This window comes from Equus quagga, chromosome 11 (assembly GCF_021613505.1).
Source record: "Equus quagga isolate Etosha38 chromosome 11, UCLA_HA_Equagga_1.0, whole genome shotgun sequence".
Lineage (NCBI taxonomy): Eukaryota > Metazoa > Chordata > Mammalia > Perissodactyla > Equidae > Equus > Equus quagga.
This window is the reverse complement of record NC_060277.1, coordinates 44,372,991-44,517,169: the sequence shown is the minus strand read 5'-3', so window position 1 is coordinate 44,517,169 and position 144,179 is coordinate 44,372,991.

Here is a 144,179-nt window from a genome sequence, read left to right as displayed (position 1 = left end):
CATCAACCCTCTGTGCAAAGAGTCCAAGCCAACTTGCCAGGTCCTGGCAGCTGAGTAGGGCCCAGGGCTTGAGATTTTTTCAATGAATCCCTTGTTTTTATTAGGACATCTCATACCCGCCTTCAAAAGAGCCTGAGTCCAGAATCCCATGAATTCAGTTTCCCAGACAGTAATCCTTCAGTCTTCTGGCAAATTCTGGGAGGGGCCTTCATCTGGCTTCAATGGATGGGAAAGGGGTTCTGGGGTCCACCCTGCCTCTTTGACACATTTTCAATCCTATTTTCAGACCCATTGCTCTGCTGCTTCTCAAGGTATCTGGTGCCTTCATCCCTGAGGTATTATACCTGGACTTGGCAAACTATGGTCTGCTGGAAAAATCACAATCCCTTCTCCACTCATCCCTGCCTGTTTTTATAAATAAAGTTTTATTGGAACACAGCCATACCCATAGACATGTATTGCCTAAGGCTGCTTTTGCACTACAAAGAAGAGTTGAGGAGTTGTGACAGAGACCCTATGATCCACAAAGCCTAAAATGTTAACCATCTTAGACTTTATAGGAAAAAATTTCTGAGCCCTGTACTACACTGCAGTGTGGATCAGCCTACTTCTGGACTTCCCCTCTGGCTGGCCAGGGTTTCAGTGCTTTCTGATTTGCTCAGTTGATTATCATATGTCTATCTATTTTCTAGGTTTTAAAATTTTGTTACTGTTTTATGTTCTCCTATTCCATTTGTCTTTGTTGGTTTATACCCTTTCCCTCCCTCAGAGTAATTTGAGCAGAGTTTCAGGAGGTCATGGAGGTAAAGCTTTGAATTCACTCTACCATGTTCAGTCAGAAGTCTGAGGTAGGAATTACCAACTTCATTAGAAAAGAAAACCAAGTTTGCAAGAAGTTAATTCCTCAAGATCACAGAACAGAACTGGAATGCAAACCCAGGTCTCTTGGAGCCCCCAGAAAGTAATTCCACAAGGGGACCTATTTTGCTTTATTTACTGCTATACTTTTAGGACTTTGATTGGCATTTAGGAGGTACTGGATAAATATTTATTTTAGTTGTTGTTGTTAGTTGTTGTTGTTAAGTCAATGTTTATAACCATTATGTTCTTCCATTGTCTTTAAGAAATGCCGATCTTCTCAAGGACACTTGTTTCAGTCTCTGGACTATTCACATGATAGATTAGGATTCACAGAGGCCTCGGTTTGTCACTAACTTGTCATGCAGTGTGGGAGCAGAGACTATAACTCTTTGATTTTCAGTCTTCTCCAATTTTGTTCTTACCCTACTCAGCATGGCAGTGAGGACAATATAAGATATGGTGTCTGAAAGCTCATTGGGAAGTATGAAGTGTGAAATGTAAGGTTCTATTGCCACAATGTATAATGCTAAATATCACTAACCGTATAATATAAAATAAATCTCAAATAATAAATGTACTGTATATGTGCTCCTTCTCTCTTCAATCACTTTCTTGGCTTGACTCCAGGATATCAGACCCTTGGTCTCCTTCTATGTCATTGACTACTTTTCTCAATATCGTTAGCTGGCTTTTCCTCTTCATCCCAATCTCTAAATGTTGGATGGACCAGGGATGAATACTCAGGCCTCTTCTTTTCTCTCTTTATATCCTGTCCGTAGGTGGTCTCATCTAAGTCTATGGTTTAAATATTGTCTATTCCTATTAATTAATCACAATTTTTCAAGCTCCTTAATCTTTTCTTTTTTTTAAAAGATTGGCACCTGGGCTAACAACTGTTGCCAATTTTTTTTTTTCCTGCTTTATCTCCCCAACCCCACCCCCATACATAGTTGTATATCTTAGTTGCAGGTCCTTCTAGTTGTGGGATGTGGGACGCCGCCTCAACGTGACCTGATCAGCTGTGCCATGTCCGCGACCAGGATCCGAACCCTGGGCCGCCGCAGCGGAGCGCGCGAAATTAACCACTCGGCCACGGAGCCGGCCCCTCAAGCTCCTTAATCTTTCCTCTAATCTCTAGGGGCCTATATTCAATCTCTTTTAGAATATCTGCTCTAGGATATTAAATGGGCGCCTCAAATCTAACACACCACTTTATTCCAGTATCTTTCAGTCCTGGCACTATTGACGTTTTAGGCTGGAGAATTCTTCATCGTAGGGGGCTGTCCTATGCATTGTAGGATATTTAGCAGCATCCCTGGCCTCCATCTGCTATATGACAGTGGCATCCCCACCCTAGTGTGACAATAACAATGTCTCCAGATATTGTTGTGTCCCCTTATAAGCAAAATCATTTCTAATTGAGAACCGGTGCTTTATTCTATCCCTCAACAAATTCTGCACCTCTCCAGTTTTCTCTACCTGAGTAAAAGACACCATTATCCATCCAAAAACCTAGAATTCATCCATAATCCTTTTCTTTACCTCACTTCCTACATCTAATGTAGCAGGAAGTCCCAACAAACTTTATTTTCAAAATTGGTCCATTCTTAACCTCACTGCAACTGCCACCTGCATTAGTTAGTTTTGCTGTGATAGTGATGTGTAACAAACAACCCCAAAATATCAGTGGCTAACAACTGAGATTTTTTTCTCTCACCAGTCTGTGAGTTGACTATGATTCTGCCAGACTGTGTTTCCTATTCTTGGACCCAGGCCCAAAGATTAGAGACTAGTTGGAGCATGTTCCTTTCTACTCTCAGAGAATAGGAACACAAGTGGGAAAGCAGAAGCAGGGAAGGCCTTTTAAAACCTTCGCTCAGAACTGGAACATTCTCACTTCTGCTCATATTCCATTGGTCAAACTAAATCACATGGTCAAACTAAAAGTCAGTAGGACAGAGAATACACTCCACCAACAGGGAAGCCACAGCGAAGCCTGGGTAGGAAGGAAAAATTGTAAACAAGTACTACCTACAACTTCACCCTAGTCCCAGCCTTGAGCATCTCTGACCTGATTGACATCAACAGCCTTCCACAGGGTCTCCCTGACTCTGCTCATGTTCCCGTACAGCAACCAAAGTGATGGTTTAGAAACACAAGTCAGATTCCATCACCCTTTGACTTAAAACTCTCCAATGGCTTCTCATCACACTAACAATAGAAATCAGTCTCCCTCGTTGTCAAAAAAAAGAAAAAAGCATATATGGTATGCTACCTTTTGTGTAAGAAATAGAAGGAAATAGGAAATTATACATAGATCTTCTCATCTTTATAAAAAGAAACTCATTAATATAAACCACGAAACAACGAAGTAGCTTATCTACAAGGCACGGTGAGGGAGGGACAACAGGGTGGAAAGGAAATGAGGAAGAGCGGCACATCTCTGAGGATACCTTTTTGTATAATTTTGATTTTATGAACACTGCGTAACGTCAGTCTTGGGTGGGATTGTAGTTTGGGGAAGGGTTGGGGAAGAACTGCAAGCAAGTCTTCAGCTCCTTTTCGGAGGTTTGATTTTTGTGTTGATGTGAGTACAGCAATTTTGAAACTACTTTTGATGTATATAAGTTTGAACAATGAATAAATGAGTTGATATTGTTGAGAGTCAGGGAGCCAGCAGTAGAAGAGACATAGAAATATAAAATGGGGAAAGGCAAGGAAGACCTTTGTGGGAGAAGGACTGGAATTGGAGGTATTGGTGTGAACCCTTGATTCTAAGATATTTATATACTGGTGCATATGCATGTATATGTGTGCAAGTTTATGTATGCATGTATAAGTGTGTGCATAATATATAGGTATACATATGTGTGTGTATATATGTATACATACACATGTATGTATTTCCTGGTTCAGTCTACTGAAAGAGCCCAGAAGCAAAGATACCCTAGTAACAGATCTTGATCTCTAAGATCATTCCCTGCTAAAAAGAACCAGAGCTTCTTGGAGAAACTGCTGATTACAGAGCTATGGCAAGGTAGGTAAAAGATGATCCTAGAACATCTCATTTTGCTATATTACTATGGGATCCAATATGGTAGCCACTAGCCGCTGGTGGCTGTTTAAAATTGCATTAATTAAAATTAAATAAAATTAACATGTCATTTCCTCAGTTGCACTAGTCACATTTCAAGTGCTCGGTAGCCACATGTAGGTAATGGCTACAGTGTTGGATAGTGCAGATATGGAACATCTCCATTGTTGCAGAAAGTTATATTGGACAGCGTTATACTAGAAAGTACAAAGGAGTGCTCTGAGAAATGATGAGGTCCTATCACATGAACCAGTGGAAGGGAAGACTGGGAAATTGAGCACTGAAATCATTACAAACATTAATGGCATATATACCATTGGAAACATACAAATCCATGAATCAGTAGTGATGACAAATGGATAAATAAACACATATATAAATGCGGAAGAAGGGAGGACTTTTGCTTACAACAGAATACAAAGGACAAACAGGTGAATGTGGAAGGAATCTTGCAATTTGAAATCACCATTTTGCAACGATCACAGTAAGGATTGGTTCAGTTAAGAATCATTAAAGGATGTTAAATACAGAGAGAAATTTTGATGAAGGGCAAGATATTTGCATGGTCTCCCTGATTGCTTATTGGTTGTAAGAAAAAAAAAATTGTAACTTTACAGTGGAGAAATCAGATAACACCTTGACTGGGTGATTAGAATTAACATTACCAGTGAGGGGCAGATGGCCATTGAGTTCCTTTACTTGTGCCAACCTGGGAAGGACACATCATTTAGGTATTGTTCTGGCTGGGATCCATTACCTGAACCTAATCACTAATGAATCATCAGACAAACCCAAAATGAGTAATGTTTTATTTGGCACATGACAACTAAATGAAATTCCTGCCTAAACAGGATTCTGTATTGGAGAGGAAAAAATGCTGTAAGGGACATTGCTAGGTCACTTGATAAAATCGCATCATGGATGGAAGTTTAGATTAAGTATTATAGTAATGTTAAATTTACTGACGTTGATTACAATGCAGTGGTTATGTAAGAGAATATTCCCATTCTCAGGAAATACACGTTGAAGTGTTTAGGGGTAAAGGGCCACGATGCATGCAACTTACTCTCAAATGGTTCAAAAAAATTGTACACACACACACATAACTGATAAAGCAAATGGGGTAAAATGTTAACAGGCAAATCTGAATAAAAGTCGTGTGAGTCTTATTTGTACTACTATTCTTTTAACTTTTTGTAAGTTTGATATTATTTTGAAATAAAAAGGTAAAAAAAGTGATCTTCTTAACCACGTCCTATAAGATCTTTCGTAATCTGGTCTCTATTTCTCTGACCCTATATTTTATGTTTTCTTTCTCCCTCTCCCTCGGACCTGAAATACACCAGACTTGTTCTAGACGTCGGGTTTTTAGATTTGCTTTTCCCTCTGCCTGGAACACTCTCCCTGGATGTTTGCAGAGCTTGTGCCCTCACGTCACTGAGATTTAGGTCTTGGTTGAAGTGTCATCTCCTCAGAGAGGCCTTCCTGGAAATGCTGTCCATTTCTTCTTTACTTACTATTGACTGAATTTTTATTGTGTGTTTCTTCAAGTGAACGCATATTCCATAAGGAGAGGGACTTTTGTCCACTGCTGGTTCCTCGGTGCCTAGAACAGCTGCTCAGTAAATATTTGTTGAATGAATAAATGAATGACACAGGGTTTCCTTCATGGTTACTATGGCCTTCACTTTATCATTAATGTGTCTAGCAGGTCAGCACTCCATTATGACCCTTGTAGAAGCTGGTCCTGGGTCTTCTGCATCTTGGCAATGACACTGAAGAGTTTGTGCCTGGAATCAGATGTCACAGATCCCAGCCCCGGCTCTACCATTCGTCTGTCCTTGCCTTTGGGCATGCTAGTGACCTCATAGAATTTTTTTGGTGAAAATTTAATAAGATAAAGAACATAAAGTATTTAGCACATTGTCTTGCACATAATAGTCAGTAAATACTTGCTACTTTAATTATTATTGTATCTGCCTAGCACAAAGCCTGCCAGATCGTAGGTATTTAATGACTATTGAATTGCCAAATGTAAGAATGCCATTCTCATTTCTTTTTGTTCTTTTATTTTGGAAAGTACTTTCTAATTTTGGAAGTGGCATCTGGTTGTTGCCTTTTGTTAGCAGAGAAACAATAAAGTCAAACATTGAAAACATTTTATGTACTATGATTTAAATTTTTAAAATTCTTTTTTAGGAATTTATTTTATGTTATTGTTTGCAAGATTCTAAATCTTAGATGTTTTTGTGTATATTGTTCTGATTACAATAGATTTTTCCACAGTGATGTAAAAGCATTGTTTAACCAAACTGGCATTATCGTTTGTTTTCCAGTGAAGTGCAACAAATATATAGCTCAAAAGACACTATTTTTAATGTTATTTTTTCCTTTACTTGTTTTGCTATAATTTTTTCACTAAAATCCATATAACTCATTTTAAAGAGAAAAGAAAATCTATTTTATTTATTTCTATTATTCATATTTATATTATTTTTCAGTTTACTTCCCTGTCCTAGATGTCCATCGAGATTTCAATATTTCAGAGTAATTTTAATTTTTTTTTCCAGAATGAAAACAATTTTTAATTGATGTGTTGGTGAATCTTTGTCTCTTTTCACATATTTAGGATTTTATTTTATATCTATATTTTATATATTATTTTAATTCTTGCTCATAAATGTGGTAATTCTTTCCCTCTTCTTTATGTGACCATTAATAATTCTTTGATTTATAAGAAATTATTAGTATACTTTGGTACTTTTTTTCTGAATTACATTTTGTCTGATAATATTTTGTCCCACTTGTTCTTTTTAATTAAGGCTTTTCCTTTTCTTTGATAGTACATTTTTATTATTGAATAATGTAAGAAGTTTTAATAGCCTATTCATTTCTTTCAGATTATGTTACATATGCTTAAAACCTGTAAGGACCTGGTCTAAAGTTGTCTAAAAAGAATTTATGATGTGAATCTGTACCCATTACATTAGTCTAACCCCTATTCTAAATTAAAAATCAGAGTGCATATATGACAAAAGATTTCACCCCCATTGTCCATTTTGGAATGTATTTATGCAAACAGATTTTTAAGGATATAAAGATCAAACTACAGTTTTTGGTAAATGCAGAGAACTCGATAAGGTATTGTAAATTAGGGTATTCTCTGACAGCTACACTAGCAAAATTGACACTGGAATTTATTCTTTGACCTCAGGGGACCTCTTGTGTCTGTTATGAGGATCCAGCAGGATAATACTGTTGAAACTGCTGGCGTACCGATTTCCTTATATTTGAGAAACTCAGCTTGGTAAATAATTAATAATTCTTAATTTTAAAAACACTTCTGGGCAAGTGTTATGGGTTGAAAGGTGTCCCGCCAATATTCGTATGCAGAAGTCCGAATGTGACTGCATTTGGAGAGAGGAGCTTCAAAGACGTGATCAAGTTAAAATGAAGCCATGAGAGCGGGCCCTAAACCAGTATGGCGGACATCCTTGTAAGAGGAAGCTTGGACACACAGACACCAGGGATGTGTACACAGAGAAAGGTCACATGAAGACACAGCAAGAAGGTAGCCATCTGCAAGCCACCGAGAGAGGCCTCAGGAGAAGCTAACCCTGCTGACACCCTGGTCTTGGACTTCCAGCATCCAGAACTGTGAGAAAATAAATTTTTGTTTACGCCACCCAGTGTGTGGTACTTTGTCATGGCATCCCTAGAAAGGAACACAAGTCTCTCAATAATTCTCTTGGTTTGACAAAGAGAATTTTCAATTTTAATGGTTGTTGAAAATTTTTCTCATTCCCCAAATTTGTTAATTGGGGAAAAACAGTCTTTCAACAGCATAAATAAACCTGAGGCAGAGGGCAAAGATAGACTTTGTGTGGGCTATTCACATTCTTTATTTTATCCTACATTCCATCATCCTCTTGTCCAATATGATTACTTTATTCTCATTTAAATAAGACTTAAGGACAGAAAGGATATTAAAAAGTTCATTATACAACAAAGTGAGAATAGGACTTTCTAAATGACTCAGACATTTTCTGGATTATCCTATTGAGGGCTTTAAAAAATGGAATACAGGATAATGGGAGAGACCTTCGTAAGACTTAATATTCCAAAGTTTTACCTGTTTCAGACGATAACACAAAAGTTCTCCTTTCCCAGGGCCAAGATTCAAGCCACAATTCTTGACAGTTTTTTTCTACTCTATGATGTGAGCATTAGTATTATTCAATGTACATACCCAGCTTTACCAAGCGAGTTTACTTGATGGACTAAGTTTCAAATATATAGTTTAGCCGATCTTTTATCAGAGTTCCAATTCCTTTTTTTTTTTTTTTTTTTGAGAAAGATTAGCCCTGAGCTAACCACTGCCAATCCTCCTATTTTTGCTGAGGAAGCCTGGCCCTGAGCTAACATCCATGCCCATCTTCCTCTACTTTATATGTGGGATGCCTACTACAGCACGGGGTGCCAAGCGGTGCCTTGTCCACACCAGGGATCGGAACTGGTGAACCCCCACCTCTGAGAAGCAGAAGGTGTGAACTTAACTAACCACTGTGCCACCAGGCCAGCCCCTCAATTCTTAAATATGGTTGCTAAAACATAGTTTAAAATCTGAATCTGAATCAGTCACCCCTGGTCTTTTATTTGGTTAAATATGTAATTTATTTCTATCAACAGCCAATGGCATTTGTAGAGGAAGCGTCGCCCATGTTGGCGTTGTCTTAGGAGCTGACTGAAGCAGTCCTCATCTTCCTCTTCCTGGGTTCAGTTTTCCGTGCTCGGGTTTGCATGCTTTGACCAGTCTGGCGAATGTTCTGAGTCACGTGTAATACTTTCAATGAGGCTTTTCAGTTCTCATTTTAGAGGCAAATGAACTAATTTCTCTGAGACATTAGCTCGATTAAGAATGCTTAGTCCAGTAAATGGAAAGGCAGGGGGGGCGAGAACTGAGAATCTACTGAGAAGGTGCTGTGGATGCGAAGGGTCTGGCCAGCCCAAGGGATCTGGGCGCTTGGACAAGGGTGGATGTGAGGTGCGATGCAGGACCTGGGTGTCAAAACTGAGTGAGGTGGCATACGTGGTAGGGACAGGGTTTGGAGCTCAGGGAAGGTCAGCTGGGTCTTAATCCCTCGCGCCTTCGGGAGTATTGCTCAAGATGGTCGTCGGAGAGATCCAGGCACTGGGATGCAGGCAAGGCGTCCGGAGCAAAAGGGACAGACTCCAGCTTGGACGCAGGGTCTGGAGGCTGTAGTTCAGGCTGGGCGTCAGAAAACTCTGGGAGCTCCGCAGACGGGCAGGAGGGAGACAAGCGGAGGAATGCGCATGTCCCAGGAGGCCCCGTAGAGGTGTTCACTGCTTGTGTTCCAGGCTTTCTATTTATTTTGGACTGACAAGTCTGGAGGGTGTATGTCAATCCAGGAAGGGGTCAACTATGCTTTTAGCAGAAGCAAAAGACCACAGGATTTGATGCATTTGTCTTACGTGTTTAAGTAGCTCAGGTAATTGTTTGCCTAACCACAGGGGGAGTACTTTTTTTTTTTCAAGAAAAAGAAAAAAGTCCAGTGACAAGATAATGGTATGAAATATCTTAGTAATATTTCCAGAAACTGCTTTGCTTTTCAGGGGAAATTTTATCTAAATCCAATGTCATAATCAGGGCAAGAGGGGAGGCACTGTGCATCTAAAACTATCTCCTAACTCGGGAAGCTTTTATTTCTCCTATGGGGCTGAAAGCGTGTTGGAGGTGGAGAAGCTGGGTTCCGTGTGCCCAGTGCTGCCATAATGCGGATTCACCCAGCTCCAGTTTGGGCCGTAGTGGAGGAATTAGGCACATCATCAGCTTCCTGAGGGAATCTAACGATAACTCTGGAACAACAAGGCGGGGGTGGGGGTGAGGGTGAGGTTGGGGGACTCGGGGCTGGGAGTGCAGCGCGGCCACATTGTTTCTCTGGGAACTACAGCCTGCATAGCGCTCCTGGGAGGATGCGCCTACGTGCCCATGTGACCTTGCCCCTTGACCAAGCAGTTTGGATTGTGGTGGCCACCCCGCCAGGCGGACTTAATCCCTTGTCTGGTAAGTGACCCAAAGATTCTTTCTCTCAAGAACTTGAATCAAAGGACTCAGTTTGTGGGCAGTGCTGGATCTTGAAGTCATGCAGTATTGGGGTCAGCGTCTGTGCCTTTAAAGCCAGAACCACCTACAAGCTAAGTTGAGGGCAGTGGGAGGAAGTATGACTAAGGCAGCCTCTCTGAAGACAAGAGAATAGAGCAGGCAAAGAGAAACAGAGCTGGGAGCCAGTGTTGGGTGGGGGAGTGTGGAGACGGGTGGGAAGAGAGAGATGAAGGTAAAGAAACAGACCAAGAGGCTGAGAAAGTGTTTGTTTGGACTTTTGATGACTTGTCTCTAGCTTCATGTCCCGTGAGGCCCCCTTTATTGGAACTCGCTTGAGTAATGTTTATTCCCTGCTCCTAAACTAATTCTGACTAAAACAAACACAAAAAGTTAGGCCAAAGAACTGCTTGTAGAAATGAAGCATATTCAAGAGAAGGCAGGTCTGAAAGTACTTAAAGCTTCATGAACAGAATTTGACATGAATAAAAAACTCTAGACATAGATCAAGCTATGAAGGCTCACTAAGTGTGAAACTATAAACAATAGTGTTCTCAGAAGTTGCTTTCACTGAGATATTTTCAGGGTCAGCAGTCAGCAATTTTGGAAACTTCTTGCAGTATATCAGAAATTTTAATTGACTGCTGAAAGCTTGCCTAATAATTTTAATGTCACCTTTTATTTGGTATTTTATACTTCCTTAACTGGAGATGTCTGAGGGAGGGAAAATGTACTAATATTATGAGAGAGACAAAAGCTCTTAAGTCTATATGGTCTCAGAGGAGAGCTTGTCACCTGCCAATCTGGTGACAAGAGAATGTAAAAGAAAAGTCACATTACTTTCAGCTTGCGTCCAAGAGTTATGGTTATGGGTGGTTCATCCAGCAGCCCTGATCTATTTCAGTGATATTTGTGGATTATTTATTTTCCTTTGGCATTATCTAGTGCCCGAATTTTGTGAAAAGAAGTGCAACTCAGACCTCTGTGGATGTGTTTTGCTCTTTGCTACTCATTCAATTAAAAACAGGAGAGATACATTAATATGTTGAGTGGGTTGACTAATCATTTATATTATAATTTAATGAAAAGAAGAGAAGAAAACAGCATGAATGAGGATCTGGGAACGGTTTCAAAACAGAAGTTCAGAGATTTGGGGGAGCAGGGTAGATCACGCTAGAGCCACTGACAGAGGCCTCTCTCTCTCTTTCTAAACTAAGGACCTCCATTTTTGAGGAAAAAACCTCTAGGGCTATGCTAATGACCTCAAATGATATCATGAAATTCTCAGGATATCATTGATTTTTGTGGTATTAAAAATCAATATCTTTAGGAGAACTGAATGGGATATTATATGTAAGCGTCCCCACCTCAGTGTCTGCTATGGGAAGGTGTTCCACAAATGCATTTTTAATTTGGGAGGAGGTGTCACTAATGCAAAAGCCTGGGCATCATTGTTCTTGATTTCAGGAGAAGATCCTTGAACCTGAATATTGAATTAATAGGGCCTTGAAACAGAAGTGAAGCTTTATCTGAGGCCTTTGGCCATTGATCATGGCAGGAATCAGAATTGTCTAATCATCTAAGTGATTGAACTTTTCATATAATAAAGCTGTTTCTGTGGCGTAATGGATGTGAAGTTTGTTATCAACAGAACATTGTTGATTTGGTAGCAGAAATTCTCTGGAAGAAGCAGTATGCTGCTGATCCTTTCTCTGGTTTCTGTCTGTATTAAACTTACTCTAATGAAAAAATACGTGACCACGTGCTGTCAGGGACTTCCCACCCTTTCTGTTTCTTTGAGAGAGGGAAATTGTAAGAGGTCAAACTTTAGCACAACTCTTCCCACTGGGGTGAAACGTAAGCTCTTTAGCCTGGCACGCAAGATCCTTCCGGATCCAACCTTTCTTGTGCCCCATCTTCCCTAATCCCCTCAGGGCCTTGCAGACATACTGAAGTAACCACTTAGGGGTCTCCGGAAACCCCACTGTCTCTTTGCATCCATGTTCCCTCTCTCTGAAATGACCTCTTACCACATTTCTCCAGTCTGTTCTTTCAGAGTCAGCTCAGGCATCCCTGGGCAGCCCTCCTTGACTCTCCCAGTCTGCAGCCCCTTTTACAATCATTTCATTTGATTCTAATGGCAATACATGACTTAGGAAGGGCAGCTATTAGTTAAGAGCATTCCCATTCAATGAATGAGGAAGAGGAGATCAAGAGAAGCGAATTGCCCAAGGCCACAAAGCTTAGAAGTGATGGAGTCATGACTGGTACCCATATCTTCTTACACTAGGTCTGATGTTTTATTTCCGTAGCTCACACTGATTTTGGAAGAGACAGACCAGGATGAAATTTTCCTTCTAGTTTTAGCTGCTGCAGTTGGCAAGGCTAATAAGACAAAAAAAATTTTGGATGAGAATGAGGGACAATTCCAATAGGAAAGTTGTGTTTTACTTTATGAATAAATATTTATTTGAAGCTCAATAGTCATCTCCTAGTATAACTGAGGTTTTAGAATGAGTGTCTATTAGCAATCTCCTTTGATTATACCTATCTCTAGCAGAAGTCAGCAGAACTCGATTCCGAGGGAAACAGGCTATAATGTTGCTCTTTCACGTCTCTCCCACTCAAGGGCTCTGCTTATGTAGTGATTGTTTCATTGCTATTGGGCAAAGCTTGATTAGATTATAGTCAATTTGCTAAATGTGGGCAAAGATTTGAACATGACTGTAACTAACTTTCCTTGGGAAATTAACTTTTAAATTCAATTTTGTTTCTCTGGGTTGTTTTATTTCTCTAAACACTTCTCTTCTTTGCATTGTTTATATTTTTAAATGCTCACGGACACTTTTTCATTAAGTCTTTTCTGAGACGTGTAGTATTTCCGGGGTTTTCCCTCATCAACCAGCCTCTCCGTGTTGGGGCACATTTTTGTTTTTATTAAGTTTAGATTTTCTCTAAAAATACTCAAACTCTATCTTGGGCATGATCTCATCAGTCAGATGTAGGGTAGAGAATGGAGACATCCCCTTTCCTCACTCTAAATTTAGTGCTGCTTTTACTGCCTATTTGGATCACTTATGCCTCAGGGCTGTAAGTTTCCCAGGATGCCCATGACATGTCTTCTCATGGAAAAGATGAGGGAAAGGTCACAGTTTATTGACAGGGTATTATGTCTTAGGATTCAACAGAAGTTGGCTAGACTAGAACTTGAAATTGTATGCATTGGAGACTGCAACAGAAGTCAGAGTCTTGGCAAAGAGTTATCAACAAAGAGCCCAAGGTGAAGTACCTAGATGCCCCGGAAATGGACAGAGAGTAATAGTAGGGATTCTGGGGCCAGTAATCCTGAAGATCCAGGCAGTGAGTCTAGGGATGAAGTTTGGGAAAGGAAGGTGACTGGAGCAGGGACATGCTGAACAGGACCCTGGAGTGCTAGAGGCAGAGTTGGCACTCAGAGGAGAGAGCGGGGCAGGCTGTATGCACCAGGGGGCCCATTGAGGTGCGGTCTTGGGAGAGGGGCCATTTTCACAAGTGGGACATGGACCAGGAGAAGGATAACTCAATGTTGGGCTTTTCTTGACAACACTACATGGAATCTTGTCTGCCCACTACATGGAATGTTGTGTTTCATTCTAGAAATTTCCAAGGTGATACCTTTTAAATGATTCTCCGTGAGTGCAAGAAAAGATGAATAAAATGAAACCCTAGCCTTATTATTTTTCTTCTCTCTTGAGAACTAAGACATTTTTGCTATTTTCTTTCTTGGGACAGTATTCTATCTTTGTTGATTAATCTAGAGAAGCAATTATGTTTGTTAGAATTTCACTTTATGCAAGAGAAGAAAGTTTCTCATTGGCAAGCCTGTGAATTCTGTTATGATGAAGAGAAGTGATTGAAAGTAACTTCACCCTCTCAACTGAAAAACAAGTGGGTTGTCTCTAGGAAGTTTCTAAGTTTTTGGCCATCAGCTCCAACCTTTCCCTCCCTATTTATATAGTGGTATCTCCCTGTGCCCACTTTAGGACCAAGAACACTCCAGTTTCTGAACAGAAAGTATATTAGCAGTTGGACTGTTAATAGTAAATAAAAAGAAGGACTTTTGATTTAATTGCTGCTCCCTAAAGAGCAGGAACTGGGTGCCCATGATAGTAGGATTTCTTTGGAGAGTGGCAGACCTGCAAGATTTTCTCTTGACAGTAATGAGACCCATGAGGTCTTACCCTCTCATGAGCTCCATGTCTCATTTGGTCTTTGGGTATTATGGCTGTTCTGCTGGGGTCAGCTCTGGTTGTTTCCTAATCCCATGTTACCTGGTCCTGGTTAAATACTCTTTCACACTGATTGATATTGCCAAGGTCAAGCGTGCCTCCTTGCTAAGACAGCACCCATAATGACAAGAGCCGAATATGGCTGGAACCATCACCACAACTAGCATAACCACCACCGTTATTACCACAACAAAACAACAAAGTAACTGGGAAGGAGTAGATTTGGGAGGAAAATAACAGGAGGAAGCTTGATTTCTTTGAATGGGAACTTGAAATTTGCCACCCGTTTCTAGAGCAGGTTTATTGACTGCCTAATCCTTATTTATTTTTTAAAGTAGGTCCTCTTCCTGGAATTAAAATATGGGTTAGATTAGCAGTCATAATTAGGAGAGGAATATATAATAATACCTCTGTGTCTTTAAGTCATAAAAACAAATGACAGCAAACAAACCCCTGAAACACTGGATTCATGGATTCTTTTTTCATGCTGTATGTGAAGAAGGGGAGATGTTCTAGAATTAGAAACTGCCCCCTTTGGATGATGGAGCTCTTATTAGATTTATATGTTCAATTTCAAAGAAGAGTCAATCAAAAAAAGGATTTATTAAGAGTGTAGATGGTGGGTCGTGAAAGATATCATGAGGAGAAAGATAATTTCATTTCCCCCCAATATGTTCAATACAATTTAAAATAGCACATTAACCTTATCTTCAAATTATTTTGGCTTGTAGCAAATATCCTTGCAACGCAAACCTTTAAGATGCTCTCAAAAATAAATAATATTAAAGCTATTTAGCAATGCAAATGAGCTTATGACATTATTGGAAACAGTTTCAACGTGTTGATAAACTGCAATTAAATTGCTTAATTATCAAGGTGCTGTAACTAAGTCACATTTAATGAAAAATAATGCTGATGTATATTTACATAGCTCTTACTTGTACATCAAGTACAAATGCACTATAATACAGTTTCCCATGAAGATTCTGTAGCTATGTGAAATATATAGATGGCATTCTAAAAAACCAAAAATATTAAAATATTATGACTGGGCATTTAAAGAAGTTGATTATGGACAGTGATACTATCTCAGTGAACTTCGAATAAACTCCAGCATCTCAGATATTTATATGGGATGGGCGACTCCTCCCACTTCTGTAATTATCTGGGTAGAACCTGTCCATTGTTTGAATCTCACTCAGCTCAGCTTTCAACTCGTCTTCAGGGAACTTTTCTTACTCTTCCTCCTTCCTTCGAACACCCCAACTGCCTTTCTTTGATTTCCCCTGCAATATTTGACTCTTCCTGCCTTTCTTGCATCGTTGAGTTTGTCTTATTTTTTCTCCTAGAGAAGCCCCTAAGGTTCACGATTCATTTCCTACACTTTTGCAAGTCTTACAATGAGGATATCATAGAAGTTAATTTAATAAGTGAATGCCTCCTAATTCCATTATCCTGTTTTATTTTCTTCATAGATAGTATCACTAGCTGAAATTACTGCATTTTGCCATGATTGTTTCTTAGTCGTGTATCATCTCTCACTCCCCACAAGGAGCAGGGACCTTAGCTGTCTCATTTGCCTCAGGATTCCCAGCATTGGGAGTAATAGCTGACACATGGTAGGAGCTCAATAAATGTTGACGGACGATTGAATAAATAGTTGGCATAGAGATGTACAAATTATCCAAATAATGCAAATAGGAGAAGGATAGAAGTGGTGTTGACATGATTGGATTTACATATTAAAAAATTAATGTAGGGGGCTGGCTCCATGGCATAGTTAATCATTGCACTTAATCAGTCCCCTGTATCCTTTGAAATCTGGACTCTGTCGGTTTCTGCGCTTCTTGAGGTCTCTGACCTCCCTCCATGTGCTGATGCTCCACCAAAGCTTCTCCCCAGTCTCAGAAATTCTAAAAGATACTGTGGATTTGTAGTCAGACTACAAAGTTCAAACAGATTGTGATTTCATAATGTTCCCTTGGCTTTAGTTATAAAGATATTCTGAAGCTTTCAGGTTCTAAGGCATACTCAAAGTTTGGATTTAGAGGGAATTTTATTTAGTCTGAAGGTTGGTTTGTTTTTCTCCAGAATAAACCAGGTCCCCATGTGTAATAAAAGGCATGCCATGTTTAATACATACCTGAGCAGATCTGGATCCTTATTGCAAACATAAAATTCCATCAGCTGTAAGAGCCCAGGACCCTGGCTCTGCAGGAACCTTGGGGGGCATCAGGCACCCAAGATGTTTTAGCTTTTCATTCCCCTCCAGATCCACAAGTTGCATTTTTCAGATTTTTTCAAAATTATTTCCAAAATGCATTGGAAGCACAAGGCTATCTTTTCGGTCTTTACCATTTTCTCTAAATGTCCCCCTGAATTTTAGAATTTGGTTGTTCTTTAAATGTTGAAACATTCTGTAGGGAAAAGCACCTTTTCTTTCCCCTTACTTGCTTGTATTTTTAAGCTTCTAGAAATAATGCACACTGTAGCAGCACCTGCAAGCATGAATAAACACACAATAATAAATGAGTTGGAGCTCAAACAAAGTGTTGCAGGCCACTTCTGGCATCCCCGGTGCCAGCCTCTACAGAGTTTTTATGTTGCCGGGTCAGCTGGTGGGAGGGCTCTGGGAAGGTCAGGAGAGCCAGCAACCCTGCTCGTCTCTGCCCCTGCACATGCTGGGCCAGGACTGGGAGCAGAGTAGGTGTTTAGGAAAGGTTCGCTGAATTTGTTGCCAGCGTTAGGAATCTAGAGTGGTAGCAGTGATAGAGCGTGATACTGACAGCCACCATTTATTAGGATCCACTGTGTGCTCAAGCACATGTGCGGTGCTCTCTGTGCACTGTCCGGAAGCATACTGGATATTTGATTGAGCAATTCTGTTGTAGCTGTTTTGATATAGCTGCTTGGCGGCCACGGACATTTTAATAAACGAACTGTGATATTTTCAGCTTTGTCTATTACCAAGTCACGGCACTCTCACTATCTCCGAGCCACAGCCCGTTACCAACTGCCAGTCCTGGGGCAGGGCTTGGGCAGGGGTGAGGGAGAGGCACCCACTCCAAAGCATGTGGAAGCGGGGTTCATACAGTCACCACGCTTGCTAAACACAAAGCCGTCTCATGCCATCAGTTGTCCTAAAAGGGCGGCTATTCATTCTCTGAGAATTTGCTCCTGTGTGTCTTAGAGTCTCAGGTTTCCCCTTGAACATTCAGTGGTCATACTCAATGATTTTAGTTAATTAGCACAGGTACCTACTCAATAATAAACTTTTTGATTTCCAGTTGAAAAACTGGAGCAGTGACTCCCAGCACGCCAGGAGGGGCATATTAGAATACACGTTTTAAAAGGGATATTTAGTATGTAACAATTTTATCTCTGGGAAAGGACAAAAATAATCTTTAAAAATATCAACCACACAAAAATGAATAAAATAGAAAGTAAAAGTCCTCCATAGTTAGGGGAGGGGTTCAGGATGGACAAGAGGCAATTATGACTGTACTTATTACTTAGTGACCCAAAACAACAACAACAAAACAGTGCTTTTCCTACATCAAAACAGGCAGAACAAAATTCTTGCTTCAGTCTCTGCAGGCGGGGTCTCACACCCCTATTTCATAGACTTTGTCCAAAGTCACACAGCTTTTTAAGTGGCAGAGCCAAGTCTCCCTGATTCACAGACTCTAACGTTTGCAGTTGTGCTTTCTGTGCCAAACAGAAGGTCTGAAATAAAGCGACCAAGGCACTGGCAGCTGGCTGCAGGCAGCTTCTGGGCAAGGCGCTGGGTGTTGAACAGCGTTGGCGAACAGCCCCAGCTGTGCAGGCTGGAGTGAGGTGGGTTGGGACAACCTTCAGACCCTGCAGGCTGGAGGTGTCCTCAGCCCTTCCAAGGGCTCTGGGTGGCTGATCCTGGTGTTTGGAGTGACACTTGCTACCTTGGCTGATACGCAATGGTTCTCTTACCTCGTGGGAGTGTCAGTGGTGTCATACTATAATGTCATCTATGAGGAAGGATGGACAGGAAGCAGCCACACTTGCCAGACCTATTTGTAGTTTTGGAATTCTCAGGCAAAAATGGGCCATTATAGCCCATTGTCTTAGAAGCTATAGCTAATTGTCTTAGATGAAAACCCATAGCAACAGCAAGCTGTGAAATGATGTTGTGGTTGTTATTCTGTCTACCCTGGATAGGGAAAATGGTATTCACGGAACTTTCTCTCTGCCTCCATCAAAAGATTTCACTTACCAGAGCCCTGCTGAGGTTGTGTGTATTGCGACAGGTGCCGTGGGTAATTGCTCCCCTTCCTCTAAGATTCTTTTTGTTATTGTTTAATAAATAAACAAAATCCACTAAGGTCTGTGGTCAGTTGATCTGATTATGGTGAAAAATCTTTTCTCTCTCAGCTGGAAAAGCTTAGGGACTTATACTTTTGTGTTTCGAGATTATAGGAGAAAATAGGTTTAGCTATTTCTGTTGACTGAGGTGGAAAATATTTGGCAGTAAAATACCATGAATTGATTATAGGAATTCCAGGGATTAGAGTTATAAAATATTAGAATTGGAAAGAGGGTTGGAGAGTAACTATTTCTTTTTAAATTAATTAATTAGATCAACTAATATTTATTAATTACCTACTATATGCCAGGCATTGTTCCAGGTACTGGGCCACATCAATGAATGCAGCAGGCAGAAATCTCTTCCAACCCTGCTTCCATTTTACAGATGAAGAGGCTGAGTTTCAGAAAGGTCACACGCTTAAAATTACACAGTTAGTTAAGGGAGAATGGCGTTTGGAGCCTGGTTCTCCCCCTTTCAGCTCTGAGCCATTTCCATGATATCACGTCACCCAAGTTTTAGTCAGAGAGAGATGAAGTCAGTGTCCACGTTGAATAAAATTTTATTACATTTTATAGCAGATTTTTTGTTCATTGAAATAACAGAGCTCTGACTGTGTGTGTGTGTGTGTGTGCGTATGTTAAGATTCCTTCCTGCCTTTCTCTCCTCTCTACCAAAAATACTCTTTAGTGTCTACTATGTATGTAGTGCCTGGCATGTAGCAAGCACTCCACAAATGCATTTTGAATAAATGAATGGGGATACAGCAATGAGCAAGAGAGATGTGCTCCCTGGCCTTGTGGAGTTTGCACTCTAGAGACAGTGTGGGATATTAAACGTGGTCACAAATTATTTGCATCATCTCTATCAACAGGTAGAACCTACTTTCCCACACGTAGAATCTGGGCTGGCCTTGTGACCGACTCTGACCAACAGACTGTGACTTGCATATGTCATAGGATCTCTGCTCCTTCACAGGAGCTTGTGCTCTTACCTTCTTAGAACACTTTGCCCTTTGTGAAGAAGCCTGGCTTAACTTTCTTGAAGTTGAAAGATCCCATGGAGAGAGTCTCAGTTCTTCCAGCCAGCCCAGCTAAGCCTAGTCCCCAAGCTACCCGACAGCTGAATGGAAGGGCATGAAGAGCCCCTAGTCAAACCCCAGCACCATGGGAAATTATGGTCATTATCATTTTAAGCCATTGTTTTTCCAGCAATAGATAATTGCTGTAGGGGGAAACAATCATTAATTGAATAATCACTCAAATTGTAATTACAAATCAGAATAAGTACTGTGGAGAAAGGAACATGGTACTATGAAAGTAAGTAAAAGAGGAATTGATTCTCTCTACAGAACTAGGGAAGGCTTCCACGAAGAGTAAAATTTGCGTTGAGATCTGAAAGCCCAGTTAAAGTTAGTTAGAAGAGTGAGGGAAAAGTGTTTCAGAGAGAGAGAAGAGCATGTGCAAAGGCACTGTGGTATGGAAAAGTGTGTATTCAAAGATCTGAGAGAAGGCTAGTGCAGCTAGAGGGCTGAAGTTGAGGAAGATGTTAGGCAGGGTTACACTTTCTAGGACCTTGTAGACTATGTTAATATTTCTGGTTTTTATCATAAAAGCAATGGGAAAGATTTTAGCTGGAGTAGGGGTGTGATGGAAGTGGTGTTGACATGATTGGATTTACATATTAAAAAATTAATGTAGGGGGCTAGCCCTGTGGCATAGTGATTAAGTTTGGCATGCTCTGCTTCAGCAACCTGGGTCCATAGGTTCAGATCCTGGTGTGGTGCTGCTGTGGCAGCAACCCATTTATATAGTGAAGGAAGACTGGCACAGATGTTAGCTCAGGGCTAATCTTCCTCAAGCATTACCATTCAAACAAACAAACAAATAAATAAACAAATGCTTTACTCCATTGCTAAGGGCTTTTAAATATTTCACTCTTAGTTGTGGTTACTTTTAGTTTTCTTTTTTGTATCAACTGTAGAGTTCCTTCAGGCAAAACACCCAAAGTCTACCCTTCAGTCATCACCCTCTCTTTTTGGAGAGCCATCTTCACTGCTTTATCTTGGGGGCAAACACCACACCCAGCCCAGTTGTCCAGCAGGCAATGCTTAATATCCCGATGATTCCCCATCTGCCTCCCTTGTGGCCATCAACGCCAAGCTTGGTCAGAATGGCTCTCATCTCTGCAGTGGCTCTCTTAAGCATTTGTCGTTTTTGGGCTTTTGTTATTTTGGGTTTTGGGTTTGGTCCAATCTTCCCTGCTCTCTGTATTCCATGAATTCTTTAACATTTTTGGCCAGGGCATCAATGAAGGCATTTTTTAAAGGATTTCTAACAAGACTGATTCCAGTAACATCTTGCCTAAAGCAGTGAGCTTCAGCTGGCTAGACGCTGCTTTGGTGATGTACCACTGTCCCCAACGGTTTTGAATCAATGAGGCATCGCTGTTACATGTATCGAGATAGAATCGGGTTACGATATTACCTTGAGAAAAATCTTAACTTTCTGACTTCTCTTTCCCCAAAAGGGCAAGATGATGGTTGAGTTTCTATCCTTTTATGGTTCAGAAAATGTGATCAGTCAGCATCAAGACCTTGAGAAAACGTTCACAAACTGATGAATCCTGGGTCCCTTTGCTGTATAGTCCTGAGAACACTTTCCCAGCAATATTTAAATTTACCAAGAAGGGGCTTTCAGTCTTTTTGCTCTTTCAGTACGGGGATGCTGAGTTCAAACTCATACTGACATTATGTTCAGCTTTTCTTTGGGGGTTTCCGTTAATTCTTGATACCACTGGGAACCTAAATAAACTCCCAGCTCTGCATTTTACATGTGGAGAAATTGGATAATTATCTCCAGAGTTCTAGTAATTCACGTTCATGAGCAGAAGCATGTAGCTTGGGGAAATTAGATAGGTTGAAAATGAATAGAAGATTTAAAATTTAATTATGGGTTATAAAGATATTCAAGAGGAAACACGTGCTTCAGAGGCAGACAGACACATTTGTTCAGAGAATACGCAACACCAAGTCTTAGCCTCAATCAACCACAAAATGAAGACGGCCAAATTCAAAGGACAGCTTTCTTCTCTCGTGCAAGTTCAGGATCCTCACGTGAAAAAAAGGAAAAGAGACAAGGATTTAAAACTCTCAGTGACAATTTCTTCCTAAGAGCTCCAAGCCTGAAAAAAACTAGAATCTGAGCCATTCTGATTTATGATTTTATAATTCTATGAATTGAAAGCCTTTTATCTGAAATTTAGATTGATCTGACAAATACATAATGATGTGATAAGATTTCTTGTTAGTTACTAGAGATGTGTACTATTTCCATCTTTGTACAGTTACTCATGCTTCTTGTGGGCTGTTTATCCATAAATATTGTCTCTTCTCCTGTTACTTAGATTACTGTTGTGTTCCCTTCACTAGTGCTATTTTATCTTCCTGTCCTGTGAAAGGAAATATTCCACAACGTTTGGATCTAAATATTCTGCTCTTTTCTTTCCGTATTATACAGTGGGAGCCTCATTCACTGAAGCTTGCTGTAACTCTCCCCTCTACGTGGACAAGACACAGACACGCGCACACACTGACACAGATACACACACAGACACACAGATACACACACACAGACACCCAGACACACAGATACACACACACACACAGACACACAGATACACGCACATACACACACCCAACTTCTTAGTCAAGCTCTTCTTAGTTCTCAACCCCTTGTTGAACATAGTTTCTTACAAATGGAAGGGGATGGGTTCTTACGAGTCATCTGCTTGAACTTTCTCCCCAAACCCATTCCCTGGCTTCTGCTTGAATTTCTCCAGTGACGGAGAACTTCGTGTCAAATAGATATATGTTAGAATCTCAGCTCATCACTTACAGATTGTATCATTTAGAATAAGGTACATTCCTTTTCCCAGCCTTAGTATCCTCCTTGAAACGAGGATACTAACAGTACCTGCTGTACACAGCAATGCACCTACTGTACCATCAGGGCAAGCACCTGGCCTGCCTGCAGCCCTCAACACATGCTGGCTTTCCCATTCTGTCTTTCTTTTGGCAGTTCTTACTGTTTACGGTGGGTATCTCCACTTAATGTTTTTTGTGTTACTCTTATCTCTCTCCTAGATTCCAGATTTCTTAAAGGCAGAAATAGTGTAGTATTCATCTTTTTACCCCACAAACCAGGGTTTATCGAGGTCAGTTCCACAGACAAAATTCTTTCCAGTCTTCAGCCAAATGAGAAAAATAAAGAAAAAAATTAATTTTCCTTAAATCTGATGATACAGAATTTAAAAGATTAATTTATTCAGACACTTGTTTTTCTATTTTTTGTTGTCAAAATATCTCTTATTTTAAACATGAAAAGATGCTGAGATTAGCTAATTGTTGCTCCCAAATCTTTGTCTTTACTTGGAGAAGTAAAGAGGTGGCAATGTCTTGTCATTCTCCATCATTTTTAAAAAGGGTCGGTAGGTTTATAAAACTCAGAATGAGCTAGGATGCTGCCTCACGTGCAGCTTGCTCTCAGTTGCTGTCAGTTGGTACCTAGGCTTCTTGATGTTCACTTGGTGGTCATTGTGCTTCTCCACTAGAGGTCAGGAATGAGGAATAAAGGGAAAGAAGCAAAAATAGAGTGCTAAAAAATGTTCAATACCTTTAATTAAAGACTTGGTTGGAAAATTGGAGGATGAGAAAAGAAAAGGAAACCTCAGTGGTTAAAAATATATTTTGGGGCCAGCCCGGTGCCACAGCAGTTAAGTTCACATGTTCCACTTTGGCAGCCTGGGGTTTGCAGGTGTGGATCCTGGGTGTGGACCTACGCATCACTTGTCAAGCCATGCAGTGGCAGGTGTCCCACATATAAAGTAAAGGAAGATGGGCACGGATGTTAGCTCAGGGCTAATCTTCCTCAGCAAAAAGAGGAGGATTGGCAGCAGATGTTAGCTCAGGGCTAATCTTCCTGCAAAAAAAAATATATATTTTGGAATTACCTGTGTATTTAAATTTCATACTAATCATTATTTCTCGCTGGCAATATTACTTGATTTGTAGCTAACAAAATATTTAAAAAGCAGTGGACAAAAATGTTACAGTGACCGCCTTTCTGTAGTAAGATCAAAATGTGTTTAAAGGAAATGCTAATATATTGAAAAATGATTTTAGCAACTTAATTAAAGTATAAAAATACATTCCTAATCATTATGCAAGATTTAAAATAAATAAAAAATAGCTTACAGAGGTTGGATATTAGAGGGATTTAGCCCCTTTGAGAAATATGATGTGAAGTTTCTGAGGTCTGTGATTACCATTTTCAAATTAAAAAAATAAAACTAAAATCTGAACTAGTCATTAGACACTAAAAACTAATTATAGCACTGTCTTTTTTGACCTTGTGTTAGAACAAAATGTTGTTTATGAGGTTTGTTTTCACTGATGGTAAATAGAATAAGAAAAAAATTTAAGTGCCTCTTTCAAATTTTTATTTGTTAAATACTTTTCCATTAAGATAAGTTAAAATAAGATTTTTTGAGGAAGATTAGCCCTGACCTAACTACTGCCAATCCTCCTCTTTTTGCTGAGGAAGGCTGGCCCTGAGCTAACATCCATGCCCATCTTCCTCTACTTTATATGTGGGACGCCTACCACAGCATGGCTTTTGCCAAGCGGTGCCATGTCCGCACCTGGGATCCGGACTGGCGAACCCTGGGCCACCGAGAAGCGGAACATGCGAACTTAACCACTGCGCCACCGGGCCGGCCCCTAAAATAATTTTTTATTTATAAGTTTCTTGACAGTTGAGAATGTGCATTTTTTTCTTAAGGATTTATTTTACCAAAAGTCACTGAATGGTCAGAGCTAACTTAAAAGGTTGATACCACAGGGTAAGTGCCAATCATTTTCCCAGACGCTACTGATTTCCATAGATCAGAAGTTAAAAAGTCATTATAAAAAACGAATATACATAAAATGTTGACTTTTCAAAGATTGTCAGTCACTCAGTCAATCAACACATGTTTTGAGTAATGCTTACAGATCAAGCACTGTTAAGCCACCTGGGCTTCAGTGGCAGTCAATTTTAGTAAAACTAACAAACAAAAACCCCAAGAAACTAAGGCAGAAATTTTGAGTTACTTAGAAATCATCATTTGTTCCCTGAGACCGTATCTGTCTTCAGTTGTTCCCTTGGAACGACAACTGCACTTTCTATGGCGGTAACGGCTATATTTGAAAGTTTGACTCCAAAGTCAAGTTTTCCATCAAAACCATGAAGCTTGTATTTGTCCCTTCTCTTTTTCTATTCCTTCCTTTGTCTCTTCTTCCCCCTTTCCCTTCATCTCTTTTTATTTTTGCCACGAGAACGTGCAAAACCACTTCTTCCATAGTGATACTCTTATTTTTATTTGTTGTTTGCCAAGGGACTGAACTTAAACCTTAAGTGTATATGTCATGTTAACAGAATTACTAACAGTTACAGGTTTTCTTAGATCACCCCCAATGGCATATGTTTTTAATGTGTGAATAAAAATAAAAATCTGTCCTCAATTCAATGAAAACCTTCCAGTCCCACAGCTTTGTCGCACACAGATTGGATTGAAGATGGGAGCAGCCAATGGTTACTACCATGTCTGTAAGTTGCAGATTTCTGAGCAATTACTTTCCTCTTCAATACAATTTGAAAAAAATAGAAAGAAAAGGAAAGGATTTAGGAAAGATACCATTTTGAATTATTGTTTCAGGCTGAAAAACAATCAGGTATTCTTCAAAGCGAATGAGGACATCATAGATTCAGTTAGATAATTTAGGATTTTGATAAATAACTTAATACCTAATTAAAACTATAACTTTTGTGGAAAAATAAATTTTTCCTGTCTTTTGGGTTATAAGCTACCATCAAATATTCGTTATTTATATCAGAAGGCACATAAACTCACTACTCTTGATATATTTATTTTGTGTGACTATCTTTTCTCCTTGAGGACTGTCACAATTTTTTTTGGCAAAGACTCACCATGCTAGAATTTTACTTTTTGTGTTGTAAATGCTGTGTGAATCCCTAACTCAGGATCTTTTTGGTTAGATGCTTAATTTCTTCTTGAGTTAATACTGCTTCTTTTCTTTTTTTCTGTCCTGATATGGGAACAATTTTTTTAAACCTGTAGTCAAAAGTAAACTATTTCCTGTGTTCACCCGGCATGTTGGCTTTGACTTATAACATTTTATGACAATATTTTATGTATGTTAATGGTATTTGATATTACTCACTGTTAAAAAATATTTTCTTTTAGAGATAATGTAGCACCAAAAGTGGAGTCTACAAAAATGAGAAATCTCCGCATTTAGCAGCATTTTGTTATGGACCCTTAAACGTGTGTACTGAAGGTCAGAATGACAGCCACAGCCATACGCAAAACCAGTCATTGTGCTGGTAGATAGGATGAAGCCCTTACTTAATTTTCTTAAAACTGATAAAATGTATTTAAATTTTATGTAATAATTCAGAAATTATACAAAATTAGTTTAAATAATATATTTCTCATTAGGGTTTGATTCCTGGTGAAAGATGAAAGATTATTCTTTGTGTGAAAAAATAAGAAAGCATTATCAACCACATTCTGTTTATTGACCACTTTGGTATTTTTCTTTCAGTTCTATTCAAATAAATTTTAAAAGTGATCAATTCTTACACTCGTATTCTTATGTTTCTTTCTTAAGCAATAAAATAGTCTTCTCAAAATCCATGATATATAGATGTCAGTCTTCTGACCAGAGAACTGGGGGATACACTGGAGGTTGTTTTGAATGTTATTTGCTGAATGTTACTCAGTTCATGGTTCTTTTTCAGAAAGTGCTGGAAAAGTGAATCAGTGGTAAACTTCTAAAGGCTTAGTAGGCTTTCCCTGGTTCTTGAAACTTCCTCCATTCTCAGTACCACTGAATGTGGAGAGGAATTCATTGATAGAGTTGTCTCCACACGACAGTCTTCATTTTCTTCATGAAAAATCTTTCGTGGGCTTTTGTCACGTATTGGTAATTTTGAAAACAGCCACAAAAGGTTTACGCTTTTGGATCTAGAAAACCCCTTTGTATATTTTCGTGGTTAGGAAACAGAGGAAGATTATGACGGCACTGATTCGCAGAAACTTAAGTTAGCTTCCGAACACAAAGTTAGCCACCAAAATTAATTCTAATCAAGAGAGATAATCAGACGTTCTGGCTGCCTTTCCGTTCCTCAGAGACCGGACGTCCACTGCTCCTGGCACGGCTGGAGTCAGACTGGCTTTGGTGATGACTCAGTTGTCGGAGCGACACATCAAAGTTAAAGGAGGCGTGTGGTTTCCGTGTCCAGACTCAGCACAGTTAATGAAAGGGCAAGAGCCAATCCCTCCAGATTTTTCAAAATTATAAACTGGGTACTTACAATTGAATGACTTGAAATTACTTGGTTTCTTCTCTTATTATTTCACTGCTAAATCTGCATACACCCAAATAAACATAAAACAGTTTTCTCATCCAATGAAAGTCTTGTGAATAGATAGTGGTTCTGCAAATGTGGAGTTTGCATCGCTGATTTCAGTTTCTAGTACTAAGAAGTTGATTAAGATCTACCCGTGTGTTTGCTTCAGTTGTGCCGATTTAGAGTAATTTGTCTTAGATTACCCAGTAGTGCTCTTACCACTAATGTGGGCTCAATAACTCATATTCCAGAGCCCTTCACGGATGACAACATGATAGTTGTATGTCTTTTTATGCTGAAAAAAGTAATAGATGCTTTCCACAGAAAATCTGGAAAATATTGAAGGGGGTAAGAAGAAACTTACAAACTACTAAAAATGCCACACTCAGAGGGATGTCAGTTAACATTTAAAAATATTCTTCAGTCTTTTTTTGTGTGTGTGTCTCAAGAATTAAAAAAATTGAGTTATTTTTACTGCAGTTTTTCATCCTTCTTTTTTACTTAACATTATATCTTGAAAATTTCTATCTTAAATAGTTTCAAAATTATGATTTTAATAAGTGGCTTATATCCTATTTTATGGAGATCCGTAATTTATTTAACTATTGTGATATTGTTGGACATTCAGTTTATTTTCAATTTTTTACTTTTACATAACTATCTTTCACATTTAAAAAATCCTCTGATTATTTTCTTAGGGTTGCAAGAACTGGAATAATTAGTTGAAAGAGTATGATGATTTTAAAGACTTTGATTTATGAGTCCCGTCTACGCTTCAAAAAGTTGTACCAATTTATACTCATACTGGTATATTTTGACATTGCTTCTCTCACAACATCAGTGTTTTACCCAATATTATAAAGTATCGTATTTTTTCCAATTTGATAGATGAAAAATGTCATTTCTCTGTGTGATATCCATTTCCTTGAATATCTTAGGGGGTATTTATTAGCCATTTGTGTTTCTTTTGAGTGTGCGACTTATTGGCTCATGTCCTTTGCTCATTTTATATTAAGATTTTTCTAATTCAGTTTTGAGAGTTCTTTATGTATTAAGGATGTTAATCTTTTTACATTAAATTTGTTCCTCATGTGTCACTTAACTTTTAATTCAATTTGTGTTTTCCTTTGCTTTTATGTTGAGAAAATAATTTTTCATCTAGATGTTAATTAAATATCCAACTATATTTCCTCCTCACTTTCTATGATTCAATTTCTTTTGCATTTAACTCTTAACTTGAGCCAGAAATTATTTTGGTATAAAGTGAAAGATCTTAATTGATTCCCCTCACTCCCACCTGAAATAGCCAATTTCCCCAGCACCATTTACTAATTAAGCGTTTTCTTTCTCACTGACTTGAGAGGCTTTCATGTGTTATATAAAGGTTCGTTTTTCTTCCAGTAAACCTTAGAGTCTGTTCCAGAGCAACTTACTCTGCTTCATTATCTGTTGTTTCTTGTACCACATCAATAGGATATAAAGGGTTGTAAAGTACATTTTAACATGTGGCAAGACAGGCTTTTTTTGTCCCATTATTTTTCCTCCGCAATTTGTAGCTAATCCCACTTATTTATCTCCCAGATGGATTTGAGAATTACTTTGCATGTTTAAAAAATGTTAATGAGGTAGTGATTGAGATTGCTTTTAACTTTACAGAATATTACTTTAATAAGAGTTATCTCACTATTCTAGAACATGCTCTATATTTCTACTTAAATTGTCTTTCATAGCTCTCAACTTATATCTCTACATATTTTAAAATTAATATTGTGAATTAATGTTTTTCCAGTATAACTTGCTCACACAGTGTATGGGGAAGATTTGCCCTTTCTATATTTATCTAATTTGTGGAGATTTTACTTAAACTCAATATTTCAAATTGTTTTTCAGTCAATTCTCTTGGATTTTCTAGGTGAATGTTAATAATATCTTTAAATTTAGAAATAAAATGCCATTATGCTCATTTCTGTTTCACTTCTCAATTCATTGAACAGAACTTCTAGGAAAATGTTGATGAATTGTGACGTTCCTGATTATAATGGTAATACCTGTTTTATTTTACTATCAAATATGATGTCAGCATGTTGGTTTAAGATAGACATTTTATTACTTCAAGAAAATATTTAATTCAAGTTTTTTTAAACATAATTTTATTGAGGTCATAGCGGTTTATGACATTGTGATATTTTAGGTGTACGTTATTATTTATCATCACCAATAGTCTAGTTTTTATCCATCACCATACATGTGTTCCCTTTTACCCCTTTCACCCACCCTCTTCTCTCTGGTGCCCACTAATCTGTTCTCTTTATCCTTGTGACTGTTTATCTTCCACATATGAGTGAGATCAGGAAGTGTTTGTCTTTCTCTGTCTGGCTTATTTCACTTATCATCATACCCTCTAGGTCCATCCATGTTGTTGCAAATGGGACGATTTTGTCTTTACTATGGCTGAGTAGTATTCCATTGTATATACCTACCACATCTTCTTTATCCAGTCATCAGTTGATGGGCACTTGGGTTTCTTCCACATCTTGGCTATTGTGAATAATGCTGCAGTGAACATAGAGGTGCATAAGTCTCTTTGAATTGTTGATTTCAAGTTCTTTGGATAAATACCCAATAGTGGCATAGCTAGATTGTATGGTAATTCTATTTTTAATTTTTTGAGAAGTCTCCATATTATTTTCCATAGTGGCTGTACCAGTTTGAATTCCCACCAGCAGTGTATGGTGGGAGAAAGGGTTCCCTTTTCTCCACATCCTCGCCAACATTTGTCATTTTTTGTCTTGGAAATTATAACCATTCTGACAGGTATAAGGTGATATGTCATTGTAGTTTTGATTTGCATTTCCCCAGTAATTCGTAATGTTGAACATCTTTTCATGTGCCTGTTGGCCATCTGTGTATCTTCTTTGGAAAAATGTCTGTTCATATCCTCTGCTCATCTTTTGATTGGGTTGTTCATTTTTTTGTTGTTGAGTTGTATGTGTTCTTTATATATTTTAGAAATTAGCCCCCTTGACTGATATAAGATTTGCAAATATTTTCTCCCAGTTGGTGGGTTGTCTTTTAGTTTTGTTGATGATTTCCTTTGCCTTGAAGAAGCTTTTTAGTCTTATGTAGTCCACTTGTTTATTTTTGTCTTTTGGTTCCTTTGCTTGAGTAGACATGATATTCAAAGAGATGCTGCAAAGACTGATGTCAAAGAGTGTATGGCCTATATTTTTTTTCTAGGTGTTTTATGGTTTCAGTTCTTATATTAAAGTGTTCAATCCATTTGGAGTTTATTTTTGTGTATGGTGTAAGATAATGGTCTACTTTCACTCTTTTGCATGTGGCTGTCCAGTTTGCCCAACGTCATTTATTGAAGAGAATTTCCTTTCTCCATTGTATGTTTTTGGTTCCTTTGTTGAAGATTAGCTGCCCATATATGTGTGGTTTTATTTCTGGGCTTTCAATTCTGTCCCATTGATCTGTGTGTCTATTTTTGTGCCAGTACCATGCTGTTTTGATTACTATAGCTTTGTAGTATATTTTGAAGTCAGGTACGGGGTGCTTCCAGCTTTGTTATTTTTCCTGAGGATTGCTTTGGCTATTCGGGTTTTTTTCTTGTTCTGTATAAATTTTAGGATTCTTTGTTCTATTTTTGTGGAGAATGTTATTGGGATTCTGATTTCAATTGCATTGAATCTGTAGATTGCTTTAGGTAGTATGGACATTTTAACTATGTTTGTTCTTCCAATCCATGTGCATGGGGTATCTTTCTATTTCTTTATGTTATCATCGATTTCTTTTCAGTGATGTCTTATAGTTTTCATTGTATAGGTCTTTCACCTCCATGGTTAAATTTATTCCTAGATATTTTACTCTTTTTGTTACAATTGTAAATGGGATTGTAATCTTGAGTTCTCTTTCTGTTACTTTGTTATTACTGTATAGAAATGCAACTGACTTTTAAAAGTTATTTTGTACCCTGCAACTTTGCTGTAGTTGTTGATTGTTTCTAATAGTTTTCTGGTGGATTCTTTAGGGTTTTCTATATATAGAATCATGTCATCTGCAAACAGAGTTTCACTTCTTCCTTCCCAATTTGGATTCCTTTTATTTCTTTTTCTTGCCTAATTGCTCTGGACAAAACTTCCAGTACTAGGTTGAATGGGAGTCGTGAGAGTGGACACCCTTGTCTTGTTCCAGTTCTTAAAGGGATGGCTCTTAGTTTTTCACTGTTAAGTATGATGTTGGCTGTGAGTTTGTCATATTTGGCCTTTATCATGTTGAGGTTCTTTCCTTCTCTACCGATTTTATTGAGAGTTTTATCATCAATGGATGTTGGGTTTGTCAAATGCTTTTTCTGCATCTATTGAGTTGATTTTTATTCCTCATATTGTTAATGTGGTGTATCACATTGATTGATTTGTGGGTATTGAACCATCCCTGGGTCCCTGGCGTAAATCCCTTGACCATAGTGTATCATCCTTTTAATGTATTGCTGTATTCAGTTTGCCAATATTTTGTTGAGGATTTTTGCATCTATGTTCATCAGTGATATTGGCCTGTAATTCTCCTTCTTTGTGTTGTCTTTGCCTTGCTTTGGTATCAGAGTAATATTAGCCTCATAGAAGAGTAAGGGAGCATTCTGTCTTCTTCAGTTTTTTTCGAATAGTTTGAGAAAGATAGGTATTAAATCTTTGCATATTTGGTAGAAGTCTCCAGAGATGGTATCTGGTCCTGAACTTTTGTTTTTTGGGAGGTTTTTGATTACTGTTTCAATCTCTTTACTTGTGATTGGTCTATCCAGACTCTCTATTTCTTATTGATTCAGCTTTGGGATGTTGTATGTGTCCAAGAATTTATCCATTTCTATGTTAACCAGGTTGTTGGCATATAGTTTTTCATAGTATTCTCTTATAATCCTTTGTATTTCTGTGGTATCCATTGTAATTTCTCCTCTTTCATTTCTAATTCCATTTATTTGAGCCTTCTCTCTTTTTCTTAGTGAGTCTGGCTAAAGGTTGATCAATTTTGTTTACCTTCTCAAAGAACCAGCTCTTAATTTCATTAGTCCTTTCTACTGTTTTTTTTGTTAGTCTCTGTTTCATTTATTTCTGCTCTAATTTTTATTATTTCCCTCCTTCTGCTGACTTTGGGCTTTGTTTGCTCTTCTTTTCCTAGTTCTATTAGGTGTAGTTTAAGATTACTCATTTGAGAGTTTTCCTGTTTGTTGAGGTGGGCCTGTATTGCTATGACTTTCCCTCTTCAAACCGATTTTGCTGCATCCTATAAGAATTAATATGTTGTATTTTCATTTTCATTTGTATCAAGGTATTTTTTGATTTCTCCTTTGATTCCTTCATTGATCCAATAGTTGTTCAGTAGCACATTGTTTAGTCTCCACAAATTTGTGACTTTCCCAGCTTTTTTCTTGGTGCTGATTTCCAGTTTCATAGCATTGTGGTCAGAAAAGATGCTTGATATGATTTCAATCTTAAATTTGTTGAGACTTGCCTCATTTCCAAACATATGGTCTATCTTTGAGAATATTCCTTGTGCACTTGAGAAGAATGTACATTCTGCTGTTTTTGGATGGCATGTTCTATATACATCTATTAAGTCCAGTTGGTCTAGTGTCACATTTTCTCTTTATTTATGAATTGTGGCTCTGTGCTAATTTTTTTGTTTAGTGGTTACCATGAGTTTGTATAAAAGATCTTATAGATGAGATAGTCCATTTTCTGATAGCCTCTTATCTCCATTGGCCTAAGCAGGTTCTATCCCTTTCCTCTTCTCCTTTTGAGTTATTGTCATAAATTATTCTTTTTCGTGTTGTGAGAATGTGACTACATTGAAGTGTTTATAGTGAGTTTTTTTGATGCTTTCCTTACCTTTATCTTTTTATGTTGTAATTAAGTGTTTGCTAACCTGTTCTGATAGACAGCTGCAGTTTTCTGATTTTGTCTGTCTCTTTATCTCCTTGCTCAAAGCTTTGTAAACCTTTGCCTTTTTGTTTCAGGTATGAAGGATTCTTTATCACTTCTTGTAAGGGGGGTCTGGTGGCAATGAACGCCCTTGGTTTTGTTTATCTGGGAAGCTTTTATTTCTCCATAGTGCCAAAGGATAGTTTTTCTGGAAGTTTTTGTCTTTCAGTATTTTGAATATATCATTCCATTCTCTCCTAGCCTGAACGGTTTCTGCTGAGAAATCCTCTGAAAGCCTGATAGGGGTTCCTTTGTAGACTATTTTCTTCTCCCTTTCTGTCCTTAATATTTTTTATTTGTCATCAACTTTTGCCAGTTTTACTATTATATGTCTTGGAGAAGGTCTTTTTGCACTGATGTAATTAGGAGTTTTATTGGATTCATATATTTGTAAATCCAGTTTCTTCCTCAGGTTTGGAAAATTCTCAGCTATTGCTCTTTAAACAAGCTCTCCACTCCTTTCTCCCTCTTTTCTCCCTCTGAAATACCTATAATCCTTATGTTGCTTTTCCTAATTGATTTGGGTATTTCTCAAAGAATTCCTCCATTTTTAAAAAATCTTAGTTTTCTCTCCTCCTCCACCTGAAGCATTTCTATCCTCTAAAACATGAATTCTTTCCTCCATAACTTCAGCTCTATTTTTTAAGGATTCTAGATTATTTTTTATCTCAATTATTGTGTTCTTCATATCCAGGATTTCTGTTTTTCTTTTTTTTTTAATAGTTTCAATCTCTTTGGTGAAGTATTCCTTCTTCTCATTAATTTCATTCCTGAGCTCATTGAACTGTTTCTCTTAGTTTTCTTGTAACTTGTTGAGTTTCTTTATGACAACTATTTTAAATTCTCTGTCATTTAGATTGTAAATTTCTGTGACTTCAGGGTTGTATTCCAGAGACTTGTCATTTTCCTTCTGCTCTCGATTGTTGCCGTAGTTTCTCATGGTGTTTGATGAACTAATCTTTTGCTGGTGCATTTGTGGTAGTATCAGGTTGCAGATTCCATATACTACTCCTAAGGGGAAGCAGGAGCTGTGTTTCTTATCCCTCTGTATCTGCTGGAAGTTGTGTGGGTATGGCAAGCATTCCCATAGGCCAGAATAGCATTCGTGCATGTGCCGGGCTCCTGCTGCCTCTGCTTACAGTTGTGCCAGGGTGTGTTCTCACTGTTGGCATCACTGTGGCATGTTGTGCACTCCCATGGGCTGGGATAGCATTCGTCTGCAGTCTGGGCTGTCTGTGCCTACTCTTAGAATAGTGCCAGCTGTAAGAGGAGGCATGCCCTGACTTGCTGCTGCCAGGGAAGGACAGGGGATTGCTCACCTATCTCCACTGCCTCCAAGGGACTCAATCCATCCCCCTTCAGATGTATATCTGCATGGGTCTCTGAGGCATCCTGTTGTGATGTGTGGGTATCCCCCATTGGTCAATGAATGTCTGTTTAATTGTACTTCAGAGCAGGGGAAACAAGGGGAACAGCTCACTCCACCATGTTGCTGATGTCATTCACTTAATTCAAGATTTTGAAGCTTTTGATTTTATTAGTAAATGCCATAGAAAATATTACATAATGTCTTTTCAGAAAAATAGAGTTGGATTATAATTAGCAAAGCCTAACATAAAACCATCTGTCAAAGGAGAAATATCTATAGGGTCCAGCTTCAGTATCACAAGGCAGGACAAGGAAGGGTGGAAATGCAGCTAGCAGGCAAAAAGTCAATAACTAGCACAATCCATCCCTTTGGCTCTTTAGCACCATGTACATATTTTGAAACATATTTGAACTTCCATACAACACCACCACACTCTACATTTCCACTTAACAAGTTGCACCTATTCATCATATAAGTGAAGATGTTCTTCCGTCTTCCCAGAATGAAGAGTCACATTATCCTTATAGTTATTTTCCTAAACATTGGCTATATCAATTATTCCAAAATTTCATCCCAGTTTCATCACATATTTTATTATCTAGAGACTCAATTATAAAGTTTATTTTCAACAAATTTGTGTGAATAATAAGGAGAAGAAGGATAGAGAAGAAGAAAGTGGTTATTATATATAAATATCTATGCATTATAAGAAAGAGAAGTTATGCAAAACTACTATGTATGTTGAAATATTTAGACATAAAATAAATTGATGCTTGCGGCCGGCCCCGTGGCCGAGTGGTTAAGTTTGCGTGCTCCACTGTGGCTGTCCAGGGTTTCACCGGTTTGAATCCTGGGTGTGGACATGGCACCGCTTGTCAGGCCATGCTGAGATGGCATCCCACATGCCACAACTAGAAGGACCCACAACTGAAAATACACAACTATGTCCCAGGGGTTTTGGGAGAAAAAGGAAACATAAAATCTTTGAAAAAAATAAGTTACTGCTTGTGATTAATTTTTAAGTGATTCAACTAAAGATATACATATGAAGCAAGTGTATTATCAATTGCTGAATCTAGGTGGTGGCTATATGAGGTTTTATTGTATTTTTTTCTGTGTGTTTGAAACTTTCTTCACAAACTTTAAAATTTATAATCATAGTAAGAATTAAATTATTATTAATTGACATATTTTGCCCTATTTCTAATATTGTGATACATGCTGTCTATTTCTCATCTTCCGTTGTTTCCTTTTTATGCTCTCTTTTGTATTGTGTAATATGTTTTGTTATCTTTGATCTTATCTAGTGCCTCATTAGATTTACAACTAATGTCTTTTTAATATTTTAAAATACTTTATTTAATATAAAAATCATCTAGTTAACAAAGTCAAGAATGTAAAGGTGTCCACTTATCTGAGCCACTGCATGGAAGAGATATGTGGCTGTGGAAGGAAGAGTGGAGGTGAGGGTAAAACTCTGACTTCTCTAAGTACAAAAGTCCCTACTTACCTCTGCATTCACTGAATGCTCATTGCATATAAAACATATATTAGTACATTTACCATTGGCTAGAAACAACAACGATTTACCTGAGAGTCCACTTATTTCCTTTGTGGAATCTAAGTCCCCCTCCTAATCTAAGTCCACTTTCTTCTTGAGGCTCACTCAATATTTCACATCTGGTGTCAGAGTCTATCATAGATTTCCTACGGCAATGGCCATTATTACTGCTCCCAATTTGTTCAAATCCTAATACTTACCAATTTTGTGGTATTCTTGAAGATGAGGAAGAGTTTATTTCCATCCATTCCCATTATTTATTAACCTTCTCAAATATACTTGGAATTTCAATTTTTAGATTCTTTTTCTTGAATAAATTGAGACAAATTCTCAATTTGTGGACATTTGAAAGACTCAGAGGGGAAGTCATAATACTTTTCCTAACAAACTATGAACCAGTGACCCAAGATAAGGCCTGGGTACCTTGACTTTCTCCTAACTCATGAGCAGATATCAGTTACTCTCTCTCCTTGAGAAGTTAGGAAACACCACTTATTGTATCCTGTTCTGTATTAACCTTGATGTCCTAGGCTTGACTCCCAGGCCCAAAGCTGCCTTTACTCTTTCTCTCTAGAGACCTGATGTGTACCAGTGTAAATAGTAGGTCTAGATGCCTGCCAGCATGTCCTGGCACTCCCAAATTGTCACTCAAGCTAGGTTATCCTCACTCAGATTACAATAGATTGATTCACTGCCTAACCTTGCTCTCTATTCCACCTGCCAAATGACCTCTTGCTTCGCATGGTGACAAGTTACTCAAGCATAAGAAGACAGCTCACAGATATTCTTGCCACTTTTACTGGGGAGTTGGATAGTTACCAAAAATACCCTCTGCATATTTATCCCAAACTTCAACTAGGGTAGGAGATTCACTGTGGTAACTTTTCTCTCTTTTTAAAAATCCTTTTCTGTTGATGATTTCTCTGCAGAGGAAAATAGCTTATATCAGAATATCCTGAGTACTGAAGAGTTAATTATTTATCCAGTGGACACATGAAAAAAATCCAAGCCAAATTATTCCCTTTTCGTTGAAATATATTCAAGCAATGTGAGCTAAGAAGAATAACTAAAGAAGCAGTAATAGAAATTTGTTACTCTATTGCAAATTATAAGATGTGCTCTATATTCAAATAGAAGTTATTTTTATAGTACCCCTGCACCTGTTCATTAGATTATTTAGCCTAGTCAATAGTAGATATAATGAGCAAGGAAATTCTTGAAACTCTCTTTACAATAATCATTTTGGAGGATGAGACAAGATAAAGCCTGAAGCAGTTTGTAGAGGGACAATTCACAGAGCATTCATATGAACATGTCCCCAGAGAAGAGAAGTAAAGTTTGTGGTTAAGGTTAAATATTGAGCGTGGTATGGTAACTGAAACCTGTCTATAAGAATAAATTGTTTTCTATGTATTATTGTATTCTGAATCCCTAAATAAGATAAAGAAATCGAGTCAGCTATAACCCTCACTTCCCAGCCTAGTTCTTACACAGAAATTAGCCAAGGAAAGATTAAACCTTTGTTTCTGATGAAACAGCCTGTGTTGGGAGGCAAGTCTGTCCTCAATGAATTGTGCGGGGCGGGAAGGGAATTATAAAGGGGCAGAGTGCCAGTCGTAGGGTGAAGTTTTGCTGGGCACACTTTGCTTGTTTGTCTGATGCCTTGAGACTGACTTGTCACAATAGAGTGAGTGAAGAAACAAGATCTCCAGTGGAGTAGCTTCAGTGCAGTCACTTCATGGCCCAAAGAGAGTGGGTCATTAACATCAGCTCCAGTCATCCTGGCAGAGAATGCCTAGAGAAGGAAAACATCCTGTCACAGAACAAGGGGAAAGAAAATAAGGAGATGGATAACCATTGCCACTTATTTTCTCTTATAATCTGTGGCATTCAGTTCCTAGTTAAACATGTTGGTGGGCTAGGAAAGATTTATATAAACTGTCTCCTGATTCCTCAAGCTTGTCCAGGAGCCATTCTATAAGCTATCGTTTCCCTGGGCTTTTATGTTCAGCCCTCCTGTAAGACAGTAGAACCACTGTCTTGATGAATGTGTCTAATTCTTCATATGCTGTCTCTGCTACATAAGCTTAGTAAATGGACAATCAGACTTCCATGGTCTTATTTTCAAGTCAGGTGAAATTCAGGTTTGTAAAAAACTTAAAAGTCTATAGAAACAATCAAATAAACAAAATTAACTTAAACAAAGCTATTTATATTGATGTGCTTTCATAAAACAAATGCAATAAAGCGTGATCAATATGTCGTTTGGAGATCTAGAGCAATTAAATCAGTAAGCAGTTATTACCATTTAACAGGATGGAGAGATGTAAGGTAAAAGAGGTACACAAAACAAAAAACAAGACAGAAAAACCCCAAACAAAAACCAACAACAAACCAAAAAGGCACAAAATATCCACTAAACAAATAGATATAATGTAGTTTTAAGGTTACTATTGATTTTTTCCCCTTAACTCTGTGATGGTGGTGGATCCTTCTTAAAGTTCTGTTTGTAATTGTCTTTGCTTGGGGTTGAGATGAAAAAGGTAAGGCAGGTTTCAGCTCATGTTTGAGAAGTTTCCTCTACAGATGATTTTCCAATTGTTCAAAAGCAAAACAAGGCCATGCTAATGTTAGGAGTTTAGAGTGTAAGTGTGCTCAAATATCAAACTTGGTGTTGTTCAATAAGACCCAAGAGAAAAGTGTTCTGAACTATTAAAGCTGTTTGTCTTTATAGTTGAGCAGCACTACTTAGAATTCCCTTTTCTCTGCATTAACTTTAGAAGGAGGCAAACCAATGAGAATGACCCCTCTCTTCTCTTATCACCACTCCCCCAGTTTTGTTTGAGAACTTTTGGTTTTGAGGGCGTGTGGAAACCCATTAAGTTATACTGAAAAAGTTAGGAAGTTTACTCTGCAAGTTAGGAATCTTGACGGATGAGGCTGCTGCTGTGGTCATTGTATCCAGCATGATGAATGACACTCTGAGACTTAGCCCCACTGTTTAATTCTCTCCAGAATGAGAAAAATGGGGATTTTTTCACTTTATCTGTGGTCCAGGAGGAAATATTAACATCATGCCTCAAGTGGAAACATGCCCAGACCTGTCACGATCTTTCACTCAGGTGGAAGGAATAGGTTGGGGGTGGGGACTACTGGCTTTTTTTTCCTTTGGCTCTGCACTCATGAATGCGTATTTTTTATTTTTCAAAGGCATGGCGTTAAAAAGTTTTGGGGTCAGTTAAATTGTGTGAAAGGCTTGAGGAATAAGGTTACCAATAATTGGCATTGGCTTATAGAAATCATTTTGCAAGAGTTGGTGTCAGTATATTGCTGCATATTACTCTTTGCAAAGAGATCAAGCAGTAAAATGGAAACTCTACTAGACTTAGAGTTATCAAAAATGGAGTTCTAGTTGGTTACCACGGATTAGCTGTGTGATAGTGGTCAAATCACCCAGAATTTTTCGTGATTTAGCCAACAGTGAGGCAGTCAAAAATGACTAGTGTCCTGTATTGTTAAGCCTGTAAATTTCTTTTGGTAGATAGGGAAGCTAGTAGTTTCAAATCTGCCTCCTACTCCATATGTAATCTTGATGAACTGCTCCACAAATTTAGAGTAAAACACATCTCAATCGCCAGGGTTAATCCAACTTTCACAGACAAAACTGAGAGAGATCTGAGTAGCTCCCTACTGCCTTTGCTTCTCAAGGAGGGGCCCTTTGCAGTCTGGCAGACATGCTTCACTGCTGTTGTGATGCTCAGCTCATCCAGTTCCCACCCAGGCAGCAGATGATCTTTGTGAGACAGTGATCTCCACTCTAAATGCTGGATGCTCAATACTCGAAATACTAAATAGTCAGTTAGGAGAGCAACACATGTAGGATGCCACCAGGGCCCCCTCTTAGTGCTCAGCTGTTTCACTTCAGATACAAGAGGGCATAGGAATACTGGATCAAAGAGTATTCTGTCATTTTTTGCTTTACAAACCCAATATATTAACAAGGCTGAGAAAAGCAGCTGGTACTCTGCCATGGGGAAAAATATTTTGTTTATTCAGAAGCCCTTCTACAAGACATCTGAAATTTACTATTTCTTAACCATAATAACAGTCTTAGGTAATACATTTGAAAACTTATGTAAAATGGACAAATTCCTAACAAAAATATATTACTAAAAATGACTGAAAAAGAAGTAAAATATCTTAATGGTCCTAAAACCATTAAACTATAATCAGTATCAAAAATCTTTCCCACGAAAAACCACAAGGCCTGGCTTATTTTATAGGCAAGACTATGAAAACTGAAGGAACAGACAATCCTAAGCTTATGCAGCCTCTTTTAGAGAATACTGAAGAAGACGAACCCTTCCTATATTTGTTTGTAAGTTTATCTGTGTGTAAAGGGAACCAAAATAACAGTGACTTAAAAGATATAGAGTTTTATTTCTTTCCACATTATAGTCTGGAGGTAGTTGGCCAGGATGGGTCTGGGGGTCTGCTCTTTAATGTCATACGTGGATAATATAGTGCTTCCAGGGTCAGGGTCTCAGGCTCCTTCTACCTGGTTGCTTGACCATCCCTAGGGCAGTACTTTTGAACACATAGCCTGGAAATATTCACAACCACATTTTCGTTCCAGCCAGCAAGAGAGAAAATGGATTAAAGAAGGGGAGTTCTTCTTTAAAAGCCACATTTCAGAAGTTGCCTTATATCCCATCAGTCAGAACTTAGTCACATGGTCACACAAAGTTTCAAAGGAGGCTGGAAAATACAGTCTTTATTTTAGGCATCCCGGAGTCCAGGTAAGAGTAGGGGTTTCTATTACTCTAGAAGAAGAGAACAAAAAAGGGCTCTTTTTGCCACCTGCTCCAACTCATTTCGTACAGCGAATATCACTTTGATACCAAAACCAATGGAGATATTGAGAGTTAAACATATGCCAAAAATCCTTTAAAAATTTGCCAAGGGGCCAGCCCGGTGGCACAGCAGCTAAGTTCGCATATTCCACTTCAGTGGACCAGGGTTCGCTGATTTGGATCGCAGGTGTGGACCTATATACCACTTGTCAAGCCATGCTGTGGCAGGCATCGCACATATAAAGTAGAGGAAGATGGGCATGGATGTTAGCTCAGGGTCAGTCTTTCTCAAGAAAAAGAGGAAGATTGGCAGCAGATGTTAGCTCAGGGCTAATCTTCCTCAAAAATAAAATTTACCAAATTGAATCAAGCAATGCTTAAATACATATATATTATATGTTTGTCCAACTTTGACTTATTCCAGGAATGCAAGGTTGGTTTAATATGAGAACATCTCTTTATGTAATTCATCACCCAAGCAGATTAAAGAAGAAAAAAGCATTTGAATATGTCAGTAGATGCAAAAACAATTTGTGAAAGTTCAACCAAATTCATGATAATCTTTTTTAGCAAACTAGAAAAGGAGGGGGAATTTCTTAATCTGATAAAGGATATCTACAAAATCTTATATCAAACATCACACTCAACAGTTCAATATTAAAAAGTATAGTAGGATATTACAAATGAAGTTATGATCAAGACACTATAACACAGTAAATGCTGCATATCAACGTAAGGTAAAGGACAAAAAGGAAGAATTTTCAAAGAAAATGAGTAAAAACCAATTCCAAGACTGTTGGACCTCCTCAGCAATATGTACAAAAGGATCAGAGTGTATCAAAGATAGAGGATTTATGGAAAGCTTTTACTTCGATAAAATTATGCTGTGATTCTCTTCTTCCCGCTCCCAGGCGTGAGCTATCAGGTGCCCTTCATCTCAAGCCAAATGAAGTGGGCTTCTGTGAGAATTATCCAGAGATTACCCATGTGGTCCTTGCTGTTTCTGGAATAGTTGTATCATAGTTGACCCCCATCTGGAAAAAGTAGAGGGGAGAGACAGTCTGCTGCTTACACTGGTGACAGATCTGGGAGAGTTGCTGTTGTGTTCAGGTGGGTCTGCACTTACAGGCCTTGTAAGTGCTTCCAAAGACCCAGGTGTGAGCACAGTGAGAGAGCTGATGGCCTCCAGACATTCTGACTTATTGCCAAGAGAATCACCTAGATGTGAGAGAAACTCAACCAGTGAGAGCCTGTTGGTGCAGCAGACTGACAGAAAACAAGGGGCAAGGTCAGTGGGAAGTGGCAGGCCTGAGAAGGGAAACTGCCCACATACCAGGAACAATGGTGGGAGGAGACTTCCAGGAGCTTCCCTAGAGTTCATGAAAGAACCCACAGGAAAGAGTCAGCTTCATAAACCTCTGAGGCAGAGGGAGCATGGAAGCCAGCATACACAGCACTAGTCGCCTGTGCAACGTTAAGTTCTAAAGTCAATTTGCAAGGCAAAAATTATGAGTCAGTAATGCCTTGTGTTGCTTCCTATATTCCTGTCTCATTTCCCTTTTTTGCATCCTTGCTGCCTTAAAATTGCCCCTCTCTAAAAAGCATTAACTTTCAATATTTGCCTCTGGCTCTGTTTTCTAGGTAACCTGAAATAAAACAAATGTCTGCTTATAAGGATTGCAAAGATGATGTCCATAAACATGATTGACACTCAGTAAATGTTAGTTCTCTCTCCTCCTTTTACCTCTCTAACTAAAAAAAAATTAGATTTTTTCTGTTTCCTGCATTATTTTCATATTAAAAAATCGCAGCATGATTTATATAGTTGTTATAATCTCTTAATTAAATTTTTGTGCTTTTTTTGCTGAAGAAGATTCACAATGAGCTAATATCTGTTGCCAATCTTCCTCTTTTTTTTTTAGTGTGAGCCACCACCACAGCATGGCCACTGACAGACGAATGGTGTAGGTCTGCACCCAGGGAACAAAACCTGGGCTGCCAAAGCAGGGTGTACCTGAACTTAACCACTGGGCAACTGGGGCCCTAAAACTTTTCTTAATGTAAGAGAACAAGAGTAAGCATCTTTACAAATGGGTAATGCACAGTGAGTTTTATATTTCCTTAGCATTATCATAGGACCATAGTCAAATCTCTGAAGGACATCAGAAAGCTGATTTGGGTTGGTGATACACTTGCAGAGTAGGCATACATTCCACATTGTATAAAACCACTCAACTTGGCAATAAGTCTGTCAATCCACACAGTTCCCTTTGCAATAGATCCTAACACTCATTGCCATGAGTAATCATTTTATGTCTTTTTCATGAGATGATTTGTTTATAATATTTTTTGTGTTTATGTTTATGCATTTTTTAGTTTTATAATTACAATCTAAAAGAAAATGCTTTTACTTTTCTCATCCTTTAAAATACAATAAGATTCAGAGCCATTTGGGATTGTTACATCTTCTTGCTTGTTTTATTTCATAATAATTTGTCTTCTTTCCCCAAATTCCTGTGAATTAAATTATTTTTAAAAAATAATTCTTGGAAGCTCCCTTGAATAAGTTGACCTCGTTATGAAAATTTTCCAGATTAAAATTAGAAACCATAGCCTTAAGAGTTAACCTAATCCCTAGATTTAAAAGATCCTCCCCACCTTCTCATTTTTTTCTTTGACTGGAAAAATCATTGTTTATTTTATGATGTTTCAGTTTTACTCTCCCTTGTTTATTCAGACATTATATATTTCTTATAAACTTTTCTCTTTTAAAAAATTCAGTTTTTATTTAACTAAGGTTAAATAAGCTTGTTATTTAAAGAGTTGAGTAGTCCACAGCACATATGAAAAAGAGCAGAACTCTGAATTCTATGCCTCCCTGACCCAGAGAAAACAACTTTGAACTCTTTGGCTGATTATTGTGGTACTACTCATAGCTCCAAAACACAAACTTATACTGTTACTTCTTGAGTGTCCAATTTTGGGCATTATTCATTGACTTTCTTCCATGGAAGATGAGAATTTAGTTCTTTTCCCTGTCCTATCCTCTCAAACACTCAACAGAGTTCTCTCTTGTCTTCCTCTGTTATGACTTTCACCTTCCTTTTGACTGGCCACCTCCTTCAGTAGCTTTGAAGAATCTGGATAGTTCGCTTTTCAAGATCTTATACATCTAAAAATGTTCTATTCTACTCTCATGGTTATTTTACAATTTTTATGGGTATATAATTTCATGCTGAAAATAACCGTTCATCAAAATTTTCTTCAGTCTTTTTTCTCCTTGTTCTTGGTTTGGATAATTTCTATTTACTTGTATTCAAGTTTGCTGATCCTTTCTTTTGTAGTATTCAACTTGCTGTTATCCTATAATTTTTAAAATTGTAGATATTGTGTTTCTTAATTCTAGAAATTCAATTTGATTCTTTTTTAGAATTTCCACATCTCTCTTGAAATCATTCACTTATTATATGCATCCTTTTCTGTCAATTAAAAGTATTCATAAAGTTATTTAAAAATCTTTGGCTGTTTATTCTACCATCTGGGTCATCTAATTGTCTCCTTCTATTGACTATGTTACATTATTATTCTTGGCATGCTCATTAACTTATTTTGTATACTGAATATTATGGATGATACAGTGTAGAAACTTGATTATCTTCTTCTGAAGAAAGTTGGCTGATTACCTTGATCCTATGGAGGCTTGGTTCTAAACTTTGTTGGGGTAAGTGCATTTTGGTTTTTCTCTTAGTCTAAAGGCTCAGTCCTTAGTTCTGAGATATGGCCCTTAATCCTAAGGTGTGGCTCCTCTCAGATTTTAGTAAGAGGCCGGGACTTGATCTTAATTGCTGGATTCATGCTCCTAGGTGGCTGCTGAAATCTCTACTCAGTTCTTATCCTTCCAGCTGCTGCTTTCCACAGAATTCTTTAGAGTCCTGCTCTTTTTATGTCAGTTCAGGAGTTAGTAACAATTTGAGGGCATTTGAATGCAGATTTTGTGACTTTCCCCTCTGTAGCTCTCTCCTTTCTGGGATCCCCATCCCACCTAATTTCCCACCACTCTGGTATCCCCAAACTTTGATCTCTGACTCTTGAGGGATCTCTCCTTTCTGTTTGGGCTCCATTCCCTTGCATCTGGGAAGTACACTCAGTAGCAACTGGAGAGCAATGTAAATGGAAAAACTTGTTAAATGTGGATAGAATTAGTGTGTTTCTCTTATTTCAGGGCTCCTGCCTCCTTATTTTTGCCTGCTTTTCATTACTCTCTAGTGGCTTCAGAAAGTTGTTTTGTATTTTGTCTTTATAATTGTTATATCTTTATAATTGTTTTATAATTGTTATTGGCAGGAAGATACATCAGACATAAGCTACCTTGCTATAATTTAAAGTTAATAAAGGTTTTGGAATAATTGAATGGGACAAATTCACAGAACAGGAAATAATCTAATGCAATATTAAATATTACTACTGTTGAAAGTTCCTTGACCATCTATGATGGATATCCCTCACTTTTCTTGAGTCTCCCCTACTTTCCTTCTTCAAATTTTACTCTTCTTCTTCCAGTTGCAGGCACCCTAACCTCTGCCTCCAAGTCTTCCATGTGTAAATTAAAAGTTCCCATTACTTTATCACTAAGCTGTTCACTCTGTAAGGCAGGACATGGAACTTAATCCCTTTACTGATTTCCAGATGAAGTACCACTATGAAAAGCTTTTTGTGATTTCTCTGTTCATACACTTTACTGGAAATTTTGAGGGATATAGAGGGTTTTCATGTTCCACACGCACAGCATTTCCATTAAAATATCCCCATGTGAAGTTTTTACCTTCCAAAGTGTCTCCTTCCTGTCGTCAGCAGCCATCCTCACTTCTTCCAAACACTCCCTTCTTCAGGACACCTGCCCCCCCCCCTCAGATTTCTCCTCTTTTATCTTTGTGACTTATCAGAGTCATTGATAACTCTAAGGTCCCTATTAGCCCTGGATCATATTATTCTATGACTCACTAATGTGAAATAAAAGTAAGTAGGCCTTATTCTATTCTTGGCTACATAGCTATTAAATACTGGGCCATAAGATCATATGCTCTTCAATCACTTATTGTTCATTCTAGAGAGTAATTATACTGTCTTTTTTTTTTTTTTTAGTTTGTTCTGGTCTATGGTTACATCAGTGGATGGCAATTGCTCCATCTTTAAGTATAGTAATAAGGCAGACTGTGTGCAGAATGAGAGCATAGAGGCCACACATTGGTGGGAAATCATTGCCTTGGTTGCCAACGACTAGTAACAGAGGAGAGAACAAGAGTGGCAGTCAGGTTGCCATGAGCCTGAGGGTTGCACTGCCGGGGACTTGGGTTGGTTGTCACTGTGGTTTTGTCAGAGTTGGTTAAGACATTTCTTAATCACCATAAACTTAGAGTGTTTTGTCTGGTAGAAAACAAACACAAAATGTGGCCTCTGGTTGCTTTGTTTCCCTCTCCTTTTGTCTTAGGAAAGAAGCAGCTCATTCAAGGAACCAAATGCAATAAAGAACAATGTAAGGATGCAGAACCTATTTTGTTATTTCTAGACCTGATGGGCATCAGGAGGAGTATGAAGGAACCTCTTTAAATTACTGTGGATAATGGAGATAAAGGGCATTTACACATTGATCATCAAAGAGACAAGGTGTTTGGTTTGTTGGTTATCCAAGAGCTAAGCTAACAATCTTTGTCTATTTACCATGTAGACAGTGCATAACAGACATTTTAGACCTCAATTCATCCTCACAATAACCAGTGAGGTAGGTAACTTTATTATCCTTAGTTTACAGATGAGAAATAGACTGAGGAATTACATTAAGTGTTCAAAGTGGCATGTTTCCTAAGTGGTGGCACTGGCAGTCAAGTCCAGGTGGCCCTACTCCAGAACCTATGTAGTAGACTAGAATGGATACATCAGTTTAGACAGTCACAGATTTAACAAATGAGTGTGGTCAGCTGGTTTCTATGTGCCTGCTTCAAACCAAAGGTAATATCATCTAGCACTCCGTGAGCCTGTTTCCAAGGACTGCTTTTTCCAAGTCCAGAAGTCTTCACTGTTTCAGATTGCTCACAAAGTTTATCCAGACTGGTCTCTCCACTTCTATCCTTCTTGGAGTGAACATTCCATATTATGGGTTATTTTATCAGTTGTCATATCAGTTGTCTCCTTCCTCTCCTCTGTATGAAGCACTTGAGATATTAGGAGGGAAAGGAAGAATGAATTAGAGAGTCAAAAGATGTTTTCATGCAGAAAGGGTTGCATTTTTTTAAACCCTAGAAAGAGTCCTAGAAAAAAATGTAGGGTAAGCAGACAGCAGCCCACTGGAGCGAGGGCCCAATATTTAGAAGGACCTATGATTTCCAAATGGCTGGAACTATTTTACCTGGGGGGCTGATTCAATGCTAATGGTCTGCAGCATCCAACTGTACCTGAACAGTTTTGATAGATACTTGTGTTGTCAGTTAATGCTCTGCTGTATGTGCAAAGAATTAGCTTTATTCATTATTCCTTTTAACAGCTTACATTGTTGGAAACTATTGTGTTCTGTTGTCTTTTGTTCTTAACCATAATTTGATTTAGCTTGGTTATGAAAGCAAAGGAAATGTGCTATTATGCAATTTTTGATTCAGATTTAATATGTCCATATTATTTGGCCAATTATGTTTTTGTTTGTAGACCGCAGGTCAGGCTCCTCAAATAATTAACTTTCCTGCTAGAAAGCCAAGACATTTTCATCTGGAAAACATACTAATGAGTATGGGAAATAATTGGAGATGTCCATCTTTGTTGTCAGAATAGAAATCGACAACAACTGATCTTTTTGCAATGAGGTTAATGTAGGATTAATTATAATTCCATTAGGAATACAGGTGTTCCCAAAAGCAAATGACTACTTTGATTCAGTCTATTTTGCTCTTTCTCCTAAATGGGAGCAGAAAGAGAAGTGGTGGCTGTGCAGATCGAGCAGAGTGAACAAAGAAGTTAGGCACACTCACTCCCAGCCAGACTGTCTCAGTTTGAATACCAGCTCTGGTATACATTAATTGTGCAATCCTGAGCAAGTTATTTAACCCTGATGCTCTCAGTTTCCATATGTGTAAAATGAGGGTAATAAAATTAATACATCGTAGGGTAGTTACAATACTTAAATTAGACAATGAATAAGCAGTGCTCTTAAAGAGTGCCCAGCATATTGTGTGCATAAAATAGCTTTCAGGCATACAGTAGAAATACAGAAGCTGGATACAAGAACTGGATTCTTGTATGTGCCACCAAACCAGTGTAACTCTAGATGGAGGGCTACATTAGAAAATAGGGATAATAAATTTGACACACTTCTCTTATTGTGATAACATGAGCTCTAATGGATACATGTTTAGCTAACTTTCTGTTATCTGCAGAAAGCTCAGCTACTTGGATTATCCTCAGCAAATATGCAGCTGGCAAATGACTTTTAGTTCCTGTTCACTCCTTCTCTAGGTCACTGCTAAAGCCAATCATATAAATTTAGGGAAATATCTCCTCCTAAAAAGAATCATAAATTTATTGGTTCTCAGTCCTGTTTACGCATTGGAGTTACCTGGGCAGCTTTTTTTTTTTTTTTTTAAAGGAAGATTAGCCCTGAGCTAACATCTACTGCCAATCCTCCTCTTTTGGCTGAAGAAGACTGCTCCTGAGCTAATATCCATGCCCATTTTCCTCTACTTTATATGTGGGACACCTACTACAGCGTGGCTTGACAAATGGTGCCATGTCTGCACCTGGGATCCAAACTGGCAAATCCCAGGCCACTGAAGTGGAACATGTGCACTTAACTGCTGCAACACAGCCTTGGCCCCCCTGGGCAGCTTTTAAACCTAGCCTAGGAGAATCAGATTTAATTGGCCTGGGAATGATTTTAAAGTATGTCCAGGGTTGGCAATCAGTAATATGATGCACCACAAAGACAAACGTGTGTTTGGGTTATCTCCAGTATCTGTACAGGGGTAAACATAGCTGAGGGCTTTATCTTAAGAGAACCCTTAAAATAAAGCCTTATCCTTATCTCTTATCCTTTTGGGCAGTTTTTCCTGAAGTTGGTACAGGTATCACTACTATATGTGGACAAAGATTTTTTATTTTCTTAATTTTATTAATTTTGTTGTCTATTTAAAAAATACTACTAGCTTTTCAGACATATGATTTAATGGACATTATTGCTTAAGGATTGACTTAAAGTGAGTTGATTTAAAGAAAAGAATTAAGTGACTATTGACATAGATGGTTGTACTGTGCTGAATGGTGTCCCCTTGAAATTCATGTCCTTCTCAGAATCTCAGAGTGTGATGGCATTTGGCAATAGGGTAGTTGTATATGTAATTAATTAAACTAAGATGAGGTCTTACTGGAGTAAGAGTGAATCTTTAATCCAATAAGAAGGTGGAATGGTGATTATTAAAATCCCCTCTAGATCTGAGACCATATTTTAAGGTGGGGCTGTAAGCCTGTCTTAGAGTTATAACTGTTAGCTAGAATAGCACCATTGTGGATACAGAAAATTGGTGCTTAATAACAATGCCACACTCCTGGTGTGCCTCCTGACCTGCGGAGACTGGAAAGCTAGAAGCTAGTTACACAGACTCCCTTGCAGCTATGGTAATGAATGTAATTTGGGTTTGGCCAGTTAGACGAGATTTGGAAGTCAGAAGTGAGGTTGATGCTCCATCTCTGATGCTTCTAGTACTTCTACTGCCAAGCCAAGTTGGGAAGGTTTTTTTGTTTTTCTGAGGTAGTATTAGCAGAGGTCCCAGTGTCCAGCCACCAGCTGTGTGGGTGTCGGAGAGTCCAGGACATGGCATCCTTTGTACATCTATGGATCATGATGGGCACAGTTTATTCAGGAACTGGAAGCAGTTACAGTGGATCTTTTTTTTTTGGTGAGGAAGATTAGCCATGAACTAACATCTGTTGCCAATCTTCCTCTCTTTTTTCGCTTGAGGAAGATTGTCCCTGAGCTAATATGTGTGCCAATCTTCCTCTATTTTGTATGTGGGATGCCACCACATCATGGCTTGATGAGTGGTACTAGATCTGCACCTGGGCTCCTAACCTGTGAACCCTGGGTCACTGAAGTGGAGCATATGAACTTAACCACTACTCCATTGAGTCCACCCCTAGATTGGATCTTTTGATGATGATGATTTTGTGATTGTGGCAGCTGGGATGAGGTTTTGGAGCAGAGGCTTCCTGACTGTAGAAGACGCAGCAGCAACTTGGTGGAACCGTTATCTGGTATGGCTTTGGGGAGTGAATGTTCAATCTAAAGTCTGTTTCTTCAGGCTTCCCAGCAAAGTGTAAGCTATTTTATGCTAATTCTGAAGTCCTTCTTGTTCAAACTGGCTTAAGGGTGTTTTTGTTTCTGTAACTGAACTCTGACTGATATAAAGGTGGACATACTTATGGAACTCAATTGAGAACAAAGTTATTTCAATAAGGCTTCATAATTCAATAAGATTATTTTCCATATCACTCTGATCCCACCATTAAGTTCAGGATAAAAACTTTGCCTGAAATTGTTTACAGTAGAGTCTTTATGAAATAATTCCACATATCCAGCTCCCCAGGAGTGTTCTGCCTCATCCCAGGGGTACTGATGCTCTCAGACACAGTGATCTCAGTCCTTTTGTTCTGTTGATGTTATAGCTTGCTTGACTGATTCAATGTGAGTAAATCAAGGACTGCTACCTGTGCCAAGAGAGACCTTGGGAAATTCTATCCTTACAAATTATAGACTAAGTGAAAAGTCATTTTTAATCTTCTTCCTGAGCTGAGGAAGTCAAGGCTAGCAACCCCACTCTAAAGCATCTGATCCAGAGCACACACTGTCACCATGTGGTTACTGACCCGAGGACACTGCCTAGCTCAGCTCCAGGGTTTGATACTCAGGTCAAAGGTCCACATCTCACCTTTGGATCAGCCCTGGGTGATTTCTCAGGTAAATCAGGAAATTGTTAAGAGTTTCAGTGGGTCAGGAGAAAAGCTCTTTGAAAATGCAGAGAATGTCTTATTCTTCTCTTTGACAGTACAATCCTGGTCAGAAAGTAGGTTTTATAAAAGTCCTCCTGACTCAGCTAATGTTTCTCATGGCTGTATTTTTGTTTTGTGTTTTTTCGGGAAAAGTGTCTGGTTCTGGGAAAAAACAATCCCAATAAACTAACAATCGAGTCTTTATCTAACATGAGTACGAGATCAGATCATGGGACTTTGAAAATACTATGTTTATCAGCCTGGAGTGTTTCCTGATAAGGACAGGTGCTGGAGATGAGGAGCAGCTTTGTTTAAAGTTTTTGCCTACTCTCATGTAATAATTCATATATAGTGGTAATTTTCCTCCATACAAAAAAATTTCAGAATTAAGAAGACATTTTTCTAGTGCATAGATGAAGGGACAAACCATAAAGTCTTTCTTTGTTTCGTGCCTGTAGGGGAGGAAGACATTTCCTCTTCCAAATGTGGGTTCGTCTGGCCGGAGAACGAATTAAATTCACATGAGACAGAATAGCAAGAGAAAATCAAACAAAGCTCTATGAGGAACCATGGCCTGGGGCCTTTATTCCCGAAGGAAGAAAGGACACTGAAGAAGTGGGGTGCACAGAGTGGTTATATACCCCAACACAGGGTGTTTCACATATGATTGAAATGTCCCTCCCACAATAGTCACAAGATTGCCCTGTCGGCACAGCACTTGATGGACACAGCAGGTAGTGGTCTGCTATCTCCGAGGGCGTAGCAGGAGGCAAGTCTATTGTCTTGAGCTGTGTGGTCACAGGTGAGCACAGCAATCAGTTTCTAGCCTAAGGAAAGATGCTTAATCCTTAATGAAATGCCAAGTTGGGAGGGGGAGGGAAGTCAGTTACAGGAGGTTACCAGACAAGCACAATAAAATGCAGATTTAAGTCCTTGCCTTTGGCATTGATTAAGAGTTTCTAGAAAGAAGGTCATCTCCTTTCTTCTTCCTGGTACAGAGAGGGAGGCACCTTTTACAGATAGAGATTTACCTTACAAATGTAAACGTGTCCTAACAAAGGGCAAGTTCCATTCCTCAGAGCCTCCTTCCCTGTCCCAGTTTATCAAAAGCAATCAGCCTCAAATAATCCTGATGCCAAAGAGACATATCTTGGGGTGGCCAATTTCAGGTCCCCACATGCCACTTGACAAATAATTGATTTATCCTGGGTCTAGCTATTGTACTATGTGCTGTGATGTTGCATTTTGGCCAGTGACCCAGATAGTATGATTTTCTCTACTGATGAGGAAGATGAACTAAAGAGATGTTATTAGAAGTTGCTAAGGTCACATAAATGACAAGTAGATCTTCTTATTGACTACTGTCTGTGATTTTCACACCACATTCTACAGAGATGCCTCCAGCTGTCATGGGAGGCTGTGGGTTGTGTGGTGATGGAAACGAAAAGACAGAGTGTTTGAAGGGAGCTTTGAGCTGATGAGTTCTCCACCACCTTTAGATCAGGGCAGTATTGCCTTTATTCATTTTAAGTACTAGGATTCGACAAAGATTTCGTTTAAAAAGATTTCAGATCCAAAAATATTGGGACTATAAATGCTTCATTGATATTTCTGTTCTATCCTTCCTTGTTTCCTCTCTCTTTTTGCCTTAATTTTTTCTAATCTCTCCTCTCTTCATGGGAAAAAAGAGAAGGAGAGGCAAAAATGCCCTGTTGTATGTGAATGACCATAGGCATGTGGCTGTGGGCTCAGTTCAGTTCAATAAGCATTTTTTGATTACCTATTCCTTCAACATTCTTCTATTCAGTAAACACCCGTGAAATCTTTGCATTGTGCTGGGGACACAAACAATAGTAACATGTGGTGCCTGCCCTTCACCATTGTGTGTGTGAGTTTGGGGTGGGAGTGAGGAAGGAAACTTAGAGACCAAGGACATATAGATGTTTAGGTAAAAGAACTTTTGTTGGCCACACTAACCCCATGATGATGTGGACCAGGTAAAGTCTGGGTTTTGTTGACAGTCCATTCCAGTGTCTGCAGCCCCACTTCTCACACAGGTGAGGCTGAAGGACATCTTCTCCCTTTAGCACAGATCTGAAGAGAAAACTAGAAAAGCCAGGAGGTCTATAGTGCCTCCCTGTTCTCACCAGAGTGTTGCCAAGAAAACAGAGTTGAAGCTACAAGTTGGATGCAAGATTCCAATCTTAAGTGATTTCTAGCTTGAGGATGCCTCTTTTGCAAGCTGGATTGGATTCACACATTTTTTTTTAAGCAGGAAAATTTGTAGGTGAGTACTTAGAAACTATTAACAGCCAATCTGGATTCAATTCGAATGACAAATGGCTCATTATATTCTGACAGTCTCAGGAAATGCCACATAACCACAGAGAATTCATGATACATCAGTATAATCAGTTTATATATTTTCCTCAAGTTGCTTTTACTTTAGCATTTCTAGACGGTTTCCTGCATTTTAGAGACAAATTTGGTAACCAGTAACAAATGTTACTCTTACCTAAACAACTCTTACTTAGGCAAGGCCCCTGGGTAGTGACTGAGCTCCCCACTGTAATGCCAACCCGTTCTTTAATCCTCATTCCTCAGGATATAGGGGCAGTTTTAGCTGGGCTTCTGTTGGCATAGAAGAGGCCTTCCTTGAAACTACCCATTTGACAGTTCTCCAATAACTGGTGGGAATCATGTTAGCAATAAGCAGGGAACTTTTCCTTAGCATATTGGAACCTACTTAAAAATCAAGTCTTTGACTCAAGGATTTGACCCGGCTATCAGATTTTGGTTTCCTGACATCTAAGCCAAAAACCTCCAACTACTTGCAGGTCCCTCCTAGAGTGAGTTTATTAGTTTGCTCAGGCTTCCATAACAACATACCACATACTGGGCGCCTTAAACAACAGAAATTTGTTTTCTTACAGTTCTGGAAACTAGAAGTCCAAGATCAAGGTGTTGGTAGGGTTGGTTTCTTCTGAGGACCGTGAGGGAAGGGTCTATTCCAAATCTCTCTCCTTGGCTTATTGATGGTTGTCTTCCACCTATGTCTTCACGTGGTCTCCCCTTCATGACTGTCTGTGTCCTAATTTCTTTGTATAAGGACACCAGTCATACAGGATTAGGTCCATCCCTATGACCTCATTTTACCTTAATTACCTGCTTAAAGATCCTGTCTCCAAATACAGTCATATTCTAGGATACTGGGGGTGAGGACTGCAACATAGGAATTTTGAGGGGATGCAATTCAGCCCATGATAGCATGTATTCAGGCTAAGGCATCTGAGTTAAACATTTCTTGTAGATATGAATTGGTGCACTTCTTTTAAAAAAAACTTTGGCTTCATTAATAATATGGGGAAAACATGAACTGAGATTTTATTTTGGTTTATTATTTTAAGGCTCCAAACACAGGTAACAGATGTACACATATGTAAATCTCTCAAGAGAATTGGAAGATGTTATAAACGAAAAGGGAAAATAAACTCTTTGTTATAGAACCTGGGTGATGGATGCCACACAAATATGTAACTGGATACTTAAGAGTATCTTATTATATAGAATGAATGAAGAGGTAATGGACACCATGTCCATTTTAAGCCTTAGCGATGGGGTTACAATAAGATTACTATTGTTACAAGACCTTATTTAAAATTGCCTCCTGCTGACTGATTTTCAGAAATTAACTATTATTCTGGCAAAATCAGTTATTAGAATTACAGGATTTGTTGAAGCCCAAGAACTGCTTTAGATGACGTGGTCTCAAATTCCAAATGAGATAAGTCCATATATCACTACAATGCAAGGCCCCTGGGTAGAGTTACTGAGCCACCCACTGTAATGCCAGCCTGTGCTTTAGGCCAGTTCAATTGTTGCCCCAAATTCCAGGAGTATAAAGTATCTTCTTGTAAAGTGTAAATTTATTTATTTTACGTATAGTTTTATAGCACTTGCCAGGTGCTATTGTAATCACTTGAATCTATTAGCTAATTTAATCTCTATAATAACTCTATGGGGAAGGTACTACTATAATTATCACTCTATTTTATGAATGGGGAATCAGAGGCACAGATAGAGTAAGTTTCTTGTCCATAGTCACACAGCTACTAGATGGTAATGCTGAGATTCTGGCTCTAGGGGCTGGGCTTTTGATGACTATGCTGTGCTACTCGGAAAGCAGGGTAAATGAGGGGGGACTGTACAGTGAGTATGGTGTTGAGGCAGGTCCACTAAGAGCAAAAGGACCTCTGAGGATAGACAAAGATGTTAGGACTGTGCCCTTTGGTCCTGGGTCGGAAGAGGTTTGTTCTCTCTTCTCCCACCCCATGACCTCTTCCAGCTACTGGCCCATTTCTCTGTCTCCCCTTCACAGCAAACCCACTGGAAAGACTTGTCTGTATTCACAGTTTCCATGTCCTCACCTCCTGTTCTCTCTTCTGCCCACTCTAGTCTGATTTCCATCCCTTCTGCCTGCTGAAAGAGATCTTGCCAACATCACCTCTATCTTGCCACATTCAGAATCCATGTGTTTGTTCTTATCTCAGACAAACTTTCAGAAGCATGCCACACAGTGAGCACTTCTTTCTTTCCCCAAAATATTTTGTTCTCTTGGCGTCTGTCTCTTGACACTCTACTTCTTCTCTCCTATCTTGTCAGCTGCTGCTTCTCAATCTCCCTTTCTGCCTTCCTTTCACGATGTTGGAATACCCTACGAGGGCTCATTGTGGGCCCTTGTGTCTTTTCTGCCCATACTCTTTTTAGTTGATGGCTACGGACAGAATTGTGTCCCTCCTCAAATTCATATGCTGAAGCCCGAACCCCCAATGTGACTGGATCTGCAAGTAGGGTCTTCAGGAGGTCATGAAGGTTAAATGAGATCAGAAGGATGGGATCCTAATCTGATAGGACTGTGGCCTTAAAGGAAAAGGAAGATCTCTCTCTCTCTCTCTGTCATGTGAGGACACAGTGAGAAGGCAATTGTCTGCAAGCCAGGAAGAGAATCCTCATCAGAATCTGACCATGCTGGCATCCTGGTCTCAGACTTCCAGCCTCCAGAACTGTCAGAACATAAATTTCTGTTGTTTAAACCACTCAGTTGATAGTATTTTGTTGCAGTAGTCTGAACTCACTAATACAGTGATCCCATCAATGCTTTGGCTTTAAATGCCGTCTATATGCTGATGATGCTGACGACATCAAAATTTATATCTTTCTCCACTAAGCTCTAAATTCATAAATGAACTGTCTGACATTTCCATTTGACATTCAATAAGACTCCAAGGTTAATATCGACCCTGTCAGCTTTGCTTCTAGAACATATCTCAAATCCATCGATTCATTTCCATCTTCACTACACAACCTTGCCCAAGTTGCTACAGTTGTTTGCTGGGTTACTGCATTTCCTCCTAGGTAGACATCTGTCCTCAAGTCCATTATCCGGAAAGCAGGAAAAATCATCTTCTTAGAAAATGACTGGGACTGTGTCACTCACATGCTTAAAATCTTTCAATGACCTCCAGTTGCCCTTAGAATAAAATCCAAATTCCCTGCCATGGTCCACAAGGCTCTACTGTTTGCTGATATATCTCTCAGCGTTTAGAACAGCACCTGGCATGTAGTAGGTACTCAACAAACAATTATTGAAGAGATAAAAGAGCTGCTCTTCATTTACCTCTCCACCCTCATTTCGTACTGTTCTCCTCCAACTCATGAACCTCCAGCCACACTTGCTTTTTTTCTCCTCTTAGAAAAATACCAAAATATTTGGAGAACATGAAGTATTTCTTCCTCAGCAACTTTTTACTTGCTGTTATTTCTGAGGAGAACCCTCTTCCCAAGATTTTTGCATGGCTTCCTTTTGCTTATTATTCAGTTTTCATCTCAATAACTGCCTTCTCAGAGGGGCCTACCCTGACTACCTTCTGTTCCTTTCACTCTCTATCACATTACTTCTAAATTTAGGCATACCAAAATTAGGGGTGCCGCTCTCTGGAGTAGACTGCAGTTGAGAAAGAAACTGCATGGTCCTCAGAGACAGAAAACCATGAAAGATCTCCATCACCATCTGCTCACAAGGTTGAGTTCTCTGACATTCTAAATGAATAGTCCGGGAGTAGGATTATACTTAGGGTGGCTTACGTAGTGACAAATGTGGACACCAGGACACAGCTCATATTCAAGCCTCTGTGGGGAAACTCAGGAACTGTTCGAGGAAAGAAGGTGGATGTTCTGAGCCTGCAGTGGATGCTGGGGTGTGCTGCACAGATCTGCCCTTCAGTCCCGAGGCTTCATTGCCCAGCTGCTGGAAGATTTGCTGCTGATAGTACAGCTGAGTCCTTCCACCGGAGCTGCCCTTCTCCAGAGAGAGCTGCCTTACCCGAGTATACCCACCCTCCCCAGGGGAGACCTTGGTCAAAGACTGGTTGTTGGAGGTTGAGTGTTACGAAGATCTTCTCCCATTGCCACAATTTGGGGCACCTCACAATTTGTGGGCCATCAGCTCCACTGCTCCTTGTGGACAGGCAGCTGCATTGCACTTCAGCTTCTGCTCTGCCCATTCCTGCTTCCTTCACTCCCAGTATCTTCACTCCTTCGTTATTCCCAAGGGCATGCCCAGTAATTCACCTACATGCAAATCTCTGTCTCAGATTCCGTTCCAGGGGCATCCTACCTATGACAAAGCCTTTAATCTCTTATCTTGGGAGGAAGTTATGGGCCCATGGCAAGATCCAATTTCCACTCTACTCTGCATTATTGGGGTTACAAAGAGAAAAGTGTTTCTATAATTATATAGATCCAAAGAACGAGAAAGCAAGATTTTTAAGCAAAGAAACTATAAGTCAGGACTTCCTTTGGGGCAGATGTGTAGCCTATTTTAGCCTTCTTTGCTTAAGAACAATAGCAAATGGTTTTAGTCTGTTAATCCCATCAATTTCCCAGGATTAACAGACAGATTACTACATGCATGATGCTGTTAGGGGTTTTAGGCACATGTAGATGATTTTCCTGAGGATCTGCCAAAACATGCTGTTTTATTTTTTCATAGTACTTGTCATCATGTAAAAGCATCTTTAGTTTTTGGGTTTATTTATCTACCATCTTTCTCTCTTCATTAAAATATAAACTCCCTGAAAGCAGAGGGCATGTCATTCTTGTTTCTTGTGATAGCCCCAGCTTCCAGCATCTTGCCCAGCATGCAAAAAGTTGTGGTGAATAGCTGTTAAATGACTGCTGCTCTGTGCACTTGTTTCCTGTTTTCTGATGTGTAGGTGAATGGTCAAGTGTGTGTAGAGCCAGTGAGAAATCTGAGTCCTGCATTGGAGCTCATCTCGATGGGAGATTGTTGGGCCAGAAGGTCAGCACAAGATGTGGATCATGCAGCCATGAGGAGAAGCCAGAGAGCAGGTCAATATAGAATACATAGTGCTTGTGAGGGCAGGCTTCTGAGCTGGGACTGAATCCCAGCTTCACTCTGGACTGTGTGACCTTGGCCAAGTGACACAACGTGCCTAAGAAATCCTTGGTTTGCTTATCTATCAAATAACGTGAGTAATAGCACCCACAAAGTCTTATTGTGAAGACTTAGAAAATTAAAGCTTGCACATGGAACACACAATAAGTGTTAGCTCTTGTTAGCAAGCCAGCCAGTTGGTCAGTAGAGAAAGACAGAGCAGGACCAGTTGGAGTAGCCAGTTTTGTGATTTGTCCACTCACAGAATGAATCATCGGAGTAGTCAGACCTCTGCCCATTGTCGGACTTGTCGTTTTACCCTTGGCCTAGGTCCTGAAACAGAGGTAGGATGAGGCAGAGAGCCTTGCACTGTGGCAGGATCCTGCGAGCTCTGGAAAAGCTAAGTCCCCCAAAAGTGGAGTGTACCTCTCATGCTCACAGTGAAGAATAATTGAGAAGTTCAGGAGCATAGAGCCAGAACCTGGAGAAGCAGCTCTGCTCTGAGATCCCTTGAATTATAGGGAGAGAACAGGAAAGCCCTTCAAGGTGCAGAGCCCAGGCTGCCCAGTGAAGTGCATGCTTTTCCTTCCAAAAAGAGAGAGGTGGTCACTTTGCTTTAGGAACCTCTAGGATCCTAGATGGAGGAGCATTTGTCTGACACCATGCTTCCAATATGGTAGCCACTAGCTATGTACAGCTACTGAGCCTTAGAAATGTAGCTGGTCCAGATTGAGATATGCTATAAGTTTAAAATACGCACTGGATTTTGAAAACTTAGTACATAAAAATTGTAAAATGTCTCATCAGTAATGTTTTGTATTGATTACACCAAATTGATAATATTTTGGATATATTAGGTTAAATAAAATATGTCATTAGAATTAATTTCATTGTTTCTTTTTTATTTTAATGGAGCTACTAGGAAATTTAATATTACATATATGACTTAAATCCGTGGCTTGCGCTATATTCCCACTGGAGAGTGTGGGCCTAGCATCTCTGCCTTACAGAGTCAGCCCAGCAGTCAGCAATCTGACGATAAAAAGGTTCCCCTCTCCACCACAGGCTTCAGTGCTGACTATCTATATGCTATGAGACTCCCCTTGACTTACCAGATGAGATTTGCTCTATACTGATCGGTTCTAGGTTTGTTATTTGTGAACCTGCAACAAAGCACAGGTTGTTAAGTCTAACCTCTGACGATTTCCATTTAAATGTTAGCTTTTCTTTCCTCTATAGCAAGCAAAAACTGATCCTGCTAAATTTAACGGCAATATATTAAATTAGGGAGTAATCGTTCCTCTGATGTGAACTAATTCTACTGTGCCACTAGACCTTTCTACCACCTGCACGCAGAATTGCTGAACTGCTCTCTCATGCCTGAATGCCTGCAGGGTCTGTGCCTGTGAATTGAGGTGGTGGAATGGATTGAGCAGCATCTGAAGGGTGTTTGAGATTTAGAGGGAACACGACGCTCTTATTGGTGCACCTTTCCTTCAGGTAAAGTTTCAAGTTTTTCTAAAATTTTGGATATGCTCCTATAGGTTGCATAATTAAAAGTAAACTAGGGGATAGCAAAGTTTGCCTTGAAAGAGCTAGACAAACCCATGGGATAAAAGGTTGGTAACTTTCATGGCGTATGGAATCACCTTGTATGTCCAATTGAAGGAAAAGTTTCAATTTCCTTTTAGAGCCAGGTTCTAAACCTTGGGTTCTAGTTCTGTTCTACTGATAACTGACCATCTAACTGTGGACAAATTATTCCTCCCTCCAGAGTCTTATTCTTCTGGAAAATTGGGAAGGGCTAGTGCTAGAACAGATGAGTGTCAAGATCCCCTTCAGTGCCAACATCCCAGGAAACCATCTCTTCTAGCACATGTGCTTGTATCCATGTGTGCGGACTTGTGTGTGCACATGTGCACACATATCCACACACACCCTATGGGGGAGATTGGTCCTAGGTTTCTATCCTAAATGATGGGCTACATGTTGAGGGTGTTTGCTGAGATAGGGACGCCTGCCAAGGGGAATATTGTGCTTTTAGTGGGATGCGCTAGGTTTGGGATGCCTGAAAGGAGATGTCATGTAGGCAACTTGAACGTAAATCTGGGGCTCAGAAGTGAGTTTCAGGTTTGAGATAGAAATTTGCAAGTCAGCAGTAGAAGGATTATATTTAAGCCCATGGGAATTATTCACCTAAGGAGAAAGTTTAGAGAACAAAAGATGACATTTCCAAAAGAGGAATTCCAGGAGAGTTTTAAACAATGGAACAGTTGAATAAGTGTATCATATCCTAAGCTGAATATTATATAGGATGGCAGCCATTTGAGTGTTCAGTATTTTTGTTAATTTCAGCTTCTTTTCTCTATTGTTAAACCCCTTGTTAATATAAATCCAGTTCTTAATAATAATCTCATTCAAGTGGAATTAAATGTGTTTGTGTAAAATACAGACTGAAGGTTCAATGTTCGATTCCTACAAGGGTCCATTCCCCCTCCTCCATCATTACAGAACCCCATTTTTTTGTTTGAGTACTTATCTCTGTGCCTCAGGAAAAGTGAGGCCATCTCTATCTCTAGTCATGGGCCTGATTGATCTAAGAGTAATCCCCTGTCCTTTGCCTGTGATTCATTCAGGAGTTGTCGTGTGACCTCGTTCAGGCCAATGGAACAAGAGGAGAGATTTTCTGGGATTACTATGAATTGTCTTTCTGGCTCTTCTGGAAAAATTTTGGGAACTAACCCCTTTTCCTCCAAAATTGTTGTGCATGAATATGAGGACTAGAAGTGTGAAGATAAAGCTCATCAGACGAGGGCAAATGTTAGAAAATAGCAGAAAAAAAAGAGAAGACTCTGCATGAAGCAAGCCCTGAAGCTCCCCTTGTGTCTAGAGTTTTAGAACTGGTAGCCAACAATTTTCCCTTTAGTTTAAGCAACTTTGAATTGGGTTTTGGTACTTGTGGCTGAAAGTAGCCTTCATGATACACAGACTTGCTGCATTATGGTCCATCCCTAGCTAGAAACTTCCAGTGCACAAAATGTTTGGCTCAATATGTCTTGTCTCCCATCATTACATTCTTTTTTTATATATAAAGGTGGGAGTCACTGCAGAAGTGAAAAGACGAACCTGTCTTTTCAAGGATCTTTTATTACGAGTTCTCACTTCCGTATTTAGCCATCACTGGCAGACCTCTTTGATGGCTGAGAGGTTCAGGATCCAGAATCAGGTCCTCAGTCCCCTTTGATCTCACTGCGAATGCTAACCCTCCCTGTCAGATCACAAGTCCTGAGCTAGTGGTGTGCTAAGAGGGAGGGAGTGAGGGTGAGAATGAGGAACAAGGATCAAAGGGCACAGGTACTTACGGGGGTCAACAACTTGTGAAATGAATCCTGTGATATTTGCTCAGGGTGAAAGAAATAAAAGCAGGTTCACAGTTTTAATCTTTCTTATCAATAGTGGTTGCAAAAAAAGGGAAAAGGAAAGCAACATTTATTAAGTAGCTGCTATATTAAAGGCACTCTGCTAGGAGCTAGGAGCATTCATGCATATGGGGTGGTAAAAGGATAATAAAGGAAGGAGTAGGGTTAGGGATAGGACATCCTCATTAAGGTATGTCTCTGCCTCTTGCTTGCTAGTTGGCAGGCATATGTATCTTATTTGATTCTCAAATATATTTTTTGAGGTGTTATCATCCCTATTTTTGTAGAATGAACAGAGGCACAGAGAAGTTGAGCAATTGACTTAACTTCACGCAGCTGATTGAATCAAATCAACTCTCTCTCACTTCAAAGCCACTCTTTTCACTACATTATTCACACTTTCCTCCACCTTTCTCATCCTCACTCCTCCTCATTCCTGCCCTTTTACCTCTCCTGTATAATGTGTCTTCAGGCAGCTTGTCTCAAAATGGCAACAAGGAGTAGCTCTGGGTTACACTTTGCAGGCCATGACAGTAAGCACCAAATCAGGAGAGAGAGTGGTTCCTAAATAATTCCTTTCCAGATTCCTTTGCCTAGCTTCACTGGGTCAACTCCTTTCTTGATTGATGTCTGTGATATTTATTTCCTTCTAGTCCTGCTCTTAGTTTATCTGTTTCCATGGTTTTCTCTTACAGAAATGTTTTTTCAATAGAACCATTTTCAAACAAAAACAGATTTTATCAGTTTAGTATAGACACATAGTCATTCTCCTCCAGTTTATTTTCTCTCCGTGTTGGAATACTGATTTTGGGAAGGAGAGCCTCAGAGAAGTCCCCTGTCGTGGGGCATAGGGATAGCTGTGATTTGAACTGAAAAGTCTTTGGACCCCTTTGGGGTAAGATAATGAAGGTCAAGGTTTAAATACAAACGTTGAAGCTGGGGATACTGTTGAGTTATTGGATCCTTGGTAGAGAACTGGTCTCTGAGTCGAGGACCACAGGGTTGGAAGTTAGGGATCAAGAAGTAATAGATCAGGGGCTGCTAAGAGGAAGGAGAGATATAAGTCTGGATAAATGAGAGTGAAAGGAAGCAAAGAGAGGGTCCTCCTTGGGCGTAAGCTACTTAGTAGATCTCTACTGGGATGAGGTCTTGCCCTCATGAATTATACAGAGTGGGGACCTTGGGTGAAGGTCTTTCTAGTTTCAATTCCCTAGAGAAGAGGCATGTTCTCAGACAGGAATCCTCATCTGAGGAGACTAGCTTCAGACAGACAGTAGAGTGGTGTGATGGTTAATTTTAAGTGTCAACTGGACTGGGCCATGAGGGCCTCAGCCATTTGGTCAAACATGACTCTGGGTGTGTCTGGGAGAGTGTTTCTGGATTCAAGAATTTGAATTGGTACACTGAGTAAAGCACACCGCTCTCCTTAATCCAGGTGGGCCCCATCCAATCAATCGAAGGCCTGAATAGAGCAAAAAGGCTGATCCTTCCACAAGCAAGAAGGGACTCCTGCTGCCTGAGTGCTTTGAGCTGGGACATAGAATCTTTCGTGCCTGCAGACTGAGACTGGAACATTGGCTCTTTCTGGGTCTTGAGGCTCCTGGCTTTTGGGTGGAACTATCCTCTCAGCTCTCTGGGTTCTCAGACTTTCAGACTTGGCCTGGAGCTACACTGTGGGCTCTCCTGGGTCTCCAGCTTGCTGACTGCAGGTCTTGGGACTCGTCAACCTCTGCAATCGTGTGAGCCAATTCCTTAATCTCTTTACTGGACTTAGAGGATGAGCGAGTTCCAAGTGAGCATTTGTGATTATTGGGTACCTGCAGAGTGTCTGTGATGGGAATGTGAGCCTGAAGCTTGCAAGGAGGCACCCTTAGAGTAAGCCCTGTGCATTGTGTTATCTGGCCCGTATAAAACTCTGTCTCTCTCTCCTCATGTTATCTCCCCCTGGTCCACAGCTTGTTACCAGGGAGCAGTACACTGTGCCTTAGGTCCCTGTATTGATGAGAGGGATCTTAGGGGCCAGCTGGGCCAGAATTGTCCTACTACCTCTCCTCTTTCACTCCCAGCCTTAGAGGCCTAGGTGTTATACAAAGGAGGAAATTTATTTATAAGAAGAATATCTAAAGAAATAAAGGGGGTTTAGAAATGTTGGTTTATGGTTAACTACACATAACATAAACTATATCATTTAGTCATTTCAAAGTACAGTTCAGGGGCTTTAAGTACATTCACAATGTTGTGTAGCCTTTGCTGCTCTCTCGTTCAGACCTTCTTCATTACCCCCGATGGAAACCTTGTACCCGTTGGGCTATAGGAGGAAGGATGATGGATCAACAAAATCATTTTTCCGTTCCTTTAGAAATCCAAACTCTGGACTGTGGGTTGAACCAAATGCCCCTAAACAAATGATTTGTTTTGTGAATTTGCAAGTTTTCCAGTCCCTTAGGAAGCTTACTGAAGAGATGAACGTGCTCTGCCCTCTGTTCTGCCCTCCGCGCAGCATCTGCAGCCTTGCCTCTTGTGCCCGTGCAGAGAGAAGTACTGTTCCTCTTCCACCTCACTCCATGTGGTGCTTAAAGCTTTTTAACGGCTCTGGGCCAAAAATTCCACTGATAATCTCAGATGATGTTTACATGTATCTTGTTTCAGAGGGCTTTGCTTTGAATCTAGAATCCAAATGAAGGTGCTATAAAAATCAAATTCTTTTCCTATCAACCCACAATCAGTCCTGGAGCTGATAAATCTCTGGTGTCTTGATTAGGATCAGAGCTGGTCTGGCATCACAGCCACTTCCCTTGTGTGGCTGACCGAGGATCTGTTTGGCAGGCGGTGGGCACACGCTGAGCACAATGGCCGCCTACTCCTACACAAACTCCCTGCCTTGAACCAGCGTTCATTATGGTGAAGGAAGTGGCCCTGCCCAGAGGCTCCCTACCAAGAGGGGCAATAACACCAGTGTTCAAAAGGAGCTGCTGGAGTTTGTTACTTTGAAATTCATTTTCCACTCCCGGGATTGCAAAGCCGCAAAAGAGAAATCCTTCAAAACTCTTTGGAAGTACAGGGGTAAACTTTTTGAACTACTTCCTGTGAAATGAAGAAATAAGTGATTTACCCAGTATGATAATTCCAATGCAATCAAGATTCACTTAAAACAAATGAACAAAAAGGGAAACATTAAGACAAAAAGAAATAGCTCACACTAACATCTTCAATGGAAAAAGAATATATGCAATGAGTGGACCTTTTTCATATGCCTATGCACTTTTTAAGTAGTTTGCTTTCTTTCTATAAATTTAATAATACTTTAGTTGCCACCATTTCCAGGAAACGAATTACATATCCAGAAGCTGAACTTTTCTTTTTTTAAAGTACGTAAACTCACTTAACTACTTGGTTGGGTTGCTTGTTCCCTGCCTGCCGATAATGTTTGACATTCTCAATGACTCATGTCACATTTGACCAAAAAGCTGCGCTTTGATGAAGCCCTTAGGAGCTAATGGGCTGTGGAGGGCTGCCCGCTGTCACCTGAGCGGCTCACTGCCATCTGCTTTCAGAACTCTGAGTGCTCTGCGGGCCCCTCCCCCTCTTCTTTGTCTCCTTTCTCATCCTGTACTGACCTCTTTCATTCTTTCCCCCTTCAGGATATCTGTCTCCAGCAAGCTCCCCATTTCCTACTTGCTGTTGCTGTTAGAAGTATGTGTGCAAAGTCACGATGCTGAATGTCAGGAGTCTGTAAGTGAGCGCCAAAGGCTTTTTGCCTTTGGAATAAAATGAATAAACTTTTATGTTTTTAGACTTCTTCCCATTTTGTTTTCAGATTCATACTTGTGTATTCTGTGACTAAACCAAAGAGATATAGTATAGTTAAAGGTGTAGGCTCGAGAGTGTGACTGTCAAAGCTCAAATCCCAGCCCTGTCACTGAGCTGTGTGACCTTGGGCAAGTTATTCAATCTCCTGTGCCTCAGTTTCCATATCTGTGAAAAGGGGGTATAATAATATGTATAGTAGAGTATAGATATAGTAGTTATATTGTTATGATGTTTTGGTGTTATTTCAATATGTTAATACCTGTAAAGCACTTAGAAGAATGCCTGGTGAAGACTAAGTTTTTAATCAAGGTGAGCTTTTTATATGAAATCTGTTAATATACTTTATACACAGACGTAAGAAAAACAGCTGGAAAAGTTTTTAAACACAGTTCTTCCGTTCTTTTAATTTGATCCACGCATACTTTTTGAACACCTGCTCTGTGCAATATATCATATTAGGTGCTATAGGGCATGCATGCCCAGAACCATCTGAGGAGTTTCCTCAACAATGATGTGGTCACCAATATTCGGTGCAAGGATATGAGAGCAAGTATGAGCTTCCTCGTAAATGGGAAGAACCCTCACAGAGACAGTGAGGATTACAGTCAGCATAGTGGGGCCCAAACAAGGTTTTAATTGTTCACGTTAGTTAAATTTTGTGTCCCTGAGCAAGATCATGCAGCCAAACATATAATAATTATATAGCAGCTGTTCTGAATGAGGCTTTGGGGGGAAATAAGTCAATGCAAGCTAAGTCCTTGCTTTAGGCAGACCAGTGTCGGGAGGGTGTGACTGTGGGGGTCCTGGTGTGAGGCCAGGAGGCAGAGAGGGGTGGGTGGAGAGAGAGGGAGAGTGATGGAGGGAGGGAGGAAGTCGTCACAGGGAGTGGGTGGCTGAGGGCCATAACTCGCTTGCTCAGATGATGCTGTAAGACACATATTGACACTTCTGACTTTTTTTTGAATAAGCCACTTAAGAAGGGGCCTCACAGCTCTCAATATTACAAAAAAAGCCCAGCCATTGCCAGCTATATCTATCCCAAGGGAAAACATTGGGCCTATTAGGCAGCCTACATTAGGACTAAGGATGTGGAAATGGGCTGGGAGAGAAGATTTTGCCACTTCCTGCTTTGTTTTCTTTGTGTACTATGCATGGAAACAAGCTTGTTGTCAGTTTGTAGTGCACAGGGTTGAAAATGCTCAATTTGATCAGCCACATAGCTAGGTGAGAATGGGATAAACTATTATCTTCATACTAATTTCTCTAGCTAGCAAGGAGAAGTCATCCACAAACAAAAGTATGTACATCTTCATTTGATGTGTTCAGTCATCTCTTGTTTACTTTGTTTCTTGTGTCTGCATATAGATTGTATTTATTCAATGGATTAGTCTGGTCAGGCTGCTATAACAGAATACCACAGACTGGGTGCCTCAAACAGCAGAAGTTTATTTTCTCACGGTTCTGGATGCTGGAAGTCCAAGATCAAGGTTTTGCAGGGGTGGTTTCTCCTGAGGCCTCTCTCCTTTGCTTACAGATGGTTGTCTTTTTGCTCTATCCTCACATGGCCTTTTCTCTGTGTGTGGACCCCTGGTGTCTCTTCCTCTTCTGATAAGGACACCAGTCCTATTGGATTAGGTTCCACCCTAACCACCTTGTTTAACCTTAATTACCTTCTTAAAGGTCCTATCTCCTAGTACAGTCACATTAGGGGTTAGTGCTTCAGTGTATGAATTTTCAGAGGAGGGGAGCATAATTCATTGTATACACTTAGTAAGATTGTAAACTGCATAGAAGAAGAGATCTTTCCTTTGCAAGCACACTGGGAGAGCCCACAGAATCTGTAACACAGAACAGCGTCACTGAGTACAAACAAACAACCTATGGGGTAGGGGCTGAGGGGGTTGGAAGATAGCATGGTTTCCTCCAGTGAAATCTTTCTTGTCCAATATATTGAAATTCTTAGAGAAAACAAATATCTAGATAAAGAATGTGCGTAAATAATAGAGCTGTAAGGTGCCTTGGAGGCAATCTAGTTCAAAGTTGCTTTACCAATGAGTGCACTGAGTGCCAGGAGGTCATGGGCTTTATGTGAGGTCACACAGCTAGTTAGTGGCAGAGCTGAGAGGAGATTGCAGGGTTTTACCTTTCCATAACATGCTGCCTCCAAATATACCTGTGGATAAGGAGGCCCAGTGGATATAATCTATTCTCAGTTTCAAAAAGTTTGATAATTTTTAATCCTAAAGGAAATAAAACATAGAACTTCAAGGATTCGGTTTTATTTTAGTATGGAACCAAATACAGGAAATGAAAGATAGGGAGAGATAGGCATTCGTCCTGCTAGATATTCACATTATTCAGTAAATTTCTATTAAATATTCAGTAGGCAGTGCTGAAACTTGGCTTTTTAAATTGAAGCATTTTAATAAATGGTCTGGGACGGGCCACCGTTTCACTAAGTCAACATTTTCGAAGAGGGATGTTGGTAAGAGTAATGAGGAAGAGGGTTGCGGGCATAAATATGTTTGGAAACACAGAGTTAGAGTAAAAGTGCTTTTCTTAAACTTATGTATTTTTTTATTGTTATAATTGACATACAACATTATATTAGTTTGATGTATACAACATAATGATCCTATATTTGTATATATTATGAAACGATTACCACAAGTCTAGCATGTGTAGCTACAGAATTTTTTCCTTTTTTTAATTGAGATTCATAGTAGTTTACATCGTGTGAAATTTCAGTTGTACATTGTTTCTTGACTGTCACCACATAGGTGCTCCCTTTCACCCACTGTGCCCACGCTTCACCCCCCTTCCCCTGGTAACCATTGAACTATTTTCTTTGTCTGTGTGTTTGTTTATATTCCACATATAAGTGGAGTCATATGGTGTTTGTCTTTCTCAATCTGGCTTATTTCACTTAGCATAATATCCTCCAGATCCATCCATGTTGTGGCAAATGGGATGATTTTGTCTTTTTTATGGCTGAATATTCCATTGTATATATATACCACATCTTCTTTATCCAATCATTGGTCATGGGCACTTGGATTGTTTCGTTGTCTTGGCTATTGTGTATAGCGCTGCAGTGAACATAGAGGTATGTATATTACTTTGGATTGTTGATTTCAAGTTGTTTGGATAGATACCCAGTAGTGGGATAGCTGGGTCATATGGTGGTTCTATTTTTAGTTTTTTGAGGAATCTCCGTACTGTTTTCCATAGGGGCTGCACCAGTTTCCATTTCCACCAGCAGTGTATGAGCGTTCACTAAAAGTGCTTTTTTAAGTGCAGAACTTCTGTGGGCCATTGCTACAAGAATTAAATATGAGGGGTCAGTACATTCCTAAACTTCTTTGATGAAGGAAGCTCCTTTTTACAGAATAATTTGTGGGAAATACTATGGAGCATATCTGTGAGGTAAAATACCAAGTCAGGGAGGATAAAATGTAGGAAGGATCGGAGAGTCCAGGAACACTTACTATTTTCAAAATGTAATAGCATGCTACTAGTTTTGTTATCTTCTTTTTCCCATAAGTAAACTCACCTATAGTTTTTGTACATATTGCTTCCTGAGAAGAGATGCCTGTTTTGTCATTCATTTTCATTTGTCAATAGAAAATTATTATTTGCAGTTCTTGGTATAGTGCTCCACACATAATACAGTAGGTGCGTAGTGGATACTTGTTCATTGTCAACATGATTGTAGTAGATGAGCTTCAATGGTGATGACTGAGATGTAGCGCAATTAAGGAAGAAAAACAAAACTCTATGTTGTGGGCACAAAAATTACTCTACAAACGAGAAATGTCACATTTCTCATTTTTATTGATCTCAACATAATTTTGACTTAGCTCACATCTTGGTTATTAATGTGGCTTCCTTTCTCTTTGCGTGTTGCAGAAGAATCCCAAGGCTTACAAAGGTATGGAGATTGGAGGAGGGCCTTGAATCTCCAGTTCATCATCACAACCCTTGAGGCCCTCATTTGCCAGCCTGGATTATCCAGGTGGGCCCAGTGTAATCCCAAAGTTCCTTGTAAGAGGGAGGCAGAAAGCTCAGAGTTAGAGGAGGAGATGTAACAAAGGAAGCAGAAGTCAGAGAGAGAGGAGCAAAGATGCTATGCTGCTGGTTTTGACTAGGGAGGAAGAAATGAGCCAAGGAATAAAAGTGGCCTTTAGAAGCTGGAAAAAGCAAGGAAATGGATTCTCTTTTAGAACCTCCATAAGGAGTGCAGCCCTCCCCTGCTGACGCCTTGACTTTAGCCAAATGAAACCCATTTTAAACTTTCCTCTTCCAGAATTATAAGATAATAAATTTGTGTTTTAAGCCATCGAGTTTATGGTAATTTGTTACAGCGGCAATAGAAAACGAATATAGATTTGCAGTATCTTGAAGCTTTATGTTCTGCTACTTTCCTTCTAAATAGGGGCCTGTGGTGGGATCGTGGATGTGGGTTGGGGTTGTACCATGGTGCCAATCTCCTTTGACACACCACTGGGATAGTGCTCAGAGCAGGAGTTCTTCTATGGATCTGCAATGATGCTTTTCCCTTATTTCCCTCACCAATTCTCTCTTCCTTCTCTTTCCATTCCAGGAGAAAATCTCTTCATTGAACTCAAAATTATGAAGGGAGAGGCATTCTTGAATAGAAGAGGGAAAACTCTGTGCAAACAAATTTATAGCTCAATAAATCATCTTACCAAATGTGCTTACAGAATAATAAATTCTAAGCAGTGGGTTTTGACCCAGGAAAGAATCTTAGACACTCTCAACTGTTAGACCAATCTGTTTTCCTTGGCTCACTTGCCTTTATGTTGCTCTCAGTGGACCTAAAACTCCTCCTTCTCTACTACCCCTTTACATATGTATGCATGTGTGTGTATCTATGTGTGTTTATATATATGTCAAATCACTATATATAAAAATCTCGATATAAAATTATTTATAATCTTTTTTAATTAATAAACTTTATTTTTTAAAACAGTTTTAGGTTTACAGAAAAATTGAGCAGAATGTATAGATAATTCCCATATATTCCCCCTGCTCCAACCCCCTCACTCTCACACAATTTCCTCTATTATTTCTTTTTTTATTATTTTTTCCAATTTTGAGAAATAATTGACATACATCACTGTATAAGTTTAAGGCATACAGCATGATGGTTTGATTTACATATATTATGAAATGATTACCACAGTAGATTCAGCTAACATCTATCTCGTATAGATGCAATAAAGAGAAAAGAAAGGAAAAAACCTTTCTCCTTGTGACAAGAACTCACAGGATTTACTCTCTTAAACTTTCCTATGTATCATACAGCAGTGCTAACTATAGTCATCATGTTGTACATTACTGCCATGGTGCTTGTTTATCTTATAACTGGAAGCTTGTACATTTTGACCACCTTCCTCCAATTTCTCTTCCCCCACCCTCCAGCTTTGGTAACCATAAGTTTGATCTCTTTTTCTATGACTTTATTTGTTTGTTTTTTAGATTCTATGTATAAGTGAGATCATACAGTATTCGTCTTTCTCTGTCTGACTTATTATTTCTCTGTCTGATTTCGCATAATGCCTTCAAGGTCCATCCATGTTGTCACAAATGGTAGAGTTTCCTTGTTTTTTATTACTGAATAATATTTCATTATATATATATATGTATATATATATATACACACATATATATATATACATATATATATATACCACAACTTCTTTATTCATTCGTCTGTTGATAGATACTTAGGTTGTTTCCATCTCTTGGCTGTTGTAAGTAATGGTTGCTATGAACATAGGGGTGGAGATATCTTTTTGAGTTAGTATTTTCATTTCCTTTGGCTATATTCCTGGAAGCAGAATTGCTGGAGCATACGGTAGTTCTATTAATAACCTTTGAAGATCCTCCATTCTGTTTTCCATAGTGGCTGAACCAATTTACAATCCCACCAACAATGCACAAGGGTTTCTTTTTCTCCACATCCACACCAGCATTTATCTCTTGTCTCTTTGGTGATAGCCACTCTAACAGCTGTAAGGTGATATCTCATTGTGGTTTTAATTTGCATTTCCCTAATGACTAGTGATTTTGAGCATCTTTTTACATACCTGATGACCTTTTGTAAATCTTCTTTGGAAAAATTTCTGTTCAGATCTTTGCCCATTTTTAAGTTGGATTATTGGGCTTTTTTGCTATTGAGTTGTATGAGTTCTTTACATATTTTGAATAATAACCCTTATCAGATATATGGTTACAAATATTTTTTCCAGTTCCATAGGCCGTCTTTTCACTTTGTTGATGGTTTCTTTTGCTGTGCAAAAGGATTTTAGTTTGATGTAGTCCCGCTTGTTTAGTTTTGGTTGCTTGTGCTTTAGGTGTCGTATCCAAAAAATCATTTCTAAGATCCATGCGAAGGAGATTTATTCCTATGTTTTCTTCTAGGAGTTTCATGCTTTCAGATCTTACATTTAAGTCTTTGGTCCATTTTGATTTAATTTTTGTGAGTGGTGTAAGACATGAGTCCAGTTTCATTCTTCTACATGTGAATATCCAGTTATCCCAGAACCATTTATTGAAGAGACTGTCTTTTCTTCATTGAATATTCTTGACTCTCTTGTCAAATATTAGTTGACAGTATATGCTTGGGTTTATTTCTGGGCTCTTGATTCTGTTCCATTGGTCTATTTGGTTTTATGCCAGTACTATACTGTTTTGATAACTATAGCTTTATAGTATAGCTTGAAATCAGAAAGTGTGATGCCTTCTGCTTTGTTCTTCTTTCTCAAGATTTCTTTGGCTATTTGGGGTTTTTGTGGTTCTATATAAATTTTGAGTGTTTTTTCTACTTCGCAAGAAGTGCTACTGGAATCTTGATAGGGATTGCATTGAATCTATAGGTGGTTTTTGGTAGTATTGACATTTTAACAATAATAATTCTTCTAATCCATGAACACAGGATAGCTTTTTATTTGTTTGTGTCTTCTTTGATTTCTTTCATCAATGTTTTGTACTTTTCAGAGTAGAGATCTACGACCTCCTTAGTTAAATTTATTCATAAGTATTTTATTTTTTTTGATGCTATTGCAAATAGGATCAATTTCTTTATCTCTTTTTCAGAAAATTTATTGTAAGGATATAGCAATGCTACTAATTTTTGTAAGTTAATTTTGTATCCTGCAATTTTACTGATTTCATTGATTAGATCTAACAGTTTTTGGTTGAGTCTTTAGAATTTCCCATGTATAAAATTCTGTCATCTGCAAATAGAGACAATTTTACTTCTTCCTTTCCAATTCTGATATCTTTTTTTTCTTTTTCTTGCTGATTGCTCTAGCTAGGACTTCTAGTACTATGTTGAGTAGGAGAGGTAAGATTGTGCACCCTTGTCTTGTTCCTGATCTTGGAGGAAAAGCTTTCAAATTTTCACCATTGAGTATGATGTTAGCTGTGCTCATATACGGTCTTTATTATTTTGGGGTATGTACCTTCTATGCCTAGTTTGTTGAGTTTTTATCATGAGTGGATGTTGAATTTTGTCCTGCATCTATTGAGATGATTATATGATTCTTTTCTTTCATTCTATAAATGTGATGTATCACATTGATTGATTTGTATATGTTGAGCCATCTTTCCATCCCAGGGATAAATCCCATTTGATCCTGGTGTCTGATCCTTTTACTTTGCTGCTAAATTCAGTTTGCTAATATTTTATTGAGAATTTTTGCATCTATATTCATCAAGGATATGGGCCTATAGTTTTCTAATTGTATCCTTTTCTGGTTTTGGTATCAGAATAATGCTGGCCTTGTATAACGAGTTTGGGAGTGTTCCCTCCTGTTCAATTTTTTGGAAAAGTTTGAGAAGGATTGGTGTTAATTCTTCACATTAAATGTTTGGTAAACTTCATCAGTGAAGCCATTTGGTTCTGGGAGATTTTTGATTACTGATTGAATCTCCTTCTAGTAATTGGCCTATTCAGATTTTCTATTTTTTCTTGATTCAGTCTTGGTAAGTTGTAGCTTTCTAAGAATTTTTCCATTTGTTCTAGCTTGTCCAGTTTGTTGGTGTGTTGTCATTCATAGTAGCTCTTATGATCCTTTGAATTTCTATAGTATCAGTTGTAATGTCTCCTTTTCATTTATAATTTTGTTGATTTGAATAATTTCTCTTCCTTCCTTGGCTAGTCTAGCTAAGGGTGTGTCAATTTTGTTTATCTTTTCAAAGAACCAACTCATAGTCTGATTAAACTTTTCTATTGTTTTACTGTTCTCTGTTTCACTTATTTCTGCTCTAATCTTTATTATTTCCTTTCTTTTGCTAACTTTGGGCTCAGTTTGTTTTTCTTTTTGAGTTCTTTAACAGTTAGGTTCCCTAACAGTTAGGTTATTTGGGATCTTTCTTGCTTTTTAATGTAGATATTTATTGCTACAAACTTCCCTTTATTTAAATTTTATTTTTAAATTTATTTTATTGAGGTCACATTGGTCTATAACATCATATAAACTTCAAGCATACATCATTATATTTCAACTGCTGTGTAGACTGCATCATGTTCACCACCAAAAGTCTAGCTGACATCCATCACCATACACATGTACCCCTTACCTCTTTCACCTTCCCTCTATCCCCTTCCCCTGTGGTAACTATCAACCTGTTCTCCATATCTATGTATTTATTTTTTTGTTTATCTTCTGCATGTAGGTAAAGTCATATGGTAATTGTCTTGCTTCATCTAACTTATTTTGCTTAACATAATACCCTCAAGGTTTATCCATGTTGCTGCAAATGGCATGATTTTGTCTTTTTTATGGCTGAGTAGTATTCCATTGTGTATATATACCACATCTTCTTTATCCATTCATCCATTGATGGGCACTTAGGTTGCTTGCAAGTCTTGGCTGTTGTGAATAATGCTGCAGTGAACAGAGGGGCAAACAGAACTTTTCAAATTAGTGTTTTCATGTTTTTTTGGATAAATAACCAGATGTGGAATAGCTGGATTGTATAGTATTTCTATTTTTAATTTTTTGAGGAATCTCCATAATGTTTTCATAGTAACTGCATCAATTTACATTCCCATCAGCAGTGTATGAGGGTTCCTTTTTCTCCACATCCTCTCCAACACTTGCTATTTCTCACCATTTTAATAATAGCTATTCTGATGGGTGTGAGGTGATATCTCATTGTGGTTTTGATTTGCATTTTCCTAACAATTAGTGGTGTTGAACATCTTCATGTGCCTGTTGGCCTTCCTTATCTTCTTTGGAAAAATGTCTGATCATAACCTTTGCCCATTTTTTGATTAGGTTGTTCATTTTTTTATTTCTCCATTGTATGTTCTTGGCTCCCTTGTTGATAATTAGCTGTCCACCAGGTCTTTCACCTCTTTGGTTAAATTTATTCCTAGGTATCTTATTCTTTCTGTTGTAATTGTAAATTGGATTGTATTCTTAATTTCTCTTTCTATTACTTCATTGTTAGTGTATAGAAATGTGGGTGATTTTGTACGTTGATTTTGTATCTTGCAACTTTACCATATTCATTTATTATTTCTAAAAGTTTTTTGGTGGATTCTTTAGGGTTTTCTATATATAAAGTCATGTCACCTGCAAATAATTCAGTTTCAGTTCTTCCTTTCCAATTTGGACTCCTTTTATTTCTTTTTCTTGCCTGATTACTCTGGCTAGGACTTCTAATACTACATTAAATAAGATAAGTGGAAGTGTTGTGCTTCCTGTTCTTAGGGGGATAACTTTCAGTTTTTCCTCATTGAGTATGACGTTGGTTGTGGGTTAGTCATATATGGCCTTTATTATGTTGAGGTACTTTCTGTCTATACCCATTTTCATTCAGATTTTTTACCATAAATGGATGCTGTATCTTGTCAAATGCTTTCTCTGCATCTATTGAGATGATCGTGTGATTTTTATTCTTCATTTTGTTAATGTGGTGTATAATGTTGATTGATTTGTGGATGTTGAACCATCCCTGCATCCCTGGAATAAATCCCACCTTATCATGGTGTATGATCTTTTTAATGTATTGTTGTATTCAGTTTGCTGGTGTTTTGTTGAGGATTTTTGCATAGATGTTCATCAGTGATATTGGCCTGTAATTTTCTTTTTTTCTGTTTTCCCTGTCTGGTTTTGGTATCTGGGTAATGTTGGCTTCGTAGAATGAGTTAGGAAGCTTCCTCTCCCCTTCAATTTTTTGGAAGAGTTTGAGAAGGATAGGTATTAAGTCTTCTTTGAATGTTTGGTAGAATTCATCAGGGGTAAATATTTTTTATATGTTTGTAGAATTCACCAGAGACACCATCTGGTCCTGGAGTTTTGTTTGTTGAGAGGATTTTGATTACTGTTTCAATCTCTTTACTTGTGACTGTCTATTCAGATTCTCTATTTCATCTTGATTCAGTTTTGAGAGTTTGTATGATTTTAAGAATTTATCTCTTTCTTCTAGGTTATCCAATTTGTTGGCATTCATAATATTCTCTTATAATCCTTTGTATTTCTGTGGTATCCATTGTAATTTATCCTCTTTCATTTCTAGTTTTATTTATTTGAGGCTTCTCTCTTTTTTTCTTAGTGAAAAAGGTTTTCTGGCTAAGGTTTTGTCAATTTTGTTTATCTTCTCAAAGAACCAGCTCTTAGTTTCATTGGTCCTTTCTGTCATTTTTTTAGTCTCTATTTCATTTATTTCTGCTCTGATTTTTATTATTTCCCTCCTTCTATTAACTTGAGGCTTTTTTTTGTTCTTTATATAATTCTTTTAGGTCTAGTTTAAAATTACTCTTTTGAGATTTTCCTTGTTTGTTGAGGTAGGACTGTATTGCTAAAAATTTTCCTCTTTGAACTGCTTTTGCTGCATCCCATTAGAATTTGTGTGTTGTGTTTTCATTTTCATTTGTCTTCAATTATTTTTTCATTTATCCTTTGACTCCTTCGTTGATTCAATGGCTGTTCAGTAGCAGGTCGTTTAGTCTCCACATAATTGTGACTCTGCCAGTTTTTTTCCTTGAAGTTGATTTCTAGTTTCATAGCATTGTGGTGAGAAAAGATACTTGATGTGATTTCAGTCTTCTTAAATTTATAGAGGCTTGCCTTGTTTCCCAACATATTGTCTACCTTTCAGGATGTTCTATGGGCACTTGATAAGAATGTGTATTCTGCTGGGTTTTTTATCTGAGGAAGATTAGCCCTGAGCTAACATCTGCTGCCATTACTCCTCTTTTTGTTAAGAAAGACTGGCCCTGAGCTAACATCGTGCCCATCTTCCTCTACTTTATACGTGGGACACCTACCACAGGATGGCTTGCCATGCAGTGCCATGTCCGCATCCAGAATCCAAACTGGCAAACCCTGGGCGCCCAAAGCGGAATGTGTGCACTTAACTGCTGTGCTACCAAGCCGGCCTTATTCTGCTGTTTTTGGATGGTATGTTATATATATATCCATTAAGTCTGTCTGGTCTAGTGTTTCACTTAAGGCCATTATTTCCTTGCTGACTTTCTGTCTGGATGATCTGTCCATTGATATAAGTTGGATGTTGAGATCCCCTCCAATTATTGTGGTGCTGTCAATTTCTCCCTTTAGGTCTGTTAATAGTTGCTTTATATACTTTGGTGCTCTTGTGTTAGGTGCATATATATCAATAAGTCTTGTATTTTCTTGGTGGAATGTCCCATTCATCATTATTTAATGCCCAACTTTGTCTCTCATTGTCTTTTTTAATCTTGAAGTCTGCTTTGTCTGCTGTGACTATAGTAACACCCTCTTTCCTTGCTTGCCATTTCCTTGGAGTATCGTCATCCATTCCTTCACTCTGAGTCTGCGTTTGTTTTAGAGCTGAGATGTGTTTCCTGGAGGAAGTATATTGTTGGGTCTTGTTTTTTAATCCATTGAGCCACTCTGTATCGTTTAATTGGTGAATTCAGTCTATTTACATTTAGAGTGATTAATGATATATGAGGGCTTAATATTGCCATTTTATCTTTTGTTTTCCACTTGTTCTCTATTTCCATTGTTTCTTTTTCCTTGTACTTCTGTCTGCCATTTCAGTTTGATGGTTTTCTGTGATATTTTCCTCCATTTTCTCTTTATTTATGATTTGTGACTCTGCTTTGATTTTTTGTTTAGTGGTTACCATGATCTCATCAATGACACAGTCATTTGTCAGGTGGCCTTTTATGTACATTAACCTATGCAGGTTCCATCTTTTTCCTCTTCCTCTTCTACATTTTTGTTCTCACAAATTACTTTTCTTGTGTTGTAAGTTTGTGACCAAATTGAAGTGGTTATAGTTATTTTTGATGCTTTCTTTCCCTTTAGCCTTTATGTTGTAATTATGTGTTTACTAACCTCTTCTGGTATAGAGTTGCAATTTTCTGATTTTGTCTGTCTATTTATCCACCTTGCTCAAAGCCTTGTATACCTTTGCCTTTTTGTTTCAGGTAGGAAGACTCCTTTCAACATTGCTTGTTAGGCAGGTCTGGTGGTGATGACCTCCCTCAGCTTTTGCTCATCTGGGAAAGCCTTTATTTCTCCTTCATGTCTGAAGGATGACTCTGCTGGATAGAATATTCTTGGTTGACAGTTTTTATCTTCCAATGTTTTGAACATATCATTCTACTCTCTCCTAGTCTTAGAGTTTCTGCCAAGAAATCCACTGACAGCCTGGTGGGAATTCCTTTCTAAGTTATTGTAAGTTATTTTCTTCTCTCTGGTTGCCTTTAACATTCTGTCTTTGTTACCTTTTCACATTTTTAATACAATGTGCCTTGGAGATCTTTTTGTGTTGAGATAATTAAGAGTTCTGTTAGCTTCATGTATTTATATATTCAATTCTTTCCCAAGATTTGAGAAGTTATTATCAATATCCATTATCCTGATGTTACTTTTGCTAATTGAGTTCTATATTTCTCATAGAATTTCTTCATTTAAAAAAAATCTTAGTTATCTTAGTTTTCTCTCCTCTTCCACTTGATTCATTTCTAGATTTCTATCTTCTAACTCACTAATTGTCTCTTCCATATGGTTTGCTCCATTTTCAATGCTTTCTATTTTATTTTTCATCTCATTAATAGGTTGTTCATGTCCACGATTTCTGGTTTTTTTTGTTTTTTTAAGTTTCAGTCTCTTTGGTGAATTTCTCCTTGGGTTCATTAATTTTGTTCCTGAACTCGTTGAACTGTCTTTCTGAGTTTTCTGGTAACTTATTGAACTGTCTTTCTGAGTTTTCTGGTAACTTATTGAGTTTCTTCATGACAGCTATTTTGAATTCTCTGTCACTTAGATCACAATCTTCTGTGACTTCAAGTTTGGTTTCTGGAGAGTTGTCATTTTCTTTCTGTGCTACTGTGTTACTGTAGTTCTTCATGGTGCTTGTTTCCTCTGCCAGTGCATTTCCAATAGTAAATGCTTTCCTTATTTGGGTAAGGCTTTGTTTGCCTTGATTCTGAGCTGCTTCTGGTTGTATTTGAGAGCCTGCATTTTCCATTCTCCACTGCCTCTTCCAGCGGTGTTGTCAGTGTTCTCCTTGTGCTGCTTGTGTTTCTGAGGCTGCTGGTGCCTTGCTGCTTACAATGTCACTGCAGTCATGAGTGTTGCCACCAGGTCACAAGGCTGCAAGCACCTCTGCTGCTTCTGGGTTGCCAGGGTGTCATGTTCCCTCACTGGCTCCCTGTGGGCTCCCCATGGGCTTGAGTGCTGCTGCCACATACAACATGTGCACTGCCATTCCTGGCATATCTGGGAGTGCTGGCAGCACCACTGCTGGGCCCACTGGGTTCGCAGGCTTAGCTCCCACTGCAAGGGACCTGGGGTCTTGTATGCAGCCTCTGTTGCTAGTAGGGCCAGTGCCAGGGGTGCTGCCACTTGGGGCTGGGTCATGGGTACTGTTGTGGCTTCTGAAGCCTCCAGTCACAGGTACCACCTGCTACTGCTTGAGTGGAATAGGGCTTAGCCACAAGTCCTGCTGTATTTCCTGAAGCCTCAGGTCTCTGGCACCATCTGCCACTTCTGGGGGTGGGGGCCGAGAGGGGCTGAGCCATGGGTGTCACTTCTCATCCTGCAGTTTCTGGACCCTGGCACTGGTGTGCCTTTTGAAATCTCAGTTCATGGGCACCACTGTCACTGCTGGGGTTATCTGGGTTTTGGATGCAGCCCTTCCTGCTGAGAGGGCTGGTATTGGAGTTGCCACTGCCTTGAGAGGGGGAGAAGGCTGCTCCCTTAGTTCCACTGCCTGCTGGAGTTCTAGTCCACCCACTTCCAGATGTATAGATGTATGTATCTCTCAGGCATTCTGGTGTGCCTGGTGTAGGTAGTCCTTCATTAGTCAATGGATGACCTACTGGTTGTAACTTAGAAGGGAGAGACAAAGGGAACAATTCACTCTGCCATGATTCTGACATCACTCTCCAAATTTCCTGTTTATAGCTGCTTTTGTTGCATCCCACAAGTTCTGATATGTTGTGTTTCAATTTCCATTTATCTGAAGAAACTTTTTAATTTCATCTTTAACTTCTTCTGTGATCCATTGGTTGTTCAGGAGAATGTTGTTTAATTTCCATGTGTTTGTGAATTTTTCAGATTTCCAGTTTCATGCCACTGTGGTCAGAGAAGATACTTGGTATGATTTCAATTTTCTTGAACTTGCTAAGACTTATTTTGTGGCCTAACATGGTCCATCCCAGAAAGCATTCTATGTGCACTTGAGAAGAATGTATATTCTGTTGTTGTTGGATAAAATGTTCTGTATATTTCTGTGAGGTCCATTTGGTTTAGGGTGTTGTTCAAATCCACTGTTTCCTTATTGATTCTTTGTCTGGATGAACCATCCATTGTTGAGAGTGAGGTATTAAAGTCCCCAACTATCACTGTATTACTGTTTATTTCTCCTTTTAGTTCTGTTAGTTTTTGTTTTATATATGTAGATGCTCCAATGTTGGGTGTATAAATATTTACAGTGGTTATATCTCTTGATATGTTGGCCCCTTTATCATTATATAATGACCTTCTTTTTCTTTTTTTACTATTTTAGTTTAAAGTCTATTTTATCTAATATAAGTATAGCTACCACTGCTTTTTTGGGTTGCCATTTGCTTAAAATGTCTTTTTCCATCCTTTCCCTCTCAGTCTATGTGTGTCTTTAGGCTAAAGTGAGCATATTGTTAGATCTTGGTTTTTAAATGTATTCAGTCATTCTATGTATTTTAATTGGAGAATTAAATCCTTTTACATTTAAAGTAATTATTTATAGGTAATGACTTACTACTGCAATTTTCTTAATTGTTCTCTGGTTGTTTTGTACATCTCTTTCTTCTTGTTTCTTATCCTGCTTTCTATTTTTGTGTTTTGATGTCTTTTGGTATCAGTAAGCTTTGACTTCTTTATTGTGTTCTTTTGTGTAATTGCCACAGGATTTTTCCTGTGGTTGCTATGAGGCTTACATAAAATGTCTTAAACTTATAACACCCTTTTAAAAACTGATAACAACTTAACTTCAATGGAATTTGTAAATGCTACACTTTTAGTTCTCACATTTTAGGTTATTGCTGTTACAATTTACATGTTTTTTATATTGTAATATAAATAGCACATCTATTATAATAATCTAATCTATATATATTATAACAGGTCTAATCTAATAGTAGATTATTGTAGTAATGATTATTTTTACTATTTTTTTAAACTTTTAAACTAGAGTCATAAGTGAATTATGCACCTCTATTATCATATTGCAGAATCTAACTATGACTATATTTTACCATTAGAATTGAGATTTACACTACCTTTTTCTGTTTTTGTGATGTTAATTAGCATTCTTTTACTTCCACTCAAAGAACTTCCTTTAGCATTTCTCATAAGGCAAGTCTAGTGGTAATGAACTCCTTGAGCTTTTGTGTTTTCTTTGGAAAGTCTGTATCCCACTCTGTTCTAAAAGTCAGCTTTGCCAGGTATAGAATTCTTGGTTGACATATTTTCTTTCAATATTTTGAATATGTCTTACATATATAAAATCCTAAAGACTCTGCCAAAAATCTGTTAGAACTAATAAACAAATTCAGTAAAGTTGCAGGATACAAAATCAATATAAAAAAATCAGTTGCGTTTCTACACACTAACAATGAACTATCTGAAAAAGAAATAAAGAAAACAATCCCTTTGCAATATCATCAAAAATAGTAAAATACTTATGAATCAATTTAACCAAGGATGTGGAAGACCTGTACACTGAAAATTGATGAAAAATATTGAAGAAGATACAAATAAATAGAAAGATATCTTGTGTTCATGGATTGGAAGAATGAATATTATTAAAATGTCAATACTACCCAGAGCAATCTACAGATTCAATGTAATCATCAAAATTCCAAAGGCATTTTTAGCAGAGATAGAAAAAACAATTTTAAAATCTGTGTGGAAACACAAAGACCCCAAATAAACAAAGCTGTCCTGAGAAAGAAGAACAAAGCTGGAAGCATCACGCATCCTCATTTCAAAGTTTATTACAAGCCTGTTGTAGTCAAAACAGTATGGTACTGGCATAAAAAGAGGCACTTAAATAATGGAACAGAATAGAGAGCCCAGAAATAAGTCCACATTTATATGGTCAATTAATATTTGACAAGGGAGTCAAGAATACTCAGTGAGGAAAGGATAGTGTCTTCAATAAATGGTGTTGGAAGAAGTGGATATTCACACGCAAAAGAATGAAATTGAACCCTTATCTTACACCACTCACAAAATTTAACTTGAATGGTTAAAGGCTTAAATGTAAGAACTGAAACTGTAAAACTATGAGAAGAAAACATAGGGAAAAAGCTCCTTGATATTGGTCTTGGCAATAAGCAACAAAAGCAAAAATAAACAAATGGGACTACATCAACCTAGAAAGCTTCTGTACAGCAAAAGAAACAATAAGTAAAATAAAAAAGCAACCTACAGAATGGGAGAAAATATTTGTAAATCATATATCTGGTAAGGGGTTAATATCCAAAATATACAAGGAATACAGAAAACTCAATAGCAAAAAAGACAAACAAACAAAAAACCAACAACTAAATAATGGGCAGAAGATTTGAACAGACAAACTACAAATGGCTAATGGGTACATGAAAAAGTGCTCAACATCACCGATCAGCAGGGAAATGCAAATAAAAACCACAATGAGTTATCACCTCACATCTGTTAGAATGGGTATTATCAGAAAGATAAAAGACAAGTGTTGGTGGGGCTGTGGAGAAAAGAGAACCCTTGTGCACTGTTGGTGGGAATGTAAATTAGTACAGCTACTATGAAAAACAGTATGGAATTTCCTCAAGAAATTAAAAATAGAGCTACTATGTGATCCAGCAATTCCACTTCTGGGTATATATCTGAAGGAAATGAAATCACTATCTCAAGGAGATATCTGCACCCAATGTTCACTGCAGCATTATTCACAATAGCCAAACTACAGAAAGAACCTAAGTGTCCTTTGACAGATGAATGGATAAAGAATATGTGGTATGTATACATCATGGAATATTATTTAGCCATGAGAAAGAAGGAAGAAATCCTGGCATTTGTGAAAACATAGACGGACATTGAGGGCATTATGCTAAGTGAAATAAGTCAAACAGAAAAAGTCAAATACTATATTCTTACTTATATGTGGAATTTGAAAAAGCTAAACTCATAAAAGTAGAGAGTAGAATGGTGGTTGCCAGGGGCTGAGGGGTTGGGAAAATGGGGAGATGTTGGTCAAAGGGTAGAAACTTCTAGCTACAAGATGAATAAGTTCAGGGGCTCAAATGAACAGCATGGTGACTATAATTAACAATACAGCACAATGCACTTGAAAGTTGTTAAGAGAGTAGATCTTAAATGATACCACCATACACAAATTATGGTATTTATGTGAGGGGGTGGGGGTGTTAACCTTACTGTGCTAATCATTTCACAATATATACATGTGTCAAATCCACCTTAAACTTAGATATATTATATGTCAATAATGTCTCAATAAAGCTGGAAAAAAAGAGAAGGGCTTACAACTCAAAATAACCCTTTATGCTTTCCAACCCCTCTAATAAACCCTGAGATTATTAGATTATATAATCAATGGAGATTTGCCAGGGAACGTTGTAACGTGGAGGGATAGAGCCCAGGGCTGGAAATGGAGGAGTGGAGTTTCAGGCTATTCCTAATGAGCAGTGTGACTTCAACAGGTCCTAAACTTCTCTGAACCTCAACTTCCTCATTGATCCGTGTTCTCCAAGGTTCCTTTCACATCTGTGTTGAGTGGAATCATGTGGATAAGGTCTAGTTCCAGTGATACAAATGCAGCTTATAAACCCTGGGCTATTATAGCATCCTTATAAAATTTGCTTTTCTTATTGGAAGTCTGAACCCTCACTGGTATCTTTCAGCAGTCTGAGAAACCTTTTATCACTTTTTGGGGGGGGGCCTCATGCTTATAGCTAAATGTGATCTTTGCCAACTAAATTTAAGATGCAGCATTTTAGAAATTTACGTATCAATACTTCTACAGTATCGCTTGCTAATTTTTAAATAGTCATGATCAGTGTGCATTTGGATTGTATGTCTACTCATTCCCTTACCTAAGCTGGCAAGAGCTTTTCGGAGTGGTGTTTCTAAAGGAGCGTGTACAAAATCGGCTTGCAGACATTTAGGTCTGGGTGGGATGTTTGCCAGTTGCTCTGTTTTCTTCAACTGTATTTATAACTGCGTTTCTCAGCATAAACTTATCCCATTGTGTTTTTTCATAAATAAATTTTCTTTGACATTAAAAAAATCCTCCTGGTGAAAGCACATTCCCGTTTCTCAAAACTCAGCTCATAATTCCTTTCTTGGGGGCATACTTTGCTGATCCTACAAGGCTGAGAGCACTTTCCAGGAGCCTGCCTGTACCCTCATGGAGCCACCTAGCCACGGTGAATTGCACAATTAGCCATTCTAGTCCCACGTCCTTGTTTCCAGGGAGATGGTTAAGACTGTGCAATGAGGGTTTGTTTTTTAGATCAGATTCTAGGCAGAAAGCACCTTTTCCCAACCAAAGAGGTTTACCTCATTCCTCTCACCTCCACAGAAGAATAAAGCTTATTTTGGCTGAGACCCATCAGTCACTAAATGAGAAATCATCACACAGCCAGTCTTGGGTTGCCAAGTAGAGCAGGCAGCTGTAGGGGGAGAGAACTAAAACCTCCCAAAGGAGTCTTTGATAGTAATTCAGTATTTAAAGGTTAGACTTTGGGAAAATTCATTAGCAAAGGTAGAGCTTTTTTGGATGAGTAAGAAGGACCCTGAGGCAGGAAGCAGGCATCCCTGTGTAGAGATGGGGGAAAAGAGAGGCATGGGACGTAGATGAGGACCAGAACTGTTGCCTTAGCCACACTGGTTAGGTTATCTCCCATTCCCCAGAGTACTGAGGCCAGAAAAAAGTTCCCAAAGCCACTGTACCTCCTTGGGAAGGCATCATTTAAAAGTATGTCTGGTGAACTGTATTTACAGAGAAACTTGACCTGTGAGAGGGTGATGACGCAAATCGAGAGAGCTGACCAGGGTGCTGATATTCTCCTGACATTTCCATTGAGGTTTATGTTTCCTGTATATATCCTCCCACCAAAATTTTAGCTGCTTTTTCAACTCCTACTAGATTTCTTCCTCACTTTAGGAACAAGTTTTACACTGGATAAATATGTGTTGAAATAGTTTCATGAAGAATTTTTTTTTTATCATCTCCATTTAGAACATGAGGAGGACTTGCTCACGTCACAGATCTGAGTCCTTGCAAAATGTGATATTCCACACTTTAGTGCTAGAAATCTAGCACTTGTCTATTTTGGTTAGAAGTACCTATTTCTTAAATCTCTTCACTTTCTCTTCACCTTGATGAGCAGCACTTCAGTTGCCTGAAGTGGGAAAAACGAAGCCATCAGTGCACTTTACTGTGTGTTGTCTTCATGAGACTAACTTCTGTCTGTGCATGCTCCATGCTATGCTCTCACTGACCACATTGCTGTCACTTATTGTTACCCGTATGCATTTCCCACTAGCTGTGGGACTGGAAGGTAGGGACTAGGCTCCATTCATAGCTGTCTCTTCACACTTAGCATGTTTCTTGGCTTGTGGGAAGTGTTCAATAAATGTTTGTTGAGCAAATTATTTGTCTAAACAAACATGGTCGAGAGTATTTTAAAAATGTTAATTGGTGTGTTTTTGTTATTGATACATATTTTTTATCATGTAGCTCTTCCCTTTCCCTATGTAGCCAAGTGTGCTGCCTTTTTTGCCTTCACGTATTTGGAATAGAGTGACACAGAAATAGGAATAAACCTCTGAGTCAATATTTTGCCTTCTGAGTTGCAAAGAGCCTATTCCTGGAGAAGGAGCAAGGGAAGATACCTCAATGTGTAGAAATTAATGGAGAATAAAATTCTCATGATGAAGAGCCAGGTTCCCCTCTCACCCCTGAGGTTAGAAAAGATTCTCTGGGCTGGGGAGAAGGAAAAAGATGAGAGCATGGAAGAGGTCAAAAGTCTGTGGGGACAGGGACCAGGGGTCTGAACCTGGAGGGATACTGTGGGCAGGAGCAGTGCTAGGATCCAGATACCACCTAGCTGGCCTTGAGAAACCTCCAGCCATTGTCTACACAAGGAGCCATATTTTCTGTACTTCCTGTCCATGTTAAGTGAGGACCTTCTGCAAGAGCAGCCAGTAGATATTGTCCAGAGAAAACTTCCCCCATCTGTGCCATGAAGATCTGTGGGGATGTCACCTGAGTTGCAAGCTCAGAGTGAAAGGCAAGTCCCTTCCAGTGGCCTGCAAGGTCCTGAATGCTGCACCTGTATTCTTCCCTGAGCCGCCTCCTATAGCTTCCCTCTTGCCTCTGCACTGCAGCTATACTGGCCTGCTTGCTCTTCCATGAGCACCCCAGGCATGCTGCCATCTTAAGGCCTTTGTACTGGTTGTCCTCTTGCCTAGAATGGTTTTCTCCAGAAATTCACTTGTCTTTGCTCAAATGTGACCTCCTCAAAGAGGTCTTCACTGATCATCCTGTTTAAAATTGCAACCCAACCCAAATCCACCCTGGGCCCTCCCGATCCTTCCTACCATGATTTACTTTTTCTTTTTTCCATAGTACGTGCCACCTTCTGACATACTATATGCTTTACTCATTTATGAGGTCTTTTGTTTATTATCTTCTCTCTCTGCTAGAACACAAGCTCCACAGCAGCAGACATATCTGTTTTATTCATAAATGTATTCCAAACACCTAGAACAGTGTCTCACATACAGCAAATGCTCAATAAATGTTTTTGGAATGGATGAATCTTGTAAGCGACTACTACTCTTTAATATCCCAGGACTTTCTAAACGACCTGAGGTAAAGGGTGGCCTCGATAATCAGTATGTATGTGTATAGAGAACCCGCCCCCCCCCCCACCCACCCAATACGTAGTGGGACTGAAGAGCTGGATTGAGAACTGCCTCCCACCTCATTCCCCCAAAGCCTGGCATAGTGATAAAACCAGTCTCTGCTATACAAAGAATTCTGATTTCATTAACAAAAGCAGTAACAATAGATTCAATGCTATTTTTGTAAGTACATTTGTTAGTCTGGTGTTTATAAATAAAAATGAATTTTCCTTTTAACTCACTATTATGAAAGGAGGTTCCATTTTTAGCCTAGCCCTGCTAAACTGAAGTAACTCATAAATGTATCTGAACCATGGTACTAGTAGCATTGTTTCCTCCCCTCTCCTCTTTTTCTGCCTTTCCATTGTCTTTCGACGAATGGTCAGAAGAAAATCTATTGACTCAGGGCACCCTTCTCATTTCTGTGTCTCTCTTTGGGGTGGCCAGTTTATGGCTTCAGTGGAGAATAGGTAGAGAAGCCATTTATATGGAGAGTACTAATGAAAATTATTCATTATTGAATATGTCAGGCAGCCTGACAAGGAAGGTATTAGATTTATTTTCAAGATGAGGAAATGGATATTTTAAGTAAGCCAGGTTCACACATTCAGTAAGAGGCTGAGCTGCAATTTGAACCTTGTTCTGGACAATGCAAACCTTCTATTCTTTCCACTCTTCCCGCTGGAGGGATTGTTAGTATTTCTTTACTATCTTCAACTTTTCCAGGCAATTCCACATCAATGATCTCATTAAGTGCTCAAAAACCACTTCTGATGACCCAGGAGTTGTATGAGAAAAGGCAACTGGAAAGTATTTTCTACTCATATAGGGCACCAGGTCAATCGAATTTCTCTGACCCATCTCAGAGCTGTGACTCCAGGCTTATGAAAGGCAATTTGTTGGAGAATCCCACTGGGCATCATACTTACTGCTATGCTGTCTCTCTTGTGCCAAGAAAAGGAATATCTGGTCATAGGTTTGCCTGTGATGTAACCACAAAACCTCTGTTACTCACATCTGCAGAAACCTGAAATACATAAGTGACACACAGGTGAGCACACCCTTCTGGGACCAGGCATCTGTGTCACATTGGACACAAGCTCATGTTTGTGTTTGTTTTTAAACAGACTTCCTCATTAAACAGGATCACACCTTGCAAACCCTGAATTCACAAACTGGGACACACGTTGCAGTGGATATTAACATTGTTGGATTATTAACTATTTTTAAAGTCTAATTAACACCTTATACTTGCTCCCTAGGAAATATGTATGTATAAACATACCAAATCTTCCTACGTTTAGAAAGTGTTCATAGACCTCAGTTAAGAACCCCGCTCTAAGAGGACCAAGGGCTAGGGCATAGGAACTTGAAAGAAGTGCTTCATCCTCTCTTCTCTCACTAGCCCATCTCCACCCCAAAATATCTTAAAATAAAGGGGGCAGGAGTCTCCTTTGTAGAATCTTGCTCACAATCTTTATCCTTTAACTTAAAGCTAATGACTATTTATCTTTTAGAGAAGTCAGTTGAATTAAAACAACTATTGGCATTCTCAACTGCTATTACCCAGGTGGGGCTGAGACTGAAGTTGCATCATTCTTCATGCATCATGCATCATTCATCTGTCACAGGAACGAACACTGTGCAGTCCACCTCAGTGGTCTGGAAGCTCCCGGTGACGCAATGTCCAGTTGCCCCAGAGAGGTTGGCTTCATTCCTTAAGGCACTGAGAGCTTTCCTGCTGAATATTCTAATATATGTATCTTGCAAGGTGAATTAAACTTCCATGGTGTCAAACTTTTAAAAGGCGAGTCTCAGTCTTCCTGGTATTGTGAAACTTCCATGTGATTGCCAGAGTTTCTTTAAGACCCTAGAGGGTCTGTTTTTATTTTTACAAAATAAATTGGTTTAAAATTCATTTTCTTTTGAGAATTTGTGAGATCTTCAAAATATCTGTAGGTAATTGGAGAGAACTGGGATATCATGAAACATGTCTCTGACTTTCAGGACCAGTAAGAGCGCTGTTATATGTGGGAAAACACTCAGACACCTCTGTGCAGAACCCCAGTCCTGTCTCATCAGGCAAATGTTTCAATGAATTGGATATTTGCATTGTTTGTAAACAGAGCTTTCAATGTACCAGGGGACACGAGAAATCACTGATTGTTTAACACTGTGTAGAATAGACTGTTGATTTCCTTTGTGTAAATGAGTGTCAAAATCACATACTAATTCACCTGGAAGTGTGATTATTTTTTTAAGAAAAGATTTCTTTAGTCGTAATAGGAAATCTTCTTCCTGGAGTTCTGGACAGTGCAATTGATAGGCTATTGAATTTATTCTGACTTGTGCCTTGAGTCAGAAATTAAGATTTTGGAAAGCATTATTGCCTCAAGTGTTCTGCTTCTAGTTTTTTTTTTTTTTCCCAGGGTGTTCATCAGAATCTTGATCTACGCAACCCAGATCGCTGCTTATCAAATCTTCTGGGACAATTATTTAGCATTTTGAAAACAATAGAAAAGATTTGTGAAGAATGACCACATCCTCATCAAGGACCAAAAGTTTATATTTTACTAAAGCATTTGCTTCAGCAGACTTCAAATTCATCAATCACACACCAGGGTTCTGATACTAATTTCCAGTTTATCCCTAGTAAAAAATAAGTAGAAACACCCACCAGGCTACTGCTGCCATAACCCAGGATGGATTTCTCCTGCTTTATCGTCCAGACCCTGCTCTTCTTGCTTTACTCCATATCACTGTTATCACAGGCATTTGAGCAGGAATGTTGCTCTGGCATTTCATGTTCTTTCTCCTATTGACTGAAAATTCTGTCTCTAATCTGCAAATGTTCAAAGATCATGTAAAGAATAATTTTAATGTATTGTATTGTTATTGAGGGCTATTTTCTTCCATCTTCTGTGCACAGTGTCTGCCACTAATTCTTTATTAACCTGGGAATGGCATCTCTGTGTGGCTGTGAGGCCCTCCAGCGGTGTTCTCTTTCCCACACTGGCTCCTGGGTGCACCCTCTCCATCCTCTGGCGGTGGATGGGCGTGGAGAGGGAGCAATGAGAGAAAGAATGGATTGTTACTTCCTGAGGTAGATCTCGCCGTTCATGAAAAGCTTTACTGACTAGAAACTGTAGCTTTATGCTGACCCAGTCTGTCTTCTGGAACTTTCACTAGTCCCTGTTCTGACCTCTGAATTACATACATTGTCTGATCTCCCTGTTGTCTTATAGCTTTTTATTACAAATAAGGACTGTGAAATGTGAAAAAGTGTTTCATGAAAGGTGAAAAATGACTGTGAAAAAATTTACTTTGCAATCATTGTAAAAATAACAAGCTTATTGTTTAACATTTAGAAAATATAGACACATAAATGAGAAGCCAAAAATAATCTGTTATTTAACTGCTGCAAAATATTCATTTTTATCTTGTAGATTTTCACCTCTGTGTATTTTCTAATGGTTTGATAATATTGTATATACAGTTTTAAATCATGTTTTCTAAATATGAAATGAGTTTACAAATTCATTCTCTTCATTGAAAAAATCCGATGGCGCATGTATTTCACACCATACTGATGGTAGTGATTACTACCTACAGTGGGATGTCAAAATTTCATGATTATGCCCAATATCATATTCCTCCTGTAAAGTGCATAGTGAGGAATTTGAAGAGTGATTTTGCCGTAGAGTTCTGCTGAGTGTTAGTCTGTTTCAGAGTAAAACCCTGTGCTATACTCCTCCCCAGGTGGACGTGGATTTCTTGACATTCATTCTTCATGCTTGGATGGAGAAGTAAACAGTGAGAAGTGATTATTCCCAAACATGGCAAAGAAAATTTCCACTTATTTATTTTTCTCTTGTGACAATTTATCTCTGACAAATCCCAGGACTCCTCTCCTTGGCCAGTGCATTACCAGGCAGGTTCTGGATTAATTATATTTGTGATAGTTTGCAGGTAGCCGTGGCCAAAGATTTAGGTGACCATTGTCCCTTGACCAGCATCTTGCTTGGTGGTGTGGATGAGGTGAGGAATCATCCTCTCTTCTTCACATTTGTTTACAAAGGTTTTAATCAACACAAGACCCCTCAAACCCTGAGCTTGACCCTAAATGAGTGTTTCTGCTCTTCCTGTGCAGCTTTCGGTCTATCCTAATTGTGTATAGCCATTGGAAAGATACAGAGAAGATTTGAGAGTATAGATCGTCAGGGAGTGAAGTTGAACTTCAGATCAACTTTCAATATAACTGAAGGCACAATCTTATAGTGACAGAGGCCTTGAACATTAAGGAATTGGCCAACTTTAGTTCTTGAGAGGATGCTAGGAAAAAACACTCACAGTGGTTTTGCAATCATCCGGAGCAACTGTAATTGCACGGCTCAGATTACGCTTAGAGAACAGTGTTCAGTTTTGATTTCAACACTTGAAAAATGATGTGGAATAGGTCCAGAGAAGGAAGATCTGACATTTTCTGGCATTTTAAATTGTTACTTGTACTATTTCAGTTAAAAAAATTCCCCCAAAGCAGCTAACAAATAAGGAATGTGAATTTTTGATCTGATAGATTGTGGTTTGAATATAGGCAATGTCTCCTTTAGCTAAGTTATCTTGAATTAAAAAAATAGTATTATTTAAGAATATTAAAACACTAATAGTTAACATATATGATGGCATAAAATGTAACAATAAAATGAACATTTTTGGTTGTTTTGCCACAGGAGGATTGTGTTTCAGGATATCTGGCTTCTTTCTGATCAGAAATGGAAGATGGGTTATTAAAAAAGATTTCTGTGAGTTTCTGTTTTCTTATCTATAAAATAGAGATAATGACCCCTGATTGACAGGATTTCTGTGAAGATTAGATGAGGTAGACTGTGTGAAAACAGCAAGTAAAGCACCTGCCTCGGAGTGGTCCCACCCACTGCCCGCATTCCCATGGCCCATTCACTCCTCAAGCTGGCACACCCTGGCCTCTGCCCAGCCCACCTCTGGAGCCACAGCCAAGCAAGAGCAGTCATAGAGCCTCTCGCTTACCAACACTGATTTCAAGAAAAGCTTTGTCTCTTGTCTTCACTCCCTTCTTGAAGACCTGTCCGCTGTTGTTCGTGCAATGCTGTTCACTCTTAGTTTTCTTCTTACTGTTCTGACTTGTCCTGCTCATTCCCCTTCTTAAGCTCTACTTCTTTTACTTGTCCCTTAAATGCCAGCGTCTTCTCAGGTGTCTGTTGTTAGCCCCTTTTTTCTTTTCTCTATATAATCTCCCTGGGTAATCATTCAATGTTTAAACTACTGCTTTAAGCTGGTAATGAAAATCTCTGTTTCTAATATTTCAGATATTTCTTTTGAGCTCCAGATTCATTAGTCAACTTCCTACTGCTCTTTTCCACTTAAATAATCTAGAATATCTCCAAAATAAAGGTCATCATCATGCATCCATTCTATATATATTGGCTGGGTACCTGTAATGTGCCAGGTCTTGATGGTTTTCCAACCCCATGTCCAGTCTACTCCTCAGCTGGTGCCCTGTCTTACAGTTAAATGACACTATGGAATCCCCGAAATACGTCATGCTTCCTATGTCTCCATGCACAGAAAGAAGAGACAAGAGACCATGTGCTCTTGGACAAATAGAGAAAATTACTCAGAGCCCTGATTTTCCAGATCCTGATTCCAGTCCTCATGAGACCCAGCTGTTCTGCCTACTTGAGTTCTGTAAAATAAATACTCCTCTTAGCCTTCCAATAAATTTTCCCTTAAGGTTGGGCTAGTTTGGATGGGTTCATTTTTTAAGATGAAGGAGATTTGAACAAAATGGGTCTTTGCATGGAGGTTGCTGCTGGAGATGTTGTGGTTCCAATGAGCTAATCTGTTCCCTTCATGAATGAAACCATTGTCTATGCATGACTGCAGGTTGCTTCCCTTTGGGTAATTTATTTTTTAAGTATGATTCATTTCATTTCATTTTCTTCAACCCAAAGGCAAAACACAATATTTGCTTCCACTATAAAGAGTTTAGCAATAAAGAGTTCCTGGGGATAGGAGGGGAGAGTACACCACTGTGTTTCACTTGAGCATTCTTATGAGATAGTCCATTTTCCTCCCAAGTCTCGCTGTTCAGGGGCCAGCTACCAAGTCTTACCTCTCTCCAAGTATTTCCTGATCCATCACATCTCCCTGTGTGCTCTCCAATACTTCTGGGTCTCTCATCCTCTTGTCCTTAGGCAGAGTTCTTGCATTCTTTCCAAGATGTGGAAAGATGTGCTGATACTGACCATGAGACTTTTTTCCTGGTGATTTGCTTCCCTTCCCCCAATTTATGGGACACTTGGGCCTTGGCACACTTCCCTCAGGATAGAGCTGGTACAGCAGGCCTACAAGAGGAAAAGGAAGACAGCTTTTGGAGTTTCCAAGTAAACTTCGAACAATTCATCCCATGAGTAGAAGGAAAAACATTTTTAAGCTACAAAAGTCAAAGTTTGTGTTATAAACAATATATTTGGGAAGAATGTATGACATAGACATTGCATGAGTTGCTGGAGGTCACAAATCTCAATGCCTGGAATTTGAGCCAATTCCTGTCTGATTTCAAAAACCTATACTTTTTATCACCACGTCATATTGACTTTCATGGTCTTATAGAACAACACAGAAGATACTTTGTTTTCACAATGTAGTATCCTCAGAAATAGCAGAAATCAGAAAGGAATTTGACAACTGACTAGATGTGCTCGATTTTCATCCTTCCTTGTCTTCCTATTGTAATACTCATGAAATGGGAAAGAGATTCAAAAACCTAGCCATCATGGGGACTGGATAGGTAATATATAATCTGTCAGGTCTTGAGAAGTATTTGAACCACTTGAAGCAGGTCTAGGGTGAAGTAATAGAAATCAGGAAGATGACAGTGTTTCTGGTATTCCTGCCTCCAAGACAGTGCCTGTATAGTCTAATGAAGGAAGTTACCCCTTCCTACAGATGAGGTGCTTTTTCAGCTGGCCAGGGCCATTCCACACTTTTTTCTCCCTGCCTTCCTCTGCTCTTTCTTTTCTTTGGAGACCTCACCCTAATAATGCAATATGGTCAATGGAGAAGCAGAAAACATCGCAGTTGGGACAAAAGGTCTGCACCAGGCAGAGACGAGAGTTGAAAGCATTCTGGGCATTCTTGTTTGTCCTGCACTGTTTGTGCAAGAAGAAAATGAAAGCCTGCTTCTGGGATCCTACCCACAAGCAGATGACAGTGTGCACCAGAAAGAAGCTTCCTGCCTGTTTGCTGGCAGACATCAGGCCTCAGGAGATCTCTCCTTGTTGAAGGGTGAAAAACTACACCTCTTCCCTTTCCCCCAGCCTCCCCCCAAAACAGTAGGAGCTAAAACAGCATCACTTGTATTTTAAATCACTTGAGGAAAAACAAAAACAAACAGGGAAGTTGTGGTTCATATGGCATAAGGCAAAATAAAAATAAGATAAGAAAACATAAAGGTCGGAAACTATAAAATAAGCCCATATAATTAATATCATATTATTAATTTTTATAATTAATACGATTGATTTAAAACCCCCCATTAATAATACAAAGACTCAGACTGAGTCAAAACACAAAATCCCACTAGACTCTGTGGAGATTTGAGCAGAAATTTCCCTAGTAAGGGCAGGGGCTGCCAGGAGGAGCCTAGTCACTGGGTTCTCCAAGATCTTGAACATGCAGGCTAAGAAATGTTGACATGTGCTGTTTCCTGTGTCCTGGTTCTAAGTAAAGGAATCTGCCTCATGTGAACAAGGCTCTTCACTCCAATTTATTAATTTACAATGTGAAATATCAACCGTGTAGTCTGTCTGGACTCTCATATAGGTCTAACGCACGCCTCTCCCTTTCATAGCTATTACTGAGGGGTTACTGCAGCCAGACTTTACACACAGTTACTCCATTTGGTCCTCAAACAACTCCATGAAGTAGGTGTGATGAGTATCTATTTTACAGATAGGGAATGGGAGAAACAATGCTTATACGAGTGACCCAAAGTCATACAGCGAGCAGCTGGTGAAGAAGACGGCTGGGTGATGACGAATCAGAGAAGGAGGAGTTAGTTAAATGGTTCCAATGTTTAATGACAGCAACCTCTGGAAGCCTAGTGTTGTCCATATCCAAAGCAGACATTCTGTAGTTGGTCTGATTGGGCCCTGCTCTGTGAACAAAGACTGGAGAGGATCTTCAGTACTGCCTCCCTTTTCTCCAATTCACGTCTGACTGACAAGTCCTTAAGATAAGTTAGTACCTTTGATTGGGTTTTAGGCACATTATACAGGCCTGGGTGCACTTTCTTTCTTTCTTTCTTTTTTTTTTTTGAGGAAGATCTGCCCTGAGCTAGCATCTGCTGCCAATCCTCCTCTTTGTGCTGAGGAAGATTGTCCCTGAGCTAACATCCATGCCCATCTTTCTCTCCTTTATATGTGGGATGCCTACCACAGCATGGCTTACCAAGCAGTATGTAGGTTCACACCCGGGATCTGGGCCGGTGAACCTCAGGCTGCTGAAGTGGAACTTAACCACTGCACCACAGGCCAGCCCTGCTTTCCTTCTTTTTAAGGTGACTTTGCTGTCCCTGCTCTGCATGTAGGTGTTGATTTACGGTTTAACTCTCAAAGGGCAATCTCATTTCTCATTAACGGGCCTGCATTGACCCGGAGGGAGGTCTCTAAAAATGCACCTGAGGGCTCCATCCTTGACAAAGTATTGGTGGAGCTTTTTATTAATGACTTGAATGAGAACATAGAATATTGATCAGATTTGTGGATGACATAGTTTGGAAGCAAGAGGTAATACCTTGGCTACCAAAGCCAGAGTCCAAAAAAAGATCGTAGGATGGGACAACTGGACAGACTTATTTATTCAAGCATTTATTTTAAAAAATATATTGGGTACTTATTTCACAACAGGAATTAAGGGAGAGATTCAGTGGTAAACCAGGCATAGAGGGACCCTGACTTTATGGAGTTATGGGTATTTCAGAAAAGGTGAAACTTAATAGGAATAAATATAAAGGCTTGTATTTAAGTCTAAGATAAAACAAAGAGAAAAAAAAATCCATCTTCACCTGCCTCCAACAGCACAAAAGCATAATGTGGAGCTGTGACTTAAAAGCAGTGCCTGGAAAAACATTTTTATTTGCTACTAAGCTTTATACAAGTCAATAGTGAGAGATGGTATAAAAAAGCTGATATCCTCTAGTTACATTAATAGAAGTAGAATGTCTCAAACAAAGGAGGTTTTATTGTCATTATAGCCCATGAGGACCAGATCATGCCTGAAGCGTGTCCTAAGTTCCTTTGTAGTACACTTCAACACTGATAAATTAACAAGGTCCTGAAGACAGCAATAAAGATGGTGATGGAAGCTTTAGAGCATAATCTAAGAGGAAAAGTAAAAGAAAACTGGGATGTTCATCCTGGGGAAGAGAAGTTTACAGGCTACACGATGGTGATTTTCAAATGTGTGAAAGACTGGAAGAGAGAGTAGATTTGCTCTGAATGACTGTCTGGTTCTCTGTGGAGAAGGATTAAGTTATTAGGGGGCTAAGGGCTGATGTCTGTGCCTGAGCCATTGAACAGGGTAAAGACCAGCAGGTGACTGAACCCCTTTGCTTTTCAGACTTGTGTGGGGGAAACAAATACAAGCCTCAAGAGACCACGTTTTGCTGGCATTTTTTGGAGGAGTATATCCAAGAGAATAGATTGACTAGCGTTCCATCTTACTTCTAGACTGACAAATTGCAAAGCAAACAGTTCGGGTTTACTGTGACACATGTGGGTTCCTGCACCATAAACCACTATATAGTAAACAGATTTTCATTTTGGTTGGCTCACTTGAATGATTTATACTTCCCTCTGCTGTAATGATAAGTCAGATTTCTCGACAATTCCCTTAATTCAGTACAGCATAAAAATCGGGCATTAGGATCTTTAATTTTGACTTTCATAAATGAAATTCACAATGAGGAAGGATGACTTGAGAGAACATTTTGTGCTTTCAGCCTAGAATTAAATGCCAATTAGGCTTATCTCAGAAGAACTGCAGTACTAAGTGTGGAAGTAAATGATCCTACAGAAATGAGTAATTAATTGTTCAACAGTTGGGTCTTTGTGCTCTGCATTCTCTACCAAATCAGACTCCAGTTGGTAAAAATAAATATTGTGAGTGACAGACAAAAACTTTCTCCCCTTTTCTCTTTCCTGTAAAATATTCTATTCTGTGCCTGAGCCATTGAACAGGGTAAAGACCAGCAGGTGACTGAACCCCTTTGCTTTTCAGACTTGTGTGGGGAAAACAAATACAAGCCTCAAGAGACCATGTTTTGCTGGCATTTTTTGGAGGAGTATATCCAAGAGAATAGATTGACTAGCGTTCCATCTTACTTCTAGACCGACAAATTGCAAAGCAAACAGAATAAACATAGAATAAACCTGAATATATGAAAAGACAAGTTATGCCATGCCCGTCTTCTACAGAAATCCCATTCTGCAAAGCCTTAGATATGCTGGGCTTTACAAAAACAATTTTTTAAAATGTTATGCAGTTCTTCAATTGGGTATGTTTTAAGAACTAAGAATTTCAAATTAAATATTCAGAGTGTGTTAGCCAACATGAAATCTTTATAGGCTCACTGTTACTATTTTAATTTCCAATAATAATAAGAAAAAATATTTCTAGATGCATATTTCTAAATTGTTACATTTCAGAAATGTGATCTGACCAGAGTATTCCTGGCAGTTGCGAATCATATTATAAATTCAATTGCCATCGTAGCAAAAACAATTTTTAGTGCTATTCAGGGCTAGGTAATGATGACTTATGTTTATACTGTGCTTCTCACTTTCCAAAATTTATCGTCTTATCTGATCCTATAAGGATTACCCCTTGAGATTTGTTTTTTATTATTATCTATACTTTACTTATGAAGAAATTGAGAATAAGAAAGGTTATACAACATGGTCAAGGTGCACTTAGAAACTAATACAGGTGGAATTTAATTCAGAACTCCAAATTCCAAATTCTATGCTCACTTTATTTTGCTAAGCCCCAGAGAACACATTTTGAAGGAAGAGTTCAAATTGCTGGGGCACCTGACAGGAACATTACCAGTATCAGCTCTCGCTGGGAAAAATTCCACTCAAAGGGAGCAAGGACATAGACTCTATGCCATAGAGCATAGCACATGCTAATAATGGTGGTGTTTATAAGAATTGGAAGAATCTGTTTGCATCAGCAATGACAGGAAGGAAGGCTGCCTTCTCTTGTTGAGAATCTAATCAGTTGTACTTTTAGGTAGAGTCTGAGATTACAGATCTTGAAGAAACTGTGAAAAACATTGGGATAGGAACTCAGTTATATTGTTAAACTCTGCATGACTGGCCCATACCATATAGGAAGTGGCGTGTCTTTGAATGCTGAGTTTAGAAGGAAAAACTAGGAGTGTAATCCAGACTCTTACCCTCTTTTCTTCATATTAAGAGCTGGCCTCCCCACAAAGCCTGTGTCCTCATCTGCTCCTCCAGACTGCAAGTTTTACAGATGTGGGCACCGGACATGGAGATTTGTAGATGCCAACATCATACATGAGTTTTACAGATACAGGTACTATGTACAGTTTTACAGATGCAGGCACCATACGTGGAGATCACTGGTGACAGGTACGTGATCCTGCCTAATTCTGAGACTTGCCCTACAGATGGAAGACAGGTTCTTCAATATCTCCTATACAAGTAATAAAGGTAGTATCTTACCTCTCCTCCCATCTGTCTTACGTTCTCTTTTTATGTCTCTATTGGTGAAAAAATTAGGGAAGGTAGATGATATTCATTGGGGCCCCTCAATCTCCACACTTAGGTTAGATATTTGGGGCGGGGAGTCCCTGAACTTTTCTCTTCTGTGATTTTAGGTGTTCTTAACCATAGTTAGCAATAATTTTATGAAGTGCATTATTTTAGTGTGTAGGAGCATAGACTCTGGAGCTAGAGTGCGTATTTCCAATCATCTGTAAAATAGGAACAATAATAATGCCTGTCTCACAGGGTTGGAACGTGTAACTTAATGCATGTAAATCATCTAGAACAACACCTGGAACAAAGTTAGCAGCCAACAAATGTCAACACAGTCATTTGATGAACCCATACCAGTACCAGGTGATGGACTGGGTGGAAGTGATGGGCTTGGATTCGAGGCATTTTTCATTCCTGAAGAACCAACCCAAATGGTGGAACAATATCAGTACCTTTGGATACAATAAGCAGCTTATTATTTAATGCTGTGGTTAAGGCAAATCATGTTTCAAATCAATCTTTGTTATTAATATTTCATACTCTTAAAAATTTTTTTTGCTTCTAAACAAAATATTTCTTATTTTCCAATACTAACTTTATACATAGACAAATGCTTATGGCTTATTTCTCAAAACATTTCTAGCCACACTTCGTATGTATTAGAAGGGAAATCTACATTCATCTCTGGATAAACTTTTTATGGAATTGCAAGGGTAAAATGACAAATTAAGGAGCTGTTCATATGCTGTTCAAGGGGATTTAGGAATCTTTATTGACAGAAATTCAAGATCCTGAGAAAAAGTGTTCACTATTGTTATTCAGTTGCAAAAGAATGATGGAATGAAAACTCCATAATTTAACAGAATTCAAGAGAACATTTGTTTTCCTTTATAAAATATATGACAGCTGACAGGACACAAATCTCCTCTGTCAGATGTTTGAAATTATCCAAAATGAGAGAAACTAAGTAGTTTAATATACTTGTTAAGGGCACACAGGACCTCAGTGGTCGAATAAGGGATGATGAATTTTATGGGAAACTAGCTGAGGCACTCTGACTCCAGAGAAAGGAAGAAGTACTCTTTCAGAAGTCAGGCCTCAGATCATTCTCCAGAGTGGTTAATGAGTACAACTGATATAGAAATGAAAAAGTCACTGTGGGAACCCTGAACTCTTCAATTTTTCCTGACTCACAAAAACAAATTGAGAGAAGAATAAATATTTTAATGATCCAAATAGTGACATCAATTTTTATGCCTTACCCTTGATCTTGTCTAACTGTTTGAAATTTATCTCTTAAAGCAGAAACCATCATATAGTCTGGAAAAACCTACAGGCAGCTCAGGTTAACTAACTTACCCATCACTCATTCTTAATCTTGAAGTTGGAAACAACAACAGAAGATAGTACCTAGGAATTTATTCCTGTTTCTTTTGTCTATCCTTTTGATCCAGTTTCTAATTTTTTTCTGCCTATTCCATGAATAATAGAATCTATGTGAGTAAAATAAATAATGTAGACTTAAGAAGTCTGACTAGTTTGGCAAGACAGCATGAGGAGCTCCACAGACCTGGTCTCCAGTGAAAGTGTTAAAAATGACTTTAAAAACCTGCCCATTTAAAGTCCCTGCAAATGCCCTTAAGAGTATACAGCAAATGAAGAAATATTTATTCAAGAAAATCTACTGAGACTTGGTAGGTAGAGTGAGAGTCTGGTATTTGAATCAAGACTCACACTCACCTTCCCTCTCCCACTCAGTGAGACAGAAACTCTACTCCAGACTGATGCAGCCCAGAACACAGGGCTCCTTCTGCCTAGCTCCTGGTAGGAGGGCCAAGTTTTCAGAGGAGTAGGGCTTCAGCATCCTTATCCTGCCTCTAACTACCTATTGCTGAGGCTAAGTTCTAGATAAATATTGCCAAGAATTGTAAGCTCCCTTCTTCTTCCTATCTCACTCATGAGATGAAGGCTCTACCTTGGGTAAGACACTGTTGAGAATAGTAGGGCTATAATCAAAACTTCCCTGAATTTGATTGAAGAGTCATGGAGCAATTTATGTCCTGGGGCATTGTTGAAAACAATAGAGCAATCAGCTAGCAATTAATGGAAAGAGACAGTCAAAGAGAGCCCCTCTAAAACCACTATCATCCCAGGCTCACTATCATACACAAGGCTGTGCCCTGTGAGAATCAGCATCAGAGTTTTCACACGTGGGAGGAAATAGACTTCAAAAAAGTAATCCAGCCAGTCACCAAACAAGTAAACAAGTAAATAGCAATAGCAAGCCCTGAAAGGCAGGAGCAATACCCAAAGACGCTACAATATATTATCTAAAATGATGAGTTTCTAACAAAAAATTGTGAAACATGCAAGGAAACTGGAGAGTCTGACCCATACGCAGGAAAGAAAGCAGGCAACAGAAATGGCCTGTAAGAGTGACCAGATGTTGGATTTAGCAAAGACTTTAAGTCGCCACTATAAATATGTTCAAAGAATTAAAGGAAACCATGGTTAAAGAAGTAAAGGGAGGTATGAAGATAATGTCACATCAAATAAAGAGATACAATTATAAGAAAGAGCCAAATGGAAATGCTGAATTTGAAAAGTACAACAACTGAAATGAGAAATTCACTAGAGGGTTTCAAGAGAATATTCGAACCAGCAGAAGAAGGAATTAGCAGACATGAAAATGGGTCAATAGCAATTATGCAATTTGAAGAAGACAGACACATAGGAATGAAGACAAATGAACAGAGCTTCAGAGAAATGTGGGACACCATTAAGTGCATCAATGTACATTTAATGCCAGTACCAGCAGGAGAGGAATGAAAGGAGCAGAAAAATATTTGAAGAAATAATGAAAGCTGAAAACCTCCCAAATTTATTAAAAAACATTAATCTACACATTTGGGAAGCTAAGTAAACTCCAAGTAAAAGAAACACTAACAGATGTATAAACACACGCACTCGAGAAGAATGTGTAACCTGCTGTTTTTGGATGGAGTGTTCTATATATGTCTATTAAGTCCATCTGGTCTAGTTTTTCACTTAATTCTATAATTTCCTTGTTGACTTTCTGTCTGGATGATCTGTCCATTGATGTTAGTGGGGTGTTGAGGTTCCCTACTATTATTGTATTGTTGTTGATATCTCCTTTTAGTTTTGTTAGTAGTCACTTTACATACTTTGGTGCTCCTGTGTTGGGTGCATATATATTTATAAGTGTTATGTCTTCTTGGTGGAGTGTCCCTTTTATCATTATAAACTGCCCCTCTTTGTCTCTCTTTATCTGTTTTTCTTTGAAATCTACTTTGTCTGATATAAGTATGGTGACACTTGCTTTCTTATGTTTGCTATTAGCTTGGAGTATTGTCTTCCATCCCTTCACCCTGAGTCTGTGTTTGTCTTTGGGGCTGAAGTGTGTTTCCTGGAGGCAGTGTATTGTTGGGTCTTGTTCTTTAGTCCATACTGCTACTCTGTGTCTTTTGATTGGAGAGTTCAATCCGTTTAGATTTAGAGTGACTATTGAAATGTGCCGGCTTAATGCTGCCATTCTATCACTTGCTTTCTGGTTCTCTTGCATTTCCTTTGTTTCTCATCCCATGACTTTTGGACTACCAATTCAGGTAGGTAGGTTTCTATATTGGCCTTCTTCTTATTTGTAATTTGTGTCTTTATTCTTGATATTTTTTAGTGGTTACCATGTGGTTTGTATAAAACATCTCATAGAGGAGATAGTCCATTTTCTGATAGTCTCTTATTTCCTTAGATTAAGCCGTTCCATTTCTTCCCTCTTCCCCTTCTAGGTTGTTATTGTCAGATTTTTTTTTCCTTCTTGTGTTGTGAGTTTGTGGTTAAAATGACAAGATTATATTTATTCTTGGTGTTTCCCTTCCTTTTATCTTTAATGTTATACTTAGCCTTTGCTAATATCTTCTGATGGAGAGCTGCAACTTTCTAATTTTGTCTTTCTACTTATCTCCTTTGCTCTGGGTTTTGTAACCCCTTTCCTTTTTTTGTTTTTTCAGGTATGAGGGTCTTCCTGAGTATTTCTTGTAGGGGAGGTCTTGTGGTGATGAACTCTCTTAATGTGTGTTTATCTGGGAAAGTTTTTATTTCTCCATCATATTTGAAGGATATTTTCACTGGATAGAGTATTCTTGGCTGCAAGTTTTTGTGCTTCAGAGTTTTGAATATATCATTCCACTCTCTTCTAGACTGTAAGGTATCAGCTGAGAAATCTGCTGACAGCCTTATTGGGGATCCTTTGTAGGTTATTTTCTTCTGCCTCGCTGCCCTTAGTATTTTCTCTTTGTCATTGACTTTTGCAAGCTTCACTACTATATGCCTTGGGGTGGGTCTTCTTACATTGATAAAGTTTGGAGATATATTAGCTTCTGTCACCTGGAGTTCTGTCTTTTTCCCCAGGTTTGGGAAGTTCTCAGCCATTATTTCTTTGAACAAGTTTTCTGCTCCTTTCTCCTTCTCTTCCCGCTCTGGGATACCTATAATCCTTACGTTGCATCTCCTAATTGAGTCGGATATTTCTCAGAGAGTTTCTTCATTTCTTTTTAGTCTTAGTTCTCTCTCCTCCTCTATCTGCAGCATTTCTATATTCCTATCCTCCAAACTGCTAATTCTGTCTTCCATATGATCGACCCTAGCATTCAGCGAGTCCAGATTTTTCTTAATCTCCTCCATTGTGTTCTTCATTGCCAACATTTCTGATTGGTTCTTCATTATAGTATCAAGCTCTTTTGTGACATAGCTCCTGAACTCGTTGAGTTGTCTATTTGTATTCTCTTTTATCTCATTAAGTTTTTTAATGATGTCTATTTTGAATTCATTGTCATTTAGGTTATAGATTTCAGTGTCTTTGGGATTGTTTTCTGGGTACTTGACATTTTCCTTCTGCTCTGGAGATTTAATATATTTTTTCATACTGCTTGATGGCATGGATTTGTGCCTCCACATAGAGATAGAGTTTAGTTACTGCTTGCACTTGCTTCTACTGGGGGGGAGGGGGAGCAGCAGCTGTGTAATCTGTGCTGACCAGGATCACTGTCAGCTGTTTCTGACCAGACCTTGGCCCCTCCTTGTGATCACAGTCGCCCTGTGGGTTCTCTTGTCAGCTGTGGGGATGATCACAAGGGAGGCCTCAGGTTGCTGGTGCCTACTGTCACAGACCACCTAGACACGCTCCCTCCTTAGGGTCTCCAGCTGTGTTATGGGCTTTCACAGCGGCTGGGAGCAGGTTCACCTAGACTTGCAGCTCTGCCACCATCAGGGCCTGCAAGACCTCACTTGTCCACTATGGGCCACAGCAGAGCTATGGGTATCTACTGCAGTCTGTGGTTAGCTCACCCAGCTGTGTCACTTCTGCCTCAGGGCCTTCCAGCCTTGTAATTGCCTGGTGGGCCCTCTCCACTAATGCTGTGCAGAGGCTTTCCCTCTGATTGTGTAGGATTGTGGATGTTCCCCCTGGACCATGGAGCAGTCTTGCTGGGACTCCAACTTGCCACTGCCCACTCACGCAGTCTCTCTGGGTCTCCCTTGCCCCCTCGGTGTCACAGCAGGACTTTGTGTATTAGAGGCAGCTGGCAGGTTGCTGCTCAGGCTGGGCACCTGTTGCCCCAGGGCCTCCCAGCATTCTGAATGCTGGGTGGGGCCTCTCCACTAATGCCGAGTAGAGGCTTTCCCTGTGGCTACAGTGGGACCATGGATTTTCCCACTGGGGTACAGAGCAATCACAGGGGGCTTAGGTAGGGCTGTAGTCACCTGTTTCCACCATCATGCTGCCGATGCACATGGACACCTGCCCTTGGTGCTGTGGTGATGCTATGAGTGTGACAGCAGGTAGAAAGTCACTTGCAGGTACTAGGCTGTCCGGGAGTTGGAGAGTTTTCACCTATCTCCACCTGCTTCTGGGGGAAAGTCCGTCCACCTTCCAATGCATAGCAGCGCGGGTCTGAGATGCTGTGTGGATATCCTTAGTTGACTGATGAATGTCCAATTAGTTGTAGTTTGAAAGGGGAGAGACAAAGAAAACTGCTCACTCTGCAATGTTGCTGACGTCACCTCCCTAACAGATGTATAAACAGACACAACATGGTAAAATGCTGAAAGACAAAGACAAAGAGCAAGTCTTGAAAGTCGCAAGAGAAAAATGACTCACCACTTACAAAGGAACTTCAATAGGATTAGCAAATGACATCTCATCAGAAACAATGGAGGCCAGAGGGCAGTGGAATAACAGACTCAAAGTGCTCAAAGAACAAAACTACTAACCAAGAATCCTATATCCAGTGAAGCTATCTTTCAAAAATGATGGCTAAATAGAGACATTCCCAGATAGACAAAAACTGAGAGGATTTGTTGCCAGCAGACCCACCTTTCAAGAAATGCTACAGGAAGTTATTCTTCAGGCTGAAAACAAGTGACCCCACATAGTAATTTGAATAAAAAAGATGAAGAGTACTTATAAATATAATTATGTAATGATATAGTTATAAAAGGCAGCATAGATGCATATTTATTCTCCTTCTCAACTGATTTTAAAAGCAATCGTATAACCAATATGTCTATAATATATTGTTGGACCTATAGATAATAGGTAATATATTTGCCAGTAATATCACCAAGGAGCTGGGTGGGAGCAAAGCTGTACTGGGCTAAGGACCTCAGGTGGTAATTTGAATTCACAACAACAAATGAACAGATCCAGAAATGATAAACAAGAAAATTAACAGAACAAAAGCTATAAATATATACCTGCTTTCCTTTTTTCTCTCAATTTGTTTAGAAGATATAAAATTATATCAAATAATAATTAACAATTTAGTATTGGGCTTGTAACATTTATAGATGTAATATTTATAACAATAAAATCATAAAAAGGAGGGAAAGCAATAGAGCTATATAGGAGTAATGTTTCTATAGCTCACTGGAATTGTTTGTATACATCTGATAAGTTGATATGTATGTGGTAAGGTCTAGAGCAGCCACTAAAGATATGACTAAAAAAATAAATACTAAAAAAATCGCTAAAATTAAAGAAGATCTAAATAAAGGGAAAGACATCCCATCCCATTTCATGAGCTGGAATACTTAATGTTATTAAGATGTTGATAATATCCAAATTGATCTACAAAGTCAGTGAAATCCTTATCAAAATTACAACTGCTGTTTTTGCAGTAATAGACAAACTGATTCTAAAATTTATATAGAATTGTAAGGGACCCAGAATAGCCAAACTAATATTGAAAAAAAGAATACAGTTGGAAGACATACTTTCTGATTTCAAAATTTACAGCAAAGTGACTGTAATCGAGACAATGTGGTACTAGCACAATGATAGACACATAGATTGGTGGAACATAATTGAAAGACCAGAAATAAATCCATGTATCTATGGCCAACTGATTTTCGCCAGGATCATCCAATGGAAGAAAGAATAATATTTCCAACAATGGTACTGGGACAAGTGGATAGCCACGTGCAAGAGAATGAAGTGGGAGATCCTCACACCATAAACAAAAACTAGCTCTAAATAGATCAAAGACCTAAATGTAAGAGCCAAACTATAAAACTCTTAGAGGAAAACATAGGGGTAAATCTTTATGACTTCAGATTTGACAACAAATTCTTAGATAATATTAAAAACACAGGCAACAAATGGATAAACTGAACTTTTATCAAAATTAAAAACATTTGTGCTTCAAAGAACATTATCAAGAAAGTGAAACAATAACCCATAGAACTGGGGGAAAATATTGCAAATCACATGTTTAATAATGGACTTGTGTCTCGAATATACAAGGAACTCTTACAATTTAGGATAAAAAGACAAACAACCCAATTAAAAAAATGGGCAAAGGATCTGAATAGACATTCTCCAAAGAAGATATACAAATAGGCAATAAGCATATGAAAACATGCTTGACGTTATTAGTCATTAGGGAAATACAAATCAATATCACAATGAAATGCCACTTCTCATCTGGTAGAATAGTTCAAATCAAAAAGTGAGATGATAACTAGCTTTGACAAGGCTGTAGAGAAATCAGAACCCTCACATACTGCTTGTGGGAATGGAAAATGGTGCAGTTACTTTGGAAAACAGTCTGGCAGTTCCTTAAATGGTTAAATATGTAGTTACCAAATGACCTAGCAATTCTGCTCTTTTGTGGAATTGGGTATAATCGGTATACTGCATATACTCAAGAACAATGAAAACACAGGTCCACAAGAAAACTTGTATAAGAACGTTTATGGTAGCATTATTCAATGGCCAAAAGGTGGAAACAACCCCAATGTCCGTCAACTGATGAATGGATAAAAACCAAAGGTGGTGTATCTATCTGTACAGCAGAATAATATTTGATCATTAAAAGGAATGAAGTACTGGTACATGCTGCAACATGGATGAAGCTTGAAAAAATTGTATGAGATGAAAGAAGCCAGACACAAAAGGTCACACAATGAATAATTATTCCATTTATATGAAGGGCCTAGAATAGGAAAATCTACAGAGACAGAAAGATTAGTGGTTACTTAGGGCTGAGGGGAATGGAGAGATAGGGGAGTGATAGCTAAAAGGTACAAGAGTCTCTTTCTGAGGTGATGAAAATGTTCTAAAATTGACTGTGGTGATCGTTGCACGTATCCGTGAATATACTAAAAACCATTGACTGGATGTGTGTGAATTACACGGTTTGTGAATTATATTGCAATAAAGCCATTAGAACAACATAAGCTAGGAATTTTTTTAAAAGTCTGAATAACAAAGGCATATATTTAGAGTTTTGAAGATACTTTAGTCTATCAATTCCAGAACTTTCTTTTCATTTCTAGAATCTTCCTTGCAAGCCTATCACTGGGAACAGAAAGTGCATATGCGACCAGTAGGAGGCAAGCACATGGAGCCCAGAGAATTCCTCTCACTGAATTATTATCTTAAAAAAGGTCCTACTTTACACAAGATCAGAGTCCAACTCTCTGAAAGCCAGGTTTGGATTCACAGAAAGTGGAAGGTAAAAGTTACGACAATTTTTAGAAGAAAATTCTGTTTTTATTAAGAATAGAATTTGGCTTTGGTCACATCTTTGCTGGTTTCCTACTTTGAGAGACATTTTTCTTTCCTGAGCAATGTTCCTCTTTAATTTTCTCCTTAGCATCAGGACAAAAGCAGCTGGCTGAACCCATATTCAAAGCCATGTGAGGATTGCTGTGGATGGGCTCATCAGCTCCACAAAGCTACGTCCTGGAAGAAAAGAGCCCTCCTATCAAGGACCAACTACAGGGTCTGCAGATCCCCCACCGGGCTGTGCTGAAGCTGCGAGGAGGAAAGACCTACAGGCAGAAAGAGAAGCCTGCACTCTCCCCACTGGGCTGGCTTGTGGTAGTGAGACTTTCAGCTGTCTGGAGTAAAGGGGCAATCAGTAGGAAAAGACAGACTAATTCTCATAGTCCCTGCCTTTGACTGGTTCCTGTGAGGAGACAAACCAAACCAGTGGGAAATTTAAATACCAGATTGAGTGAGACCGGAAAGTAAGAACAGGAGTGTTGGAAACCAGAATTTGTTGGAGCCTGTGGCAGCCTACAGAACATCTGAAATTCTCTACAAGCCTCAGGTTATAGCTTGCACCTGGATGCAGCTGAGCAGATCTGAAGAAGAACATGTTGAGTTATGCCTTTCTGGCTGTTATCTCTTTTAAGGTCCTTTAATCTGGGATACACAGAACAATTGCAGAAGTAATCCTCTTTAAGGCTGACAGTCAAGCATTTCTCCCGCCTTTTCTATTCAAACTGTACCTCAGGGTCGCCAAATGGTTGATGATGGAAGTTTTTCTTTCTAGAAATATTCCAGCTAATAAATAAAGAAGGAATGATAGAATTAGAATATCACCATTTTGTAACCACTAATGAATTAATTGATATAGGAAATCATCTTCAACAACTGAAAACACCACAGAAAGAGAGGCAACAAGATATTATATGCCTCCTGATCAAAGAACACACCATCACATATGAAATTGTCTTGTTCCTGAAACTGAATCTGAATCTGATCCCTCTTCTATTTCTAACTACTGATTAATAGGAAATGCAGGGGACAAGGGTATGGGTTAAATGGTATCATGAAGGTGTAATTAAAAAAATCAAACTCTAGGAAGCTCTATGAAACAAACAACCTGGTTGCTCTTACAAACAAATTGCAAGGAAAAAGAAATGTGGTGGGGGGAACTCATAGAGTAAAAGATATTTAAGAGATATATTAACCAATTTGCACATATAAGTTTTGTTTCAATCTCAATTCAAATAAACTGTAAAGGCAAAATCAAGAACAAAAAGCACTATGAAGATACAACTGAGATGTCACAAAATACGACACTTCTTGACTGTGGAGACTGACAAAATTTGATGGTGTTAGGAATTATTATTACTTTGGGGGATGTGATGATGGTGTTGTGGTTATATGTCTTTGGGAGATACAGACTAAAGTATTTACAGATGAGATGGTATAATGTCTGAAATGTGCTTCAGAATGATCCAGCGGGGCCGTTGAGGAGTGTCGAGAAGCAAGGTTGGCTGTGGATTGGTAGTAAGTGAAGCTGGGTGGTGAGAGCTTGGAGGTTCACTGTACTATTCTTCCTACTTTTGTGTATTTAGTGTTTCCATAATAAAAAGGCAAAAAGAAAGCATTCATTTTTAAAAGTTGCACAGCTATCTAAGGGCAAGAGAAAAAAATTTGTTGAAAGTCTGGCATTCAACATTTATTAATTATTCCAAGAATTTTCTTACTCATATAAGAGCCCCAAAATGCTAAACTTATCATTTCTTCTAAATTTTTAAATTTTTTTATTAAAACTATATAATTCCTAATTACATCAACATCATAATGAAAGGTATTTTTGAGTTTCATATGGCAGCCTTTTGAGGTTATTGATCCATAGATAAATATGTGAAAGCAAAATAAGTGATATTATTTCCGTAAGTACAGTTTCTATATTTAAACAATAATGTTAATGACAGAATCTTTCCAACATATTTTGGACTGTTTCCTGAACATGGAATGTCTTTTACCTTCTCCCCAGAAATATGAATCTTTCTCATTATTTAGGTTCTTAAGACCTACTTGTTAAAATGATTTGAACCAATACGCCTTGCATTCCAAAGTGAACAGTAAATTCTTTGAAGATGGAAGTGGTCTTCTAGAAATTTTAATATATTCCACTCAGATTTTACCATTGTGGATTACAGATAGCAGATAAATGTAAATGAATTTATCCATTGCTTTGCTCATGCAAAGACTCTGATCACCAAATTCATGTGGGCAGTTTCTCTAGAAATAGTGATGCTAAGTGATGCTGATGTCTGCCTCACGTACAAACGCCACAGATGTAACTGGAATCAATATTTTACCTATGATTATGCTTGATGGTACCAGACATTGTTGACTAAACTACATGCCTGACACATTGCATACATTCAATAACTGCTTAATCTTTTCCTTTCTTCTTAATGAAGACTAAAAAGGCACTGACTGCCTTTTTTGCATAATCTTGAAAAATAGTTAAGCAATAATATATATTTATTGTAGAAAAAGAGGGCTTTCAGATTTTGAGAAGGTAAGTTTCTGGCTCCTTTTCCCCAAAATGTGCACCAGAGAAACTATAAAAGTGAGAAGGAAGCAGAGATCTGAGGAGCTACGCAGAAAAGGAGAGAAACCTTGTGATGGAGCAAGAGTGGGGTCATTCCAGAGGGCAGCTGCAGCAGAAGAGCTGAGCAGGAGATAACCTTATGCTTCCACCATGGGAGGGTCCTTGTCTCCCCTTTGCCACTGCAGCCAGAATTGGCAGCAACACTCCAGGCCACCCAGTGGCAACTGATAACCCAAGGCACCTATAGGCCCTTCTCAGGGCAAGAAACTGATGGAAATTGGTGGGTGCCTGGGCATGCTTGGGCATCAGTCCTTTACCCATCTTCCCTCCAAATCCTCAGGGCTGGTGGGTAACAAAATAAGGAGCCCATCCCCTCCAGGTGTGACTGCTTTCAAAGAATTAAGGCGAATTCCTGGAAAGATGAGGAGTGATACAAACAAGAGGCCTCATTCCTCCTCTGTCTTCAAACATACCAGAAGAGACCTCCAACTGACACCTGACGTTTGCCCTTCCCTAAATCATACTATCAGATAGAGAAGTTGATACCCTTTGGGAAAACCAAGTATCCAAGAAAAATAACTGGATACCTCAGGAGATTGACCACGTACAAGTAAGACCACAGATGGATCAGTGTAGGCCACATGGACATAAGGGTCCAAACAATTAAATTAAACCTAATAAATGTCCCTAAAGAAGCATGGGAATATATTAATAATCAGAGACAGAACTCAGGAACAGGAAGTCATAGAAAAGTCCTACTAGGTATGAAAAATGGAAGAGCTGAAATAAGGAACGCATAGATAAGATAAATAGCAGGATAGATATGACTAAGAAATAAATGAGGAATCTGGAAGTTCAGACTAAGGGATTCACTCTGAAGGGAGCAGGAAAGGATAAAGACATAAAATAATAATAATAATAACAAAGATATGTAGGAAAGAAGTAGGAATGTCAACATCTGGAAAATACGAGTGCCAGAAGAAAACAAATATGGAAGAGGGGAAATATTTGAGGAAATAATGACAATAAACTTCCTAAAATTACAGAAAAATACTTCATAATGAAACTGGCTACAGAATGAGCACCAAGATAGGCAAAGGAAAGCCCACACCTAGGACACATTACAGTGAGATTTAATAAACCACACATTTCCAGAGAGAAAGAAGAGAGAAGCTACTAAGGAACAAATAAGACTATGACCCATCTCACAGAGAGAGAAAAAAGTCTGACTGGTAGAGATAAAAGGGAGCACGCCTCAAGCTCCACAAAGTTGTGAGGCTGGAGGACCCGTGCTGCCGCTGCCGGGAATATTCTCAGGAATATCAGGACAGTTGATATCAGAGGGCAGTTTTGTGCTTTGTTAGGCTTGGAACAGTGTCCATCACTTATATAGCCCTTTAGAGTTTATGATGTGCTTCTACGTCTTCAATCTTATGATTAGACTGGTCCATAACTTTGCTTTAAGTACAACAAGGCTGGTGCAGCTAAGGTACATTTCGCCTTTACGCTCCATATATTTGCAGATATTATTGCTTAATTTGTTTTAGGTTTCAATTATCTTTCTATTAAAGTAATGCAAGCTATACTTAAAATGAGCTAAATTCAGGCATGTACATTTCATACAGTTTGTTTTTATAGTTTGAGAAATAGGTCATTGAATCATTTAAGCAAATCCTAGATTATTGGAACACACAGAACATTACTTTTTAAGATGAATGTTGAAAATATATTAAAAATTGCTGTTTTAGGCTGTCTTTGGGCATTTCATAAAAGCTTTAACTCCATTTCTCTAATCTCTTCTGCCTAGTTGTGAGAGACTGGATTATAGCAAGTTTTCTTCGAACTAATTTGAAAAAAATGTCCCCCATGTAAACTTTTCTCAAGAAACTGCTAAACTGTTTTCCAAAAAGACTGTACCATTTTACATTTTACATAGTGTACTAGTCTGGGTTATCCAGAGAAACAGAACGAATAGGAGGTATATACATATAGGAAGAGATTTATTATAAAGAATTGGCTCATGTGATGTGGAGGCTGGCAAGTCCCAAGATCTGCAGGTGGCAAGCTGGAGACCCACAGAACTGAGGATGTAATTCCAACTGGAGTCTGGAGGCCTGAGACCCAGGAAAGCCAAAGTGTAAGTTCCAGGATGAAAGCCAGCAGGCTTGAGACCCAAGAAGAGCTGATGTTTCAGCTCGAGTCTGAAGGAGAGAAAACCCTGATGTCCCAGCTCAAAGCAGTCAGACAGGAGGAGTTCCATCTTGCTCTTGGGAGAGGTCAGCCTTTTTGCTCTTTTCAGGCCTTCAACTGATTGGATGAGACCCTCTCACATTAGGGAGGGCAATCTGCTTTACTCAGTCTGTCAATTCAAATGTTAATCTCATCTAAACCCACTCACAGAAGCACCTAGAACAGTGTTTGACCAAAGATCTGGGCACCTTGTGAGTGAGTTAAGTTGACACATAAAATTAACCATCACATATAGTACATATAGTATCAACAATATATGAGAATTCTAGTTGCTTTACAGCTGTCTAACAATTGGTAAAGTCAATGTTTTTTCTTTTAGCTGTTCTGGTGGGTATGGAGTGGTATCTCATTGTGGTTTTCGTTTGTGTTTCCCTGGTGACCACTGATATCGAGCATCTTTTCATGTACATATAGGCCATTCATATACTTTCATTTGTGAAGTATCTGATTCAAATATTTGTCCATTTTTATTAGGTTGTTGTCTTCTTTTTATTGAGTTCTAAGTGTTCTTTATATATTCTGGATATAAGACCTTTGTCAGACATGTGCATTGTAAATATTTTCTCCCAGTATATGACTTGCCATGTTTATATATGTGTCTATGTGTGTATATGTTTCTAAATATCATTATATATGTGTATCTATAAGTATATGTATATATGGTGTGTTTATACAGTTCTTTTACTATCATTTTGGTGGCATTTGGGAGGTGGCAGTGAATAAATGCCCACCTTTAATTTGATACATTTTATTCAAAGTCTATAACCTCATTTACAAAGCAGGCAGTATGCTCATTTTGGCCTGCAGGCTGTAGTTTACTGACCCCTAAACCAGAGGAACCTTGGGTAATTTAAGCACAAATGCTACTTTAGGTGTTTTTACCTCCAGAAGATACCTGGTTTAACTACCACTCCAATCCTATGTGCAGTGGGAGGAAAATATTTTCCCCATATATTCTGCAATGCTTTGGCTGTGTGGTGGCCATGAGAATGTGCCTCTCAGATCTCCAACTGCAGAGAGCATTATTGACCAATGGCCCCAGATGCTGCACTCTGAAATCTACACTGCTCCCAGTGGGCTGATCCCAATACCTGAGCCCAGCAGACCTAGCAAAGTAGGCCTCATGGCCTGGAGATGTGAAATTCTACTGACTAGTGAACTTTGGTCTTAGCAGCATATTTTCAAGTACCACATCTGACTGGCCAAGGGAAACAATAGAAAAAATAAATAAATGGGACTACATAAAACTAAAAAGGTTCTGCACAGCAAAGGAAGCCATCAACAAAACAAAAAGACAACCTAACAATTGCTAGAAGATATTTGCAAACTGTAAATCTGATAAGGGGCTAATATTCAAAGTGTATAAAGAGCCCATACATCTCAACAACAAAAAAACTAATGACCCAATTAAAAAATGGGCAAAAGATCTGAAGAGACATTTTTCCAAAGAAGATACACAGATGGCCAACAGGCACATGAAAAGATGTTCAACGTCATTAATTATTAGGGAAATGCAAATCAAAACTACAATGAGATATCGCCTCACGCCTGTCAGAATGGCTATAATTAACAAGACAAGAAATAACAAGTGTTGGAGAAGATGTGGAGAGAAGGGAACCCTCATACACTACTGGTGGGAGTGCAAACTCGTGTAGCCACTATGGAAAACAATATAGAGATTCCTCAAAATATTAAGACTTGAACTACTGTATAATCCACTGCTGGGTATTTATCCAAAGAACATGAAAACATGAAAGTATAAAGCTATATGCACCCCTGTGTTCTTTGCAGCATTATTCACAATTACCAAGACTTGGATGCAACCTAGATGCCCATCAAGGGATGCATGGATAAGGAAGAGGTGGTATATATGCACAAAGGAATACTGCTCAGCCATCAAAATAGAAGAAATCTTGCCATCTGTGACAACATGAATGGATCTTGAGGATATTCTGCTAAGTGAAATAAGTCAGAGGGAGAAAGTCAAATACCATATGATCTCACTCATCAGTAGAAGATAACAACAACAATAGACAAACACATAGAGACAGAGATTGGACTGGTGGTTACCAGAGGGGAAGCGGGGAGGGAGGAGGGTGAAAGGGGTGATTAGGCTCATGTGTGTGTGGTGATGGATGGTAATTAGTCTTTTGATGGTGAACATGATGTAATCTACACAGAAATGGAAATATAATGTACACCTGAAATTTATATAATATTACAAACCAATTTTACTGCAATAAAAAAATTAAACAAAAGAAATCACAGGAAACAGAGAAATTAGCAGAAGAAACTTGATATGAGGAGACATTGCTTCTGTGAAACAAGAATGGGATGATACAGAAAAAGAAAAATCACAACACGGGAAAAAACTCTGGATTTCATGATATCATGCTTCCCATGAAACACACAAATAAATAAACAAAAAAATTCGAAAAGAGGATTGGAAGATAATGTCAAGGAAATTATTCAGAAAATACAACTAAAAAAAAGATTAACAGGTATTTGAGTCTCTGACGCAGTGGAATTTTGGAAAGAGGGCAGGTGGGGAACTATCTAGGTGACATAAGATATTTCCAATAACAGAAGGACTGAGTCTAACATAGAGACTAAAAAGACACGAAGGCAGGTATCAGGAAATTTCAGAACACCAAGGATAAAGAAAAGAAATTTATGTCCCGCAAAAAGAGAAACTAGGTCCCCATTAAAGGGTTGACAATCAGTACGGCACTGGATTTTGCAGCAGCAGCTCTGGTTGCTGGAAGACAATGGAGCAATGCTCTATGAAGGCATCATGCCAAAATAATCTTCCTAACATTTAAAATTGATCGTGACACCCTTGTTTAAAATTTTTCAATCATTTTCCATTCTGAGCAGCTAGGGTTTATGTCTTTGGAATGGTGCATCAGATCACACACAATCTGAATCCAGGTGTCTTTCCCATATTTCTCATCACCTGTTAAACATATAAAAAACCGAGATTATAGAAAGCAAGTTATTTGCCCAATGTTTCCCTGAACATTTTGTACATGTCCGTATCTTGAGCCTTAATTTAAGCCCAAGAGAAAGACACAGACTGTTACAAACCTTTTCTCATAATTCAATGCCCACTTCAAATGTCACCTCCTCCTTGAAGTCTTCAAGTTCAGTAATCTCCCTTGTTCAGATAAGAATGAGATCAGTCAGATGAAAGTAGGGTCAATGGTGGAATTTGTGCACGCTTTCCTATGCAAATTTGGTGTAATTAGTCACTCCGCCATGGTCCTGTAATGTAAAAATAAAATAAGACAATTCCTCCTATCTAATATCATCACATTACACTATAATAATTTGAACATGATTTATATCTTCCCCAAACACTGTTGAGCTCCTGGAGAGCTTGGTCCATGTTTAGTTTTTGCATCCCAGTGCCTAGCTTTGTGCCTGCATAAATTGATGCTCAGTAAATATCCATTAAATTGAAATGAATTAGTAAACATTCTAAAGCAAAAAGCAAAACAAGAAAGCTGCTGTAGGGCTTATAGGACATGTCTGAAATCTTTCCCAACATGGCTACTGGTGGTTGCCTGGTAGATTGAAGTGAAAATTCTCTGGTCTGTGAACACTACATCTCCCTTGTCCATTATCCAAATGTGCTACATCAACTAATTGGGGTAGGGTGAAGGGATGTACATCCCTTCTAATAGATGGACACTATTCCTTTCAATACAGCATGCCAGAAATGGGATCGCATCCTCCCCTTGTGTTTCTCATTCTCCCAGGAAAGTCGCTGTCAGAAGGAAAAGGTTCAGTAAGAGAAAAAGAATATAAAGATGAGATTAGTTAAATGAAAATAGGGTTAGCCTTTGAATTTTATAAAAACTATGTATTTTTATAAAAACAATGCAATTTTCTCCTGCTTGGCATAGTTATAATTTGAGCATCACGGGTATCATAGAATTTATAAAAGAACGGGTACATTTATTTTTTGGTCAGTGCTGTGAAATTTCAAATGATAGGAAACATGCCAACTTCTATCATGAATAAACTTCTAAAAATGCAAATGAAAAATGACTACAGTTTTCAAAATCCAGAATTAAAAGAAAACAGGGGCTATTTTCTCCAATTGTTGAACAGCGTCGAGTTTGAGAAAAGACAGTTAATTTAAAACATTAAGGGAAAATTGATGGAGTTGTTAATGGAAAATGGAAGATTACAGCTTTTAGTGACATGTTAGACAAGCACGTTTAAACAATTGAAAAGTGCTTTTCCCACACAGGATCGCTTATATCTCATTCCTGAGTTGTCAGTATCTTTAATTCATTCCAGCTGCTTCTGACTAGTTGCTCATCTTTTTGAAGCAAGGTAATTTCATTGCGATGATTGAAATGTTTCTTTTCTAATGCACATAAAAAACAGCTCTCAGCAGCACCCATATAGGTCCTTACAATGATTTCTCTCAGTTTATTAATCTAAGCTACATTTCAGAAGATGACAGTCTGACCAAGTAGCCAGGACACCAGGGATGAGATTTCCAAATGACCAAGCATTTGTGTGTGTGTACATGTGTGTGTTTTAAAGCAAGGAATATGTGCCCCCTCTCCAGTTTTATACAAGTACCATGTCACTGCAAACGGTAGAAGAATGGATGCAAAGACCCAGACAGGGAGTGATGGTGGCAGGAAAGCCTTCTCACCTGGAGCAAAACATGCTAGAGGCAGTGAGCATTTCAGCATCAAGTGCCCAAGGGTTGTCACGTGTGAGCTCTAGGACTGAGTTTTACTGGGTGAGTTTGTCAGTATAGACCTTACAGGACCATGCCTGTGTGAGATAACAGGCGGCTTCCAGGAGGTGGTTGTCCTCCTGCACAATCTGACATGGAATTTTGGATAAAAGTTGGATCGCCTCTGGAGAAGAAAGGTGGATACATGAGTGATCCCCTAAGCTGGTCCAAAATGTCTCCAAATCATTGCCCCGTTCTGTCAATCTTCAGTGCTACTACCTTACCCCAAACTGTCATTTCACACATGGATAACTGCCAGTAGCCTCTCAACCACATTTCTATGCATCCTTTCTTGCTTCCTTAGAATCCATTCTCCCCATGGCAACCAGTGGGACATTCTTAAAAACAAATAAAATTATGTTACTTCTCTGTTTAAAATTCTCCACTGCTTTCCCATTTCACTTAGAATAAAATCCAAATTCCTTGCGATGGTCTTCAAGACCCCATGTGGCCTGGCCCATACCTCTCCATTGTCATCTCTGCCACTCTCTCTTCTGGTCACAAAGACTTTCTTGGGGTTGCTTCTTAGGCCTTTGGAATTTGCTCTTCCCTCTGCCTGGAACATTCTTCTTGTAAGACTTCCTGTATTTGGATCCTTCTTCCTTCTTTTCATTTAGGTCTTAGCTCAAATATCTTGATTCAATCTAAATTATACACCCTCAACTCCCACCATCACATCACCCATTCTCTTTTTTCATAGCACTTATCATATTTGCTATTTTATCTATCTATCTATCTATCTATCTATCTATCTATCTAGTTGCCATTTTTTTTTTTAAAGATTGGCACCTGAGCTAACATCTGTTGCCAAACTTTGTTTTTTCCTTCTTCTTCCCAAAGCCCCCCAGTACATAGTTGTATATTTTAGTTGTAGGTTCTTCTAGTTGTGGCATGTGGGATGCCACCTCAGCGTAGCCTGATGAGTGGTGCCATGTCCATACCCAGGATCTGAATCGGCAAAACACTGGGCTGCCGAACTGGAACACACGAACTTAACTACTCAGCCACAGGGACAGCCCTTAACTGCCATTTTTTAGTGCCTGTCTCCCTCCCCAACCCACTAGAATGTAAATTTTATTAAGGTTGTGGAATCATCTGTCAAACTATCCTTAGCTTCCAAACACTGACAACCTCACAGTGGATACTCAATAACAATCATTAAGTTGACTGTATGGGACATTTTACAGGATAATACATGCATCCTATGGATGCCTGACCACTCCCAAAGAATCCCAACCACTGAGTGATTCCATAAAAGGAGCAGCCCATGGACCCTCTTCTGGCTCAGTCTGACTTAACAGTACCCTGTCTCTATCTCTCTCTCTATCTGTATGTCTATCTCCATCTTGTTTATGCTCTAGCTTTCTAGCTTTCTTATTTAGACCATAGCTATCACATCCCCTACACTCTGTGGATGGACATCTGGCCCTTCTCCTGCTCAGATGAGGCCAACCCAATGCTCTTGCTGACCCACAAACTGCTAGACCAAGTACACCTGCCCATTCCCCTTCATAGTCAGGGTGAGAACAAGCATTTATCTGGAATGGTGAGAGCTGTCACCCTTTCTTTCCCCTGGGCTAAACTGACCCCTTCCTCCCTGCTGGGTCTTGGAGGGCAAGGAGGTAAGTCTATGTTCTCCGTGTGGGGATCATTTGGTTAGACAAAAGAACCTGCTCTTTGTTCACTTTCAAAACTAGAGTATGAGCTGTAAACAAACTATAGCATCGAGTGAAAGTTTGATAAGTGTTCTGGTTGTATTTCTCAGACCCTTTCTATAAATGCTTCCCAAGGGTGTGATCTCAGGAGGAACGAGATATCTGGTGGTCCTGGCTGAGCTGGAGGCTTCAGAAGAGAGTTAGAAGTTGTTCCTGTTGAGTGGCTGATGATGCACTTAGAGGAAGAGTTGGTACCATTCGATACTGAGAAGATTTATCCGACAGCTCAGAGAGGATGTCTCCTGCTCAGTACCCTAGGAAATCAAATGTGAAACCTCATGGGAAGAAATACAACCCAGTATAAAAGCTACCGATTCAAGTACACACATATGGAAGGTCAGAAGCTCAGCATCTCTCTGCATTTGTGAGACCAGGTCAACGTTTTTCCTTCCTCCTTTTCTAAAGACTATAACCAGGGTGGCAGAGAAACAGTCACTATAAAAATGGTTAGATATTGGTGTTAATGCATTAATTTTGGAGGTACAGATGAGGTTTAGTTTTCCAATATAACTTTTCCTTTGAGGCAACATTTGGAGAATTATTTATATGCCTGTGCATGCTATAAAAATGGCAACTTTTACATTTCCTTTTTAAAAAATTTATTTCTTTATTGAAGTAACATTGATTTATAAAATTATATAAATATCAGGTGTACACCGCTATATTTTGGTTTCTGTACAGACTACATCGTGTTCACCACCGAAAGTCCAGGTGCCATTTTTCACCATACAAATATCTCCTTTTACCCCTTTTGCCGTCCCTACTCCCCCTCTGAAAACTACCACTCTGTTTTCTGTATCTATATTGTTGTTGTTGTTTTTTATCTTCCACGAGTGAAATCATGCAGAACTTGGCTTTCTCCATCTGACTTATTTTGCTTAACATAATACTCTCAACTTTCTGTCCATGTTTTCGCAAATGATAAGATTTCACTTTCCTAAGCTGAGTAGTATTCCGTTGCATACATACACTACATCTTCTTTACCCATTCATCCACTGGTGGGCACTTAGGTTGTTTCCAAGTCTTGGCTATTGTGAATAATGCTGCAAAAATGAACATTGGGTGTGCAGATCTTTTCAAATTAGTGTTTTTGTGTTCTTTGCATAGTTACCCAGAAGTGGAATAGCTGGATCATATTGTATTTCTATTTTTAACTTTTTGAGAAAAATATCTCTGTACTGTTTTCCATAGTGGCTGTACCAATTTGCATCCCCACCAGGAGTGTGTGAAGGTTCCCTTTTCTCCACATCCTCTCATTTGCAAATATCTTCTCCCAATTATTAGGTTGTCTTTTTGTTTTGTTGATGGTTTCCTTTTCTGTGCAGAAACTTTTTAGTTCTATGTAGTCCCATTTGTTTATTTTTTCTATTGTTTCCCTTGCCTGGTCAGACGTGGTACTCAAAAATATGCTGCTAAGACCAATGTCAAAGAGCGTACTGCCTATGTTTTCTTCTAGAAGTTTTATGACTTCAGGTCTTATATTCAAGTCTAATCTCTTTTGAGTTAATTTTTGTGTATTGTGTAAGATAAAAGTCCACTTTCATCCTTTTGCATGTAGCTGTCCATTTTTCCCAACATCATTTATTGAAGAGAGTTCCCTTTCTATATCGTATGTTCTGGGCTCCTTTGTCAAAAATTAGCTGTCCTTGAATGTGTGGGTTTATTTCTGTGCTCTCAGTTCTGTTCCATTGATCCGTGTGTCTGTTTCCCTTCCAGTACCATGCTGTTTTGATTACTGTAGCTTTGTAGTATATTTTGAAATCAGGGAGTGTGATGCCTCCAGCTTTGTTCTTTTTTCTCAGGACTGCTTTGGCTATTCGGGGCTGTTCCAACGGCAACTTTTATGTTTCTTAATGTCTATTTACCTGCTGCTTTTACAGCAAAAGCAAGATTGTTATTAATACAGCAACTTTTCATGACGGGCTTCTCCTTGGAAACTAGCTTTTCCATGGCTTAATGATGTTTTTACTATGGTATTTTGCGTTGTGTGTGCAAAGACACCTGTTTCTGACATCTTTCTGTCCCAAGTGCTATTCTTCATTTTAGCTTTTTTTCTTTTTGCTTGATGAAGATTCACCCTGAGTTAACATCTGCGCCAATCTTCCTCTATCTTGTATGTGGTTCACTGCCACAGCATGGCCACCAACGAGTGGTGTAGGTCCATGCCTGGGAACTGAACCTGGGCTGCCAACACAGAGCACAGCATACCAAACTTAACCACTAGGCTGTGGGATGGCCCCTATATACCATTCTCATTGACCATCACAGTTAGGCTACAATTAGGTTTAAGATAATTAAAATTTACCAAGTTGGTGGTAAAATTAATTTTTCCAAAGCTAAAGACCATGGTAGTTTTTCACTACCCTAAGACTTAAATTCTGGTCATTAATTTCTAAATTCCAAAAAATGAAAAAAAGCTAGTCAAGCATCAGGACCAGCTTGAAGATTGACAATGAAGACAGAAGAGTGTTGTTTAGCCCTTAGAAGGCATTGGGTTGAGGCTTGCCTTGACCTCCTGGAAGAAACACAAAAAAAGTGATGACAGAGCTTGGTCAGCTTGTTCCAGGACGCTAAGAAAATTGGGTCTCCTTGGATGTGTACAGCATTCCTCCCCTGACTCCCATTTTTAATGACTTCTGTAGACTTGGTATCTCTGCATACAGGATACTTGGTTCCTGACCTGAAAATGAAACATTTACCATTATTAATGCAAAATGCAAATATACATCATGGCTACATAGGCACTGAGAGCCGGAGGTGAAATTTGAACTTAGGAGTGTTTAACTCCAAGCCCCGTATTTTGTCCCCTATGCCCTGCTGCTTCTCTAATGACATGTCTGAAATGCTGTGTAGGGCCCTGCTTGCCATAACTCAAGAAATAAGTGGTAGCTGTGGAAAGGGACCAGACAGAAACTGAAGGGATTTGTAGGCTGCTGTGATAGTCACTTCGCAGATGCTGGTTTCTCTGCAGTGCTTAGACTTTTGAAATAAAGGGCAGCTGGGGGGTTCTGGCAAAAGGAACAGTCTTGATCCTTAGCTATGGCTAGTTGCACATAATTTCTACCTGCTCACCTGCCAAATGAGATGACTTGAGGAATGAATACCCTTCAAAAATCTTTTTGCCTCCTTTCTTTAAAGTCTAGGAAAGAGCTGGAAAGACTACTTAAGTAGTCCATTATGCTTCCTTTTATATGGGCGCCAATCTGACCCTACTCAATCATTAGAGCTGAGGGGATCTTCCAAATGAAAGGCATGACCCAGCTTTTTTGTACTGTACTGGCAGAAGGGAATGGAAAGGATAGTTGTGGGAGCTGGGAAAGAGTTTTTGTGTGTTTGCCCTCACTGACAAAGCCTTCATCCCTCTGTTGGGCAGCTTCATAGTGTGCCACTGAGCATTTGGTCTTATTCTTGGTGCCCTCTTCCTGAGGAATTGGAGGAAGAGAGGAGAACAGTAAAGGCATCTGTGCACATAAGGGATCTGAGATGAAACTCTCAGAGAATACAGCTGTTCTTAAGTGGACACTTGGATATAGTCAATATAGCTCTCAATGGGCAGGGTCCCCTGTTTACAGACTGTTTCTTTATTTCTTTGGTGAGAAACCAGAGAGAGGTTATTTTAGACATTTTCAGATTATAATATTTTAGATATTATTCAGATATTTTAGCTTTGAAAGAAAGCCCAGCCTGAGGCAAAGGACGTATGTGCTAATATTTTATTAGGGAGTGCGATTCCAGGGAACAGGGGAGAAGGACAGAGCGGTGAGGCAAGGTAGAAGGGAGAGCAAGTATAAGGACACATTATTTTCTAATTTGCCACTGCTAAGTGCATCATATTTTTTGATTCCATGGGTCTGTCTCCCAAGAAGCCACAAAAATACATCTAAAGATAGTTCATCCAGGATGAGAAAGAGGGAAGAAGTTTTTTTGGTTAAAGATTCCTCCATAGGGTGCTAACTAATCCATCTGTGCTGCTCCTTAGGTTGTACCCGCCCTACCAAACGAGCTCCTGCAGCATCCCCCTTCCTTGATTTCAACAGAGAAGTCCCAGACAGTACAAATGGTTCAAGCCATGGGCCTGAGGTGAAGCACTGTCAGGTTGTACATGCGTGTAGTTGGCTCTGCAGTGGTAACTGGAGTAAGAAGCAGCTGAGGTTGAGGGGACATGAAGTGTTGCATAAGAACTATATAAGACACTGGCAACTCCTTGCACCACACTTCAGCTCTGCTCATGACCTCCATTAGTACAGAGTTAATACGAGGTTAACAAACCAAGCAATTGTTTCCACTGGTGCAGCTGGTTGCAACGTTACAATTGATGTTCATCATCTTTCCCTTCCACTACCCATTCTAGACTTCCCTCAACATCTACCAGCACTTTGGCTGGTCTAGGCTGCCTTCCTTGCTATTCTCACATTCTTAGAACTTCATCCTCAGGATCCTGAAGCCTTAGTTGTCTTTCCCTTGTTGAGCTATGGTTGCTGTACTTGTCCATTCATTGTTATCACTAAGCATAGAAGCACCAAGAGATGCTCCAATGAATCCATGGCTTACAAAAATATTCTTTCCTGTCTCCATTGTATAGTAGCAACCCTTGCTTCTCACGGTAATAAGGGCTGATTACCTCTGTCAGTATAGTAACTCCTGTCTTTCCTGTTGGTCCATGGCATGAAGATCCCAAGGTCATCAGACTGTAGTTATAGCTTCAAGTTCAGTGAAACTTTTACTGGGTCCTGTGGTGGAAGCATCCTTCCTGGGAGCCAGACCTATAACCAGTAGATCCTAAGGGCTTGGAGATACGAAAGCACTTATTCAGCAAGTGGACCACTGGGAGAAATAGTGAAAGTGTCCAATCTTATTTCTATCCCTTTGTTCTTGAATGCACATAGTCTGGCTATTGGAGACTAGCACCACATACTGGCCATTAGTTCAACTTATAAACCTCATCCCAGAGGACAGCCACCCAATCCTATAGGGTGTTATTCCTAAGGTGATACCTATTCTGTTTCAGTTCCATTGATCTAGTACCAACTGGAAGTACTGCAATTCAATTCTGGCTCTAATCACCCAGAGTTAGCACAGGCCCCACAAATTAAGGACTCAGTCTTCCATAAAACTTCCTTAATTTCAGATGCCAGCTGTAAGTGGGATCATCAGACTACCCACCCTTCACATGAACTGGCTATAAATTTGGAGGTTCTCATGGCATCCACAGTTTTGATAATTCACAAGAACAACTCACAGAACTCAGGAAAGCACTGTACTTGAGAACAGCTAAATGAAGAGGCATATAGAGTGAAATTTTAGAGTGTCCAAAATTCAGAGCTTCCATGACCCCTCCCTATAGACCCAGGGTATGTAATTCCCCAGCATATCTATGTATTCACCAACCATGAAGCTCTACTGAGCTTTAGTGTCCAGAGTTTTTATTGGAGCTTCATCATGTGGGCATGATGATTGAATTATTGGCCACTTGATTTAACTCATCCTCCATGTGGATTGAGAGGTTGGGCTGATATCACATGGCTCAATGCCCAGATCTTCTAATCACATGATTAGTCTTTCTGGCATGACCAGCTCCCATATTGAAGCTATCTAGGGACCCACCATGAGTCACTTCTTTAGCATAACTAAGACATTCTTATCACTTGGGAAATCCCAAAGACTTAGAATTTCTTTTCCAGAAACCAGGGGCAAAGGCCATTCAAATTCTTTATTATACAATAATACGTTAGCTGAATCTTATTTATTTATTTACTTATTTTTATTGAAGTAACATTGGTTTATAGCATTATATAAATTTCAGGTGTACACCATTATATTTTGGCCTCTGTACAGACTATACGTGTTCACCATTGAAAGTCTAGTTGCCATCCATCACCATACAAATGTGCCCCTTTACCTCTTTTGGCCTCCCCCATACCCTTTCCCCTCTGGTAACCACCACTGTATTCTCTGTATTTGTTTGCTGTTTTCATTGTTTTGTCTTCCACATATGAGTGAAATCATGTCATTTGGCTTTTTCCGTCTGACTTATTTTGCTTAGCATGAAACCCTCAAGGTCCATGCATGTTGTTGCAAATGCAAGATTTCATCTTTTTTTATGGCTAGGTATACTCCATTGTAGATATATACCACATCTTCTTTATCCATTAATCTGTTGGTGGGCATTCTGGTTGTTTTCAAGTCTTGGCTACTGTGAATAATGCTGCAATGAACATAAGGGTGCACAGATCTTTTTGAACTAGTGTTTTTGTGTTCTTTGGGTAATACCCAGAAGTGGAATACCTGGATCATATGGTAGTTCTAGTTTTAATTTTTTGAGAAATCGCCATACTGTTTTCCATAGTGGCTGCACCAGTTTACATTCCCATCAGCAGTGTACGAGCGTTGCCTTTTCTCCACATCCTGTCCAAGACTTGTTATTTCTTGTCTTTTTAATAATAGCCATTCAGTGAGGTGATATCTCACTGTGGTTCTGATTTGCTTTTTCCTAATAATTAGTGATGTTGAACATCTTTTCATGTGTCTATTGTTCACCTGTATATCTTATTTGGAAAAATGTCGGTTTCAATCCTCTGCCCATTTCTTAATTGGGTTGTTATTTTGTTGTTGAGTTGTATGAGTTCTTTAAATATTTTGGATATTAACCCCTTATCAGCTATATGATTTGAAAATATCCTCTCCCAATTGGTAGGTGGTCTTTTCATTTTGTTGATGGTTTCCTTTGCTGTGCAGAGGCTTTTTAGTTTGATGTAGTCCCATTTGTTTATTTTTTCTTTTGTTTCCCTTGCCTGAGGAAACACATTCAAAAAGATACTGTTAAGACCGATGTCAAAGAGCATACTGCTTACGTTTTCTTCCAGGAGTTTTATGGTTTCAGGCCTTACATTCAAGTCTTTAATCCATTTTGAATTAATTTTTGTGTATAGTATAAGAAAATGGTCTACTTTTATTCTTTTGCATGTGGCTGTTCAGTTTTCCCAACACCATTTATCAAAGAGACTTTCCTTTCTCCATTGTATGTTCTTGGTTCCTTCATTGAAAATTTGCTCTCCATAGATGCGTGATTTTATTTGTGGGCTATCAATTACGTTCCATTGATCTGTGTGTCTGTTTTTATGCCAGTACCATCCTTAGGTGAATCTTTTGTAGACTATTCCAACATTCTCAATGTTAGCATCTTCTGGATGACAGGCAGATGATATATTCAGTGGCTCATGTGCCCATTATTATATTTCATTTGCTATAAAATGGGTCCCTTGGTCTGAAGCAATATGGTGTGGGCTACTTTACCAGTAGATCAAGCATTCTGTAATTCTCTGAATGGTGGTACAGATGGAAGCACTATTGGCAGGGGAGAGAAACACATATGTGAAGAAGGTATTCTTTATGTTGAGGACAAATTTATGCGTCCTCCACAGGGTGTAATCAACCTGCTGCTAGGCTCATCTGCTTAAGGAAAGTTTCCATATTAAAGGCTCCCTTTTACTCTTCGTTGTTGGCAAGTTGGGCACCCAGCGGTGGCAGTAGCTAGATCAGCCTTGGTGCTGCACCTAAGCACATCCTCCACTCTTGGTTACTATGCTATGAGGAAGCCCATACCAGTCTTTGTGGAGAGATGACATGGACAGCACCCATCAGCACATGGAGAGAGAGGTGCCAAGCCATCCCCAGCTGCTTTAGGCTTCCAGCTTTCTTGTGAGGTTTGACAACAACCTCATGAGAGATCCCAAACCAGAACTGCCCAGCTGAGCCCTTTGTGAGTTCATGACCCAGAGAAACCATGAGAGATAATAAAATGATTTTTGTTGTTTAAAGCCACCAAGTTTTGGAATGATTTGTTATGCTGCAATAGACAATGGAACAAACTGTACTAGACCAGCAGTCTGCTTCTGGCCATTATTGAGATATCATATTAGTCTACCGGTTAACCACAGCCTTCCTTCCTTCTCTGTCAGCTGTTACAGTGAATATAGGGCCTTAGGTGTCAGTTGAGAGAAAAACATCAGTGAAACAGAGGAAGCTAACATGGGAGTCCGAGTGAACTGCTAATGCTAGTTCCTTGGGCTTTCTGGGTCTGCTTGGGCCTGATCTCAAATATATCATTTGGGTGGATAATACCTAGCTCACAGTAATACCTACTCAAAATGGGTGGCTCAGGTGTTTAGACTCTACTAGAGCCTAGTAACAATCTGAAAATTTTTTCACCTGTATAGTCCTTTGCCACCAAAGGCATTGCATGGTTTCAGAACCTTAGTCTACTCTGTAACTCTCCTATCATGGCTTGCCAGAGATTCCACATAGCAGCTCCTTATACGCTATGGACACCTCCGGGAAGATGGCATCTGCTGGATCATATTGCTTGTATTAGAGGGAAGTGTGGGCCTGTTGTAGAGCCCTCCTCTTCTCTGGGCACTACTTGAAGCTGACAGCCTTTCAAGTCACCTGATAATGAACTAGAGTAGTAATCCCAAATGAAGTATACATTGCATCTGAAATCCAAAGGAAACCACCAAATTCTTTACCTCAAAATTAGTAGGACAAGATGTGAGGTCAATGACTTGTCCTTTTGCCTTTGGGGAGATGTCCTGGCACGTCTCAGACCTCTAAACCTCTCAAAACTTCACCACTGTGGCAGACCTTGGGAATTTTGGGGGTTTGTTTCCTATACTCTGGAATGTGTATGGTTTTCCAGGTCATCCAGAGCACTTGCCACTCCCTGTTGCCCAGGTCCAATTGGCACGATGTCATCCATATAGGAATCAGTGGGACTTCCAGTAGCATGCTCATCTGACCTAGGATCTGCAGATTATACTACCAGCAGAGAACAGGAGAGGTTGATACAGCCTGTGGCAAGATGGTGAATGTGCCTTCTTCTTCTTGCCTCCATTTTCCGCCCTCCCTGACACTGAACCATGAATCCATTTAACGGCAAATGTGAGTGCATCTTGGGAACTGAAGGCTATTTAATGTTACCTTGACAATATCTCATGCATCCCTCCCCCTGCCCCTTCCCTTCTTAATTCAAACCTCAGCACCTCTCACTGGACCACAGCAGTAGTCTCTAGTCCCGTAATTGGTGTCCCTGCTTCCAGTCTCTCCATGCTCCACTTCATCATACACACTGTTGCCAGAGTAATGTTCTTCATGCGGAGCTCACTCTTGCATCCCCCCACCCTCATTCAAAAAAACTTCTGGAAGTATAGAATTACTGCTCAGCCTAGCATTTCAGATTGTTTAAAATGTGGGCTATATCTATATTTAAACTTTGTTTTACACTGTTTCCTTAAAATTTACATATATTCCCTGCCACTCCCTCCTCCCTGAACTTGCCCTGTATTTCCCCATCTGCTCATCTTTGTCCCCTGTCCCAAATGCCAGTCCCACCTCACCCCTCCTACCATCTGTTTGTTGAAATTGTAACTGTCTTCACAATTTCCTCAAATGGCAACTCCTCCATGAAACTCTCCTGCTCTCACCCTTCTTTGCCTCTTGTGGTATTCTGTCTTTCCCCCATGGCCCTTGCCCAATTTTGCCATATATTGTTGCCATTCCCTTGTAATGTTATAAACCTCCAGAGGAAGAATGGAATTAGCACACAGAAAAGATTTCTTGAATTTAATTATATACATATTTTTACCTTTATTGCCAGAGGGTAAACTTTCAAGTATAGGTTCAGCTTATCGATAAATTTTGAATACGTACAAGTGAGGTATATTTTGCTCAGATATAAATGAAGTTGTCTGACTTGTCTTACTAGGTGACAGGCGCTCACACAATGGGTATTATTGTAAAGCATTAAGCAGAAGTCATAACATTATTAAATATGCTACAGATTCCAGGTGCTGTATCTAATGTGTCACAGAAATGATTAGCTCAGAGATAGGGAAAGGCTAATTTGCTTCTTCTAAGTTTAATTGCAGGAATTAAAATACAGAACATCTGGTATGCAAAAACCTTCCCCCAACTCACAGCTACCAAAACCTTCAGGCGCAGGCTGTAATCATTTCTCCAAGAAAGAGCAATCCCTGCCTCAAGGCTCTGGTCAGTGGCAATGCTGGGATATGAGTAGGGTCTGCCTTGGGCACCCATGACCTTCTATGACCACTCTTTGTACATCTTTTTTTAGAGTCTCCTCCTTCCTCTGTGCCTGTTTTCCAGTGTCCCGTCACTCATGACTGGTCTTCATTGATGATGTTCTGTATCCCACCAACAACTTGACCACTCAGATGCTCATCACTGGCAAGCTTCCTCACCTCTACAGAAATGTTAAATTAAGAAGGTGTGTTGTTGCCTCTTGAGAAAAAAGAGGACACCTCTGTCTGACATCCCTTACAGGGGAGTTTCTTAAAGTGTAGTATGTGGACTAATTATACGAGAATCACTTTTTTGGGAGGAGTACTCACTAAAAATTCAGACTCCCAGGCCTTACTAATATGACTGCAAAATCCAAATCTTTGATGGTAGAATCTCTGGACTACTTGAAGAATACCCCCAGTAATTTTTATGCACATTAAAGTTAGAAAACCACTGCTTTAAATATGTCTGTCTTTGGGAATGGGAAAACTATATATCTGTTTCTTCCCTGGCTTCTTGAGCTCCTACATATGACTGTGAGCAAGGTCTGTAAGTGTAATGTCATTTTAAGAAAATCTTACAAACATTTCTGGAGGAGTTTTGAGCACCCACATCATTATATAGGTTCCGAGTGAAAACAAAATAATTAACACTTGCAATCGCCGAGTGTTAGAGTGGAGGTACCTGGGAGAGAAGAGGATAAGGAGCAAAAAAATAAAATAAGGGGAGGTGAGTTAACAAATAAAAAGCCTATTATTGTCAATGGTCTCATGGTATTTCCATTAACCAATTTTGGAAACTCTTAATTCATAATATCAGCTTGGTATCACAGGCTGCTGCTTACCACCATGTTAGAAATGCTTCTTTTGTACAAGTGACCTCAATCTTATACATCACATTCCATGAATTTAGCAGCCTTTGAAGAGATCCTCTCTAGCTATTGATGCTCAGAAGCCAGAACTGTTGCTGCTGAGGGGCTGAAAGCTCTGGCCACTTTCTGCCTCCTTAAGATTCCTTGTCCTGGCTTCTGCACAAACTCTGCAGACTTTTCCCTTCTTACTTGACACTACTTATGGCCTTTGTCACACTGTAGGAACAGTCACTATGGGAGAGGCTGATTCTTATATATTTAGTCCATTATCATGAAGCACCTGTCCCTCAGAAAGTTCTAGAGGTTCCAGCTTCTTTTTCTCTAAACTCTTCCTTTCTTTAGAGACTTTCCCACCAGAAACATCTCTTATCTCTGTCTCTCTCTAGAGATAACTTGGGAATGAAGTTGTTTTGGGATCAAGAAGGTGGGTTGGGGGAAACAATTTTGGTCTTAGAATTCAGCTGGGGATCATGCATCCCCTGCACCCCCAGTTAATTTTGGAACAAATGATTCTGGAAAAACAATCTGTTGTATTTAGCATCTGGGTAAAGTTTAAAGCAGCATTGTCAACTGATCTTTGAAGATAGGTCATTATTTTTGTGGGAAAAAATACAATCTGATTTCTACAGTAATGGTTCTCAAAATTTAATATATATGCAAATGATGAGAGATCTTGCTAAACGCAGATTTTAATATTGTACATCTGGAGAGGGACCCGAGATTCTGAAATATGAACAAGCTCTCATGCTGCTAGTCTACAGTCCACACTTAGGAAAGCAAAGTTCTAGACTAACATATAGATGAATTTTTGGGATACAGTCCATTCGTTAGCTTGTAGGGCGGTGTGCTAGAATGAGAATTAGGTTCAGATTCAGAAAGGCTGGCTTCCAGTCTTGGTACTGTGGCTTGTTGTGCCAACTTTATCAATTCACATTATCTCAGGCCCTCATTTATATATTAAGAACATTGATCCAGAATGATGTTAATGGTCCCTTCCATCCCTAAGACTCTGCAGTTAGTTTTCTTGTCATTCATACTAACAGTGGCATCAACGGGTACAAGAATTATTCTAGCCCACTGTAGACAGTAAAATGACATGATGTGGGCTAGCGTCCCTTGTCAATGGTAATCAGCAATGCTAACAGCAAATGAGTGAAAAATTTCTTTCTCAACACACAAGCTAATTAGGAACATTCTTTTGACAGGTAATGTATTCTATAGGAAAGAAGTGACAAGGATTAGATAATTTAAATTTAGGGTCAATGGCTCAGTTTTCTTATTGTCACTGAATATTCATATAATCTTGCACATTACCAAAAACTTTACAGTAACTTGATCACCAAGACATGTTTGTAGCTAGCAATCTTTCCTTATCTCTCAGACCGTTCATTTGAAATCTGCCTTTAGCATCCTCTTCTAGGGCCCACCCTTAAATGTTGGTCTTTCTTGGGATTTTGTTTCTACACTTTTTTCCACTTATCTACAACCTAACAACCCATCCAGAGGCCACCTGCTTCTGATGACTTCAATGATGATAGCATCTTGCACAAGCCTCTCCCTGGATGGCCCATAAAGGCCCTCAAAACCAAGGTATTCTGAAGGGAATTTATGTTTCTTTTCCTCTATGCTAAAACATAATAAAATTTTAAAAAGAACCTCCTCGCCTTCTATCACCCATTGTCATCCTGGGCAGAAATGTAGGAGTCATTCTAGATAATTGCTGGAACCTCAGTTCCCGTATTCAGTGAGTGACCGTCTGGTGGACTCTACCTCCTACATATCTCATATAAACATCTCTTCCTTCCTCTTCATCCCCACTGTCACTGCCGTGATTCAGACTCTCATCATTCATCATTATCATTGCTCTCTATGCTTCAAGCCATGCCCTACCTCCCTAGAATTTCCTCTCTGTGGAGTAATCTTTATAAAGCCCAAATGTGATTGTGCTACACATCTTGCCAAGATTCATTCAGAGCCTTTTCATCACTTACATGATAGAAGCATCAGTGTTCCCTACTGGTCCCTGCCTACTTCTGTAGCATCACCTTCCTTTGCTCTTCTTCAGGCATACCAGGCTCTGGTCACACTCACCAGTTGGGCTAATGTTTGATGGAGAATCTTCAAGCCATTCACTTCTCCTATACTTGGTGAGCTCCAACTCTTCCCTTGTGCCCCAGTCTAAGGATTACGGCCCTTGAAAAACCTTTCTTGATGACCTTCTTCTCCCTCAGCTAGTTGGGCCCTCCCTCTTCAGTGCTCTGATATCACCCTATGTAATGACTTTACATGAGTATTGGATAAGTAACCAGATATCACACAACACATACCATTAGAATGTGAACTCCTTGCAAGCAGAGACTTGATACCATCCATCTCTATGTCCCAACAACTAGGCCATGTTTGTTGATAAATGTTGATGGAATGAGTGAATAATTAGGGACATTTTCAAGGGGCTTCAGACCATATTAGGAAGGGCCATGCTAAGCAGGTTGGGCATTGCACAAGGCCTCCTGGCTAAGAGACTGGAAGCTTGATGTGGGACTGCATCAGCATGGGTATGGGAGAAGGGAGTATTCCTATAAAGACATGGCATAGGCCAGCAGCAGCCCTGACACCAGGAGAAGGGTAAGGAAATTATTCATCCATAAGCTGGTAACTTGGACCATTTTAGAAATAAAATTCCTGAGGAAGACAGAGAAAACAGGAACAGTTCCTCAATAAATCAGTGGCAGAATAAAAGTGAATCTTTTGGGAAACATATTGCCAGTCATGAAGAGTAAGCTGAACCATGAAGGGAAAACATTACTAAGTAATGCTGCATGCCTAGAATGGGCCACACACTGTGTTGGGCTGTTTTATGTGTTTTATCATGTTTCATTCTTACTGTAATCCTGGGAATAAAGATAATATTACCATTTTACAAGTGAGTAACCTCCCCAAGTTCAAATGGTTTGCAAATGGCCAAGCTGGGATTTGGGTCAACTTCCTAATTTATGTCCAGAGATTCTTTCTATCAGAGAAAAAAAGAAACCCGGCTGCTAGTTGTGACTCTTATTAATTAGCTGTGTGAACTTTTCTCTTCCTCAGTTTTTCTAGTTGTAAAATTCTTTGATTTAGTTGTGGGCTGTCTGTTGTTTCCAGTATTTATGGTGCAAAGATAGTCTTTATATGTGCCACTGAATCCACTCAGCATATAGTAGACTGTCAAATGTCTGTCAAATAGATGAATGAATGGATGAATGAATGAATGGATGTTGTCAATAACACAGAAGACATTTTTCCTTTGGTACCTAACTTAATTAGGGGCAAACCGGCTGCGTATCTGAAGGGCCACGTATAGACATTAACTGATTAAGAGGCTGTGCCCTCAGGTCTGTAATATCCCTCATGGTTACCTCCCTAACAGGAAGGATGGAACTTGCTGTGACGAGAAAAAAACTGCTAGTGGCTTTATCATTATTTAAAAGTTCTTCTCCTCAGTTTATACATAGAAGTATACATTCTGCTTAAATTACTAGTGTAATTAGCATTTCCTGTAAGGCAGGGCTAGTGGTGATGAATTCCCTTAGCCTTTCTTGTCCTCACATCTCTTGTCTAAAAAAAGAGGAAATGGATGAGTGAATAAGCCATTCCAAGATCGGGGTTGCAGCAGAAATTTTCTGGTCTCTGTTGAGAAGCAAAACCCATCCAATACTAGTCACTGTTGCCTCCCATTTCAGAGCCTGCCCATCTCTACCAGAGTAAAGCTGGTGTGCCCCCTGCTGCTGTGGCTTCTAAGTGCCAGCCACCAGCAGAGCAAGTTTCTATGTCCTTTGGAGCTGCTTAATAGTCTCCATTCGTTTCCTTCTATTAACCCCTTTTTGCTGCTCTATTAGTCTGTAGTAGGTCTTGCATTAGATCTTCCATAAGTCGAAAAGACCTAAGACTTTGTTTTCAGGAGGGAAGAATCAAGCTCTGGATGGAACATTTTCTGAACCGAGTTTAAGCTAGCTTAGTAAACAAATTATGCAAGAGGCTTCTGAGAAGCTAAAGGTGCTCGTCAGCAAAATAACCCTATTTAAAGTAAACACTCTTCAAAAAACCCTACTAGTTGGACAGATTGAATGTTATTCTGTTTCTTGAGTGTTTTTCGTTTTATAGGAGCAATGTCTTTTACAGGATTATTTTGCTGTCCTACATTATGTTCCATAGTAATTTACTCAGAAATGTTCTAGATGGAGCCTTCGGGACCCAACGGAATTCTACAGCTCACTAGAACAGTTTGTTCTAATCAACATCTTGCATCACTTAGTGCAAATGGAGGAAAAAGCTCATCAGAGTCTTACTCTATGGCTTCAATGTATGATTCCTAAAAGAGCTTGGCTATTACCATGGTTTTCATAGCTCAGGCTTGTGCTGAAGGGTAACACAGAGTAGACAGTAGGCGGTTGGACTGTATAATTTCTAAGGGCCTTCCAGCTCTTACCGTGAACCTTCTCTGCTCCATGACAGTTTAAGCTTTTTTGGATGTCAAGTGTAGGAGAAACTTTTCTGTGTTCAGACACACTTACGCACAAGTCTTCAGCACCAGCTTTGTTTGGACACTAAAACACTTTTGGTTAAGTAAGCAAAAAATGAAGGACGTAAGATGCAAAGATGTGAGACTCTCAGAACATGGGCTGGGAAATTTCTCCTTTTTGCTGGTGGGGAAAGTTTTAGAAACTAGAGGGCACCGGGTCTCTGATGAAGGATGGGGCAGAGAGAGCAAAGGGACGCTCCTGGTTAAAAGAGAGGAAAGCAGTTCTGCCTCCAGCTGCCTGTTTGTCCTCCTTTGTGCCAAATGGGCTGTGTGGCAGGAGAGGGGACAGGCTGGTCTCATCATTCAGGACACCTAAGACTAGGCCCCACTGCAGTTGGACTTAAGTGAGAACCCTTAAGTTTCACGTTCATGTCTTTCCTTCACAAATTCTCGCTTCTGAGATGAATTTGGAGCTTAGAGTTCTATCAATTAAGCAATAGATCCAGCACTATTCCTTTTCTGATTTTTTTTTCCACAAACTGTCAAACACACAGCCAAGTGGAAAGGATTTTACGGTGAATATCACTGCACCCAACTCCTGGATTTCACCATTAACACATTAACTCATTAACCCAGGAGAGTTACTCCTGGCTGCCAGAACCTGGGACTGACTAGCCAGCCAACTCGTTCTCCTTTCCTTTCTGCAGAGGTTTCTCTTCTTACATAGGTGCCTGAGAATGTATATCACATGCAGGGAATCTGAACACAGCAGAGTGGGAGGGAGGACAGCTCACCAAGTCGATGCCAATAGAGTCCAACCTCAAAAAAATAGAGAGAGAGATATCTGAATGCCCAGAAAGGAACCAGTCTGACTTTTATGAATGCTTTGCCCTCAGGGGTGGAAAAGATGAGATGAGAAGCAGCAAGGTCTCCCTGAACCTGAAAACTTGGTTTGCTTTTTCCATTACATCTGTTTATCTTCTCAAGATAAAACCTTAATAAGAACTTATTTTCACAGAAAAAAGTTTAAAAATTTGATTAAAAATCTGATTCAAACTAGCCAGATGCTTAAATAAATCACTGCTTCCATTCTTCAGCTGGTTTTGTATTAGTAAGTCAACTCTGAAGTAAAAAATTCTCACCGTAACGTAATGCTGGCTATAAATTACAAGAAGAGTTTGTGACAGTAACATTTGCCACATATGCATTGCTGTGGGTAACACTGCTACCTATGTGAATGCCCATTGTCCTTGGAGAGCCTGCCTGTGGCGGTGGCCACCTCCTGCACACATGGCTTAGGCGAGACCAGCACAGGACCCAGGGGTTGCTTCCAGTGTGTCCGAGAATGTCCCAGCATGCCAGACGCAGGAGCAAGCTGACAAAGGAAAGCAATGACCACTCCAGGGGTAACAAAGAACATGCTGGGTGTATTTACTTGCCAGGTGAGGAAACAAAGTCTTCTGAAGAAATTCTCCAAGTTGCTCACGGAGAGGGAGAAGTCAGGATGATTTACGGGTGAGAAAATGATTGAAAGTTTACACTCTGGATAGGGCAGGTCTACACACGGCTGTTTCCCACTTCACCCTGGTTAGGTAAGATGCTTCAGATGGATCCAGTAAGATTCCGGCATATTAGGGTGTTCAAAGTTCTTAATCATTTATCAGCTTTGACTAATGGATGGCTCAAAGTTCATAGTTATTCACCAGTTTCAGTCATGGTGAGACAAAGTATTCTGCTTTGTTATTGCATAGGCAAGTGCTGTTGTAAGAGGGAAAATTTTCCTTTTAAAAGCATCTCAATCGCAATTCAGAGGATTTCAAAGACTGTATCTACTGTTTTGTGTGTGTGTGTGTGTGTGTGAGTGAGAGGAAGATTGTCCCTGAGCTAACATCCATGGCCATCTTCCTCTATTGTGTAGGTGGGATGCCACCACAGTATGGCTTGACAGCAGTGTGTAGCTCTGTACCTGAGATCAGAACCCACGAACCCCAGGCTGCCAAATGGAGCACACAAAGTTAACCACTGTGCCACTGGGCTGGCCTCCTGTTTTTTTTTTTTTAAAAAAAAAATCAGTAGAACCTTCTCTCCAAATATAATCCTACATAGAGGACATGTAAGGCAGAGAAAAGCGAAGCTGCCATGGTATAATGCAGATGGGGGTTTGGAAGTCCCCTCTGCCCAGCATCCAGCCTGGCTCCCCACCCTGCACCTGGAAAGCGAATGTTGGGTGGTCTCTGGACTTGGTAGAACTTGAGGAAACTGAGAAGTCAAGTGACTTGCTGTTAAAAACCCTTACCCATCATCATCATCATCATAGAATCTTAGAATCACAGGGTCAAAGAAGTTCAGTCTTACAGGGAGCCGTGAGAGTTCCTTATTCTCCACCCCTTAGCCCCCCAGCTGAGCAGCACTGCAGCCTCTGCTACATTCAGAGTGACAGGGCTCACCCCTCCTCTGAGGCTCCCTCGTCCTCAGTCAGCTCTGAGCACTGAGACTACACAGCACTGATTGTCTATGGCAGCAGATGTCATCTGTCCCTCCTAACATCTCCTTCTTAAGGACGACACAGCATGAATTTAATTCTGCTTCCACAAGAAATCTTGTTTTCATCATCGTCAACATCATCATCATTATTAACTATGTGCTGGGTCAGAATTTAGTGGAAATAGGTACAGTTTGCATTGAGAGAAGTCCTGGTTTTGAATTCTGGTTCTCCTCTTAGAAGCAGTATGACCTTGAGTTAGTTACTTATATTCTTCTACTCTCAGTTTCATCATCTGTAAAATGGGGGTAAGGATGCCTGTGTCAGAGGATTGTCTGAGGATTCTATGTGATGACGTTTGTAAGGCATTGGACACATGGGCACACAGAATGGACTTTTGGCAAAGGCAGCTGTTATTAGTTGAAAGGTGCAGACTGTGTTAGCTACAGATAGTGTGTCTAATTCAGTGATTATGTGCCTGTCCCCAGGACTGAAGTGATTATGGTTTTCCTTTATTCCCACAGAGACGTAAGGTATGCACACTAGAAATGATAATTCACTGGATTTTAGAAAACAAATAAAAATAAATGCCTCTATGAGAGTTTCTTTTTTCTTATCAGAGGGGATGGGGATAACATAAAGTTTTAAACCTCTGTTTTTCCTCCTTTGGCTCTGATGTGTGCATCGATAATTCATTCCTGCGTTGAAACAGTGTCTTGTCGCTCATCCGGCAAGTGGCAGGTGCTAAGGCCAGAGGAGCTTATGATGGCGAAGGGGAGCAGCTTTTCAGTCTCAGAAGAGTGCAAAGCAGAGGCTGCTTCCTTCCCGACTTTTCTGCAGCTCAGCACCCCTGCCAGGAATCCACAGATCTCAGGCACTGCTCACATTCTTAGGTGACAGGCCATAGGAAAACCCTTTGGAAGTGTGGTCAGACTATACTGGGACACTTCAGCTAACAGTGGAGCAGACACAGATCTTGTTTCGCATTATGCCATGTGCTGATTTTCCTTTTGAGCTGCATGTGTTCCTCCTACTAGAACTTCTGAAACTTTAGCTAACTGATTATGGTTAATAATAATACATATATGTATATTATATATGTGTATATAAGCATAAATAATTTATTTTCTGATATTTAATTTTGATTGTTGAAATATTATTATAACAACATTATCTCAAGTTTTAATGATTCTCTTCTCTCTTCTCATGTCTAGGGAAATACAGGCTTTTACACAATTGCAATTTAATGTTCATGCAGTTGTGTTCTGATTTGCTCACAGAATTCTTTGCTGTGTTGTTTTCATGATGATGATTTTAATAGAAGCGTAATTATGCAACATCTTTTACTCAACAGTTCTCCCACCGACACCTATCTAAGGTATTTTTCATGCATTTCCCTCATAAAATTCAAGCATTATTAATTGGAGATCTGTGAGTTGTGATCTACAGGAATTTTTTAAAAATAGGTTGACTTTATGAGATGAATTCTGGGGCAACTCATGGAATTCAGGAAGATTTCAGTAGCTGAGCCTTAGAAAAGGGCAAAGAGGAGGCTGTCTCAGAACCACTGCAGAAATTCCAAAATTTCTTTTCCCATTTGCCCCTCTGCCTCTTTCTGTGCATTCCTCTCCCGCTTCAGCCAGACGTCCTGTTTTTTTCAGCCCAAGTGATAGAGAACACGGCTAGTTACAAATTCCAGGATTTTACACATTGTGGTTTGAGCCATTGAAGAGAACCACTTCTTTCTCGTTTCTAGTTCCAAACATTCATCAGGGAAGGATGAAGACGGCCATTGAGAACTCAAGTGTTCTCCTCTAGACCAACCTGTGTGGCCAGGAGCTAGTGTCTGGGTAAGGGACACATCCCCACCCTTGGCCACAGTAGAGGGTAGAGACAGGTCCACATCTACAAAAGGATTGCTCCCATGGACATTATATAAATGTGAGGGGCAGTTCCCAGAAAAATGGGGTACTGGAGTAATATACTTAAATGCCCAATAAGGCATAAAAAACCTTAGTATTTACGTTTTCCCCTTCTTTTGATTAATTCAGTTAGCAAAATTAGGAGGAATGACAAAAAACGGGCTGAAGAATGTGACCCATCTAATGATTCTTGCCATAGTTTACCAATTTACTTTCTCCAAACTCAAGTGTTCTGTACTTTCGATGTCACTTCTCCCCTATTCTTCCTGCTGAGAACACGTGGATGCAGCTTGTGTCCTTGATCTTAGGATGGACAGTTCCGGTCAGAGTTCAGGTTGCTTGGTTCACTCTTTGAGCTAAGACAGTTTGCATGTGGCTGTTTGGGGAGTACGAATGGGCTGCATTTTCTTTCTCTACTCCCCACAGGCTGCCACCTGAACTGCCTCTCTTCTTTTCTGCTGCCATTACCTTATTTTAATTTCTAAGCTTCCTTATCCATCTAGCCTTGTTACAGAAATGAATATTTTCACTCCTCCCTGCTGTTTCTGAAACAAGCAAAGAAACCTCATTTTGATGATAAGTGTTCTTACTGCTGGTCACATCAGGGAAGCCAAGAGGTTTGGCCAAAATGACAAACTCTGAGAAGGGCTTGTAATAGCTTACAAACTGAAATTGTTTCAGCCTGTCCTCTTCCCTAGGTCATCTGATTCCCTTTCTTAGGTCACCCAACCATTCCGATGCTTTTAATTATATTTTGAAAGTCATTTAAAATTATTCATGCATATTCTCATTGTAGAGAACTTGAAAATATACAGAAGAGTGTAAAAATATCATTGATAATACTGTTCAGAGTCTTTGCCTTGAAAATCAGCCCGTGTGATCCTGTCTGGTTTATCTTGGAATAAGTGACTCAGTTCTTAGAACCAGGTAGATTTGGTGCTGTTACCACTTGCTCTGTGGGTGTGTGTTGGGGATCTCTTTCAGAATCCACTTCCTGACAGGCAGTAAAGGTGCTTTGGCTATGAAAGGCTCTTCCTCATCTGACCTCCTAGAGTCCTTTCTGGGACACCAGGCCATGGTGATCACCTCACAGTCCTCTGTGTTGCGCATCCTGGCTATCTCCGTCCCTTTGTCCCTCTTCCTCCGTTCCCCCCATGAAGAAGACAATTCCACAGTTGTGGAGTTGTGGACAATTCCCTCCCCACGTTTTCAGCTGATCTGCAATGACCTAGCATTGCTTTCTTTCTTTCTCTTTCTTGATGGTTCCCAGCAGGAGGAGTCCCCTGTCCTTGTCCCTGATTTATATTGACTCCTTATTTGCTGATAGCCAGGAGTCAGTTTTAAAGCTAATTTTTTCTTACCTGATTTTGGTTTTTCTATATGTTATTCTAGTGAATTTTTTTGCTTCTTCTGATGTGTGTCCATTTAACATCATTTAGGTGTCTGCCTTTGTGGAAGTGACTCTGCTATGCGTTCATCTAACCCCTTTTCCTGTTTCTTTTTTCTTTCACTCCTACAAGATCCTCTGCATGCTCTCTTGCTCTCAACTGCCAGCCCAATGCAGAGGAGCCAGCGGTGAACTCCGAGGCCCCTAACGAACCTCGAAGTCTCAGGATGGAAGGACCCTCAGTCCCCAGATGACTGCACGGAGCAGAGCCTTCCCCACCTGCACCCCACAGTTCACCCACGGGGAAGTATTGTGAGAAGTGAACCTTTACTTTGTAGACGGCTGAGTTTTGTTATTGTTGTTGTTATAACCTTTAGACTGACTAATGCAGCCTCCATTAACTCGAGCCAACGTCCACTTTTTCCCTTGCTTCACAATAAGGGCCCATTGTTGAGTCTCCAGTAAATTCTGTTTCTCCTCTGTGCGAGTCCTTTAGCTCTCAGTGCATTCCAGAGCAGAGATGTTAGTCCACTAGCTCAGTGATACGAACATGTACCAGCTGCACTCACTTCACTGCTGCTTTCCGTTATCACCCAAGGCTCTGGCTCCCCTGCCCACCTCCCCAGCTCTCAATTTCATCGAGGTCATCCTTCACAAAGTCAAACTGCTGTGATCTCATAAGAAACACTAATGCTATTACTTCTAAATAGAGAGGCAGCCATTGTTTCTTATGCTTTTAGCTATATTTAAAGAAATTTTAGCTCTTACCCAAGTCTTTTACTGTCAGTCCTCAACAAGCACATTCTTTGTCCTCCTTAACATCATAATGGTACCTTCAGCTCATAAGTAACTTCCATGCGACAGGTACAATTCGTGATATACGTTATCCCAGTCAGTTCTCCCAACCATCCCACAATGTCTATATTATTATCCTCATTTCACAGAGAGGTTAAGAAACCTGTCTAAAGTCACATGCCTGAAGAGACAGAACTGAAATTACAACCTGGGTGGATCTTGATCTTTCACTCCATTACTCCACACTGTATTGTTCATTTTACCAGTTATTTCTGCAGACACTGGAGTCTTTTTGTTTGTGTAGTGGGCTCACTACACAATAGTGTGAAACATTAATTTCGGTGGGCTCTGTTTGGTGGCCCCACGAGTGGAAAAAGGGCACCATTTTATCATTTTAGTCTTTATCGAAAGGTCTCCAGTATTTGGGGAGCAGTAGTAGCCAGAAGATGAGCATACTTCAGCCAGAAAACTTTATTCCTGCTGGAAATAACTGAACTCATGCTCTACTTTCTGGTAGTTTATGGCTGGCAAAAACCCAAAAGCACAAATACGAATCCAGAAACAGAGTCCCCTGGCATCAATAATAATCATTTTTACTTAGCTAACATAATCTTTAGTCACCAGGAATTAGATCTGTACTTCCTTTCTTATTTACCACTCTGTTAGGAATTTTAGAAATGCACAGTGGAAAATTTGCTTGTGTCTGGAACAGGAATGGCAGACTTATGGCACAAATGGGGCCACTCGCCACCCCAGAGCCCATGGCAGATGTAAATATATTCTCATGCAATTCCTTCTGACTCATTTCTCCAGGCAGTCCAGCTCTCTCCAGGCAGTCATCATTACCAATCGATTAGAGTTGGTATAATAGTTCCTTCATTAGATAAATATTTATTAAACACATACTGTGTGCCAGGTAGGGATCTATGAGAAGAAATCAATTTGCTCTTTTGGTCATTGTCCAAATTTATTTTGTTCTTGCCAGGCACCCTGAATCTTTCCTAGTTGACCAAGAAAGTCAACCAATCTCATTTGCGGCCTGGAGCTTAAATGACTTCAGGTTTCCATGACCTGTACTATAGCAGAAGAGTCCACCTTGTCCTGGGACCTGGGTAATAAAGTAAAAGTCAAATAAATAAAGAACAGATAGACTTAGCAGCACCCAAAACACATTCTTTCTTGACCTATATTACTTGTGTGTCTTTGGCTAAACCTGAACGGGAATGGTTGATGTGAATTAAAGGCATGAATTTCATGAGTAATTTAACAGTAATGACTCCTAGTCTTGAGGATAGGGTGACATCTTTAATCATTAGAAACCTAATAAGACCTGTTTGCCCATTACCTTCATTCTTCCTCTTTTAGGCATCCTTGGTCTTCAGCCTCATGTCAGACTGGATGATTTGCTTTAGACTTACTAGTGACAGCTCAAATAAAGAGTCAGTATACACATTTTTTAAAAACATGCAGTTGAGGCAAAGGTTGGCCTTTTGCCAGAGGGTGTTAGGGAATCAATCCAACGGTTCGACATGATTGTGCAGGGCTGTGATTGTGGCACCAGATGTTTAATATCTGGCCAAAAGCTCTTGGAGGCATGTTGAGAAGAGTCTTGCAAAATCAGTATGGATCTCTGACTGAACTGTCCCCCATCCCTACTTCTAATGAAATGGAAGTGCTGGGGAAGGTTACACAGAGTAATTAGACCATCAAGCATAACTTTTGGCTAGTACTTTTGCGGGGAAAAATCCAAGATAGACTTTGTACTAAGATGGCGGTGCAGTCTCCACAGAAAAGAGGAGCTAAGTCAACTCCATGCTTTGTAAAAAGCTAGAATTACTTCGGTAGTTTCTTTACTGTGTATCTTCTCTGAATGAAGTGTAAGACATCAGCCAATCTTGACTCCTACTCACCTATTACGCAATTTGATCAGGCTGAAGAAACATGACAGGAAAGTCTTTTAAAGCGAAGCTTCCTACCAGAGACAGTTCAAATAAACTTAGATTTTCAATGAGAAGCTGTTCAGGACATCAGCTTTGGTACTCACTTCAAGGTTTGAAGATAAGCATTTAGAGATGGTAGATGGACAAGGATGACATTGATGAGGCTGTAGGTTTTCTTTTTAAAACCTTCTTCATCTTATACTTAGTTTGGATACTATCTATTCACCTGCAAAGAGTGAGACACAAAAGTACTATTAATTTCTGTCTTTTTGTATCATTCCAATTGATGTATAAATATACTAATTTTCCATTAGAAAAACAAATTGACATAGTCTTCCTTGATCTCATCCCCGTCAACTCATTTCCCCACTTCTCTGCTCCCCTTCATAGCTAAACTTCTCTAGCGAGTTGACTACATGTACTAGCTCTACATCCTCACCTACCATTCAAGTTTTATAACTTGAAAAAATTATTCTTGTGCATAATTTCACAATAATTTAGAATAGAAGGACTTATACTAATAAAAAATATTCGTATTTTTTCTCTCCACTCCTCCTCTTCCCACACATACCCTTTTAACTTTTCCTGTTTCAATGTTTATATTTATTTCTCTAAATACTGACTTCCTGGTATTAGAGTTGACGATTTAGCTCACTTATCTCATCACCCGTCTCCTTCTCTTCTCCCAACATAATTGTGTTACTACTTTTAGTTACTTTATTGCTCACTTTTGAACTTTACATGATAAATGTACACATTTTTTCTTGTTCCATCAATTATAAATAATTATAGACTACGTCTTTTGACTTAACTTCCTAATAAAGGGTGTGTGGGAGTTAACTTTCTGTGTCTTTGCGTGTCTGGATATATCTTTAGTCTGTCTTCAAATTTGATTTATGTCTCTATTTTATCCCCACATTTGATTGATTTATAG